General features: G+C 40.6%; 1 protein-coding gene across 1 annotated transcript; it reads right to left on the reverse strand.

Moving 5' to 3' along the window:
* Positions 1 to 25223: 25223 nt before the first annotated feature.
* On the reverse strand, positions 25224 to 103206 carry MEI4 (meiotic double-stranded break formation protein 4). Its single transcript, XM_089530883.1, has 5 exons — positions 103056 to 103206; positions 91754 to 91996; positions 88083 to 88636; positions 62251 to 62382; positions 25224 to 26457 (listed from the first exon to the last, which is right to left on the reverse strand). Exons 1-5 carry the CDS (start codon positions 103117 to 103119, stop codon positions 26191 to 26193), a joined length of 1260 nt encoding a protein of 419 aa, XP_089387009.1. The 5' UTR covers positions 103120 to 103206; the 3' UTR covers positions 25224 to 26190.
* Between the last annotated feature and the right edge of the window lie 40973 nt (positions 103207 to 144179).

The raw sequence follows: 144179 nt of genomic DNA on the forward strand, positions 1-144179 counted from the left end.
CACAACAAACTACAATTCCCAGAATTTCCATAGCATTGAGCCATGGCAATTAAAGTCATGTCAAACTGGATGCAGAATTAGCAGAAAGAGGTTTACTTTCATAGGAGGACTGGCAGGGAAGGAGGAAACAAGAATAGTTCTTTTGCTTTGTAGTTGAGTGGAGAAGAAGTGGGCTGAAGTAGGTCTGAAAAGTTAATGCAGAGCAGGCAGGAGATTAAGCTTTTCTGGGAAATAGGGTGTGAAAAGAAATGGGGTTTGGAAGGCAATTAAGCTTGCCAGGTTGAATAGACAAACAGAACAACTGTGCCTTTAACACAATGGAGAATGTAGGAGAGAGGCAATTTGTGGTGTTAGGAAAAAAAGAAATTTCTAGCATAAGCTAGCCTACTGGAGTCCATGAAAGCTTATGCTAGAAATGTGTTTTTCCCAGTTAGTCTCAAAAGTGCCACAGGATTCCTTTAAATCTTTTTATGCTGATACAGATGAAGATGGGTATGTCTTTGAATATTGTTACAAGTATAGGGATCAGTTAGTGATATTAGATATAAAACCCTTCAAGGCAGGCAGATATAAAGCTTAGATTTACTGGCATGGAATCTGAAGCATTATCTGTTAGAGGAAGCGGGGATATATTCCAAAGCCATTTCAATAAAATGCCAGAAGCAGATGCTACTGTGGCAAAGTCAGCGGTCTTTTGGCATTTTCAATGGCTTAAAACACTCTTTTTGGTGTATGTTTTAAGGCCCCAGAATCCAATTGGTTAGATGCAGATGTATGCCACAATTAATGTGTTCATCCTTAACATGTCATAGAACTCTTTCTGTCAAAATCTTTATCTGGGAACTTTTCCTCTTGATTCTAGTAGGTGTATAAGTTGCTCCCTGTAAGTAAGCTAAGGTGTCCTCAAACCTTCAAACATGGGACCCCAGGCTAGAATGCACTTCTGTCACATATACATGTTATGCCCTCAAGTTCAAGGATTCGGTTGGGCCCACAAAGCTCCTAAGGACTTGTTTGTATTCACTGTAAAGGCAAATCTTGCTCATTGGTGGATTGGGCCCATAGCTTCACCAGTCTTGAAGTTGAGAAAGAAGCTTGGATGGCTGTTGCCTTATTTTGGCAGCTTTTCATTATTTCAAGTAGCTCTGTGGCAAAATGGCGGAATGGCAGTAGTGTATTCATTAAACCATTAAATTGTTAAACCATTAAATTGTGTATAAAATTATCTTCAGGCTATGCATATAAGACATATATGGGGGAAAATGATTTTCATATTTAGACTTGGTCCCATTCTCTAAGATATTTCAATATGAGTATGCAAATATTCCAAAATCTGAAAAACTCCAAAATCCAAAACACATCTGGGCTTAAGCATTTTGGATAAGGGAGACTCAGGTTCAAAACATACTGCAGAAATAATCCAGTTTGAGATCGCTTTAACTCCCCTGGCTCAGTGCTAGGGAATCCTGGGAACTGTAGTATGTTGTGGACCCAGAGCTCTCTGACAGAGAAGGCTAAATGTCTCACAAAACTACATTTCCTAGAATTCCCTAGCATTGATCCAGGGCAGTTAAAGCGATCTCAAACTGGATTATTTCTGCAGTGCGTTTTGGATCCCAGGCTGTATAGACAGGTCTCATACCCACCACCTATCCTGACTTGTTAAAAATAAATAATTCCAATTAATCTTTTGTGGTCCCACTTTTTTCATCTGCTTATAAAATGTCCCAGTTTCTCTCTTTCCCTCCCACTTTCCTTCTTTTCTGCATACTTCAATGGCTGTAAAGTGAGTTCAAGATGGAAAAGTGGAGGCCAGGGAAAGGATGAGAGAATGGGTCAGACTCTTGTCCTTCCCAGGAGGCTCAAGCAAAGCAAACAGCTGCAGCCTTTCTACGCTTGTCGGTTATTCCTCATTAATAACCTTTGCCATCTTGTCTGTACTCTGATGTTACTTGGCACATGTGCCCCAGTTTGCATCTGTGAAAAGCTGTAGGCTATCAGGTTGCACACACATATCCCGGCAAAATTATTCTTTCCCCCTCCCCTGCCCCAAGATCAAACCAAACAAACTTTTCAGGACTCGGTTTTGTTTTGACAAAAGACACGGGAGCCAGATGAACCCTCAAGGTTGTGTATAAAACTAGAGAAATGCTATTTATATTCTTGCCACCAAACAAGAAGCAAACCTCAGAATATTAAGCAGTCTGAGGAACTTTGGGTTCGCAGAGTCTGCACAGTTCACTGCCCCAGAGAGAACTTCAGATGAGCCAGCCAAGCATGGTTAAGATGCTTTTAGGCAGCAGTCCGCAAACCAATTATGGCTAGAGTTGATTTCAAAACCAGACCAAAATGCATTAAAAGTGCAACCATGATAGATGGGTTTATTGGTGGAATGGCCCGTTAAAATGCATCATATATTAATTCTGTGGTGGTTTTGTTCCTTATGTTACAGATGCGCAATGGAGCTATTTGTTTTACAGCTACACCTGAGACCCACATTATGGGCTGGGGATGCCACAATTGAGTGGAAAAATATAGGTTTAAGAAGCTAAAAGTCCCAGCAATCTTTGGTAGCAGGAATTGGGAAGAAGACTCCTGCCTCATTTCCTAAAGTGCATCTACACTGTAGAAGTAATGAAGTTTGGCACCGTTTTAATTGTCATGGTTCCATCCTTCAGAACCTGAGATATGTTGCTTTGTGAGGTATCAGCAATCTTTAGCAGAGATGGCTAAAGACCTTGTAAAACTACAAATTGAAAGATTCCTTAGAATGGAGCTACAGGACTTAAAGTGGTATCAAACAGCATTATTTTTACAGTATAGATGCACCCCGAGAGAGCTGTTGTCAGAGGAAACACCAGGCTAGATTGACCTGGTCTTAGAGGTTTTTAAACTGAGGCTGGATGGTTATCTGTTGGGGGTACTTTGACTATGTCTTCCTGCATGGCAGAATGGGGTTAGACAGGATGGCCCTTCAGGTCTCTTCCAACTCTATGAGTCTATGACCTGGGACAGGGAGCACTGGGAGTGATTGACCTACTGGGATAGTCTCAGGCTCACAGCTGGAAATTAATACTTTCTAAGCAAGAGTGCTCCCTGTAAGGCATTGCTTTGTGGGTTGAGTTGAGTAGGAAGCCATTATGATCCCTTTGAACACAATGCAATGAGTGATACAGTTGGCCCTCATCCATGGATTCTGAATCTATGCATTCAACCATCCATTGTAATATTCCCATTTCACATGTAATAAGTAATGTTTGATCATAGCTTTTACACATTTTCTTTTACAGGACATTTTGAAGGGCTTGTTTCTCCACTTTTCAGGCCATTTTCTCACTATGGGCCCATACAGACAGGCCAAAATAAAGCTGGTTCGGGTAACTTTGGAGGAATGCTATTTAAATGATGCATGTGTCCTAAGAGGCCGGAAGCCATGCCAAAGCCACGCTCCAGTCCTAAGGACTAGAGTGCAGCTTTGGCGCAGCTTCTGGCCTCTTAAGATGCGTGTGTCATTTAAACAGCATACCTCCAAAGTGGCCCGAACCAGCTTTATTTTGGCCTGTCTGTACGGGCCCTATATAGATTTTAAAAAAGAAAAGGAAAAAAAAGGAAAGGAAAAGAAATCTGAAGGGAAATAACAAGAAACCGAATGAGAAAGTCAACAAGTTACTTCTTTTAAAAAATTGTAACAAGTGATGATAACGAGATGCTTTTGTACATTTCCACAAGTAACTGGAATGGTATTGAAAAGAAATTTTCCAATCTCTGTTCAAGGCTAGCTCCAAGTCCGAAGGGCCCACATTCTTCTTCTCCACTGAGAGAGGCTGAGAAGGTGGTCATGTGCCAATGGTTGGCAACAGTGAAAGGGCACTTGAATAGGTTGTGGGTGGCTCTATAGTCCTTAATTTTCCTTGGTATTCCAGATTGATGCTATGCTATGTTGAGGGCACTGTGAAAAAATTTAAGGCTGGCTGGAGCTAACACAAGGCAGACATCTGTCTGTCTTGTCTGTCTGTCTGATTCCTGTCTTTTCCATCTGATTTGTGTCTTTTCCCCAGAAGTGGGACATCAGTGGTGGGCATTTTAGAGTGATCAGTTCCCACCTTTGATTAATTCTAGGGTAGCTTCATGATTTTAACAAACACACATGCATGAACAGTAAGTGAGTAGTGAAGCCATACTCTTCTTTCTGACATATAAGGATGAGGAACTTTCTGTTCTTCAGATGTTGATGAACTACTACTCCCATCATATCCTGCCCCTACTAGGTAGGCTGACTAGAGCTTATGAGAATTGAAGTTCATCTCTGGATGACCACAGTGTTACCCAAAAGGTGGGGGGACCTTGGGTTCCCCGCCAACAATGATAGCATCTTCTTAGTACAATGGGCTCTTGGTATCTGCTGGGGTTTGGTTCCAGACCCCCCCCCCCCCCGGTGGATACCAAAATCTGTGAATGTTCAAGTCCCATTAAATACATTGGCAGAATAAAATGGTGTCCCTTATACAAGAGAGCAAAAACAAGGTTTGCTTTTTGGAATTTATATATTTTTGAATATTTCCAATCTATGGATACTTGAATCAGTGGATAAAACATCAGTGGATATGGAAGGCCTACTGTATCTTGGAAGAAATATTAGCTCAACAGGAGGCCTGCGAGAGGTTGGGTGACTTAAGGGCAACTTTCCACCTATGTATACCTCTAAGCCCCAGGGCCCGACTTAATTCTGCCGGAGCTTCTGAAAGTCAATATTTCTTGGTGGGCTCCTCTTCTTGCTTCCCTCTTCACTCTTATTAATCAAACGGCCCAAATTCCTCCAAGTTGGTTAAACGCAGTTATAATCCCTATCTATAAGAAGGGTTCTAGAAACGATCCATCTAATTATCGACCCATAAGCTTACTCTCAGTTGTGGGCAAACTTTATGGCCGTTTCCTCAAAAACCGCCTCGCAGAATGGATAGATAGTGAGAATATTATAGGTAACGAACAAATTGGTTTTAGGAAAGGCAAAACAACTCTCGACCACTGTTTGGTTTTAAACCACCTGGCTGAGAAATATTCTACTTCCCAAAGCAAAGGACTATACGCGGCATTTATTGATCTGAAATCTGCATTCGATTCTATTCCGAGAGAAAGGCTGTGGATAAAACTTTTTGCCTCTTCTATTGATAGGAGACTACTTTGGTTAATTATGAATCTATATAGAGATACAACTATACAGGTGAGATGTGGCACTCAGGGTAATTTCACGAAATCTATCCCCACTCAAAAAGGTGTGCGTCAAGGTTGCATTTTGGCACCCTTATTATTTAACCTTTATCTTAATGATCTCTCTGCTTCCATTTCCGCGGAAGCACGCCACTCTCCTAAACTAGCCTCTGTTAATATTCCTTTACTTTTGTATGCAGATGATGCAGTTCTCCTTTCCTTTTCGGAAATAGACTTGAAACATATCTTGAGAGTTTTTGGAAGTTATTGTGAAGATAACGGCCTGATCATCAATTATAGTAAAACAAAAATTATGGTTTTCTCAAGAAAAAAGACTCGATCCAGGTGGATTCTAAATGGACATAGGTTAGAACAAGTTAACACTTTTAGGTATTTAGGAATAACTTTTCAAGCATCTCTTGGCTGGACATCCCAGAGTTCAATAGCTGTTCAATCAGCAAATAATAGTGCCAAAGCCCTAATCCGATTCTTTTATACTAAAGGAGGCCAATTTTTACCTGCAGCCTTGAAGGTGTTTCAGGCCAAGGTTATACCACAATTGTTATTTGGAATACCCATCTGGATCCAAGGTTTCTCTGTAAAATTAGAACAGGTCTTTTCCGTTTATCTTCGCAAATTATTTGGAGTACCTAATTGCGTCCCTTCAGCTGCTTTACGACTTGAAGCGGGCTGCCACTCTGTGGAATGCTCTGCTTGGACGTGGACTTTAAAGTACTGGTTGAAACTCTTTTATGCGGGCCCTGACTCAGGTCTCTGGCATCTTATACGGAAAGACAATTATACCACCCTATGGTCTAAAAATATCCAGGAAAAATTGCTGAGATTGGGTTTCTCAAATAGTTTTTTAATGTCACAAGACCTTTCGAGAGCCCAGCAGATTATGATACGCCGCATAAGAGATATTGATACTCAATATTCTTTATCTTCTGCTTGTACCACCTGCTCTCCCATTAGCCTAGGGCTACAGTTTAACTCAGAGAAGGAGGCATTTTATCTGCAAAACCTGACTATTCCAAAGTACCGAGCTGTGTTCTCTAAAGCCAGATTTAATGTAATTCCTTCAGCACTTCTAGAGGGTCGGTTCAAGGGAATCCCTTACCATGAACGGGTTTGTCCCTGTGGTGATGGTTCTATTGAGTCGTTAGAACACGTTTTATTCTTTTGTACCTTCTATAAAGACGAGAGGGCAAGATTAATCTCTCCCCTCCTGCTCAAGTCTCCAGGCAGATCGAACAGTTGGTATATGGAATACCTGCTGAACGATACTGAGAAAAGTAAAACGGAAATAGTGGCTAAGTTTCTTTGTTCGGCTGTTAAAACACGCAAGACAATGAGTCAACATAATTGAACAGCTTGGCCTTTTGCAACTTGCACTTATCTAGGCTCTGTGCCTAAGGCCTTGTATTATACACTTTTTTTTTTTTTCCTTTTAGAGCTTTTCAGTTAAAATAAATATAAATTTCTATCCTTTGCACAGGTTATGAATATATATTCCATGATTTTATTTTTAAAAAGTCCATGTATTTTGATGTTTTTAATGTTTTAAACACTTTAAATGCTCTATATGTTTTATATTTTTATATATATTCTGATGTTGATGGCTTGTTGGCTGAAATAAATTACTGACTGACTATGTATACCTCAACTGGGAGCGAGCATGGTGTAGTGGTTTGAGCATTAGACTATGACTCTAGAAGCCTACGGAGTAACCTTGGATTTGTCACACTCTCTCAGTCTCAGAGGATAGCAATTGCATACCTCCTCTAAGCAAACTTGCTAATAAAACCCCATAATAGACTAGGATCGCTATCAGTCAACTAACTGCAAATAAACTCTGGTTTCAATGAAAAGAGTTTTATTTAAAAAGGTGCAAAGGTGCATGCAATCACACAAAATCAATGCAATCTTTAGAATCTTTAGAACTACAGAAGGAGAAAGGTGTGGATAGTGAGTTATTGGGAATTAGAAGCGGTGATAATTACCAGTCCTGAAGAGAGGGTTCCATGGAAGACTGTGAGTGGATCAGACCGAGTCTGAGGGCAATACAGAGAGCACAGCTTCATTTTGTTTAGCAGAGTCTTGATCTGTAGTAACTGTATGTGCAAAATGGCCATGTGTGAGGCTGTTATTTATATCCTGTTTTGCATCTTTAGGGGTACTTGGTGCTATCCTGCAGTGTAACAATGCCCTGATGCTCTTCCCATGAAATGGACAATAGGATTGTGGAACGGCTGATGGTTGTTAACTCTGGAGTGACAAAAAATTGATTGGATTTGAGACAACCCATGGATGGTTGAATAGGAATAGGTAAACGGGGACACAGCTTGGGATGAGAAGGAACTGTGGTCTTTAACTGCTTTGCAATGGAGCTCATTCAGTCCCTGTTGCAAGAGGATATGCAGAAAGGCTGGGGGAAGATGCACGTGATCAGCAAAACCATTTAACTTTTATTGTGGTACTATCTAGGTCTTCCACATATCTTTGAGCCAATGTGCCTTTCCCATGTGAAACTCCTTAGTGTCCCAAAGGTCACCACAACCTCTTAAAAACATGCCTGTGGCGAAAAGGACCCTGGGATGTGGCCAAAATCTACCCAGAATAAATAAATTAACAGATAATCTGGGTTGGGCGGGGAGGAGAGATGTTTAGACTTCCCAGCCTTATTCATTATTACTCACTGGGATGTGAGTTGGGGGGGGGGGAGAGGATGGGGAGCGACCAATGAGAGTGCAAGCTAGCAAGATCAATGGGTAAACAATGAGGATATTGGTTGATAAGATTTTGGCATGCTATGAAAATAAAAAAGTACATCCCTTTTGTATTTGGGCAATGGAAATATGTGGCAGTGAATACAACTCGAGTCTAGTTTATTTTTAGTAAGTATGACTAATAGGATCACTGCAGATCAAGAAAGTGTGAGGTGAAGCTTCTTTTGTCACTGTAGACAACTCCTTGGGTAGCCAGTGGTAGCAGAGCCCATCTTCTCTGTCTCTCTTATTCAGATGGTTCACTTAAACAATAAAATTATTTTCAGATGGTCTTCAGTTGATGGTTACAATTATCAGCTTCCATGCATGCTATCAGATCTACAAAACCCTAAGTCACCTTGGTTCAGCATATCTGAGAAACACCTTCTCTGATGAAAACCACCAGCACCTGGCCCCTGCCAAGACATAGAGGTCATATACAAGAGTTCTGAGTCCTACCTCGCTCAGGTGTTAGACTGGTCATGATTGTGAATAGGGCCTTCTGTGTAGTGGGGCCCTCACTGTTTATTGATGAACTCCTGCAAACGGGCCCAATGAGCCATTATTTTCTAGGATGTTGGCAGAAACCATCTTGTTGGAGCAGATCCTGGTTGTGGATGGCAGTGGTAGTAGTGTGGAGTTGCTAAGTTATCAGTTGGTGAAAATGTGTTTTTTTTTTAAACTGTGCACGTTTTCTTATTTTTATTTTGCTATTGCTCCAATGCATTTTTTTTAGAAGACCATGTTATTCCTTTGCACATTTGAAACAGGCATTTGCTTTATCAATGTATTTATTGTTTCATATCTTGTTATATTTATTTACTTGTTTTATTAACCGCCCAGAGCCACATAAGGAGGTGCTTTTAAATTAAAGCCCCCCCCCCACGTTCTTCAATATTGCCACAGCAGAGATCGCAATTGCTGTGTCTTTCAGATCTACCCACGTCAATTAATGCTCCATAACTATGCTGATTTATACAGGCTGGACCTTTCCTTGCCAGCAAATTGCTCGTGATTGATGAGACTTGGCTTTTACAAATAAACACTTTTCGCCATGCTACAAGCCTTGGAGGATCAGCATATTCTCCAAAGCATACACTCAATGAGAGAAGGATTGCTGTACAATTATCCCTGGCAGGCTGGCCTTTTCAGTTCTGTTTTGCATATCAGTGAACTCTTAAGCATTTCTTCCTTTTTAACCTCCCTAAAATTTAGCAGCAGCTCCCCCAATGACACACCAGAAATGTCAGCTCCAGTTGAGAGTTTTCTGGCAGGCAACACAACTGCAAAGAAAGAGGAGTATTTTCTTCTTATTCTTCTTCTTCATTCTGTTCGTCTTTCCTTTCTGACACCCTTGCATCTCTTTCCCTGAAGGATACCTCCGGTGTGTCATTATCGTGTTCAGAAAAGCATAGAGAACAGACACACAATTAGTACTGTGGAGTTAAAACAGACAACTGTATTTAGCTAAGGAGATAAATTCTGATTATATTAGTCCTTGCCAGACTTTCTAGAAAAAAAGGAAGCCTACTGTGAGATGGTAAGATTGCCCTGTCCAATTCCCCCCCCCCCACTTTTCGGGGGAAAGAATGTGCATTTTGTGGGTTGTTTTGCATACAATTAATATCAAGTGCAGTATTTTACTAAATATTCTAAATTTTAAAATGCAAACTAGATATATTTTACATAAACTGAACCATGGGGCTCTCCTGTAGAACATTATCTTCAAAGAACACAGCCTGCTGCTCTAGATATTGCTTTCAGCCATCGGGGGCTCTTCATACTATACAATTATCACACGTCATCCTACTTTCATGGCCATAGCTGCTTTCTATGCAGTCCTGGGGTTTATAGTCTGGTGAGGCACTAGAGGAAATCTCTCGCTGAGAATTCTAAACAACTTTTCCTAACAGCAAACCCCAGGATCCCGTAGGTTTAAACCACAGCTGTTAAAATAGAATCAAGGTGTGGTAACTGTGTGTGAATGAACCCCTGGTGTTTTGCACAAATTATGTTTCATACAAATTACAGTATGAATATGAACTATGAAAAGCAGATATGAAAAACATGATGGATACCCCCCTCACTTTAGCATCTCAGTCTAGCTTTGAGACTGTGTTCTCTTAAGGGGGCTGACAAATGCTCCGAGTCCCATCTTGTCATGGCAATATTGTTACGTTCAAGCAACACAAGATGAGTAGGGAGATGGCATAACTCTTCTCTCATACTATGAACTAACTTTTTACAGTCTCTCACATGCATGGATTTTAATTCAGTCACAGTTACACAATACAAATGTACATTTTCCTGGTATATAGTCTGTGGATACCTGTCTTAATTTTTGTGGGACAAGGGGCAGTTGAAATAGATGAACATTGATCTTCTTGGATTTCTACCCCTTTCCCTTTGGGAGGGGAGTGACAGCCACTCTGTGGACAGGGATAGATTTAAATGAGCTTCAGATTTAGAACTCTTTTTTTTTTTTTTTGGTTCCTTGGCTCAACCCTGAAAAAAGTAAATTAATTATATGTCCCTGGTGATGTGTAGATTGCCTTTCTCCAACCCACCATCTGTTCGAGATTTGAACTATATGCACTCCAACATTTCACTGGGACATGTGTGGCCAAGCAGCATCACCAAGTGTAGTCAAAATGGCAAAGGTTATTAATGAGGAAGAATATACAAGCTAAGAAATGTTGCAGCAGTTTGCTTTTGGTTGAGCCTATTGGAAAGGACATGATTCTCTCCCCTCCTCTTTTCTCCCCATTCTAAGTTAACTAAGTGCAAATTTTCCACTTTGAATTCTCTTTGGAGTACTGGAAGTAAGGCGAGGACAAAGTGAGGAAAGTGGGAGGAGGGGAGGGAAACCAGGACATTAGAAAAGCAGCTGAAAAGGTGGGATGGCAGAGGATTAATTGGGTTGTCCCAGGACAGATGGTGGGTATGGAACTACCTAGTTAAGAGACCTGGCAACACTGGGCTCCAGCAACATTCTCATTAGGAAAATAAACCATGGATCATTATCAGCCATGTCTCACAGACTTTCAGAAGAATGTGGCAGTGCACTGGAGTGAAATGAAGAGGACTTGTCTGACAGCAGTGTCATGCCATAATTGTTCCATTGCCAATCCTTTCAACAAAGATTCACTGACATTTCCTTGGGGTTTTGTGCCAGCACATCTGTTTTACGGTTTGCATGTGAGGTCTTGGAGCCTCATCGACTGCAATGGCTTCCAGGACAGCATGTGTCTGCATTGTTGTCCTCAAGCTAATTTGAAGAGGGCCATCAACTTCTATTGTGAAACGGAGAAGGTGCTTGTACTTTGACACAGCTGGTATCACCTTAGCTAGCAAATCAGAATAGCTGTTCTATCAGCAATTAATTAATTACCAGAGACCAAATTACTTCTTTGCATCTAGTAAATCCTCCCTTTATTGCCTCGGAATTTAATCAGCATGATTTATTTCTTTATTATGCAAAAGGTAAGTGGAGAATTGAGACAATAAATTGGATTTCCACCAAGCAATGCTGACACGAGTGAACTTTCACACATAAGTGCTTTCAACCTAGAAGGGATTTGTTTTAGAATAATGTAGAATGGCAGACTTCCAATTTTTTCTTCGATGATTCAGCAGAGAGTAATATTCAGGTTTTTTTTTTAAAATTACTGCTATAGGTACGAATTAGGAAAAGTGTGTGTAAATACACTTGCTATTCTCTAGTAAAATGGTAGTGTGGGGGAGAAAATCAGATGTAGGAAAACACATGGTGTATGTGTTTGTGGGCAGAAAATTGTGAGAAGAGAAAACATCAGGAGACAGACCAATATTTGTAATGCACATTGTTGAATAAGTAGAATTTGTGTTCCACTTGCAATTTCTTTTTAATATGAAAAGCTTTAACTTTCATTCAACATCTGATAGGCAGGAGTAGTGTTCACAGAACACCAACCTTGATATACATATTTTTAAAGTAATGTGTTAGTTATTAGCCACTACTTTTGCACACCAGTATATGCCTTTATGAATAATATATTAATACTACTAAAATGTTACTTTTTCATTACTTTTCATTTTCATTTTTTAAAAATCCACTTAAAATAACCAAAAAAGCTCTCTGAAAGGCCTTCAGAAACAAAGGCTTGATGTAAAAGAATCTGATACCAATTTTAGTTTTTTTAAAAAAGTAATGTCATTCCCAGATATACATTCTTTTAATTGACAGCACTGGTAACACCATTACTAAAGAAATAATAATTTCTTGCAGGTAACCTGCGTTGCAATGTACTATTTCCAAGCTCGGATTGTTGGTAGCAATGGCACACATGACTTTGCTGTCCCTTTTACACATGCTTTGAACATGAGAAGTAATTTCTAAATTGAGCTGCAAAAAGATTTGCCATATCCTGGATTCTGCCAGGACATTCATGTTTTTGGACATTTTGAATGTCCCAGCTTGGGTTTATGGCAAGTCCCAGCTGTCACCACCTCCTCCACTGCCTCAACCATACGTTAGTGGTGGTATGAGAGGACTAGCAGCCTCATTAGGCGGGGTGGGGCCTCTGTTGCCACCTGCCACTTGGGGTGAGGCCTCAGCCAGCAGTGCCTCTGCTGGCCAGCTGGGCCCTTCTTATTTCTCCTCCTTTTCTTCCCCTCTTCCTCCTCCTCTTCTTCTTCCTCTCTTCCTCTTTCTCCTTTTTTCTCCTCCCCCTCTTCCTCCTCTACTGCTGCTGCTGTTTTTATATGGCGACCCTGCAGTTTCTTTGGGGTTGCCATTACCTCCCCCTGAGAGTCTGAGAGAGTGTGACTTGCTGCCCAAAGTCACACAGTGGGCTTGCATGGCTGAGCTGGGATTTGAACCCTGGCTTCTGATTGTCCTAATCCAATACTCAGGCCACTACACCATGCTGGACCCTCTATAACAGTACTCACTTGTTATTTGATGTTGTGTACCTTCAAGTTGTTTTCCACCTTATGGAGACCTGGGGTTTGCTTGGCAAGATTTGTTCAGAGGAGGTTTGCCATGGCTTTCCCCAGAGGAGAGAGTGTGACTTGATTGAGGTCACCCAATAGGCAGGAAAATGAACCCTGGTCTCCAGGGTCCTTGTCCAATACACAAAGCTACATTCCAACCTTCTATCCAGGAAGAATGTCAAAATGACTGAGAAACATGAATTTATATTATTTTTTATTGTTTTTGTCATCCATATTCTCAAATGTCCTACAATTTGTCCTACATTTTGTGCTACATCGTGTCTTATATTTTTCCTACACTTTGTGGCAACCCTAGCTGCAAACAAATAGAAATACCTGAACTGGAGCTTAGCTTTCCTTAGCTATTTTTTCGTTTTCATAATATTGGCTTAACCTTTTGTCTGTTCTAAGGTTGATCTTCTGGTGCCCTCTGTATGGACTTGCTCAGAAAAGGTAACTTGTAAAAAATATTGTTTTATGTGTGGAAGTGAAAATTGGAATTGTCTGCTGTAACTGGACCTCCTTCTGTTATGGTTTGGCCTGATTCCTCCCCAATCCATATAGATCTTTAGTCCTTCTTGACCTTTTTAAAAATACTGTAATGGAGGGCAACCAATCACTTTGCCAGTTACTATGTGATTGCCATAATAACCATCATCATACCCAAAGGACATTCATAGGTCAAACCTGCATGCAGTGTCTTTATTCTGTTACCTGAAGTTACTGGAATGATGTTCTTTACACAGTGATGGACCATCAAATATAAAAAAAGAAAGTTAGGAGGATCGCCAGTCAATTCCATGAGCAGAAACAAGTGTTCTGCACATCACTGTACTGAGAAAAGCACACATCAGATGGCAGATAGTCTGTTATTTCAGCAACAAATGTTGCTGAAAGGAGTTTGTGTGCAATCAGATCTGGTAACACTGGAGAAGAAATCTGTTTTTGTCCACATTTTATGCAACCCTACTTCATTGAAGATTACCAAACCAATATGCAATCTAAAATGCAGTTGTTATTCAATATTCACACTTTGAAAACTTTGGAAACCATTCGATTTTGGGGGGAAAATGCAAACATGCATCTTTCTATTAGGACAGGGAACCCCTGGCCTAGGAGTCCAAGCTGACTTTACAGTTGCTTAGTCTTGGAAAAACCATCTCCCCCCCCCCCGCCACCAGTAGTGCACATCCCCTTAACCTTGTTTCTCTTTTATGAGAAGATTAAATACAAAGGTGAGTTGTGCATGAGCTGTGTGGCCTTGCAAAGCATAGGGCACTGTACCTCAAGGACAAGATTGGGCAACTTTTAGGGGTGCAGTGGTGCATTCAGATGCATTCACCCTCTGAAACATCAAAGAGCCGCCACCTCCAATTCCCCCATGCCCCTCAACATTCCCAGAAAGGCAAACAGTCTCAAAGAGCTAATTGTGTCCTCTAGAGCAGTGGTTTCCAACATTTGTCTTGGACTTTAGCTCCCAGAAGCCCCAGCCAACTTGACCATCAGCCAGGAATTATGGGAGTTGAAGTCTAAATCATCTGGAGGACCAAAGGTTGGGAACTACTGCTCGAGAGGTTGCAACTGGGATTTTGCTTCGCCCCAACTCAGCCAGGGGAAAACAGGCAGAAGACAGCTTTCTTCTCCAGTAAACTGCAGAACCGGAGTTGGATGCTGCCTGGACACCTCCACTAAATGGCTGGTGAAAAACATTAGGAGCTGCCCTATGGTGTGATGGGACTAGAAGCATGACTCTCTTCCTGTATAATGTAGGACTACAGCCAACCTGTGTTTTATAGGCTTACCAAAATCTTTGCAAGATACCTATTGGAGAAGTCAAAAAAGAAGATGCCATGACTTAAAACCAATAACCCAAGCACCCTCTACATCATTTACTGCTGCTGCTGCTGAAATGGTCTGTAGACTAATTGAGACACTTCCTTGGGAATTAATCAGCATGAATGCCTTTGGCTTAACTGGTGGCACCTTCCTGTCACATTATTCAAATTGAGCTTATTACTTGCTAATCATTATCAGATTGAACAGCTGCTACAATCAGTGTGGAAGTTCATCTTCTAATTATTATCAAAAGAGAACCTAGCATCATGATCATACTCAAAGGAGACTACCACATGAGATGCTAGTAATGGAACAAAAGTAGAATTACAACCTATGACTCCTCTCCTTTTTGGATGACATCATCACTCATCCATTGTTAAACCATTATTATTGTGCAATTTTGCATTAACGAGAGATACCCATCAAGGACCACCAATATTGCTACATTCATACAATTGTGCACGTGAGAATTGTTCTAGTGCAACAGTAATATTATTTTGAGGTTGAAGTGGTGCAAGTGTCATCAACCTCTCTCCCTGGTTATGTTACATCAGGGACCTTCCACTTTAGTGAGAAGGCTGATTTCTATGAATTCTTGAGGTGTTAATTTACTTATTTATGTATATGTCTCTGGTGATTATCACAGTCCACAAAACAGAGTTCAGGTTGCAATAACTGGATTTGTTATTTAGCACTCCCCCCCCCCCCCCCCCCCGTTTTCCATGTTTTCTTGGTGAATTATGCTTTAATATGAGAGTCTCTGCTGGCATATGGAATCCAAATGTGTTGCAACAATCTGTGGTTTTCAGTCTTCATCAAAATAACACTTTTTAAAAAGGCATGCACAAAGCAGGAAGAAAAAGGATTGGAGGCTGGGGTCATGTGTGTTGTGTAGAAAACAGAGACCGGAAACATTCATCACAAAAAAAAAAAAGGACTGCTGTGCTACTGAAATGTAATGGAGAAATAAGTGCATTAATAGTGTTATTTGTACAATTGTAATCGCATTAAACAAATTGTGCCATTACAATGCAAAATTACCCTTGTGCGGTCATCTCCTCAAATAATGCTAGAAAGTGGGTTGCATGCATCTATACTACATAATTAATGCAGTGTGACACCACTTTAAATACCATGGCACCATCCTATGGAATCCTGTATTTTGTAGTTTGTTGTGGCACCGTTGAGAGTGAGTGAGTGAGTGAGAGAGTACTAAATATCTGACAAATGCAGCTTGACACTTTGCAACTGCCAAATCTCAGTGCTATGGAATCTGGGATTTGTAGTTTTGTCATGGCAGTTAAAATGGCGTCAAACTGCATTAATTCTACATTGTGACAGCAGCCTGAAATAAGGGCAGTGAGAGGTATGGTCAGATCAAAATAGAGAGTAAGTTGGGAGCAAATACCCAGTAGTTATGCTGGGTATTTGCCATAATAAATGAAATGAATGTATAGTGAAGTGCTGAGTAAAGAATTGAGGGCAAAGTTGTTACAGTGAAATTGTCTGCCCTCCATATCCACAGATTCTGCATTCATGAATTCAACCATCTATGGCTTGAAAATCTTCACACACACATACATACATACTCAACACTTACACACACAAGTCCAAAAAAGCAAACCTTGATTTTGCCATTTTATATAAGGGACACTATTTACTGTGTAATTGTCTATAATGGGACTTGGAATCCATGGATTTTGGAACCAAACCCCACTGGCTATCAAGGGCCCACTGTATAAAAGCAACTTACTTACTTGATATCTGAATTTTCTGTCATCCAATAAATCTTTATTTTGTTGTTCCACACTTCTGGCTGAATGTATTTTTATTTAAGGATTTGTAGGAAGAATCAGTCATGAGTCTAAAAATCTGAAGCCACCAATAATTTTGCATGTTATTGTATTTGTCAGATGTATTAGACATCTTACTACATGAATAATACACTTAAGGAGTGGTTAAAAAGTCATAAGAGGAAAGTGAGTAAGAGCACCCTGGAGTTGGTGTTTGCATAAACAACCTGTGGAGACAATCTAGTACAATTAAATGGTTGGTGAGTGGAACGAATCTGAAAACTTTGGTCACTGAAGACCTTGTGAATGCTTGCCATTTCATTCAGCTGTGGGATAAAAGTAAATGAGTTTGGGACTTGCAATCCAGAAAAAACTGATGAGTTTTACCCTTTACCACACCCCCCTGCAATTGCAATTTCCTTTGGTATTTTAGCCCTCTTCCTTATTTCCACATAGCATGATTAATATTTTTTTCAGGCCAAACAATAAACATCAGGGTTGATCTAAGGATAAGATCAAAGATTTAAGCTATAACAGGCATCTGTCTACCTTTGAGGCTCCCATTCCTCATTCTGAGCTTTCTGTCCTGTGAGCCTAAGGCTGACTGCCACATTCAAATTTCATGTACTCAAGGGCTTTCTGTGTGAAACAGGCCGTGAGCTATGTGGATGGAAAGAATGCATCAGGAGATAAAAATAAACAGAAGCACACACAAAGCAGATATTTGAAAATGTTTTAGTAGGGTGTTAACACTGCTTAGCAATCTACAGGCCACTTGAAAGTGTCTTCCAAAATGCATCCTGGGATAATTTTTATTTCTTCCATTCAACACCCTCCACTTTTCCTATGATTTCAATTTTGGTGGCCAAAGTTATAGATCTAGGCTTTCTAAAAAAATAATTCTTTAAAAAAATTTTTTCCAACGTATTGATTAACATGAAACCACCCATTTCACAATAATCATACAATATGACAACCCAAACATTCCTAGACATTCCCATACATTTCAATACGATGAGTCCCAAACTTTGGTCCTCTGGATATTTTGGACTACAAATCCAATAGCCCCAGCCAAACTGGCCAACAGTCAGGAATTCTGGGAGCTGAAGTCCAAAACATCTGGGGGATCAAGGTTTGGGAATCACTGTTCTAATATATATCACATAATAGTATTACATACAATTTCATTCACTTAACTTTCTGTCTTACAGTATTTGGTTTTGAAAAAAAAATACTTCAAATGTCTATCTTTTATAGCACTGTGTCTATCTTTTTCTGATGGTACTAACTAAAATTTCTTCTCTCCCATTTTTGTTGTTATATTATTATTATTATTGAGAGTATATAATCGATAAATCACCTCATTTCTGCTTCAAATATTCCATAATTCTATACTAGTATTTTAATTCCCCTACTTCCCCCAAATTCCCATCACACATCAATCTTGGGTCTGTCCATTTCTGCTATGTTGCATATTTTTTATCAGCCAGTCTTCCACTGTAGGAATCTTATCTTTCCAGACCTGGGCTAACAGAAGTCTTGCTCTTCACACACACTCAGTAAGTGATTCTGGAGGCAACTATTTACCTTGCCTGTTGTACATAATCACATACAGCTACAGTAGGATCACTACAGTAGAATCCCATTCATTGTTTATTGTTGTTGTTATTATTATTATTATTATTATTATTATTATTACATCATACCCCACCTTCCTCCCAGTACAGGGACTTAAGGTGGCTGCTGCAATCCAAAACTGAGTCGTTCTCCAGTCCTCCTTCACCATCCTCCCAATGGGGAAAAACAAAACAAAACAAAACAAGTTCCAGATAGACCAAAGGCAACTATCTGTTTGGGCTCTGAACATTTAGGTGGGATGACAGATAAAAGATTGAGAGATAAGATTCCAACTTTCATAAACCAAGAGAGAAAGAAAGCACCACACTGCTACTGCTTCTTAAGGAGTTGTTCCATGGGGGGGGGGGGGGGGGGAGGATTCACAGCCACCAACTTCTATAAAAGAACTATATTAGAAATCAAACTGTATCTCCCTGCTCCATGCATTCATGTTTTTGAGATTCTCCTGCCATGCTGGAATCATCTGGTGAGCTACAGTGTCCAAACCACTCACAAAAAAGATGTACCACACAAGCTGAGTCTCATCTTTGCATAGAAGGTGTCAAATAAACCCCCACAAAACAACATGTGAGAACATCAAGAGGTTATACAGTTTAGTCATGTCCCACCTCACCATCAACTATGCATGATGGCCACCTCTCCTACCATCCATGCATTTGGTGAATGTGACAAGGCCTTATATTGATATTGCATAGAGATCCTCACACAAAGAAGAACCCTCATTAACTCAGGCAGGATCCTCACTGCATATGTACTTCATTGTGCATATAGTTCCCTCCTCATGCTTGATGAATGGGAAACTTGTGAGAGACATGGCTAATATATTGTTGGTATGGGAGCAGGCCTTAATGTTTGTGGAGTGTCTGAATATCCATGAAATTACCTTCACAATATCAATGATCTTTATTCTTTTAGTTATGGAAAACCTCACATGCCTGTAGCAACCACAGCTATGTGGACTAGCTTCAGTTGCATCAATGCAAATAAGAACCAGCACACAAGAAATGGCAAGTTACATACCTGTAATTGTAGTTCTTCTTGGTGGTCTCTGTGATTCACACAAATGGGTTATTTCACATTTTCACAGTGCATCTATATGGACTGGCTTCAACTGCATCGATACAAAGCAGCAGCAGCACACAAGAAGCCATTTTTATTGTGCCAATTTTTGTTTTTACTGTTAAAATTATTTTCAGTTGTCTGTTAGCAGCTTGAACACAGGATAACATTTGGGTTGTAAATGGGCAGCCTCCACAGAATCAGTTCAAGGGTAACAGGAGTAAGTTCAACAAGAGTAAACTGCCCAGTGGTTCATCCTCTCTCCCCAAGTAATTTAATGGCTAAATTAGAATTCAAGAAATTTTGGGTGTGTTTTTAGACATGAGCCCAAATAAACAGTTCAAATCTATCACAGCAATAAATGCTGTGTGTCACTCTTACTAGGTGGTGATTGAAAAGGAAACTGCCAGTCAGCGGGATGATTAAAGAGGGAGATGACTGCTGTCTTCAAAACATCTAAAGGATTGCCATGTGGAAGATGGCAAAAATTTGGGATCTGTTACTTCAAGGGTGAGGACCAGCAACAAAGGGTGGAAATTGCAGGAGGCAGATTTCAGCAAAACATTAAGATACATCCTTATACATTAAAAAAAAAAAGAGGCAAACTGTTTGACAATGGAACAGACTGCCTCAGGACCTGGTAGTTTTTTCTTCATTGGGGGCATTTAAGCAAAAGTTGTCTGCCTGTATTAGATGTTGCCATTTATCTTGCACTGCATTCTGTATGCAGCAGAGACTTGGAATGATGACCTCAAAAGTCTTTTCTTATTCTAATGGTCTTTGATTTCAACACTGCAGATGTTGCTTATTATCACTTTAACCCAGAAGTAGGCAAATGCAAGAAGTTTGGGCACTCACACATCCCTTTCTGTGAGGCTTTCTCATATTTCTCACTGAAATGGTTTTCTTAAAACAAGAATTACCACTTAATTGTAAATACTGTATCTTCCAGTTATATAAAAATAGATGTTGCTGTTGTTGTCTTCTAGAAGTAATTTCTGACATATGATCCTACAATGAACCTAGCATGGGTTTTCTCGGCAGTATTTGTTCAGTGTGGGGTTGCCCTTGCCTTCCTTGGAGGCTGAGAGAGTGTAACTTGCTGAAGGTCACCCCAGTGAATTTCCATGGCTGAACAAGGAATTCAGACCCTCGTCTCCAGTGCAGCTCTCAAACCAGTACACCATACTGGCTCTCACAAACAGATGTGCAAGGTGATAAATCAGGTGTGCTCTATTGTGCTGGGGAAGGGGGGGCAATTTTACCTTCCCAAGCCCCTGGTGGCTCTGAAACAGTAGTGGTGTGATGGGGAGATGTGTGCTAGGATGCACATGTGGTGGGCTATGGTGTATCAAATAGAGCTACAAAATCCAACTTTCATCTCTGTTGCAAACAAAAAATAACAAGAACTAACAGGTGTAAAAATCATTAACTCTGCAGCATGATGCACTGACATCTCAAAGCGTTGGTATCTTCTAGAATCCAGCTTTATCTTCTAGAATTTTCCAGCTTTATTGAAAATTTGTAAGGGAGTAAACAAGAAGTGTCAGAAACACTTCCTGTGATGCACTTGACTGGCATGGATTCTTGTATGCTGCTTGCTCCAATTATTGCCTTAAGTGACTCTTAGGCTCTGGTATGCATTTGTTTAAGAACAATTGCCTTCCTATTTTGAGCCAAGAATTAGGAGTGTCAAAACAAAACCATCAGGATTAGACTTGAGACATCTCACTTCTGGCTATTCTGTGTCCAATTTGATAGAATCCTTTGTTGGGGAGAACACTGGAAAGTGGCTTCTCTTTCTGATCCAGAAGATAAAATATTGTTTATGGCTCCTCTGTGTTGAACAATGCTTAAATGAGGAGGAGTATTTCTGTATTTCTGCCTCCCCTGGCATTTGTAACATCTTCAGTGTTTTAGAATGCCACAATACATACAAAATAGTGTGTAAATCATATAACTAGAAGAGGTAATGAGAAACCCAATGGCACAAATGAGAGAGAGAGGAAAAGGGGGAAAGGAGCAGGAGAATAGAAAAACAGAGTGAGGAGTAGTCATAAATAACATTCAGGTAAAGTCAACCACATCCATGTTGAAGGTAAGTATAGAACCTTTTAAGTATTTGAAGGAAAGCAGATTGGAACCTGAAATCACAGACATTATTTGTGATCAGGATTAAGTACCACTAACTTGTTTCATCTCTCCATAATGCCTCCTGATTGGAGGCACTTAGGCTGATGTCCATGGCTGATGAATTGCATTTGGCCTGCAATTCTTTATAAATTGTCCTTGCAAGACAAACTACTTCTTCACCTGAAAGAAAGCTGACTGTACCAAGATATGCATATCAAGACTGGACTGTTCTTTCCAGTTTATACAGGACAATTTCTTTGCTATTTACCAGAACTGATTTTAGGTCATGGCTATGTAAAATATTCAATACCTGTCAAAATGTTCAGTTTGATGATTTGATATTACTGTAAATGATCAGAAGTATTTCACATCCTAGCTCTGTGAAATAAATTTGGCTAATTATCCCCTTTAGCTATAAATACTCAAGGGCTATCAGAATAAGTTACCACATGGCTGGGTAATTAGCTCCTGTGTTAATGATGGTGTCATTAGCTAACCAAGTTTAATTATAAAAAATAATTAAGAATAAAGTGAGAAGAAAAAGATACATATCCAAGCAATTGTAGGAGAGGAATATTTAGTGACATGTATACTGGTAAGAAATTGAGATCCAGAACTCACAGAATGTATGGCCACCTGAACAATCCATTTTTTCTATCTCTCATTTTGATTCTTACTAAAAATCAGTGTATCTGTTCTATATGACCAGACTCCCTTTCACCTTAATGAAAAATAAGATGGTGCCATCATGTTAGAATCATAGAATAATAGGGTTGGAAGAGACCACAAGGGCCAATCCAGTCCAATCCTCTCCCATGCAGGAAATCTCAATCAAAGCATACCCAACAGATGGCCATGCAGCCTCTGTTTAAAGATCTTCAAGGAGGGAGACTCCACCACTCTCCGAGGAATTGTGTCCCACTGTTGAAAAGCCCTTACTATCAGGAAGTTCCTCCTAATCTGGAGGTGGAATCTCTTTTCATGGAGCTTGCATCCATTGTTCCGGGTCCTAGTCTCTGGAGCAGCAGAAAACAAGCTTGCTCCCTCCTCAATATGACATCCTTTCAAATATTTAAACAGGGCTATCATATCACCTCTTAACCTTCTCTTCTACAGGCTAAACATCCCCAGCTCCCTAAGTCGTTCCTCATAAGGCATGGTTTCCAGACCCTTCACCACTTTAGTCATCCTCCTTTGGATACGCTCCAGTTTCTCCACATGCTTTTTGAATTGTGGTGCCCAGAACTGGACACAATATTCCAGGTGGGGCCTGATCAGAACAGAATAGAGTGGCACTATTACTTCCCTTGATCTAGACACTATACTTCTATTGATGCAACCTAAAATCACAGTGGCCTTGTTAGCTGCCACATCACACTGTTGACTCATGTTCAACTTGTGGTCCACTTGGACTCCTAGATCCCTTTCACACGTAGTTTCTTTCAGCCAGTTGTCGCCCATCCTATATCTGTGCATTTCATTTTTCTGCCCTAAGTGCAGTGTTGAAATTCATTTTGTTAGCTTTGGCCCAGCTTTCTAATCTATTAAGATCATTTTGAATTTTGATCCTGTCCTCTGGGGTATTAGCTACTCCTCCTAGTTTGGTGTCATCAGCAAATCTGATAAGTATACCCCCAATTCTGTAATCCAAGTCATTGATAAAGATGTTGAATAGCACTGGCCCCAGGACAGAACCCTGAGGGACCCCACTGGTCACTTCTCTCCAGGAAGAAAAGGAGCCATTGTTGAGCACCCTTTGGTTAGACCAAGATCCAATAACAGACTTTTACTGTTGTTGTTGCTATATGCCTTCAAGTCATTTCTGAATTATGGCAACCCTAAGATGAAACTATCCTGGGGTTTTCTTGGCAAGATTTGTTCAGAGGACATTGCCATAGCCTTCCAGTGAGGCTGAAAGAGTATAAGTGGGTTTTATGGCCAAGTTGGGAAATGAACCCTGATCTCAAGTCATAGTCCAACACTCAAACCACTATGCCATGCTGACTCTTCTGTTATTCAGCTGAATCAGTAGGTGAGTGATGGCTCCCTCCCCACTTCAATCCGTCATCTCCTCTTGCCATGCTTCCTCTCACTCTTTTCTTAATACAGAGATTGCTGGAAGATAAATTTTCAGAGGCACACTACCTATGTCTTCTCGATGTCCTCCTGAATCCAAATTGCCAACCAATATTCAAAAGTGTTCACCTTCAGCTCACTTTCAGAAGAGTCCTACCTCGATTCTGATATTTTTCAAAACTGTTTGAATAACCCCAGTTCAATTCTGGGTTTAGGATTCAGTTGACTACAAACCACACCCCTATGTTGAGTAACCTGTCTGGTTACTCAACTGTCTGCAGTCTGCAATGTATTTGGCTATGTTTAGGCTACACAGCATTTTCAAAGTGCAAAAACTTGATGTTCAATCAGCAACTTCTTTAAAATTGTAAACACTAATACTCCCCTATTTAATACACCTCCTGTAAAGCTTGAGTGGTTTTAATAGCAACTTTTATCATGTCTAGAACTTTATAACAGACTTAATCAACAGCATTTTTTTAAAAAAATGCTTTAATAAAGGATTTAATTAGGTGACCAAACATTATTGCTAATTTTTGGAGGGTTTGTAAATAAGTCCCCAAAGCTAAATGAAGGATTTTTATTTGGAAAAACTGTTTTAAAGATTGCTTACAATATTTGTTTCCCTCCATTATTATTAATCCCCATGTGGTCCCAAATTGGGCACTTTCTGTTTCTACCAGTTTAAAAAAAAATTTCATTTGTTCCACTGGAGCTCTTTTTCCGATTCAAATATCTGATGTAGCCTGCCTGCAGTATTTGGACTGGCACCAGAGTGGAGGGTTTTGTTTTGTTTTTGGACAAAGGGTTAATTCATACTGGAGCCCTTTCTTTTAAAATATATTCATGTCTCTCCATGTTGTATGAATGACACTGCATCTAGTTTGGTCCTTACCTTGAGCCAATGTTGGGCATGTTCAGGTATTATTGCATAGCTGCGACACGTACAGCAATACCTTATTCTAAACTCTTTTCACTGGTTTCAATTAATGCATGAAATGGCCAGTGTACATATTTAAGCTCCCATGTGGAAGCTGCCTGAATTATCTTTCACATGGAAGCTTAAAGTACGAAGAGGGTTATTATATAGACATTATTGCTACTGCAAACAACTGGAGGCAACGTAATTATGGCAATTCATGTCTTTTTGTTACAGATCTTGTGCGGAGCTGCAAAAGGTCTCTCTTACCAATGGTTGTACTCTGTATACCATGGTATTATGGGGCAAAAGCAACAGACTTATTTCTAGGACAAGCATAGATAAAATTTCTTTTTCATGCTATAATTTTCACTGAATGAATAAGTATGTCTCAGGGAACTGTCAATATTCTATTTGTCTTGAAAAGGCAATAATTTGACTACTGAGAATTCACTAGAGCTGGGATTTATATCATAAGGTGCCTGTTCAACAGATTGCTTTTATGTGGAGTAATTATTTAATTAAAGTCAGTTATTATATCACTCTGCGAAAGAACAGAATACTTAACAGAGAAAAAAAAATCTCTGAAATCATTTTTGCTTTGCTTATCAGCAGATGTTGTAGAGAACAATTCGTTATCTAGTAATTAAATTTGAAAAGGAATATCTATATACGCATATTTATTCTGCTCCCTCTGTCGCTAGTATTATCATGATTCAGATGAATTATTTTGGTATTAACAGAAACTAATGTACCTAGGACTTAATCACAAGTATGAGTTGGGTTTTTTTTTATTAAACACTGTTCATAACTCATAACAAAAGCAAAAGCAAATAGTTTTAACATAAAGCTAGATAAAGAAACTTTTCACTTTCATTATCTATAAATCCCATTAGTGCATTTTTCACATAGCACCACATTCTAAGGTAATATGGCAGTCCATTGTCAAATTCTAGAGGTGTTTTACAGCTACATGGAAGGAGGTGGGGTGTAGCACATGCTTTGTATTTTTGCAGTGCCAAACTGGATAGGTCTCTTTCCTGAAAAAAGTTAGGGACAGTATGCAAAATGAGGCTGGAGTGGAGAAGAGTGATATCCCACCAAGAATGACTCCTAACCAAGATGACAGTGCAATGGATTGAAACTGTATGTTGAACTGGTTCTACTGTTCAAAATATGCATAATTAAGTTCTTAATATTATATCCCAAATCAGTGACATCACCAGATGTGGTGACACCCAATGTGGGGGACTGCTGTAGGGGATGGGTGGTGGTGGCCTGCCCTCCTGCTCCTTTGTTCACCTGCCACCTTCCATTGCTGCTGACACTGCCTCGATTCCCTCCACAGGGAGACAGCCAGGCCAGTGATGGAGCCACAAGGGCGCACTTGCCCCTTCACCACAACAGGAGGGGGGCCCAACAGGGTGTCACCCCTTCTCTGAGGTGTCCCCTGGTGTGGGCTGCATCCCTTCACCACCCACTGATGACACTGCCCCCTCCATCCGATTGCACTATATGTTTTAATAAATATCAGGACAAATTTAATATATTCAAAGTATCATATTGAGAATAAAGTTGCTCAACCTCAAGCGACATAAACAAGTCCTTTGCCACCATCATCATGAACTGCTAAATACCTACCGAAACAATTCTGATACCAAAAGAGGAAACTGCATCAACATGGCTGCCAATGGATTTCATGCTTACTCTAATGACATATATCCTTTCAGTGGTGAAAAATGCTTAATGGCTGGCTCCTTCTTCAGCTTGCTAATGCCCAGCAATGTTACAATGCTGGACAGTTTCTTTCACCAGTTTCTATTTCTGTTGCATTCAAAAGAGTGCCTATTCGCCATAAATAAATACAGAACAAGGGAAATTGATCAGAAAGGTGAAAAATAGCTTGATTGAGGTTTTGCAGAAATTTCTTCTTTTCCTCATCGCAGGCAGAACTGGGAAGGTTTTGCTGTTCTGTCTCAGTTTCAAGAAGCTGTTCTAAAATTCTACACAGAAAGAAAATATTTTCATATTGTATACTGTGCTTGCCTTGAATCTAGGAAGAAAAGAAAACAAAGACACTGTTTTTAGTATAAAATACTGTTGCTTGGATGAAAGGGAAGAAACTTAAGGCCAGTTCAAGCATGCATTCACATGACTTGATTTTCACATTACTCAGTATGTGATGACTCAAAGTTGCATGTGTGAACAGATTGCATGGGAAAAAACATTGTGTCTGAGGTGATAATGAATTCTATCTGTGGTGTTTGATCTATGATGGCTTATTCACAGATGCAAGTAACCACTCAATGTTCCAGTAATCACCAAGTGATAAACATACATAGATGAAACAGTTCTTAGAAAATTTACTCTCCACATAGGATGCATACTTTTTTTTTTAAGGAAATGATTCACAATGGATACATTATAATATTCTTTTAGTGTAAGTCTCTTTTAGTATAAGAGACTGACAAGCCCCACAGAATTATAGAAAAACAACATGGATGTACAAGAATATCTTCATAATGTTAATCATTTAGACAAAGGGTAGAGAATTATGTAGAGATTTTTATAATGTCATACTTATGGTGCATCTACATTGTAGAAATAATGCAGTATGACACCACTAACTGCTATGGCTCCATCCTACAGAATCCTGGGATTTGTAGTTTTGTGAGGCCCCAGCACTCTTTGGCAGAGAAGGCTAAAAACTTTGTAAAAGTACAAATCCCAGGATTCTACAGGATACTTTTAAAGTGGTGTCAAACTACATTATTTCCACAGTGTACATCCACCCTTAAGGGTGTTTGCATCTTTTTGTCCAAATTTGATATTCCTGGGAAAGTGTATTCAAATATTATCACTTGCAACTGTTCTGATAATGATTTGTTTTGCACGTGACTGGATCTTGGAAGTACCAAATTACAAGGAATGCAGTTGTAGGAAACAAGTTGCTTTTTTTTTGTAACAAGGGTAGAACAAAGTCACATGAACAAGTGGGAATGAAGTCCCTTTATTGGTGTAATGTGTAATGTCTTCCATTTAGCTTTCAAAGTTATGATCAAAATGCATCTTTGGAAGTATATAAGCATTTCAAAAAGGTTTTATGCCATTCTACTGTTTACCCCTAACGGTTTTTAAGTAACTAAAAGTAACAGGCAATATACCAACTGATGCCATGAATTACCTTTTAAAACACTGGAAGAGCACTGACAATAAATTACTATTCAGCCACTATAATGAATAACAGAAATCAATTACTTTTTTCAAACCTGTGCTTAATGCTGAGATGAGACTGCTGTCATCATTTTGTTTCTTATCCTATAGTTGACATTCTTGCAGATCAAGTCTACCATGTGTTTAGTCAAGAGATGCCATTGATAACTGGTTTGCTTCCTCATTTTGATGAATCCTTTACAATTTCCCACTAAAGTTTTATCTGTTTGCACTGCCTAGCCGAGAAGTGGGTTTATGCATTCTTGCCTTGCACGTCATGCTCACAACTATCCTGTCTCTTATTAACTCCTCTTTTATTGTTCCATAGTCACACTGTTCAGCAGTGATAAAAGCTTCTGCAGTTTTCCCTTGCTCCAGGCATCTCCTAGTAAATGTTGCTCTTTCATATATAACACTTGCTCTCTCTACAAACGGTTATCAAAAGCTTCTTTCACTTCCTTATAATCTTTACTGTCTTCTGCAGTGTGAGGTACCCTGTTGCAAAAGTGAAAGCATTTAACGATTTCTCCATAATCCCTGACACCATTCTATTACTGTCAAACTTCCTAGTGAGCCAGATGCTTAAATTTTGAAAATCCAGATTTGTTATTTTTTTGGCGGGGGCAGGTAAAGTGTCCCCTCCCAAAAAAGTGGAAGTGGAATCATTTCCATAGTTTTTTTGTGGGTTTTTCAAGCTATGTGACAATGTTCTGAAAGAGTTTCTTTCCTGACATTTCGCCAACATCTGAAGATGCCAGCCAGAGATGCTGGTGAAACGTCAGGAAGAAACTCTTCTAGAACACCGCCACATAGCCTGAAAAACCTACAAAAAAACTATGGATGCCGGCCATGAAAGCCTTTTACTTCACATTGGAACCATTTCTGTTATTGGATCAGTACTTTACAAATGGATGTATCTTAATTCTCACTTGGCTCTCATTATTGCAGGGTCTCGTGTCTTCTCTTCCTATGAATTTTTATTATGCACAAGGATCTTATAGAACCTTTGAGACTAGATGTGTAGAAGAAATTGTAGTATAAGCTTTCATGAACTTGGTCTACTTCACTTTTAGTGTTTCTCCCTTCCACTACTTTGCCTGATTTAAATATCCTGCTTCCAGTGTCCCCCAGTCTTTTTGTTTTCTAGTTACTCTTCTTGCTGCCTGAGTGTGTTGTTCCCACCTTCAGTTTTCCTTGGTGGGGAAAAATATTAGGCATCAAGAGCCCTGTTGAAAAAGAAACTGAAGTATCACCTCTACCTACTCCGGATAGTGCCTCTCCTACACTGAACCCCACTGTTTCCTCTTTAACACATATGCATAACAGTAGCCTAACATCAGCACACTTGTTGGAATCAGCAAGGAGAATCCCTTTGCCCTAAATAAGGTAGGCAACCTCTTTTTTTTTACTTGTTCTCACCTTTTTTCTCAAATGGACTAAATCGTATTGTTGCTCCTGAGTAGAAAAGACCTACTGAATCAATGAGATTCACCTACATGTTGACCCACAACAGTCAGCCCTCCACATCTGTGGCGTGGACTTTTGCAGATTTGATTATTTGAGTATTTGATTAATATGTTCTCACTAGGAATCACTAGGTCCTTCAGAGAAATTCTGTGGGATGTTGACCATAGAGCTGTTCTGGAGGACCTAGAGATTCTTAGCAGAAAAAACTTCTCCAGGTATTTTTAGGCCCTCTAGATATTTTTAAATTCTCATGATTCTATGGTCAAATTTTAGCAGATGTTGACCACAGAGTATGCTGGAGGACGAAGAGATTCCTAGAGAAGAGTGTCTTTTATTTGTAGTTTTTCCATATTCACAGAGGTCCTGTGCCCCTAACTTCAGCAAATGTGGAGGGCCTACTGTATTCAACATTTGACTGAATTAGCCCTACTCTAGTCAGGGCTCACCACCAGGAGTCAGCCAGAATATGCAGAGCTCTGCACAAGTGCTAGTGTTGATGGCAATCTTTGAAGTGCTCTTCTGACTCCCTTCTCATTTGTTTGGAACTTGCATCAGGATTTTCTGCCAGTTCATATTTAAAGTACTGCTCAGTACAGTAACAATTAAATTGATGATGATGATGATGATGAATGATTGAGTCCTTTACTTCTTCAAGGATGTTCAGTCAACATCTAACTATATCACTCATTGTTATAGACAGTCCTTGAAACAAAGGCATAACTAAGAACTTAAGGGATGCGGTGGCTTAGTGGTTAAGACTCCAGTTCTGATGACTGGAAGATTGGAAGGATGGCAGGTTAAGGCCTGAGTGCTGCATGATAAGGTGAGCTCCTGTCACTAGTCCTAGTATCTGCCAACCTAGCAGTCTGAAAGCATGCAAATGCAAATAGATGAACAGGTACCACTTTGGTGGGAAGGTAACAGCGTTCAGTGAAGTCATGCTTGCCACATGACCACCAGAGTCTCCTTCAGACAATGCTGGCTCTTTGGCTTAGTAACGGAGCTGAGTGCCACCTCCTACAGTTGGTTAGGACTAAATATTCATGTCAAGGGACTACCTTTACCTTTACCTTTTTTAGGCACTTAAGACATAACACACAACACAATCAGAACACATTTTGTCCTCCAAAGTTTTGAATTTTTAAAACTAAGTGTAATGTCAGGAAGCTAAACATTTGAGCCCAAAACAAAACAAAACAAAACCCCAGCTTAACTCTTTCTTCGGAAGCTTAAAATGAAATTCAGCAGCGAGTTAATGAAAATATATGGGTACTGCTTTGATAGTTTGAATGAACTGGTTATTTTCTATACCCAAAGATACCTTATGCTACACCACAATTGCTACTCTAAAAAAGTGAGAAACACTGGTCTGGGCAATAACCATATCATCTTGGTTGCCTAAGTTGCAAATGAAATACTAAATTAATGCTGAAATTTGGGACATGTTCAAACAAGTTTTTTTGATATGATTTCCTTTGATGTATAACATCAATGGGTTTTATACTTTACTAGGCAACAGCATTAACATTTATGCAGTATATGTGCATGTACAGAGAAGTGAGGGTCCAGGAAAAAACAGAAATTTGATCTGCATGTCTGTTTGTATGTGGGTATATTACAATATTTGTCATAAAGTAACTTTTAAACATTTTGTTACCTTAAAAGGTAGGGGGCATTGCCCCTCCCCTTGCAATGACAGTGTCTCTTTGAAATTTGGGGAAATTGTAGCTCAAAGGAGGCCTGAGAGGAGGGTAACTTTGGGGAGTTTTTTCACCCATGTATACTGGCAATAATTGCAGAGAGTGCTCCAGTTTCAGTAAATAAGGTGTTTTACTGGGTGTATGCAGTGTTTTATTGGGTACAAGTGTTTTACTGGGTAGAAGTGTGCATGCAGACATACAAGAACTGAGGCAACGTTAAATAACATACAGATATCAGAAAGAAAGGTGAGGAAGGTTGGATAGAGAGAAGTTAGGCGTCAGAGAGATAATTATTGTTCCTGCATAGAGGTCCATGAAAAATGTAAAGGGGCTCAGACTGCATTGAGGGTTACAAAGGAGGAGTCCTGGTCTGTGAACAATGTGGCTAGAGTTAGGGCATATTTTTACCCCATTTCATACCCTTAAAATAATAAGCCCTGTTATTTTAAATGGATGATTGGGCATGCTGTTATGCAGCCATATCTTTTGTTGTCTGTGCATTTGTCCTACATTTTTTGTTATCTGTGGGGTGGTTCAGAATGGATCCCTCACAGATAAGAAGGGATGACTGTATTTGCAAGCTACACCTGACCCATATTATACATGAGGGATGTGCATACTGTGGTCCCTGGGCTGTAGGTGGCCCTTGGACCCCTAAAATGTGGTTTCTGGGACTCCTTAAAATGCCTCCCAGATCCATTCCCAAAATTTATTTTTGGGACAATTTTGGGGCAGTTTGGGGAACAAAATCTCCCCAAATCATTTAGAAATGAAAAGACTGCTTCCCCTAAACCCCAAATCTTCAAACAAACAAAACAAAAAACAAACCCAAATGGAAAAACAGTATAATAACATCATGAATGCTGGCCAGAATTGATGTCACATCACTTTGGATGCACCAAATCCTATTAGTACAGCTTGCTGGGCACGCACAAGGAGGAAAAATTGCCCCCACCACCAATGCTACATGTTAAGGTCTGAGCATATTCAATTCATAACTGAATGCTGCCTCCTAGCGTGATGCCTTCTCTTTATTACAGCATCATAATCTCTAAGCACTTAAAACTAAGATGGAGACACAATATATGCAGCACTAGCATGGTGTAGTGGTTTGAGTGTTGGACTACAACTCCGGAGACCAGGGTTTGATTCCCAGCTTGGTCTCTCAGCCTCAGGGGAAGGAATGGCAATCCTCCTCTGAACAAATCTTGCCAAGAAAACCCCATGGTAAGTCCATTTTAGAGTCACTATAAGTTGGAAATGACTTAAAGGCACACAACAACAACAACAACAACATATAACAAAAAGTTAGCAATGACAAAACCTTGCCTGGAGGCTAACAAATCTTATCAACAGTCTTCATGCTTTGGCATTAACTCATAGCTTTTATTTACTTTTTATGGACCATATATGAGATAGCTCATTCAGAGGCAATGCACGAATTGAGAACACCAATTTTTGTAAAGTCCTTGCACTATGATGACTACAGCATATGACTTAGAAATGAATATAGTTATCGGTCAGAAATAGGTGATTGTTCTGATAAATATATTTACTGTATGTTTCTGTTGACCTTTGGGACAAGTGAAACAAAACCCAACAAGAACTGAAGCCCACAATATTTCTCTAGAACAGGTCAAAATGAATGAAAGGAAAATTCTGCAACATGTAACTCATTTTGGGTGAAATATATACTATGATGATGCCCTCTTCTGATAGAGAAAAATACCCCCTAGAGTAAGGAGAATAAATAAATAATGGAATAGTAAGTTCATATTTTTTGTATCCAAGCACATGAAAGCTAGCCCATCCAAGACAAAAGTAAAAGTGACTGCACAATCACAGACAAAACAGAGGTTAAAAATATATTTTTTAAAATAGTCAGATTATTATCACAGGTGGCCCAGCTAAGGCATAAAACAAATCTTTTGAAGTAGCATGAAATACAATTTCGAGATGCAGGAGAAGCAAGGCCCATCAAGATGCAATATGAGAAAAAGCACAAAGGCTAACCCTTTACAGTCAAATATAGTATACTAAAACGGTGACTTGCCTAAGGCTACCTGATGACTATACGGCTGAACTGTGATTGTACCTGGATGGGAATAGTTACATTCACAGTTCATGACTATAACTACAATGCTAAATGAACTCTCAAGACAACTGTAAACTGTTTACTCATTTCCTCTGACTGAATCCTGATTTCATGACAGTGGGGTGTCTTTGTAAGACTGAATAATTCAGGAGAAAAAGATTTGTTGAACTCAGTCATTCTAAATGTTGATCATATCAGTGCATCTTTAATCTCCTTTAAGTACTCCCAGTTTAGCTAGTATGAAGAGGAGATCATTAAACTGTCACACTATATACTTTGTGTTTGCAATCTTCAATTCCCACCAGCTAGGTTTCAACAAGCTTTGTTTCCACTTCATTCTAATAACCTTGGAGAAAAAAACTAATTTAGGGCTAAATACTTAAAGTCACTAGATCCTGTCTGATCTTGGAAGCTAAGCAGGGTCGTGTCTCATAGGGCATGGTTTCCAGATCCTTTACCATTTTAGTGACCCCCCTCTGAACACACTCTGGCTTCTCAACATCCTTCTTGAATTGTAGTGCCCACAAAGTATTTCAGGTGAGGTCTGACCAAAGCAGAATAGAATGGCACTATTATTTCCCTTGCTCTAGATACTATACTTCTATTGATGCAGCCTAGAATTGCATTGGCTATTTAAGCTGTTGTATCACACTGTTGACTCATGTTCAACTTGCTATGTACTAGGATTCCTGGATCCCTTTCACATGCACATTGATTAAATCAATCCATGACAGTGATTTCTGATACCTTCTCACTTCTCAAAATCATTTCCTCCTCCATCCCCAGGTCACATTTGACTTATACATTATTAAACAAATGTTAAAACTGGATCTGCCTATATAAACTGATCCTGGAGGTAGCAGACTGGACTGTACCACTTTTGACTCCAAGATCTGGAATAACCTTTCTGGATTCCTACTTACATAGCTGGCTATATACACATGTGCCAAAACTGAAGAGAATAGGGCAACCCCTGTTGCGAGAAGCTCAGTGTGAGCATGAGAACGTTATATTATATATCTGTTGGCTTCCATCAAGGGAGATGTTTGCAAGTCTTCTAATACACATGGTTCTACTGTAAATAGTGCACATAGAAGGCTAGGTTAAAGGGGGCTCTATTATTCATAAAATACTTGTCTCCAACTCAGGATTTTTTCTACCCTTCCAATTTCCAGTTACATAAGAAAGATAACTTTAACTGAAAGTTACTGGAATAATGCCACCTAATCAAATATCAAAATAGGTTCCTGTAGTTATGCCACTGAGACACCAAGGCAAAAATTAATGTGGTATGTGAAAAACAACTAGTAAATAATGCCTTACTAGTCAGTAAGCTTTAAATGTGATAAAGTGCAAATATCTGTTATATTTCAAAGCAAAAGGAGCTTTCGTGCTTGAAAGGAACATACTGTATTTATTTTATTTTTTGTAGCATTGATATACAACATCTCCACTCTTGGGAAATTGGTTTCAGTGAGTGTTTTTTCCTCCCTTCAGATTAAAGTCACCAAGTAAAAATCTTGGCAAATAAACTGAATTACTGTTTCTTGTTGTTTTTGCTCATTGATTATGAACACTTCATTTCAGAGTTTCTAGATTTTCTCTCTCATAAAAGAACAGGTTTAGACCAATTTTCCATATGATATAGAGAAAGGATTAAATAAGGGAAAGTATCTAGTAAATCTCTCCTGCAGTTTATCAGTCACACTTCAAATACTGTTTTGTCACAGTACACACTGTAAGAAATATTGGCTAAGGCAGCCAAGATAACTGTAAACAAAAATGGCAGGATAAATAATAAGGAATAGAATCATGCCAATATCCACACAGTGGCTATCTTTCAAGCCATTTGCCTCATGGCTCTCCAGGATCTGCCCCAAGGACTTCTTTCTATTACTCCATGAGACATCCCTCAAAGGGTAAACTCTTTTCAGGCAGTCATTTATCATGCAAAGTGATAAATTTTGTTCACTACATACTAAGGATATTGTGGGTCAGGCAGTCTGAGGGCTAATTCCTTTTCAGAAATTCTCCTGGGTCACATTCAAGTGGTGGATGCTGCAAAAGGTTACAACCAAATATACCAAGCTATTGTAGTTTAGAGCTCTTGTGACCATAATTAAATCTTAGGAAAGGTGTTTTGACATTTTAAAGTTGGGATGGGGGGTTATGAAGATTAGGAAGCCCTCAATTAATAATGCCATGGGTAAAGTGATATGGCCTTCTTGGGATCTCCAGGGAGGATGGATTCTCCCTCAGTGCCTGATGTCCTGGACCTAGCTATACATCTTCTATAGCTTCTGTAGAAGGGAAAGCATTGAGGTTATGAGTGGCTGACCATGAACAGTCAATTGGTTAGACACAGCTGGGAACAACATCATTTGAATCCTGATCTTACAGAGTTCTACCCCAATGCTCAAACTATTACACCACAGTTTCTCTCCAATATTAGTATGGTCCTAGACAGACAGACAGACAGACAGACAGACAGACAGATCTTTGGGGATAGAGGCTTTTCAGTTCTTTCACAGTTTGGCAGATTAAGTTATTTTTTGGATAACAACATTGGTATCATAAACAAGCTGTACCTTAAATGTATATCTCATTAGACATTTCTTGAAACACATGAAACGTCCAGCTTACTTTGGCTGTTATCAACAAAGTACATATTCTCCTTCAGGAGATCTTAATGTGTACATCAGCCCTGAGATAAGGAAAGGGGCAGGGACAAAAAGGAAGATATATACTGTATAATATACTCGACTGTAAGTCGATCTCATGTATAAGTTGAAGGCAAAGTTTTGGGGCCAAAGTTATAGATTTTGGTATGGCCCATGGATAAGTCCAAGGTAAAACTTTAAGGCTCCTCAGGTCCATGGTGACTCTTCAGCGTTTCCCCGGCAGTAGACAGAGGCTGTTTCTCTGCTGCAGTGAGGAAGCACCAAAGAGCCCCCTGTTGCAGCCATTCTTTTCCCTTGGAGTGGGGTTAAACAGTCACAGGCACCCCATGTCTCTTCAATCATGCCAAGAAACCTACTTTTACAGTAGACTTTCCCCAGAATGGAAACTCTTTACTGCTGGCCCACCCACAGTTGTCTGTAGTGGCCAGCTTGTCTTCTTGCAGAGGGTGAGGAGGAGCCGGGGGTGAAAAGTCAGTTGGGAGAGAGCTAAACATAAAAGGAGTTAAGGCAGGGAGGGAAAGAAAGTATGTGTGTGTGTGTGTATGCTGGACTAGGGAAAGTGGGGAGGAAGGTGTATGTGTTTGTCACTGGATCACCTGTTGTTCCCATAGAAATAAAAATTGCCCTGAATGAGCTCCTATCATTGGCATTACCATACTGAGCTTTATATAAATCAACCCAGGATATTGAGGGGGTCAGTTTTTGGGCATACATTTCTTGACTTATAGATGAGTATATATAGTAACCGTTACTGTCATAGCATTATTGCATAAATCTCACGGAGACTGATTCTGCCAAACAATGAATTGGTACTTGAAAGCTGGAAACATCTTTGGATATTTTGTGTCCATTTCCCAAGAAAAATGTACTTTCTTGATAACACTCAAAACAAGCTGGAAGTGCAATGTGTTTCAGGAAATGTCTAATGAGACATACATGTAAGATGTAGATCTTCGGTCTGTTTATGATAATGATCCAAACCATAGAATGATCCAAACTATAGAAGAACAGAAAAGAAGCCTCTGCACCAAATATATTTTTTAAAAAGCTCCCCTCCAAATACTTTTTATCTAGGTTCATGCTAATATTGCAGAGCCAGGGCTCATTCCCACTTGCTGTTTAAATTGATTCCTGATTCGTCCTTGCGCCGTTATGGATGTCAATTCCAAAAGGTCCCTCGTTCCCACTATAAAGTGGATTTTTTCTTGCCCCATTGTAATTGCTTCTTTTTGGCACAGTTGTTGTCTCCACTTGTGCCGCTTCAAAATGGAGGAGGAGGAGGAGGAGGAGGAGAGAACCCTTTTGCTCCTGCCTCTCAAAACCTGGACCCTTGGTTTTGATCCCCTTTGGCTGTGACCCACTGAGCGGTGGTCAGCTAAGCGGTGGTCAGCCCCTCTACTACCAGAGAGAAATCCTCCTGCCAGAGTGTGCGCACCTTCAGGGGCAGAGTAGGAGGGGGACGGGGGGGGGGGGAGGCCAAGAAGGAACATTTGGCTCAAGCTCTCCCCTTCTCTGCCTCGGTTGCTTTTAAGTCACCTCCTGAATCACCTGACCCCCTCAGCAGGAATCTATGCTTGGGGCCTCCCTCACCTGCCCACTTTCCCATCTCCACCAGTCCCTGATGGGCTGGCCAGGGACTCTCTACATAAGCACAGCTGTGCTGCCTCCCTGCCATCCTTGAGGAGCAGAAGGAAGCAGAAGGGGACTAAAAAGGTACGTTGGGAGCCAGAGAGAGAGAGAGAGAGAGAGAAAGAGAGAGAGAGGAGGCAGGGGTCCCTGTTATGGCGGAGAGGAAGGGATGGCACTTGCGGAGAGCCCTCAGGGGCTCCCTAATGGAGAAGGAGGAGGCAATATCTGCTCCCAGCCCCCAGAGGCTCCCTCTTCATGGGGCCTCCCTCACCTGCCCGCTTCCCCGTCTCCGCCAGTCCCTGATGGGCTGGCTGGGGGCTTTGCTTGGGTGCTTTTCTTCTGTATAAAAGAAGGACCTGGGAGGAGGAGGGGGAGGGGACACATTTTTATTTTTTAAAAATAAAAGTAATCAATAAATCGATAGAATGGTCAAGTAGTTGCGTGACTAATCTATCAATTTATTGATTACTTTTATTTATTAAAAAAAGCACCCAAAATAAAAAGGCAGCAGTGGGGAGGTGACATCTCTGAGGAGGGATGGTAAACACCCCTCTGCCATTTGTACCTCCCCTCAGAATGAATAAATTCTGATCTGTTGTTCCCACTTATTTGCTTCAGAATCAATTCTTCTGAAAAGAACCACATATAATCTACTGTCAGAAAAAAACATTGGGGTTTTTTTGCGTTTGCCCCACTTTGTTGCAACAGAAATCGATCAAATTGTGAGAACGACGGTCATATAGCCCGATCAGTGATTCGCTGTAAATAGTAGTGTGACTGAGCCTTGCACCAAAGTTTTTTTTTTAAAGCTCCCCTCGAAATACTTTTTTATCTAGAGCCAGTGTGGTATAATGGTTTGCATGGTGGACTAGAGCTATGTAAGATCAGGGTTCACATCCCTGCTTGGATATGGAAACTCACTGCATGGTCTTGGACAAGTCACACTCTTTCAGTCTCAGAGGAAGGCAACAGCAAACTCCCTCTGAACAAATCTTGCTGAGAAAACCCAGTTATAGATTTGCTTTAGTTGAAAACAACTTGGTGGCAAGCCACAACAACAACTAATTGCCAATATTAATGTCACATGTATGTTGACGATAATTAAGTATAGGGATTTTATACTTTGTGCATCCTCTGAAATGAAGAGGATGCCACATTCCTCTTTATGGAGCATCAAATTTCCTGCAAGGGTAATTCAATTTCTACTGAATGAATAGAATATTCACAAACTGTATTGTGGTTTTGCCTAAAACAGAATTTTTCTTTCCCTCTCCTTTCTACAAAGCACTTTGATATTACCCTTAGTTTTTCATGCCACAGAATCAGCCACTGAACTAAGTGAAAAACAGTATCAGCATTTTGCACAGGGACAGATTCTTCCCGAGCTATAATAGCATATTCAGATATAAGCATATGGCCATTCTGTTTTCCCTCTAGGCAACAGTGTATTCTGTTTGATAAGAAATGGTACATGGCAAGGGATGCAATCTGACTAGAAGCATAAAGCCTACAAAGTTGAGCTGAAAATAATCATGTATTGACTAATATCCGACCAAACTTTCACTCTGTTGAGACAACAGTACAGTGGTACCCCGGGATACGAATGCGCCGCCTTACGAAATTTCCTGTTTACGAAGAAAATCAATGTAATTAAATGTTTCCGGGTTACGAAGGTTATTCCGGGTTACGAAAAATTTTTTGGTGCTTTTCGGCGCGATTTCGCACGAAATCGCGGCTTTCGCTATTAAAGCCTATGGGCTTTTCGGCTAGCGAAAGTTTCCGGGTTACGAAAGCGGCGGCGGAACGAATTAATTTCGTAACCCGGGGTACCACTGTATGTCACTATGGCATGTCTTATAACTCATGTTCACACCCAATGTCCCCCACCCTTTATGAAATGACATCAGCTTGTTCTTGGTTACGAAGACTGATATTTTACAAAAACAGAATAAAAATGAAATATTGGGATTCTCTCCTCCCTCCCTCACAAACCTGGAAAATGTTTTACTTGTTTTTGCTGAACCTAGACAAATACTATGTAACCTGTACATACTTTTTAATGTGAAATTCTGCAAACTATGCAGAAGTATAACTTTATTTTCTGAGTTCTCTGCAAGCAACACAGGAGAAATATGAAGAGGAAATGACCATTTATCTTTCATGAATTTAGATTTCTTTAAAACACAGCAAATCTAATTTAGAAAGGCACAGCTAGGCAGGACAAAGATGTAAACTTTACATTGCTGTCATGATTGGACTAAGAATTTATAGACCAAATATTCTGCATTTTATGGGGAGAATATTGGAGAGTAGGAGATGAAAAATCTATTCCATACATTTAATTCTTAAGAAATATATCAAATCTTAAAAATAATGTAATCTTCAACAGTGATTATGGAAAAAATTCTGTGTCACAAAACTGAAACATGAAACTTGTCTCTTAAATTAAAGCAAATATTGGAGGTAGATTTTTATTTTTATTTAGGCTAAAGTCCTACATACACTTACTTTGGAATAAGCCTCACAAATTATATATGATTAATTTCTGAGGGGTGAAGCAGACCGGCAGCTTGGAGTGTCCTCCAGCCACTCCAGCCCCAGTTGGCCCCCAATCGGTGTGGGACCATGGTGAACAGAGGGCTTGTTCTGAAAGCAGGCCACCACCATGGTCCTGAACAGGACACCAGGAGGAGTGGCTTTTTGCTGCTCCTTTTTATGCTGGCTTTTCCTTTATCCACACGGCTTCAAGCCACTCTGGGGGCATACGTTGCCTGGGCACTCCACTAAGCAGCTGGAAGCTGCTTTATTTGGCCCATCTGCTTCAGACCTGGGAGAACAAAAAGCACAGATTTGCATCATTAAAGTTTATTTAAGACAGAGATATTGCATAAAGTGGCCCACAGAATGAAAGTGTAGGCCCCATTGAAAGTATAACTGACTTTGGAGGATAGAGGGGAGGGGAAAGTAATGTAGCAGTACCTTTATTTTAGCATGAGCTTTCATAGATTTAAACCCACTTCTTCAGATGCAGTACAGAGTACAGTTGGCCCTTCCTTTTATCTTTGACTATTGCAGATTTGATTAGTCATGGATTTATTTAGTATGTTTTCTTTTGGAATTTCTAGAATCTCTAGCATAGGTCAGCTGGAAGCTGACCATAGAGTCACACAAGAGGACCTAGAAATTCTTAGAGAAAACACTTCTTTAGACATTTGCAGTCCTCCAGAATGATTCTATGGTCAACCTCTTGTTGCAGTTCACAACAGATTTGTCTTTGAAAACCTAGAAATTCCTAGACAGGTGTTCTTTCAAGTTAAAAAAAAGGGTTTTTTATTTTTTTTAATTTTTTTTTTATTCCACTTCACAGGCAACCTGTGCCTCTTTCGCCAGCAAATGTGGAGGGCATACTGGCATTTCTTGCGCCAAGTATGGTAAAAGTTTTTCTTTTAAAATTTTGAGCATCATTTTGCTTGTATGGGAGATTAATGCAATAGTCCAATAGTTACTAGAGTTTCTAGTGTCTCCTTTCTTGGAGAGCGGAATGTATATTGAAGGTGTCTCATTGTTCTGTTTTCCGCATGTGTTGGAAGGTGATGGCGATGATGATGATGATGATAATGATTATGATGATTTTGAACTGAATGGATTATACCTCTATAGCTTGAAACAGTTTATCAGTATGACATCTGCTCCTTGTGATTTATTGCTTGGAAATGCTTTGAGAGCCTTTCTTACTTCACTTTTAAAAACTGTGGGTTCATCTTCAAATGGTTCTCCCTTTAAGGAATCTATCATCCTTTCATTTCTTTTATTCAGACAACTGAATAAATAACTTCAAACAACTTTTATTTTTAACTGACTACATAGTGTGTTTCCCTGTTGGTCATACAGCATTCCTATTCTTGGTTTTAATTTTTTTTAATTTTTTGGATCCTGTGGAAGAAACCTTTCCTACCATTTTGTTGTCTTTGTCTGTTTCTCTGCTTTAATTATTAAAACAGTACTGTGATGAAGTATACTGAGGCCTATGAAAGCTTATGCTGTCAAAATAGGTCTTTGTTACATTGTAAGATAGCACCTAGCCCTCCTCAAGGTTAGGATCTCAGTTATAGATATCAGTCCCAAACCTAGCCTCTTCACACCCAGTTGGCCCCCAGTCTGCTCACACAGTTGCACACCGTGTTCACATAGAGCTTCTTCCACTCACTGTGTCACTCTCAGAGGCCATCTGAGCCACACCCTGCTTTCTGTGGTCTCCTCTTCAGGACAAGTAAATATCATCCCCCACTATCCAATTTCCATTTCAGTTAGCTCTGTAATGATGTTGCTGCTTGAATTACTATCATATGCTTGGTTTTACTTTTGCATATTTCTAAATATTTTTTCCTTTATTCACCAAACATGAAGTCCCCCTCAATTAGTACTAGTATAAATAGGTAGAAATGATCCTCAACATTACCTAGCCTCTCTCAAGCCTCTTTGGGCTAAGCAATTCTCCCAACATTTTTAAATGAGAGGCTGACACAGTTGGTGGGGACTCCCCACCACCAGCCCCCCCTTTTTTGAGTAACACTATAATACCCCTTTGCATACTGCTCTGGACTAAAATGACTATGCCTTTCAAGTCTCTGAATAGTTGAGTTCAGGATTCTGACTCTTTTTCTGTCACCTTTTACTTTTTCTTCACACATTTTCTTAACCATTTGAAGAGTTTCATCTGTCATCCAATTAGCCCCCCCCCCCCCCCCCTGACAACAGGTAGCATCTTTTCACCTTCTTCTCTGACAATGTCCCTGGTTTCAGTCCAAAATTCTTCTGGTTCTTGGTCTTTAAATTCTATTGGATGTTTTTCAGGTTATAGATTGGCATGCTGATTTAATGTTGTTCCTTGGCTTTACTTTAATTTTTGATAACAGCAGTTCATGATCTGTACCAAAATCTGCTAATGGTCTTGTTTTTGAAGAGAGACTGGAGCATCTCCAGCCTTCTGCTTGCTTATTTATTTATTTGTTTCGTTTATGTTCCATCTTTCTCCCAAAATGGGATCCATTGGCCATCAGGTGATGTCCATGTATATAGACATCTCGTGGATTATAATTACACTGTATAATTATTTGACTGAACATGTCCCACCACAAACCACTTTAGCTTGATTACAGCAAGTATGGCTATGTCTATATGTTCCATTCCTTGTTTCACATTTTCCAGCTTTCCTTGATTCATGCTTCTCACATTCCATGTTCCTACTACACATGCTGTTAATCTTCAAACTTTTATTTCACCTCTGTATATGTCAACAGTTGAATGTCCTTCTGATTTGAGTCCAACTGCATCATTATATACAGAGTCACTTATACTTGCCCTCTGTAAGCAGTTGTATTTTTCTTTTTTTTCTTTCCTCCTTGTTTTTCTTTATTTTCTTTTTTGCCATGACAGCATTTTAAACTAGCTACTTTAATTCTCAGGATAAAATGTGTATTATTCTTCATTTGAATTTCTAATTGCTGTTTAATCCTTGTTCCCTATTTAAATATTCAGAATTACTACTTCATAATCCTTTTGTTTTTGCTTTAGAAATGAAAAGAATAAATATATACATCTGTTTTATCTCTAAAAGAGGGCAGGATTGATGATGAACACATTATCCATTTAGCATACTAGAATTATAGCAATATGGGAATTATTGGCGGGATACAGACCGACCAAAAAGGACGGTCTCCCGCCGCCCTGGTTTGCTCCGCAAGGGAGCAGCAGCGGACAAACTGCGCAGCTCCGTCGTGGAACAAAAAGAACCCGCAAAAGCGGGTTCTTCTTGTGGTGCCTTTGTGACGCTGCAAGGCACCAATGGCGCACTTGCGGCGTCACAAAGGCGCCGGGATGTGTGGACGCTAAGCATCCGTCGCGTCAAAATGGCGGCACCCGTGTGTACAGGGTGCCGCGATTTGGATGCCCCCGTCACATGCTAGGGGTGAGGCCAATATGGACGGTGAGTCCTCGGCCAACCCCTAGCATGTGACGTGGGCGGCGCAAAGGCCCGTGTAAATCAGGCCATTGCTACTCTAATTAAAACAACAGAATTTTTCTCTTATAATTCCAACAGATATTCATTGCTGTTCCAAGGAAACACAGAGTAGTAGAATACAATACAAAGTTCATGTGAGTGCAACCTCTTTTTTTGTCTTCTGGGTAAGATTTTGAGAAAGTGTGAAAAATATGTTTGCTTTTTGTGTTATTATGCAAACATCTGCATCCTTGCTACAACTAACAAATTCTTATCTCATAGGAACTGATGGTTATTTCAAATATAACTAGATTTTTAAAAAAATAACACAAAAATAACACATGCACATATGGAAGCCTGAAGGGAAAAATGAAAAAAAAATTGATGTCAATTCAACCAAACTGTGGTGCTTTCTTGTTTACTTTGTGCAACCAGTAGGCAATGGAAAACTCTCTGCTGAATTACCTTGAGCATGGAGAATCAAATTCCGAACTGAATATTAAGATTCTAAGCAAAATGACAGGCAGTGTAAACCTGAGATATGAAATATAAAAAGTGAATTTCATTTCCACAGGGGCACAGAAGTGTGGGCAGCTATATCCAACAATGTGGCTCAGAAGTGAGAAACATTTTGCCAAATGAAATATACAAGCAATTATTTCTTTCACTTCAGAAGTACCTTGACAGCAACGTAACTAGTTTTTCCTAATGAAGTTAAAACCTGAATTGATCTCATCTATATTGCTTCTATGTTAATTGTTTCATTTCCTATTTGTAATTCTCAGAAGAGAATATCTGCACAGTTTTATTTCTTTCATATTGAAGTATCTGCAAAGGTGAAATATGGATGTTACATTGCTGGTCAGCTTCACAGAATCTTTGCAGAAACAATTCATATGGTGATCAGAGTAAAAATTCCTGTACTTTACGTAATGTATAAGTGACTTGATTCTTCTCTCCTTTACTAGCCACTCTGAAAGAATTATATTCAAAATACAACATGAAATATGCAAAAAGTGTGATATTATGTAAAAATTAAACCATGGCACTACTCTAATGAAATTAAATTAATACTTGGATCTGTTCCATTAATGTAGCATTAAAAATCACAAATTTCAACATGTGATAACTCAGAAGGCATAGCCAGGCACTGTAAAAAACAATTTCTCATTGTTCTCTCATGCTATTTGTCTTATCTGACCTCCCTAGGTCACAAGAAATACAGTCATTTTCTATGACAGCTGTAGTGGCTAGGTGTTCCACGCTGTTTTGTAGTGAAAGGCAACTAGTGGAAAATGCATATACTTTCTTGGCCCTTGATTGGCTTTGTGATGGTGGAAGAAGTATATCAAACCACACACCACATATAGAAACTATAGCATGTTACAAGAATCCATATGTGAGCTTGGATAATGGTCAGGGATTTTGGAAGCCAAAGTCCAAAACATCTGGGGGAATCAAAGAAGCACTGGTTTGGAATGCTTACTGAAAAGACAGGCAAAATTTAACCAGTGGGCTGAGGGTGCATCAACACAGCAGAGATGATGCAGTTTGTCACAACTTTAAATTTCAAGAATCCTGGGATTTGTAGCTTTGTGAGGCACCAGCACTATTTGACAGAGAAGGCGTAAGACTTTCTAAAACTACAAATCCCAGTATTCCATAGGATGGAGCTATAGCACTTAAAAGTGGTGTCAAACTGCATTATTTTTACAGCGTAGATGCCCTCCGAATCCAGTTCCCCGTGATGTATTTAAGTCTTTTACTCCAAGTCTCAAGTCAAGTCTCAAGTCTCTGCTTTGGAAGATACTTTCAAATCGTGTTTCAAATCTTACATAGTATTTACACAGAATGAAGTAGTAATCCAAGATAGAAGCATTTCTTTTGTTGCTGTATGCCCTCAAGTCATTTCTGACTTACGGTGACTCTAAGACAACCCTATCACAGTATCTTTCCCTAGGCACTTTCCCCCTCTTCCTTCTACCACTACTTCCAATTTCCAGCCTCTGCTTCTCTCTTGCCCAGCTGCCTTTACCCACCCCTTTCTTGTCCAAGGTTATCCAGTGGGTTTCCATGGTTGTGCAGGCATTTGAACTCTGGTCTCCAGAGTCAACAGTCCAACATCCAAACCAATACACCATGCTGTCTCAACCACTCACAATTAGTAGCTATTAGTATTACCATTCTCGTGGATTTATGCCTTTTCAAATTGTCCAAAGTGGCATCTATCACTGCTTCTACTGACATAAAACTCCACAGTTTAGCTTTATATCCTGTGTGAAGATATACTTCCCTTTCTCTGTTCTGAATCTCCCACAATTCAGCTTCAGTGGATGAGCTCTGGTTCTGTTGTCAGAAAGGAAAGGTTTCCCTCTATCTACTTCACCTCACACACAATTTTTATATATCTCAGTCATGCCTTCCCTTACTTGCCTTTCTTCTAGCTACACAATCCAAAACATTATAATTTTTCTGCTCCATAGAATAATAGAATTGGAAGAGACCACAAGGGCCATCCAGTCCAAACCACTGCCATGCAGGAACTCACAATCAAAGCACCCCCGACAGGTGGCCATCCAGTCTCTGCTTAAAGACCTCCAAAGAAGGAGACTCCACTACTCTCTGAGGGAGTGTGCTCCACAGTTGAACAGCCTTACTGTCATGAAGTTCCTCCTAATGTTGAGGTGGAATCTCTTTTCTTGGAGCTTGCATCCGTTGTTCTGGGTCCTGTTCTCTGGAGCAGCAGAAAACATGCTTGCTCCCTCTTCAATATGACATCCCTTCAAATATTTAAACAGGGCTATCATATCACCTCTTAACCTTCTTTTCTCCAGGGTAAACATCCCCAGCTCCCTAAGTTGTTCCTCATAGGACATGGTTGCCAGACCCTTCACCATTTTAGTTGCCCTCCTTTGGACATGCTCCAGTTTCTCAAAATCCTTTTTGAATTGTGCCCAGAACTACAGTATTCCAGGTGGGGCCTGACCAAAGCAGAATAGCATGGCACTGTTACTTCCCTCTAGACACTATACTTTTATTGATGCAGCCTTCTGATCATTTTGCTTGCCCTTTTCTGCCCATAACTATAGCTGGTTTAAACTAGGAAGGGGTGCTTTATTCTTCTCCCTCTCCTTATACTGTGGAGCAGAGGGAAAGACACTATGCAAAAGCCTTGAGAAGACTTGTTGGTGCAGCACACAAGTTTTAGGTCTATGCTCAAACTGGACCATTATTTTAGTAATGTGCAAACCTTTCATTTGCAAAACGTTGATAAGATATTGTATATCTGGACACTGACGATACTCTACCTGCTACTACACACAAACACACACACAAACACAAACACACACACACACACACACACACACACTGTACACTTTCTTTTTAAGAATAATTAAAAAAAATGTTTTCAAGCCAACCTGATTTTTATAACTATAAAGCTATTGGACTATATCCAAACAATGTTAAATGTAGATCTTCTGTCTGAATTAGGAAAAGTTTGGCTTTCCATTTTTAATGTTTATCTGAAATGACTACTAAATATTAAAATGTTGTGGAGAATAAAAATATTACACCATTAATGAATTACGGTACTACTCCTAAAGTTGCAACTACTTCTCAGGTGACATTTTTTAAGACTGATTCTATTGGTCGATTTTAATGTGTTACACGACACAGCCTATTTAATGGCCTACAATTGGTTGATAATAAGCATAATGTTCATTCATTGTTAAACGATTCCTGTAATTCAAGTCTTTTTTTATTAATAACTTGACCTAAGAACATTTCTTGTATGAGCCATGCATATACAGTATTCCAAAACAAGAACTGACATGAATGCATTGATGTTTATAGTAATTCTGTCAAGCAGTAAAACCATGACCTGGTCAATGCTGTCATCAATGCTGGAATGAAAATGTAGCATAAAGTCTATCAAAGCTCATGCTACAAACTTCTTCTTTTTTTGCTACACAATCTCTATACATAGATTCTTTATAGTATTGCTAACATATATTGCATGGGTAGTAGCTGTATGACTGTTATAAAATACCATTATTTTGAAGAAGGAAATTTTAGGATAAACTTTTCTCATTTGTTACCAATTAAAATATTATATGTCAGATAAAAAACAAATTCATAATTTGAAAATGGTAGAATTTAATACTCATTAATAAATGTTACAAATTTTATGTTCCTTTTTTATATTCTGTATGGAAAAGCACAGCAATTGCAATATATGCACTGTAACATAACTAATATTTTAGAATGATTAATCTAGTGCAAAAAGTAAATCTCAGAAAGGTGATTAATTAGAGAAATTGCTCTTGCATTTATGGCTGTACAAATAGTTGCCAGTAAATTCTATACTGCAAGTCACCATAGGGAATTATCTTTAAATAACCTTTGCAAAGTATCTGACAAAGTTAATTGTGGTTTGGAATTTGCAATGTATGTAGAAGTGCTATTTATCACTGATGTCCTAAAACCAAATTACCTGCATTAAAAAAAAAGTCAAAGCATTTAGAACCACTATTTTATCATTATTTTGTACAGCTGCTTGCAATGTGCAGCCATTTCACCTATTCTTTTCAAGACTCACTCAAGTTTCCCATTTATACAGTTGGTTCTCCATATCCACAGATTCTTCAATCACAGATTCAAGCATCCAAGGCTTTAAAATATTCCAAAAAATTATAAATTCCAATAAGCAAACCTTGATTTTGCCATTTTATATAAAAGACACCAGTTGACTATGTCATTGTATTTAATGGCACTTGAGCAACCACAGATTTTGGTATCCATGGGGGGTCCTGAAACCAAACCATATGGACTGGCAAATTTTGTTGGCAAGATTTATACAGACGGGGTTTGATATTGCCTCACTCTGAGGCCAAGAGAATGTGACTTGCCCACATTTTCATGGTTCACTAAAGATTCAAACTACTCTCTCAGAATCCTATCCAAAACCAAACCAAACACAGACTATTATACCAGACAGGGTCTCTGCAATTTCATGTTTTTAGCATAATTTCATGCCAACAGAAAAGACAACTTCTGGCCTAAGAAGTAGCACAATCAGAATAAGCCCTTGTAAAGAGCTAGGCAGATAAAACAGGGCTCCGAGAGTTACTATTTTGGACCACTTTTCCAATTTCTGAGACACAGGAAGGGCTAGTTCTCTGACCATGCCATTATAAAATGAACCATTCTTTAGACTAGATGGCCAAAATCTATAAAGATATGTCGCAAGGTTCTTGCAGTTCATAAAGACTTATCTCTGTGGCAAATGGCTTTCATTATTATTAGACAAACAAGTCCCGCAGAACTGTGATATTATGGGGCAGGAAGGGGGGGCAGATGATAAGAAAAAGGCACTGAAGAACACCAGTTCAGAACTTTGGTTGGATGAGAGCTGATCTTAGGGATGAGGAAAGTCCGACTTTCCAGATTCTTTTGGATTTCAGCTTCCATAACACCTCACTATTGGCTATGTTAGCAAGGACTGACAAAAGTTGCAATCCAACTTCTGGAAAGCCTATTTCCTAGCTTTCCCCCAATCTTATTTGTTTTTGCAGCTTTAAGCACATAACAGCAATCAGTGTTTTCCTCTGACTGACTTCTTTCGGTCACTCAAAATACTCCCTACCACAGCAGGTAGTGAAAGGCAAATACAGAAAAACAGGGTAACATTCTAAATGACAAGAAGGAGGACATTTTGGGAAAAGTGTTTAAATTATAATAAAGCTTCCCGAGCCCTGCAGTCATGAAAGTCTGTTTGTCTTCAATTTTTCTTATGTTTCTTCCTCAGATTTCCACTGAACCAAATGTTCCTGTTCTTCACCTGCCATCCCAATGCCTCATGGACATTGATTTACCACAATGCAATAAAATGTGTGGCAATTCAAGAAACAGAGACAAACATCTCATGCTACAAGCCTAACATTTTTCTGTCTTCAGACCTGATTAATAACCTGTCAAGGATGACCAGTGAATCTTGATTTTCTATAGTACATAGGAATTTCTACAGTCTATATGTTATGTAACTGAAGCTCTTCACCTCCTTTGCTTTCCAGGCCAATAAGGTGATTGCCAAAGGTAACCTTGCTTTGTTTTCCCCTCAGTCAACACACATCTATGCCTCTGAACCATAGTCCACTTAGGGAAACATTGAGATGTTGATATATAATTCTGTTTGAAATTATTTTCCACTGCATTTCTGACAATCACTTTTATGACATAAAATGAAATCCAAGGCCAGAAAGAAATTAAGACTTCCTTGGTGGTTCAGACTAGAAAAAAAAACTACAACTTTTTGGCAACTGGATGATTACATATTCCCACTTTGCTACTTGCTTGTCAGTATATATTAGGAACACATTATTGCAGAAGGAGCAATGAATTCTTCTGCATATCTTAGATGAATAATTTCAATTGTGGCTCTGTTCACATGAAACCTTGTAATCATCATCTGGCTGACTGGCAAAAGGAAAATCCCACAAGGAACAATCTCAGTTTGGAAAGTGCCTGCTGCTTCCAATTGATTCAAAACCATTCAGATGTAATGATGGTTTCAAACACTGATATGTGAGACAAGCGCCTTTTCAAATCATTTTCAGAAGGAAAGTACACCAGGCAAATTGCAAGGCACACTTTTAATCCATAGGACAATTATACTGATTAGTTCTGATAAAACATTTCAGCTGACTATGGGCTGTGAAAGTCAGACAGAAATTGGTAACAAGACCAGAGACTGGAAATGCTTCTTTTTTGGGGACTATGATTCACAGAATTTGCTGGCCAACTGGGATATTCCAGGAGTTGTAATTCAAAGCAGTAATGTCTCCAAGCTCTAACATAGATTCTAGAGCTCATGTTCTTGGCTGCAGAACTTCATCCTGAATGTTCCTTCAGAGAAACAAAAACCTAAGCAATAAAAAAGAAAAGAAACCAGGATGTCTGTCACTGGCAGATCTCAGTGATGAGTATGGGTTGGATGAATGGATGACTACTGCTCTATAGGCTGTCTATAGGCTAATTTCTTAACACTCTAGCACAGTGATGGTGAACCTTTTAGGGACTGAGTGCCCAAACTCAAAGGTGTTTTGGCACCAGGTATTACCCAGTACCAAGGGCAGAACTTCGTGAGGGGGAGGGACTTACAGCGGTGGGACTTCTGCCTTCTGGGGGCAGGGACTCTGAAGGCAGGACTTCCCCGGAGACAGCTAAAGGAACGGGAAGGCGGCGGGGAGAGGAAGAACAGGCACACACCTGTTCCTCCATTTCCGCCACCCTCCCAGGCCTTCAGCTGTCTCTAGTGAGACTGCAAAAGGCACAGGAAGGTGGGGGGAGAGGGGGAACACGTGCAGGCTTTATAAGTGAATGTCTCTTCGTGTGCCCTGCAAAATTGCTTCGTATGCCAGGGAGGGCACACATTCCATAGGTTCACCACTACAGCTCTAATAGGTTTTCTTGTGGACAATTAATTGTGTGCCATATGTGCACCTCTGGCTGCAGATCCAAATTCTACATCTGACAGTTGTAATGAGAAAGAATTAATTTTCATTGTTTGAAACAAGAGTAAGATCAATGCAAAACAATCAAAACTGTTTTATTGTTTACAGAATGTAAACTCTGGGGTTCCATTAACTAGCAACTAAGATATGACACATGTAGAAACTGGATTAGGACCTGCTAGGGATCCTCTCTCCTAATGCAACTGCAATCCTTCCATTTACAACAAATTCTATGGTTTAAAAAAACCCTTTTACTTTGAGTGAGTGCAATTGCTTTGGCTTCAGTCATCCATACAAAATTATTACCTGTTTTTCTGATTTAAGCAAATGCCCGCAGTGACCATACATTATAAACCCAGTGCACTTCAATTTACTTTTTTGTAACATGGTATTTGCAGTGTATCTACCAAGAGGAACAGCACTGAAATGAATGAGCATAAAGATGAGAGTGAACCACATTTCTCTAAAATAATTTGTTTTTGCAAAAAACCAGGTATGTGGTATAATTAAGCAGGGATGTCAGTGAACAAGGCAGGGACTTAAACAGGTGCATCTTAATTATCTATAACCAACCAAGATTAAGCAACAAGAAAATGATCCCCTGGACTAATGCATGAATGAAATAGGCTATGCATATTTACAAGAGGCACAGCTGTTACTTCTTAATGATAGCTGAATCAAAAACACTGAGCTGTAACTAATTATTATAAGAAAAAGAAAAGGAAAGGAGGGTTAGCTGAGTCTAGAATGCACACACAGTTGTATATTTGGTTATTCAAGGCACGTCAACGTACAACATTATCTCAGCCTGGGTTGAGGCCTCATGCTGATGTTCCATGCCAACCCACCTCCTTATTAATTATTGGAGGAGGTTACAAGGCGTTTTCATATTGTATAGTGAGCTTCCTTGCATAGTGAGCTACCCTGCTTAAAAGCAGTGATAGAATCCACATCCACTCAACAAGTTATGGCAGTAGACATGACAGGCATGCCTTTGGAAAGGCAATACAAGGGAGTAATTGGATAGCGATTCAGGTAGACCAACCTTCAAATACTGAGTATGAATGGGAGTATGGCTAGTAATGAATACTGAAGTCAAAAGGTTGTCTGCAACTAGCTTTTCACCAGACAGCTCTCGATGACACTTCCTTCTTTAGGTTCTTGTGGTCTCCCTGGATGCTTTATAAAGTCTGAGGGGTTTGTGCCTTGCATAATTACTAATGGAGACCAACTCTTTGAACTCTGCTGAAGAATAGGAAAAAAGTGTGCCGTACATCCTGCTGTTTGAAGAACATACTGTTTCAACTGCATCCATCTGATAATAAAAAGATTGCACCTCATCCCACATTGTGTGAGCAGATGTGACAGCATTCAGCCTGCAGTAGCTTCTGGGGATGTATGGAAGAAACCTGAATGGACTCACTCCATAGCATTAAGGTTAAACAAGAGAACATTATTGTACTGTGTCTGTAGGCTCTGGCAAAGAAATGTTCACTCTGTCTTTTTGGTCAGGTTGAATTATCAAGAGAAACCATATGAGAACTCTTTTGCTCACACTCTAATTTAAGAACTCCTCAATCCTGTATCGAAAATATACTTTAGTTAGAAAAGATTACACCTCTAAAAGAGCTTTTTCGAGTGAAAGAAGATCCTGCAGAGCAAGTGAAGCAATGCTGCCTAAACAAATATATTTGGTCTGCTGCACTATTGCTCCTCACCACAAGAGAGGGACCCAATAGGATTGCGCTGACTAGCTGGCCACGAGTTGGCAGATTCTTAATAGCTGCAAACTCTTGCATGGTTTTCAGTGACAATATACCTCCACACAATGTGGTTCATAGTGACAGGTTTTTCATACTGACAGGTGAAAGTGATCATGTGATGTAAAAAACTGTTCATGTGTTCATGCTGGTGCACCTTGGAATACATCGGCAAGGGGGAGGAGACAAAATGTTCTCACTGTCAGATGTGGAATAAAAATGTCACTAGGCATTACAACACAGGTGGTAATCATGCATCTCTACCATGCCATTTTTACTCCTCTGTCAAGAACATTATCACACAGCCTCATGTCTGGAACATACCACTTTGAAAAATTTGTTATCACACTTCTCTTCTTTTGCATGACTGTGCTGTTTGGACCCCGCTGCCAGGGTGGGATAAGCCTCTTCACTTCAATTACAGCATTACACCCATGATGTGCTATTAGGGGGCCTGTTTCTTTTCCCTTTTCCACTTGGTATTCCAAAGAGGGCTAATTCTGTGCCTGTTGGTGTATTATTACATACCTGCTGTAAAATTACAGCAAAAATGATTGAGACATTTGAAAATTATTTTTTATCTTATTTTATTGTTTTGCCGTAAGTAGGAAAACACAGCAAAGATAAAAGCAAAAAACAAATTGACAGGAATAGCAAATGGACAGAGAATCAGGTCCCATCTGGCTGCAGGACTGTTGCGATGCTGGAATTGAAGTGAAAAGACTTTTTACACAATAATATCTGTGCTATATAGTCCTCCCTCTATATTCGTGAGGGTTAAGGGAGTTGCAAATAACTCCACCACCACCCCACTTAGAAGTCAGTAAAAAGGAAGGGTGAGTGGGGGAAGAGGAGCAGCGCTGTGTGCTCCTCTTTTCCTACCCTCTTGTCCCTTTAATTGGCTCCCTGCTCCTTCTCCTCCCTGCTCCTTTCCCTGGACAGCCCAAGGAGAGGGTCAGCGAGGAGAAGGCAAGAGGTGCTTTAGCCCCTCTGAGACCCTTTGCCTCCCTGATCCTTTCCCTAGGAAACCCAAGGAGAGGATCGAGGAGGAGAAGGCAAGAGGTGCCTATGCCCCACCAGAGCCTTCTCCTCCCCACATTTCCCTGGGCAGCCTAAGGAGAGGATCAGGGATGAGAAGGGTCTGGGGTGGGGGGACAAGGCACCTCCTGCCTTCACCTCCCCGATCTCTCCCTGGACTGCCCAAGGAGAGATCAGGCAGTGAAAGGGAGGAGGAATGCCCACATTAGTGGCCTTGACCTCATGAATAATTGAAATTGGGAGTCTCAAGGCTGCAAATATGGAGGGCCGACAGTAATAGCAAGATTTTGCCCATCAATGAAAAGGTGCACTACAGTAAAAGGGCAGCAGCAGGATGGACATGACATCTTCTGATAAGTACTGGTCAAAGATACTTTCATTCTCTTAAAATTTTGCATTTTAATTTCATGTGGTAAAGTCCCAATTCCCCCCTCTTTGTTTCAGAAGATGCAGTTCTAAAATAAGGGATACTCCCTAAAACCTTTCCTCAGTTTTTTTAAACCCTTCTGGTTACTTCCATGAGATAGAAAATGGGCCCTAAACCTTCAGAATTTTCCCACTCCTCTAGTGGACTTTTAACAGCAGAAGGAAATGCCCAAGTGCTGCTCATCAAAATATATAGAACCAGCTATATTTTCTAGGTATCCGTCCTTCAGCTATAAGTCCAAAAGCACAGCATAGTGGGGTGGCGGGGAGTTGCATGAACCATAGCCAGCCAGTAAAAATGTTTTGCCAATTTTGTTTGAAAAATGAGTAAAAAGGGTCTTTTCTAGTCTAATTCATTTTCTAGATTTATTACACTGTGCTGATGAAAGGAGGTAGGAAGCATGTTCTGTACACACTAATTTCTATATGGCTGATAATGCTCTCTGTGATTTATTCCTTCTGTAGTTGCCTCTTGAGATTCAGTAGTCTGATTTCAAGTGATCACCACCCACAAAATTCTCCATTCCATCCTTATTCCTTCCAAGCTAGTTCCTCTAGAATTCTACTGGGAGTGATATATAGTTTTGTCCTACTTTAATTTGCTGGTTTCAGATCTTCAAATACCCTGCCTACTCATTCCACATTTGTTTTTGTTTTTTGGGTGTATAGGAATTGTCAACAGACTTCTTTCCTAGATCCTGATCCTAGCTTTCTGTCAGTAAGTTCAAAAGTGGCTTTGTTGACTCACTGTCCATGAACTATTTAGGCTGAAACTTGAGGTTTTTGCTGGCATTCGGATCTCATAGGGTCGCTTATTTGGCTGGTTTTGGTATGGAGTGAGGTGAGGCTCATATCTTCTAATTCACTAACTGCAGATCTTCAGCATGCATTGCCTTTTTCTCCCTACTTCCATTTTCATTTCTCCTCTGAACAGGACTCAAGAAGTTAAAATAGAATTATCATGTGACTGTGAAAAGACCTGCAGGTAAACCTTTCAAACGATAAGACACAGATGAGGCACGCTTCAGTGTAACATGGGTCGTCATTTTTCAATGCCTCAGCACACTTCTCTTGAATGGAAAGCTACATTCTTCCAACAGCCTTTGTTAATAAAGAGATCCTTTCTCTTCATGAAATCCATTTCACTGCTCCTTCTGCTGAAGAGAAAACACCTGAGTTTTCTGATTAAGTGTCACCCTCAATTTTGCTATACAGAAAAACGAAGTGACAAACACTTGCTCTTTTTTTGCTAGAATTCCATAAAGCCATTTTTTCACAGGAACAGAGAAGATATAAGAACTATTCATCTTTCTGATGTTCTAACCAGCCTACTACAATATTTTGTATATTCTCTGGCCATTTGTAAGGCATCTGTCACCTTGGTGTGGGCCAAGGAACAGTAACTGTGACATATCTGAAACATAATACCAAAAACCTCTCCTATCCCACTTTCATGTAAAAGTCAAAACCCACAGGAGAAATTCTACATATTTTTTTTTTAAAAAAAGGAGTTGCAGTTCAGCTTCTAGGTTGTTCACCATTTCCTAGAACTAAACATTTTTCTCTGCAGTATAAAGTACTTTCACTTCTTTAATATTTCTCTTTGATGCTTTCAGTAAACACAGTATATGTCCAAGACATAACAATTGATAAAATGCAGTAAGAAATACTAGAAGTTAGAGCAGGGAAGGGGAACATCTGACCCTCTGGATTTTGGTGAACCACAGTTTCCATCATCCTTCATTGCTGACTATCGTTGACTATGTTAGCTAGGGTTGGTAGGAGTTGCAGTGCAACAACATCACTTTCCCCATCCCTGGACTAGATGACTGTGGCATGTCACCAGAAACAACCTAATGCTATCAGTGGTCTGAGCTAGACTGAGAAGGCTGTAGGCACAACCACATGTTACCTAAGATGCACAAAGAATAAATTTACCACAGAGGTTTCCAGAAAATGGGCTTCTGTTGAAAAGCTACTGTGCACTTATACCACCATTTCCCTCCTATACTGCCACCATTATCTCAATAAAACAGTAGGAGAAAGCAGTGGGAAAATACAAGCAGAGGTTATAGATCAGGGGTCGGCAACCTCCGGCCCGTGGGCCGGATGCGGCCCGCGGGCGCCTTTCTGCCGGCCCCCAGTCCCTCCTGCCGCCGAAATCGCTGCCGATTTTGGCCGCTCCGGCCGCCATTTTGAAGGGCAAAATGGTGGTGCCCATTAGGAGGCCCGATGTGGCCTCCGGAGCCCTGAAACAGGGCTCCAGGAGCCGCACCGGGCCTTCAAATGGGCTCCGCCCACCTCCCTCCTGGCTCCGCCCACCTCCCTCCTGGTTCCATCCTCCCTCCTCCCTCCTATAAATGGAGGGGCGGGGGGGGGGAAGGAGGAGGAGGCAGAGAGAGAGAGGGAGGGAGGGAGGGGAGGAGGAGAGAGAGAGAGGGTGGGAGGGAGAGAAGAGAGAGGGAGGGAGGGAGGGAGGGGAGGAGAGAGAGAGAAAGGGTGGGAGAGAGAGGAAAGAGAGGGAGGGAGGGGAGGAGAGAGAGAGCGAGAGAAAGGGTGGGAGGGAGAGGAAAGAGAGGGAGGGAGGGGAGGAGAGAGAGAGAGAGAGAGAAAGGGTGGGAGGGAGAGGAAAGAGAGGGGGGAGGGGAGGAGAGAGAGAGAGAGAGAGAGAGAGAAAGGGTGGGAGGGAGAGGAAAGAGAGGGAGGGAGGGGAGGAGAGAGAGAGAGAGAGAGAGAAAGGGTGGGAGGGAGAGGAAAGAGAAGGAGGGAGGGGAGGAGAGAGAGAGAGAGAAAGGGTGGGAGGGAGAGGAAAGAGAGGGAGGGAAGGGAGGAGAGAGAGAGAAAGGGTGGGAGGGAGAGGAGAGAGAGGGAGGGAGGGAGGGGAGAAGAGAGAAAGATAGAGAGAGAGGGTGGGAGGGTGGGAGTGAGAGGGAGGGAGGAAGGGAGAGAAAGAAAGTGGTTTGAGACAGTGGCATGCATTTTTTGCTGTTTTGTGGCCTTGCCTAGTCGCTTCCATTCTTGCAAATATTGCTATTATTATTGTTGTTGTTATCCTTTGGTATTCTCTCTGCAAAATCCCCCCACATGGACTTGCTTGCTCTCTTCTGGGTTGAGACAGTGTGCATGCATTTTTCCTGTGTTATGGCATTGCTGGCCCTAGTAGCTTCTTGCAAATATTATTATTATTATGCGGCTCCGCCCCCGGAGGGTGGAAACTCCGCCCCTGACATGTGGCTCCACCCCCGGATAGTGGAAGCTCCGCCCTGGCATGCGGCTCCACCCCAGAGGGTGGAAGCTCTACCCCCCGTGTGCGGCTCTGCCCCCGGAGGGTGGAAGCTCCACCCCCTGGCTTCGGCCCCCCAGTTGTCCGAGGGACAGCAACTCAGCCCCCGGCTCAAAAAGGTTGCCTACCCCTGTTATAGAGCCTTTGCACAAAATGGTAAATGCTGCACATGAAGCAGGTGGATTTCACAATAAAAGCCTCATATGGAAACAACACTAGTTAACAAAATGGGAACCAATAGAAACAGACTGCAGTACACATTGCACAATTGTCAGATTGTCAAAAAACTAGCCAACCAAACCCAGATTGCCTAACTGTAACTCTAGTTTTTTGAGTGGTCATCTGTGCACTTAAAGATATGGGTCGCTGTGTGTCTGTGCAGTGATTTTTGAAACTTTGTCGAGTTGCATTTTGGCAGTACACCTAACTCTCAGAGATATAAGCCATGCATACTCAGCAAAACCCAGTTCCAAGTCCGCCAGTGGGAACCCTGGTAGGTGAACATCTCAGAAAATGGTGACAGTTGCCTCTGAAGAGCTCGAGGACTCTGGAGAACCATGGTTGGGCCACCATGGGGTGATTGTCCTCCTCAATCTTTGTAATGACTCTGGTGAAAAGAAGAAAGGAAGGAAAAACATACAGTAGTGGCTTCTCCCATGACAAATTAAATGCATATCTCCTAGAGACTCCCTGTTTGACAATTCCTGCTGCAGAATTGAACAGATTGTGTGTGCTGAGGGTGTGAAGAGGTCTACTGAGGATGTGCCTCAGCTATGGAAGAGACTTGGAAGGAGGACTAAGTCTATCTTCCACTCATGGAAAGAGGAAGTCACCCTGCTGAGATTGTTTGTGAGGACACTGTCTACACCTGGCAGGTACATCATAAAAAAATGCCCCTGCAGATGTACCAGTCCCAGATCTGGAGGGTGGAGCTGAAGGAGGATCCAGGAGTGTGTTTCTTCTTGTTTGTAGAAGGCAACCACAGTTTTATCTGCAGCCACTTAAATGGTCTTGTGATGGAACATTTTTTGGAATGTATGAAGGAATTTCCACAATCTCTGTAAAAGTAGAACACCGCTGTGATCTAATTTGGAATAGCGGTATATAAATAAATTTTTATTATTGTTATTATTAAAGTGAAGAAGGAGAACATCCAAGACCTACTCTGGTATCAAGAGGAGTAGAAGGGTGTGGCTCCTAGTCCAACTTGACATGTTGTATAACTTCAGGACCAAACAACCCTGGAGTCAGATCTGGGACCTTCTGGTGGTTGCTGAGGGCAGGATCCCAGAGAGAGAACATTTTTCCAGAATCTTCTGTTCTGAGTAGAAGCCAAGAATTTGAACCTCATTGGAGGGGTGAATATCCATTTCCCTAGCAATACTCTTCAGGACAGGGCTAGGGAGCAATGAAGAGACACTGGAAAAGTTAGAATATGAGATGAGATAGCTCTTGACTAGGTATTGAGGGTTCCAACATAGCTGAATTTTGAGGGACTAGCATCAGTGGCCTGTTCTTATGCTTTTAATTCTTAGGCTCCATCTAGCCATATAACAGGATGTTTTTCTTTCTAGAGGCTTCCCAGGAGTGAGAGGAACAAGAGTGAAGTTTAAGGTCTTCACAGGGTGTTGGGTCTGAGGGTGCTAACTTTTCTGCAGTAGGTTGAGTAGCAGCCACAGCAATTTGGCTCAATGAACTATCTGGCTGAAAGTAGGTGGGAGCAGACTTGATTGTCTTCAAGTAAAGTGATTTTAAAATTACACATGGAAAGCAAAGTAAGACTGAAATGCTTTTCTGACAGTTCTCCCACCCCCCACTCCCACTATGGCTCCATTTGAAACAGCACCTTTGAATCCTCTCTCTGTGATTCTCACAGGCCTTTATATAATCTGACTACGTTTACAAAGCTATGAGATAGTTTTAGGGATTGAAAAATCTGCCAAGCTTGATTTAGCTCATTTTTTTCTGCAGTTAACAGATGCCAAAATTGTATGGAACAATACATATTTTCAGTCACATCTCAAACTATGCATTTTTGTACACATTTTTTCAAAAATCTGTCTTTTGGGGAAGGGAATGTTTTTCTTAAGTATATTTCTGTGCATACTCTCCTGTATTACAACAGCTGAGATCAACTTGCAAGTGTATTCCATTTCATATATACTGTATGTGCACAGAGTTTTCATAAAAATGCTAGAATTTCTCAAGCATCCCTTGATAAACAATAATTAAATTTCTTACAGTTAATTGAAGCATAAATATGGAGTGAAACATATCAGTGTAGCTTTTGAATACCTGATGCACTCACATACCTCTATGTCCCTGCATACTATCTAGAAAAAATTTCACTGCTCCTCAGCCTCAGCCACAAATGACAATTTAGGTAAGCTGAGGGTCTCTTAGCCTTACAGCCCATTCTTGTATTTGTTCACTGAAAATTTCATTATGTGCTTCATGGCCAATCCCCACAGCTGACACACACACCCCCCCCCCCCCCAACATTATAGCTGTTGTAAGGCAGGGTAGGCAAATGGCAGCCTTGGAATAACCCAGGTTACCACAAGAATGTTTCTGGAGCCCTAACTTCCTAAGACTCTCTGGACTGACAAAGATGTTAAATTGCCTCTGCTGTCAGTGTCCAGGACCAGCAAGTTCCCTTTTAAATAGATTGTAGAGTCAGCCCTAGTCAGTACTTTTATGGGAGACTGCCAATGAATACCAGGTGCTGTAGGCTACATTTTAGAGGAAGGAACAGGGAAAACAACATCTAAGTATTCTTTGCCAAAGAAAACCCTATGAAATTCATGAGGTTGCCATAAATCAACAGATAATTTTTTTGTTTTTGTTTTTATTTATATACCGCTATTCCAAAGATCATAGCGGTGAACAGCAAGTAAGCTAATTAGCAAGTAAGCTAATTTGCCCCCAACAGTCTGGGTACTCATTTTAGCGACCTCGGAAGGATGCAAGCCTGAGTCGAGCTTGGGCCCTTTTGCTGGTCTTGAACTCGCAACCTTGTGGTTTTGAGTGAATGGCTGCAGTACAGGCATTTAACCACTGCGCCACTAACTCGAAGGCACACACACAAACCATCCTCTACATGATTTACAAGTTTTTTTGGGGGGGAAACATCATTTTTTTCCAACTAGAAATGGACATCTACTTCTGCCTTTCTGTGTTTGTTTTGTGGTCTCTGGAGACTCCAGAGAGTCCGGGGCCAAAAACTTCCCAGTGAAACTCTCTGACAAGACCTACCCCTTTTGTAAGGAATCCTGAGATACTGGACACAAGGTATGACATCTGAAATATAAATGTCAAGTAAATAATAATAAGCTATCACAAAGACCTATATCACAGTAAAGTGTATGTGCACACATTACTCTATGGTCAACTTAGAAAATACTGGAATGACACTCAAAGAATAAAAACTGAATTATATCTTCAACAATGACATATCTAGAATGTTCAGAAAGCAAAATTATACTAATAGAATGAACGAATGAATAAACACGCAATTTCATTTATGCATGTTGTTGTTGTTGTTGTTGTTGTGTACCTTCAAGTCATTTCTGACTTATGGCGACTGTTAGATGACCTATTACCAGGTTTTCTTAAGCAAGATTTGTTCAGAGGGGGTTTGTCTTAGCCTTCCTCTAAGGCTGAGAGAGTGTGACTTGCCCAAAGTGGGTTTCAATGGCTGAGTGGGGATTCAAATATTGGTCCCCAGAGTTATAGTCCAATGCTCAAACCACTGCAGCTCTCTCACTCACTCACTTACTCTGTATGTGTATATATGTGTTTGTATATATATTTAAGGTAAAGGTAACCCTTGAACTGACTGTCTAGTCATAATTGACTGCAGGGGGTGATGCCCATCTCCGTTATTAAGTCAAAGAGCTAGCATTGTCTGAAGATGACTCCAGTGGTCACATGGCCAGCATGAATGCATGGAACACTGTTACCTTCCCACCGAAGTGGTACCTATATATCTACTTGCACTTTTACATGCTTTTGAACTGCAAGTTTGGCAAAAGCTGGGACTAGTGATAGGAGCTCATTGCATCATGCGGCACTTGGGCCTTGACCTGCCAACCTTCTGACCTTATGATTGTCAGAATTGGCATTTTTGAGTGAAATTAAAAAAAAAAATATGTAAATCCCTTCTGGGAGTACAGCTTGCTATGGATGGGATGATAGCCATCAATGCTGAGGGAAATCATTGCGGGGTAAAAAGTGCAAAAAGAGAAAGAAAGTAGACAGTATGGTAGTGAAAAATAGGGTTGTTCGAACTCTCCAAAATTTCGTTCCTGGAAGGAAAAGCAGATCATTTCACCAAACCAATCCCCTTCCACCCACGTCCAGAAGACTTTGTACCCATCTCCAGAAATAAAATAAACTATCCTCTTTGCTTTATCATTTAAAATCTAATGTGTGTGATGATTTGAGAAGGCTTTTCTTTCCCTCCCATTCTCACCACTACGGAGAGCTGAGGAGCAGCGTGCTGATGACTATGAGCAGTGGCAACTTAGAGCATCTTCCAAAGGCTGCTGAGAAGGAAGGAAGAGAAGTCCTATCCTCCATGCTCTCCACTACTGTAATGATCAGCTTTTAAAAGGTAGGGAGGTATATTAAAAAGGGGAGTGTGTTTTAGGATTTTGGCTAGCAAGGAAGCATGGATGGGAAGCTGAGAGGAAGACTTCAATTCAATCAAAATTCAATTCAAATTTTGATCTGAACTGTAAAAGGGGTGTGTGTGGAATTAAAGCTCACTCTTTCTTTGGGTTTTTTGACCCCTTGCTCCACGAAATCATTATTGAACATAGCTCAGGTGAACTTCATTAATCCCTAATGAATCATCCCTATAGACAATCCTCACATATGGTTTGAAATTCAGTGCCAAAATGACAATTTAAAGGCAACAAGGAAAGCTTTTTGGGAGATAAAGTTACAGTTCAAAAACGGCAGCTCACCAGTGTCAAGGTGAAATCTATAACATTTAAATCATTATGGCAGCCATAAAATATCAAGCACAACAGTACCTCATTGGTATGCTGCAACTCCTCAGCAAATCGACTGACTTCTCTGAAAAGCAGGGATATTGTAGAGTTCCTTATAGCGATGCAGCGGCCAAGCAAAACGAGGGCATGAGATATAGAATCTTGCATCTGAAACTAATTAAAAGCATCATTAAGCATCAGATGGTTAAAAACAACAACCTTAAGTTAAAATGTGCCAATATACATTCATAGGACACTGAAAAGATCAACTGGCTAATAAAATATGGTAGAATCATATAGTATTATGTCATCCTAAGTATATGTACTCAGAAGTAACCAGTAAATCCACTTAAGTTCAATGGGATTTACTCACAAGTAAGCTTCTTTAAGCCTAAATACAATGAAGGTACCAGACTCCAGCTGATTTTGCAAGCTAAACAGAATCAGTCCTGGTTAGCACTTGGAGTGGGGTGCGGGGGGGGGGGGGACTAGAGAATACCAGATGGTGTAGGCTACAGCAGTATGAAGGCAACAACAAACTGCCTCTGCATATTGAGCTATCCCCCCTTCAGTTCACTCTGTTCCCCAAAATGGATTGGAGAGCCTACCAACCATGCCACAAAACCTTGCCTTGCTCTTATGTAATGCCAGGTCGGTCAAAAACAAGACTCATATCATCTATGACCTTCTCTTAGAAGAAGAGGCCGACCTGGCTTGTTTTACCAAGACCTGGTTGGGAGAGGACAGTGCAATAACTTGGGCAGAGGCCAGCTGGGTACTCGGTCATTGAGCAGGTAAGGGGAAGTGGGTGAGGGGGTAGAGTGGCTCTGTTTCACAAAAACAACCTCACCTTGACCAAGATACCTGTGCAGAAAACAGTCCACTTAGAGTGTATGTACCTATGCCTGAAGACCAAGGATAGTTTGGGGATTCTATTAGTATACCGTCCACCTCATTGTCTAACAGATTCCCTAACCAAGCTGACACAGCTGGTCTCACGAGTTGCTGTTGGAGTCGCCCAGACTTCTTATTCTGGGCGACTTCAACATCCCACTTGAGACCAGTCCATTAAATCTCACAGGTGCAGCTCGGGAGTTCATGGAATCCATGAAAAACATGGGCCTATCCCTATTGGTCAGCAGGCCTACTCATTGCGCGGGTCATACACTCGATGCGGTCTTTAGTACGGAACAGGAATATCCGTGGGTGGAGGTAACAAAAACCTCCCCACTGTCATGGACGGATCATTTTCTGATCAAGGCTGAACTCAGAGCCACTGTCCATCCCGTAGGGGGTGGAGGACCCATTAGAATGGTCTGCCCTCGAAGGCTAATGGAACCAATTGGATTCCAGAAAGATTCCTTGGTAGAGTGAGGAAAATAACTTGCATTGGTAATGCCGGTGATTCTGTCGAAGCTTTGGTTAATACCTGGAACAATGATCTTACCAAGGCTATCGTCCTAGAAGGGGTCACACTCTCCTCAAACGACTGTGTTCGCAGTCTGGGGGTGTTCCTAAATTCGTCGCTACACATGACAAATCAGGTGAATGTGACGGTCAGGAGCGCCTGTTATCAGCTTCAGCTGATACACCAGCTGCGCCCTTTCCTGGAAGTCAGGGACCTTGAGACCGTAGTACATGTGCTGGTAACCTCACGCCTTGATTTCTGCAATGCACTCAACATGGGGCTACCCTCATGCTTGGTCTGGAAACTTCAATTAGTCCAGAATATGGCAGCCTGACTGGTCTCTGGTACATCCAGAAGAGACCATATAACACTGATCTTAAGATCACTCCACTGGCTGCCCATCAGTTTCCGGGCCCATTACAAGGTGTTGGTTATCACCTTTAAAGCCCTAAATGGCTTGGGTCCAACCTATCTTCGGGACCACTTCCTTCCATATAATCCTCCCCGCACACTTAGATCCTCAGGGAAATATCTGTTACAGCCTTGTGTGTCTATGACCTCCCAGAGCACCTTTTCAGCTGTAGCTCCCAGATTGTGGAATGGCCTGCCGGACAAGATCCGTCATATTACCACTCTAAACAGCTTTAAAAAAGCTATAAAGACAGATTTCTTCTGGCAGGCCTTTCCTGAATAGTTCTCTGGCTATCAAAAGGAAAATCTAATTGCTGACCTCTGACTTCACCACAGTTATTGTATTCTTTTTAAGTATGTTTTATGTTTTAAATTCTACATTGTTTAATTGTATTTTAAGGGGTGGGTGGGTTGAGGGTTCGGATTGTATATTTTTAATCTTGTAAACTGCCTCGATTGCATTTTGTAGAGAGGCGGGATATAAATAAATATTATTATTATTATTATTATTATTATTACTATTATTCCTTGCCTAAGAAAACCCTACAATATCCATGAGGTTGCCATATCTCAACAGGCATCCTAAAGCTTTATACACACATACACACAAGTATTCTTAAGACTAGAATCTTCTGTATATCAATAGTTTGCAAGTTCTGGTCCTCCCGGTGTTTTGGACTTCAGCTCCCAGGAATCCCAGGCTGCTTGGTCAATGGTTAGAGATTCTGGGAGCTGAAGTACAAAACATATGGAGGATCCCAGATTGAGAAACAGTGACTAAATTACTGATGCAGCTCCCACTCAATCCACCAAATCAGTTTGGGGGCACCTTCTACCCAATGAAAATTGCATTAGAGTAATCGTACAGCATTTTAGATGCATTGCTAATGTGGATTTGTAATTTGAAAAAAAAGTAAAATACAGTAAACAGGTTGCATGTTGACTGAGTTTGTATTTTATGACATAAACTACAAACATCTAGCTGTATTAGAATTGTCTATTACATAGATTACACTGCTAGCAGATTCAAATAACAGTTTGTGTGTGCATGCATACCTTTGTGCTATCAGTTTCCACAGAAATTTTCTGTTCACTGGATAACAGGGATGCTATCCCACAAATGGAAAGGGACTTGTATTTTAAATCATTCATATTGTAAGGCCTCCTAGGTGAGTGGAGGGAGGCAAGGCATTTGTTATTCTTTTATATTCTGTTCCCAGATAAGGCCAGAATCCACAGGAAAGCAATGAGCCTTGGATTCACTCCAGACATGTTTTTGCCAGTCATCAGCCACAATTCTAGCAAGTACGCCCCCACATCGGCAGATGAGAGAAAAGCATGTATTCAGAGTACAAAACCTTACAGTGCTATGATTTCAACGGAGGGAATGTTGTTTGTTGTTTGCAGCACATTTGGGGCAGTCTGCTACCACATAAATGACCCATCTGCATCCAATACCTCTCTATATAAGCATGTATAAAGTTTTTTGTGAGGTGGCTAGCAAAGATACAAAAGAAGAAGAAACATACAGAAGAAACATGCTTTAAAATAAGTTTTCTGTTCGCTGGATAACATGGATGCAACAGTATGAACATAAAAAGGCAGTATTTCTTTGTTTAAAAGAAACACATTCAAGTCCTAGATTTTTTTGATATTTTTTTAGAAAAAAAATGTTTGTAAAGGGACTTTCACAATTTGGTCCCCATGTCCCTAAGCTCTGAAGGTAGGGATTTTTGCAGCAGAGACTTGAATGGCCTCAAAGAATAGCCTAGTTCATATGTCCATTCAAGGCTGGACCTTCAAACAGAAAAAAGGGGATTATTATTTCTACAGAGGTACAATTAACAAGTCGTGGGACAGCAGCCTGTCAAGATTTGTTACAGGTCAACTGTATTTTATTGCTTGGTCCAATGAATTATGGAGCAATGACTGGAGGTCATACGTTTCAATAATGTCTTCAGTGCTGGCACAAGTATGAAGGCCCAGTCTGGCCTCCAACCAGTTATTTTACAGCAGGCCCTTGTTATACGCTGGGGTTTGGTTCCAAGATCCCCCGTGGATAACAAAATCCATGGATGCTCAAGTCCCTTTAAATATAATGACATAGAAAACTGGTGTCCCTTATAAAAAAATTGAAAATCAAGGTTTTATATTAGAAATTTATACTTTTTTTGAACATTTTCATACTGTGGATGCTTGAATTCATGTATAAAAAAATCCATGTATAAGAAGGGCCGACTGTATATACTCTTCTATAAGTCTAAAATTTTAGTCAAAAAAATGACTCAAAAAACTGAGTTGACTTATCTATGGGTCGATGTAAGTACTGCACCTTAAAGGAACCATCCTCTGGTGAAAGGCAAGAGCGTCATCTATCCTGGAAGCACAGACCTGCCTCTACTCTCTCATCCATCCAGCCTTTAGTGTGAGCACAAACAGTCATGCCTGCTGGAATTTTTTAAGTTCCTTGACACTGTCTTTCTTTGCTCCATTCTTTATATCCTTTGTTACATGCCCTTAAGTCTTTTCCTTGACTTATCCATGGGTAGTAGCAAAATCCATAATTTTGGCCCCAAAACCTGCTCCCAACTTATACATGAGATCGTCTTATAGTCGAGTATATACGATACTTTCCCCAGAGGTGCAAGGAGTCTAAACAGCCACATAATGAACAGGAGGCAATTCTCACATTTAGATAATATCAAACCTATGTCTGCTGACCCTAATCCAAATTCACTGAAGTGGGACAATTTAGATACGTAACACAACTTTCCCTGAGACTGTAAGTCTGAGCGCTGGGAACTGTCTAATTAACAATTTGCAAGCCACTCTGACAGCATTTCTAAAGAGCAGAGTATAAATACAATCAATCAATCAATCAATCAATCAATCAAACAGTTTGATACCACTTTAATTGCCATGGCTCAATGCTATAGAATTCTGGAATTTGTAATTTTGTGAGATATTTAGCCTACACTCTCAAAAAGCTCAACAAACTATAAACCCCCAAATTCCACAGCATTGAGTCATAGAGGTTAAAGCAGTATCAAAATGCATTAATTCTGCAGTAAAGATTAGACATCAGTCATACTGCATTCAATGTGCATCTTTTAATGTCCAATATATCAGATCTGCATTACATAAGATTCTTAACTTCTTATTTAAAATTGTCATTTTTTATTACTTGCTTGCATGCTGATTTGTGCAGAAATTAAATGTGCATCTTAAAATGGAGATATAAAAATGATAAACATGGAAAAGTAAACTCATTAATTCCAAAGCCCATTTTAGAACTTTTTGTGTTAGTAGGCTGGGATTAGGGATGCCATTGAAAATGCACCATAGAATACTCAGGTACCATTTTTGCCTGTTAGGAAAAGGTAACATCCTTGTGATACTGGGTTAACTTAGTCTCAATGAAATCTTTAGCCCGATGGGATTGAACCGTCGCCCTTGAAATTTATGGAAATATTTATATATAGGCCTGTGTAAAATACTGTGTTGCTTTCAAATGTCATAGCTGTTAAATAAAGCAATGCAAATAAAAAGGAGAAAGAAGCAACACAATTTTGCATATACAAATGCATGTAAGTCACTTTCAGTAATAACTAGCATTAAAATAAAAAATACCTAGAAAGAATGCTTTGCAGACAATGTTGTAGATGAAGCACATGACCTGCTAAAATACAACGCTAGCTTGAATTTTCCATGTCTGATTCACTCCACTATGTGACTCATTCTTATAATTATAGTGTACTTCACATTTACCACTTTTGCTTAAATCCTTTATTTATGCCTGCATATAACCATTTCCACCTACATTAGTTGTATTTTGAAAGCAGATAATCACCACAGCTATCTAGATATGCTATTTAGTGTAGAGTACATTCTGTGCAGCTGACCTCAGAAATGAATGACTGTTATCCTCATTGGTCTTTAAAATACTAACCTTCCACTAGTGGGTTGAAACAATGGGATTGGAACTATTTTTTTCTTTTTCATACTTGCCAGTCATCCTGGAATAACCAGGGAAAGGAAACAATACACACGCAATCAGTGATATAAACACACAGATGACCACTCTGGAGTCCAAATTCTAGTCAGGCTGAATGGAGAAGGAAAATAATGAAAGTCAGAAAGAGAGAAGGAGAGATAGGGAGGGAGAGAGAGAGAACAGTAACCAAAATCAGTCTTGTGTTGAAGATTGGAAATTAAAGGTAGATTACTGAAACTTCTTTCGCAGAAAGATAGCTGCATCAGGCTGTATCAAGGAAGAGATCGATTCTTTAGTCTGATATTGGACAGTGTTCTTTGCTTGGCTTCAGAGAAATATGTCCACTGAGTTCAGTAAGATTTACTTTGAGGTGAGTGTGTATAAGAATTGCCCAGATTTACAAATGCAAAAGCTTTCAACCATACACACCTGCAACAGGCAAATGTGCATTCCTTATCTGCGATGGTATGTATGTGATTCACACTGCTTCCACCATTAGATAAATCAACATTTGTAAAATGGTTAGGAACCTATGAAAGAGCCTTGACTTAAGAAAGAGATGATTGGAAAATTGTTTAGCGTTGAACCAAGCATATTTAAATTTTAATATTCAAAATAATATTTTGGGGATGAAGGAGGGGGAGGAAATGATTCCCCAAACAGGCTTAAACAACAAATATTCTTTTTTTTTCAGTCTACTGAATGTACACTGCCATCATCCCTCACACTTTGGGGGCAGTCTAAGAATTCAATTTTTCATAACAAATCTTGCCAAGAAAACCCCATAATAGGTTCGCCATAGATCAGAAACAACTTGAAGGCATAATGCAACAACAGCAAAGGTAACCAGATTGATCACTGGAACATCCAAAACAGATAATATAACACCAGTTTTAAAATCTCTACACTGGCTGCCAATCAGCTTCCGGGCGCAATACAAAGTGTTGGTTATTAGCTTTAAAGCCCTTCATGGCTTGGGCCTGAGTTACTTGAGGAAACTCCCTACATAATCTGCCCCGCACTCTCAGAACATCCAGGAAGAATCTTTTAGAATACTCAAAGACTAGATTTATATCAACTTCCCATAGAACATTCACTGCCATGGCCCCCAAGTTATGGAACAACTTACCGGAGGAAATCTGTATTATCACCAGTTTAGATGCCTTCAAGAAGGCACTAAAGACGGATCTCTTCAGGTGGGCATACCCACCCGACCTTCTGTAAGGAAATGGAAGAAATCCCACTTCTGATTGTAACATCACATTGTGACTGATGTTTTTATTAGTATTGTTGATTCAAGTTTTAACTGATTATTGTTTATAATATGTATTTTAGATACCATTGTATTGTATGTGGTTTTATGGTTGTAATCCCACCTCGACCCAGTGGGAGAGGCGGGAAAATATAAATAAAATTATTATTATTATTATTATTATTATTATTATTAATCATTGGCTTACAGTGGCCAACCTGACAAACAGGAGGATGATGAATATACAAGAAGAGAGAGGACAAGCAAGCCAAACCATGTGCCAACAGAGTATATGGAAAGAAGTTGTTATGCTTACGCACTCTCTTTCCTACCACTATTCTTCCAGCTGTCAATGGAGAGTATATGTATAGCTAATTGAAACCAATAGGTATTGCCATTCATTTCCATGCCATCACTGATGGCCAAGACAATCTGTCATAAGGACTGTATCTTCCCATATGAGCTTGCCTGAGGATCTGGAAGGGAGGCACTTCTCTTTATATCACTACTTTCACAGGCACAGTTGGTGGGAATGTGGGAGAAGGCCTTGTGTATGGTTGCTCTCACACTTTCCTAGGAATGTTAGAGTGGCTCTTTTTTGTTGTCCTTTCAACAGCAGGTTAAACTACTTTTTTAAAATCAATCAAGCTTTTGGTAACTGATTTTTAACAAAGGGGCTTTTATGGTGCTGTACTGTTTCCAGTACCACAGAAAAGATACAGAAATTCAATCTAGACAATGAGGAAATCAAAATAGTTAAGAATCCCCATACCTAGGATCAAATATAGACAAGAATGGTGACTGCAGACAGGAAATAAGAAGAAGATTGGGAAGGGCAGCTATGAAAGAAGATGAAAAGCTACTGAAAAATAAAAATATACAACTGAGCACAAAAGTTAGAATTGGTAACAGCCAAAAAGACAAACAGATGGGTCTTGAAACAGATCATGCCAGAGATCTCATTAGAAGCCAAGACACTGAGACTGATGTATTTTGGCAATATTATAAGAAGGCATGGAACACTGGAAAAGACAATAAAGCAGCAAAGTGGAAGATAGGGGTGCAGGGGAGCTTATCAGACAAGGGAAATTGGAAGTATAATCTAATGCAGTGATTCCCAACCTGTGGGTCGGGACCCCTTTGGGGGTCAAATGAGCCTTTCTTGGGGGTCACCTAAGACCACTGGCAAACATCTATTTAATTACAATTATGAAGTAGCAACGAAAATAATTTCATGGTTTTGTGTCACCACAACATGAGGAACTGTATTAAAGGGTCGCGGCATTAGGAAGGTTGGGAACCACTGATCTAATGGCAATCCGAATGCAATCATGGGGTTTAAAGTTATTGTGTGATAGACTACCACACAAAATTTTGGGCAATGGGAAGTCAGTCCGAACGCAATCATGGGGCTTCATGTTATTGCGTGAGAAGTGATCACACGCAATTTCGAGCAATGGCAAGCTATTTTCAGGCAATGGGAAGTCAGTTTGAATGCAATTCAAATTCACATAAATTTGCTGAACCAGCGAATTCACATGAATGCGTTCTGGCCCCACTTTCTTTTCATTCGAAATTAAGAGAAATTCCTCCTGTGTGATAAACTCCAGGGTCTCCATGAGTCAAGTTTAACTCAGAGGAAGATAACAACAACAACAACAACTAGTTCCAGTCTTAGTTTTAAAGTAAGATTTTAAAAGTTTTTAATTCTGTTGTTTAATTCTGTTTTAATCTTAATTTTATGCTTTTAACTACATGCATTTTTATTGTATTTCCTGCCTTTCTGTATGCAGCCTTCAGACTCAGTCTGGGAGAAAGGCCAAATATAAATAAAGGAATGGATGGATGAATGGATAGCACTTTCATGAGTGTTGCAAAGAACAAAACAAATAGTGTGCTGAGTATAGAACCATTTAAACTGTCCCTGACATGCCTACCTTCCTGTGTGTTTTGTGTGTGTGTGTGTGTGTGTGTGTGTGCACTAAGGAGCAGCACTGCCTGGAAGAAAATATTGTTGTACTACAAAATGATGTCAGCCATATGGGGTGACAGTAGGCCCTCCAGAGATGGCAGGTTGGTGGCTCAAACACACACAAACACAGAGAGAGAAAGACCTAGATGTTTATCACACTATGCTCTTAAAGAGCTACTATTCCAGTGTGACTCCTCTAGCAGCCTCCTGTTGCATGCTGGGATTGGCAGTTTTAAGGAGCAGAACTTCTCTGCCTGAGAATTCTAAATACCCCTCCTTAAAACTGCCAATCCCAGCATGCAACAGGAGGCAGCTAGAGGAATCACACTGGAATAGTACCTCTTTAAGAGCATAGTGTGATAAACATCCTAGAGTGCACCTACACTATAAAAATATGCAGTTTGACACCACTTTAACTGACATGGCTCCATCTTAAAGAATCTTGAGATGAGTAGTTCTGTGAGGCACCAGCACTCTTTGGCAGAGAAGGCTAAAAACATATACAACTACAAATCCCAGGATTCCATACGGTGGATCTACAGCATTTGAAATGGTGTAAAACTGCTTTATTTCTACATTGTAGATGCACCCCTATTCTTGTGGTTAATGTGGCCATAATCCCCAAAACAACATTTTTAACAGAGGAAGTTTTTATGAAAAGTATTAACATTAAACAAATTAACTCTGAATACACTGTGATCATTCCAATTTTACATAAGTAATGGACAGTGAATTGCTACCATTTCTTTGCTAAAGCAATTAAGTCTGCCAAGCTGTACAGTTCACAATATTACGAAGTGTCAAAAAGTATGGTATAGTTCACAATATTATAAGGGAGCCTTTTCCATTTAAAAAAAATATGAAAGTGCTGTTGCAGATAACCTGTCATGTTTCTTGCTTTGAATTATTGCAATTTTTTATGCACAGAATAAAAAGGAAATCATATTTGAAAGATTAAAAGAGCTTTGTGCTAAAATACTCTCTGATGATGGATGAATGGTATTAATACAATTTTCAAGGACCTTTCTTTTATATAACATCTGTGGAAATAGGTGAAGTATTGTAAAATAAGCAAAGGAATAGGCTTCAGAGATAAAACTCTCCCCTTCCTCACCAATCTACCTTTTAAAAAAAAATGCTGCAGAGAACAAAAACTACTAAGCTGTTTTACTGGGCAGACTACTTAACATTAAGCTTTGGATTTGGAAAGCAAACACATGAACAGTTTACTTTTGTTTTGACTCTCTTCTTTCTTTTATTGCTTGTAGCTTTTTATCTGTCATCCATGGTTTCTTCTGTTTCTTTTTCACTACTCTAAGTGTCTGTCTGCATTCTTCTTTTATGACCCTGGCTTCTGACCATAGTTCTTCCCAGTCTATTGTGCTTAGTAGTGCAAATCTGTTCTTTACATTGTCAATAAATTATGTTGAAATATTGTTTAGATCAAAGTTTGGTATAATGACTGGTTTTCTTCGTTTCTTAAGTTACTTTTCTTACTTTTGAGATAAGTAATTCATGGTCTGTGCCACAGTCAGCACCTAGTCTAGTCTTGGGCACCAAAAAGGAACTTCTTCATCTTTTGCTTCTGATTATATAATGCATTTGGTTCTTGTGTTGTCCATCTGGTGATGTCCAAGTGTATAGCCTTCTCTCTGGATATATGAAAAAGTTGTTTGCAATGAATAGATTGTTGGCTTCACAGAAATCTATCAGACGCTCACCTGGTTCATTTCTGCCTACTGTTTTTGATTCCTCTTTGGTTCCAACTTTGGTGTTCGAGTCACCTTTTATTAGCTTAACGTCTGTGTTGGTGTATTGGCAATTTCTTCCTGGACTAAAGGAGCCTTATTGAGATGATTTGGTCTGATTTGGCATTATATCCCTTTACTGATTTTGCCACATGTCTCCTTATAAGAATGCCACCCCATTTCTTTGTGTATTCTCATTCCCTTAATAGAACAATGTGTAGTTGTCTGAGTCAAACTGGCCCATTCCTGTCCATTTTAGCTCGATTACTCCCAGTACTGCTACGTTCATGCATTCCATTTCCATTTTTATACATCCAGCTTCCCTTGGCTCATGCTTCTCACATTCTATGTTCCTATTATATGTGTTGTGGAGCTCTGGAAAGCTTTTGTGCACATTGTGGAGTGCTAACAAGTGTTAGCCATGATGTCACTGTCGTTCTCTCAACCTTAATGCCATCCACCACCACTGCTGCTGCCCAGTAGCTGTTTGCCTCTCTGTAATCCCTCCCCCTTGTTGTTTGATTGTTTCTCTACCAACGTCCTTCCTCCATCTGTTCCCTTCCCCCTCATGTCCTCCTCCCTCCTTTAGTTCTTCAGCTTTCTCCTGGTCTCTCATAGAGTTTCTCTGGCCCTTGTGGGCTGGATCTGGTGCCGCCTCTTTGTGCCTGGACTGGGGGGGGGGGGCAGGGGTGGAGGTGGGCTTTGCTCTCCTTCACCCCATTTTTCCCAGGAGTCCTCCAGGCTCTGGTGCTTCCTCTCTGTTCCCTGGGCTTGTTAAAAGTATTTTGCTGAAAATATTCTACTGGTTAGAAAACAAATACAGTAAAAATGTCTAATCACATGGAGAGGGCTTTTTTGTGTGCCAAGAATGTGCCATCTATTCCTCCCATGGAATTAAGGTGACAGGTAATAGCACGGATAGTACGGATCCCCATAATCTTGACTTAGCTGCAGATCTTCTTCTGTCCACTGTGTACACAGATTTCAAAAGAGCTGGATTTGCTACTTCATAAGAATTTTAATTGATCTATAAAATGCTCCAACTATTACTTAATCTAAAAAGATGAGTATGTCATCTTTCTGCCAAATGGCTTTCAAAGAGGCTTAAGATAAATTATAACACTGCATCATCATATGAGAAAATAAACTTTTTGTTTATGCAAGCTTTTAGTAACTGATTGGTTGATGATGAAGAGCTTTTAATAGGGGTGCTGTGTTGCTCCCCCTCCTCAATGTGCTTTTATTATTTTAAAAGATTGGTTGGTGTTTTAACATGATAATCTTTTTAACTGTGTTTCCATACTACAACTTATTTTGTTTTTAGCGGTACTTGTTGTTGTTTTTTTAATCATTTTGTGTGCTTCCTTGCATGCCAGTAATGGAGAAAAGCTGGACTATTCTATATATACAGATCAAGTTTTTTGTCTGGTGGTTACACCCACTTCTACCAGTAAGGGAACCAGGATTGTGTTTTTGGTGATATCTCAGCAACTGGGCAGAGTTCTACAGAAACAGAATGGAGTTTATCGCACCGGGGATAAAACGTTCCCCGATGCGTTCTAATGTGCACGAGCGGGGCCGCGCACGGAGCGTGATGGGAACCCGATGGGGCCCAGAACGCGACTTTACTGCACAGAGAACACAGCCGCCGCCGCAGCGTGTTCCCATCGGGTTCCAGGGGACGCCATTTCTGGGAACTGTTTCAAAGCGTTCCCAGAAATGGCGTCCCCTGGAACCCGATGGGAACGCAACGGGAATGTGTGGCGGCAGCGGCGGCATTCTCTGTGCGGTAAACTAGCATTCTGGGCCTCATCGGGTTCCCATCATGCTCCGTGTGCGGCCCCGCTCATGCACGTTAGAACACATCAGGGAACGTTTTATCCCCAGTGCAATAAACTCCGATATCTTGTAGGTACCCTGGTTTTGACAATTTGGTAGAATTTTATTGGAAACAAACTGGAGCTCCATGCACTTTCCTTTCTTGTAGCTGCCTTGTTCTGGTTGCCATGTTCTGAACTAACCAATACTCCTGAAGACTTTTCAAAGACAGCATCATATATCATAAGTTTTCCTTAACCATTGTCAGACATTACAGACAACTAACAAGATTAACAAGGCAGGATCTGTTCTAATTAATAAAGTTCCCCCCAAGTAAACATAAATTCAAAGACATAGCCTTGTTAGTCATCTGAGGAAGTAGGCTTAAAGTCTACATAACCTCATGCTATCAACCTCTTCCTTTCTGTTGGTCTCAAAGGTGCTACAAAATCACTTTGCATGCCAAGTAATCATAGTTGAGGTGAGATCCATATCCCAATCACAATGATGGTAGTGAGAAGAAGATGAAATTAAAATGGAGTCAGTAGCATGTACATCTGTTATCTGAGGTTCTAAAAACTAGACAGAAGGAACAAGCAGAGGTCTGCAACAGGTCAGTGGCTGTCCTTAGCTTTCATCTCATCTGAAGTCTGGCTTAAAAAAAGAAAAGAAAAGAAAGAGATAAAAAGAAACGTTCTTCTCCAATCCACTCTGAACCATCACAGTATTATGAATGCTGTTCAATACTGGTATGATCCAGCTTACCCACATTCTAGCCTTCTCTTATGTTGATGAAAGCAAATACAAAACATTTGGATGAAAATCTACCCACAAATATTTTATTTTCTGAAATAATTAATTGCATTAATATCTTGTCTTGCCTCCAATAAGCTCAAGTCGACACACATTGCTCTCTTTCTTCCAAGCTTAACCACATAACAAACCTATCAAGGTAGGTCAGAATGAGAGAGAGATTGGCTCAAGGCTACCCAGTGAATTTCATGGCTCAGTGGGGAACTGAACCCGAATCTCCCAAATCCTAGTCCAGCACTACAACTACTACACCTCATCTGCTGTAAATTAAAGCACACTTTTTTGTTTCTATTTCTTGTTGTGTGCCTTCAAGTAATTTCAGATTATGGAGATCCTAAAGTGAATCTATTATGGGTTTTCTTGGCAAGACTTGTTCAACAACCGTTTAATTTCAAGCATGAAGTCAAAGCTAAGCTCCATATGGATGAATCCCCCCTCCATTAATTTGCAAGATAGACTGTTATAGAGTCCCACAAAGGCTGGTATTTGTTAATACACCAAGTAGGAAAAGCTAAATTCTGTAATGGTAAATCATGGTAGAATTTCCACAAGCAAATCCTGTGAGCATTACTTATAACTAACAGATGAAAAAGATCACGAAAGAGAACAAAGAGTAGTGGGGAAGGAAATATCAATGCTAATAGCCAAAGGAGGAAATGAAGCATGAAGAGAATTTGAGAGATAGGCTCAAAATAAAAAAGAGACTGGGAATAGCCCCCAGTCAATGATACATCACCTCTCTTATACGACTGTAGCTAACCAGCAAAGAGTAATAAGACAACTATATACATTCTTCCAGTCAGAATGGCAGTTCACTAACTCTACAAAGCCTATCTAGTCTGATTATGGTAATGGATTTAAATGAAATCCCTTGAGCATTTTTGTTAAAAAAATATTCTTGGAATATTACAGGCATTATTGTGTTCAGAACAAAACTGATTCTATTATCTTCAGTGTCAGAGATAACTTGATAACAGATGAATCTAAAATATTCTCACTCTCTCTGTGTGTAATGAAAAAGAAATCAAAGTAATTGTCTCATTTTGAAAAACTTCTTAAGGCCTGTGGTGAGACACACACAGTTGATCAGCATGTTTCATGACCTAGCTTGGAAACTGGGGGTTGCCTCTTCCATATTTGCTGTCCTATTTATTCATTGATGCTAAAATACCCCAAAGGCACCAGATCCCATCTGATCTTGGAAGCTAAGCAGGGCAGCTCTGTCTAGTATTTGGATGGGAGGCCACCAATGAATACCTGATGTTGTGGGCTATATTTCAGAGAAAGGAACTGGCAAAACCACCTCTGAGTACTCCTTGCCTAAGAAAACTCTCTAAAATTCATGGAGTTGTCATAAGTCAACAGACGGTTAACACACACACACTTTAATTATTTAGGAAATAGTACAGATAATTAAATCCACTGGTATCGGCAAGAAAGTTGTAAGATTCTAACCCACCCCCTGCCCCAGTTCATCCAAGCTTGGCAATGATTGGAAATCTGTCTTAATGAAAGTGATTATACTAGGAATTTAAGATGGACTACATGCTTATACCACCCTTTTTCATGTTTAAAGTGTCTAGTTTTATTTTTTTGAAACCCTGCCATTATTGGACTCCCCCTTTTCTCTTGCACCATGTTGTTTCATGAAAGTCTTGCTCTATTGTAGCACATAACAATTCAAAAATTGCCCATGGTTCATTTTCTTCCCTCTGGAAAAATAGAAAGGAGTTATTTGATTTCATTTGATTGATAACCTTCTTTATTAATTCCATAAGATCATGCTTTATTAACTGTCTAAAGGGGACTTTTCCTTTTAACCGTGAGTGACAGTCTAAAAGGACTACATTTCTAAAAAAAAAAAAAAAAAAAAAAAAAAAAAAAATGTAATTGACAGACTGAACAGTGAAGCCTGTTCACATATAGGCCTTGTAGGAAAAATGAAGATTTGCTATTATTTTATTTTTTAAAAAGATAAACTCCCCCCCAGACTATTTGACAATGATTGTAGTCACATATTTAATGAATCTAGCAAGAGGGGTCCAAAAACAGTCTGCTGTTGATGGAATGATGCTACTAGTAACAGTTAGATCTTTGTTAAAATATATGTTACAGGTTGGGTCTCCCTCATCCAAAATACTTAAGATGAAAAGTGTTTTGGACTTCAGAGTTTTTGGATTTTGGAATATTTGCATATACATAATGAGGTATTTTGGAGATGGGACCCAAGCCTAAACATGAAATTCATTTATATTTTGTATACACCTTGTACATACAGCCTGTATGTAATTTTATGTATGTTAATTTTAAAACAATTTTGTACATAAAATAAAGTATGTATATATTGAACAATCAGAAAGCAAAGATTCACTATCACAGTCACCTAGGTGGACAATTTTGGATTTTGTAATATTTCTCATTTTGGAATTCTGGATACAGGAGACTCAACTTGTTGCTGAAAGAAGTTATCAGAAAAAGGGAACATTAGAGTATCCTATCATTTTGTTCCAAACAGAAGTCCTGGCATTTTAACTTTTCAGCTCAGATTGAATGGTCTGGCCCACGTAAGGGTAAGAGCCCATTCCATGTGTGACAGATGCAGTTTTCAGTCGGTTCATGCTGGCTTCCAACAGCAGTTACTATGTGTTCATCTGTTCATGTGAATGCCAGTGATACATGCCAGATGTGGTACTTTTCATGTCCTACTAGGTGGGCAGCTTTTAAACTGATGACAGTGACATGCAAATGCCAGTGTGTGCTGTTGTAAACTGCCTATCAGTATTTGCACAGCCACCCTTTGAAAAGCAAGTGCAGCTTGACTTCAACAGAAAACTCTAGTTTGGTCCTATGACCAACCAAGCAGAAAATCCTGCTATCTGAAAAATGTTCAAAGCTTTTTCTTGCATTGTATGATCAATGACTCAATAAATAAATAATAAGAACCAGAGATTTACTGTTTGCAAATCTAATAAACAATGTTTGCCATATGATATGTCCATCATCATTTTGAACATTTGGACAATGTTGTCTCATTAGCTGGTTTTTGGGAGTTCAGCAGCAGATTAGGTAGCAGTCCTGAAAGTAATACTCCTAAAATGTTAAAAATCACAGTACATATCATATAGCAAATATTATTTATTAGATTTGCTAACAGTAAATCTCTGGTTCTTATTATTTACTTACTGAGTCTTTGAATATACAACACAAGAAAACCCCTTGAACATTTTTCAGAGACAGCAGGACCTCAATACCTTAAACCCACCATCAATATATTCCAGTCGTAAAAATTACATGGAACATGGAACTTAATCACAAACAAACTGCTCCAGTTATCTGTAGAGTGGCTAGCAAGAACTGGATATTTCTCTCTCTCTTTGGATATTGGGACAGAAAATTGTCCCTTGACACCATTAACATTGGGTCTTCCTGCAAATAAAATAACAGCTGTTTTCCTTTAGGATGTGGTGTGTTTCCTAATTGGAGGGAGGACGAATAGTCTTTGTTGTTTCAATTGTTTTTAGCTAGAAATAACAGAAGTCATATTTTTAAGATAGTGAAACTGTATGGGTTACATATTTACAAAAAGGGGAGGGGGGCTGACAGCTGTTTAAAAGGAACACTACATTTTAATACAGTGAGCCCGCACCATACACGGGCTTCACTTCAGCAGCTTTCAGCATATGCTGAAGCTGTGGGAGAATCTAATGAATGGCACGCATACACGCTGCATGCACACACCCCATTATTTTCAATGGGGTGTGAGCATACACATTTTTCCCCGTACGCAGCAGGTTCCAGAACGGATCCCCCACATAAGGGAAGGGAGTACTGTATGACTTGTGTCTTCAGGTTCTGGATATCAGAATATTGTGGGATCTTCTTAATTCCCAAACCCAGAAACACTCCTGTGTAAAAAAGGAATCCTTATACCTTAAATGCATTGTGATCAGAAAATACTTCTGTAGTCACTCAATGTAGGCTTTTAAAAAATCCACATGCAGAAGGGTTAACAGGCATTCGCATATAATAAAAATATGTGGGTTCCTATATTTAAGTGTGCTTTGTTTAAAAACGTATTAATCTTTTAACTAAAAACTTAAATTCAATTTTATTCTAGATTTTTATACACTACTTGATGAGGAACAAGTTTCCAATCCCAACTAGTATAAAAGAATAAGGCAGTGTTTTAAATTAAAACTTACCAACCTCACAAAAATGAGTAGCTCAAGTCGAAGAAGAAAGGTAGTGAAAATGAGGGTCGAGTTAAAGGTACGTATCTAACAAATCAATTTCACAGAGACTACTACAAGGCTGAATTATTATATTTCTGTTCATATTTGCCACTTGAAAAGCATGCTATTTATGAATAATTTATTTTAAAATTAGTTTCTCTGAATCCATAAAGAGTCCTCTCTTAACAAAAGTGATCTGAAATTGAAAAAATATTCATCTAACAGTTAGTATGTTGAAGGAGGCAAAGTGCCAGAATTGTTCATTTATACATTATTCAAAGGTCCATAAAATGTCCAGTAACCTATGCAAATTTTCCTCAATTGTAAAATGTTTTCCCCCATGTAGTAGTAATATCAGCAGTACAGGTTAAATCTCCCTTATCTAAAATGCTTGTGATCAGAAGTCATTTGGATTTTTATTTTATTTTTTTGGATTTTGGAATATATGCATATATTGTACTCAACAAGATATCTTGGAGATGGGGCCCAAGTCCAAAGGCAAAATTAATTTATGCTTCATATACAACATATACATATAGCCTGAGTTCCACTCCATGAAAAACATCTGAGGAAGTAGACTGAAGCCTACGAAAGCTCATGCTGCCAACTTCTTCTCAAAGGTTATACAAGATCTCTCTACATACAATTTTATACAATACTTTTAATTAGTTTTGTGCATGAAACAAAGTTTGTGTACACTGAGCCATCAGAAAGCAAAGGAGTCACTATCTCAACCACCATTTTGACCTATTTTGAACCTAACATTTGAGTCATCAAGCACATTCTACCCTCTGTTCTGAACTTCATAACTTTCAAGTTCAACAGCCATTTGTTCATTCTTTTTCTGTGGTAACACATGGTGTTACTCAGCTCTGAAAATAAATCTGGGCCCTGCTTGGCTTTTAAATTTGTGACTTTTTCCTATTAAACCATATATACTTGACTATATGTCTACCTCACGTATAAGTCAAGGGCTAGATGACCACCTAGCCTCTGTTTAAAAATATTCAAAGAAGCAGACTCCACCACAGTGGAGTTCCACTGCTGAACAGCTCTTACTCTCAGGAAATTCTTTGAGTGTATGGGAGGTAGTGAAGGAGTAGGCCTAAAGTACTGGGAAATGGCTAGCAAGAAGTCAAAATCACCAATGGACATCTCATCTTTTGGCTCTTTCAGGACAGTGTAGTTCCCAAGAATCACCAGGAAGCTTGATGCTAATGCCTGTTAAACTTGGAATGCAGAAGGTAGTCTGTGCCCACCACATTTTTATGATGTTTGAGACTCAACCAGAAGTGATGTCTTCTTTGAGTTCTTCTTCTTCTGAGTAATTATAGATGATCCTCCCTCATCCTTTTTCTTTTCTCCTAAATCCATCCATTTCCATATGTCCCACTCGCTTCCCTGGTGCATCACTATCTCCAATGTATGAATGCTCTGCCATTTCTATAGAATTACGCACTTGACAAACACTACTCAGCACACACCAGTTTTTCCAATCTTCACCTTTCTCTATAAAGTCTAATAGAACAGGTACGGCAGTCCATGCACATGGACAGGGATAGTCTATGGCCCTCCAGAACCTGTAACTCCTGCAATCCCTTTCCATTAGCTGTGCTGGTTAGGAATGATGGACACTCTTGTGCAACAACCGTTGGAAGAGCACAAGTTGCCTGCTCCCTGCAACAGATTTCTGGAATTCCTCAGTGGGCCACAGCTCATGAAAGTAGTGGCATCATAGGCCTAATGTTGTAAATGTTTGTAATGACATGAACACATAGTAATTTTAGTAATCTACTAAAAAAAAAGAAGTAGATTACAGTGTCAGTCCCACATTTTGAAAGAGTGCTAATGCTTCACCAGATATTGGTATGCTAAACTCTGACACTAACAGATACACTATACATGATCTTATACTGGCTTTTCGTTAATCAGAGAGGAAGAGGCCTGAATCAGTTTCCACACATTATTTGTTTTAATCAGGTTTTAATACGATGCTTCCAAAATGTGTTTTTAACTAATTGTTATCTGCATCAAGCCTTCGGTACATAACCCACAATTAAGAAAAAAGGGAGGGGAAAAACACCACCTTATTTCAAAAAGAAGAACAAAGACTATGATCATAAAAGAGGCTTCCTAATGAGTCTGCTCTCACATAATAAGAAGCCTAACATCAAGAATTGCAAGTTAATTCACAACAGCTACATTTTACTTTGTCAATTAAAGACCCTCAAAAGATTTCTAGCAACTTCAGACTCATCACTTGTCTTTCAAGCAACCATTAGCTACCACAGTACATAAAATCAATTCATAATCTAGTAGTACTTCATTTCAGCTGCTTGGAGGACTAGAGGACTTCAGTTCATGGCCTGTAAATCGAAACTGAGCTGAGTGAAATGCAATCACCAGGAAATGGTAGGGGAAGAATCTGCTTAACTCTGTAGTTTCAATGAATTGAGCTCTTCCTTTTTTCTGACAATTGTGCAGTTCTCTTTGCAGCAAGAAACTTTCCAGCCTTCGATATTGCTATTCTATTTTGTTTTAGTCTCTCCTGCCCTGCCCAGTCTGGTACCTCTAGTTCTATACCTGTGAGGCAGGCTTTTGGGATATCATACGTGTGGCAAGCAAAGAAGAACTGAGCTTCCCTATCTCTCACATACAATCCATATTCATTCCTCCCTAGACCTGCTATTTACATAACAAAAATATGCATGTTAATTTTACCCATACAATTAATATCCAGACAATATTGGACCCAAACACACCAGGAGCTTTTACTGAGAAAAGAGCCCGATCAGACAAAAATTATAACTACAAAAATCTCATTGTATTGCATTACATTATATATACTTCTGTATAAAGAACTAGTTTTATATCTCGTGAAGTAGGCTTATTGCCATTTGGTAATATAGCGATTATACAGTATCAATAAATTGAATTATCATTGAATATGCAGTGTGGCATTTCATATATGCATAATACATATTGTTTCACTTTTACTTAGCTATGGGCCTGAACAGACTGGCCAAAATAAAGCTGTTTTGCGTCACTTTGGAGGTATGCTGTTTAAATGACACATGCATCTTAGGAGGCGAGAGGCTGTGCCAAAGCTGCGTTCCAGTCCTTAGGACTGGAGAGTGGCTTTGGTGCAGCTTCCGTCCTCTTAAGGCGCATGCATCATTTAAACAGCATACCTCCAAGGTGACCCAAAGCAGCTTTTTTTTTTGCCGGTCTGTTTGGGCCCTTAGTTACCTAGGCTGGGCACTTTCATTGTGGGTGTTACATGCTGGTAAGCATTTAGTCTGATATGTTTATCTGCTCTTTTTTGAACAATGTACATAAGCAAAAGAAAGTGCATATTACAGTGTGCCCGTGTCATGGGATGAATGGGGCGTGTGCCCATGGTACACACGTGCCGCCGCACTGCCCCATTCATTTAGGTGGGGCTCGAGCATAGGCGGTATTTGCTTTATGCAGGGGAGTCCAAAACGGATCCCCTGCATAAAGCAAGGGCGCACTGTAGTTTCATTGGTGCATCCTGACAATTTGTACCTCTACATATCATTGCCTTTGCATGTTTTCAAGTCATTTTCGACTTACAGTGACCATAAGACATTGTTCTTTTTGCTGGGGGGTTGTCAGGATTTGTTCAGAGGGGGCTTGCTATTGCCTTCTTCTGAGGCTGACAGAGTGTGACTTGTCCAAGGCCACCCACTGGATTTCCATGGTTGAGTGATGATTTGAACCCTAATTCCTGGTCCAACATTCAAACCACTACTCCATGTTGGCTCACTGCTTCAGTATTCAGAGACTACTCTTTGCTGTATTTATATCATACACTGCTTATATAACAAAGCAAAAAAAAGCATCATGCCAAAAGCTTCCAGGCTATCTCCCATTCCTTGCCAGGCACCAACTAGACCTCAACCTCTTAAGGTAGCTGTTCCATGTGACTCCAGACTAGCTAAATTTCTGTGGCAGGTGTGCAGGAAACTAATTAGACAGAAATGAGTTGCATAAATAATAACAAACTGTCCCTCTACCCAGAAATATGATGTGCTCTCCACATTTACATGAAAATACCACAGGAATTATTATTATTTTTAATCAAGTGCTCTTCAAGATAATGATCATTATTTGAGTTGCATTGTTATCTCTAGTAAAAATGCTCACAAACTGGAAACTCATGTATGTTTATTACTTTTTAACAACATGTAGACATCGCCACCCTCTTTCACATGTTCTTTGTGTTTCAAAATAAAAGTCTGATAAATTTTGGATGCATTTAAGAGTCAACAGTTGCTAGTGCTATATTTTTAAAGCTGATCAGAATTTGCCTGAGTTTTTCAGTCATAGCCATAAATCCTCTGGGGACTCAATTAGTGTAACGCAATGGTCCTTGGTAACTTTAAACTTGAAAGCAAGCAGAAAGACACACTAATCTATTTTTAAATATTATCTATCCCAGTACTGGAAAACACTTGCAAGCTACAAAGGAGTCAGCCAGAGTAACCAAGACTATTTGCAACCTAAGGCAACTTAGTACATTCATTTGCAGCAACCCATGTAGGCAGGAAGCTGATTACTGGAGCAAACAGTACTGGAGCAAATGAAATTCACTGCACACTGCACCATCCACGATGAAATGAACATACCTGGAAGACATCCTTGTTCATCAAAAGCCCTTGCTCACAACTAAGACAAATAATTAATACCATGCTCTTATACGTGAGGCATCAACAAAACATAACAAAATGTTTATTTTAAAATTTTCTAATATATCCTATATCCTGACAGCTTCCAGAATGTTGCAGCATAAAGAATTTCTCATCGGCATCCACACCAGTGAGTTCCACACCATTCATGTCTCCATCTCCATCTCACACACATGCAGTTTATTTCTTTGCACCTGGCAAGAAACAGGCAACATACTTATGTTGCAAATGAATGTATTCAAAATGTTTACACCTCACTTTGTTCTCGGCGCATGCTCCGCCGCCCTCATTAACCTGTTTGAAGGACTTTCCTTCCCATCTCTCCCCTCAGTTACACTTTGTTTTTTGGAGTGAGGACAGGGTTGTCATGAACACACTTGTATCCAGTTTACAGCTGACTTGTTATTGTTCTGTGCCATCAAGCTGACTCTAACTTATAGTGAACCTATCAGAGTTTTCTTAGCAAGAGTTATTCAGAGGGGGTTTGCCACTGGCTTCCTCTGCATGCATCCTGTAGTAGTTGGTATTCCCTGGTGGTTTTCCTACCAAGTATTAACCAGGGCTTACCCTGCTAAGCTTCCAAGATCAAACAGAATCTGGGGCCTTCAGGCTGTATAACAATCTAATTTTTCTGTTGGTATCTATGGCCAATTCTCTCTTCCACACAGGGGACACTTAAAAACTTTTTCAGGATGAGTTAAGAAATTATCTATCCAGACAGCGTAATTGTCTGTTCCACCCTTTTAGCTATATATAGCTTCCTCTCCCTTTCCAGCAACTCTAAATCCATTCTGCCTACCATCCAGTTGTCAATTTCTTTCTTTTCATTCAGGCAAGATATTTGTGGCATTACTGCCCAACCTCCTTTTATGCAGCATTGGTAATTGTGGTTTCACTTTCTCACATCTCGGGGGGGGGGGGGGGGGGAAAGGTCTCTCCAGCATGACTCTATAGTCAACATCCAGCAGAAATATAGTGTTCCCTATTATCCACAGTTTTCACTATGTGCGGTATGTCTGGACATGCATCCCTCACAGATATGAGGATCAGACTGTATATGGATGCTTGTAGGATCCACCTGCATCTCTTTTAGAGGGCTGGTTTGAATAGTAAGACTTGAATAGTCTGAGACAGGGAGAGTGGGTTGTACCAAACTGTATCTGTGTTTTGAAAAGTTATTTTTTAAACTACAACTCATAATCCACAGCCAACATTTTAGCGTTGTGGTCCAAAAACCAACATTTCCAAACTATCAGTCCAGTCCAGTGAAACAGACATTAGTAGTGGGATGGATTTATCTGCATGACCTTAGCCCACCCCACAAACCTGCTCTAGAGGGATTGAGGATAAAGAAAGTCCTACTGTGTGGGAAAACATCCAACAGGGCAAAGTTGGTTATCACCTACTGCACCTACTGTGGGTACTTTGATCCAGCTGCCAGAATAAAACCTTTATGTTGCATGCAGGGGACAACAGGATGACACCAAAAGGCATTGAGGGTCTTGGGAGATGTTTTTTAGGAAGGAAAATGGCTACATCTTGCCACAACAACAATCAAAATAGATTATTCTCTCATCTTTCTCGCCTCCTGCTCTAATTCTGCATCTATAATCTCTCTGGAGAGGTAATGCTTAGCACATTAGGAGAATGAAGTTGGACTAGCATTCATTAGGTAATACTGTACTACTATCCACCCAAACCCATATTTATTATGAAAGCTAAAACTATTTGAGCACTTGTGTTTTAAAAGCATTCTTGGTGATCAACTTTATTGTTGTTGTTTTCATAAATACAACTACTTCCCATACCTGGCAAAAACATAAATATTTTTAAAATATCTTACAATGCTATAACGAAAGCCTGGGTAAGCTTATTAAGTAAGAATATTCCATCCCAAAGTATCTCATGGATTGCCTCACCATCATTTTGAATGTAAAAGGCATTGTCAGATGTTGAAGTTCCTTGAAATTATGTGCTTAACTTGAAAGCGGAAGCCACCTGGGTGTATATTACTAACTATAAACCCCTTGAGCTCATCTGGCACAGAAGAGTTTGATTTACTCTGCCCCTGTGAAATATCTGAATTAGGTTGACATAGGCTAATCTTAAACTTCATGCATAATATGTTCTTTGAACACTTTTCAGAATATGCCATAACTCATGCAGCCAGTGCAGATGGGCTGAGCATCCAGATTGCCAGCATTAAGTGGCTTGAAATTTTCACATACAACTGCCAACAAGCACTCTGTGGTGCAGCATCAGCACTTCTGTGCAATGTAAGATAACTTATGAAAGATCAAAAACTTCACACTGGCTTCATTTGATAGAGCTTCCTTGTGTTCTCTGTCAGGTGCCAAATCCCACCAAGGATTGCAATTTGCCCAGGTGTGTTGGGCCTAGAAAAGTGCTGAGGGAGGACAAGAGGAGAAAAGTAGGGTTCATGACAGCAAAAACTTCCATAGAACCCCCCTGCAGATTAGATCTACAGGCAACCAGATCTGCGGCATAGCTTGATAAGTCCCTCTCCATAAAAGACTGTAACAGAACTTGACAAATATACTTTTTGGATTTACTACTTTGGATTGGCTATGCTGGCTTCTGAATTCTGGGAATTACAGTCCCAAAAGTAATTTTCCAAACTTTGGCTCTAAAACACAATGCTCTAACATGATGTATATGGCAACTGTATCTGATCACTACTGCCAGGCTGTAGTCTGCCTCCAACAAGAATCTCTGTATAACTTAAGCAGCAGCTAACTGTACAGAGGACTAGAAGTAAACAAATCCACTACCCTGAGATAGCCTGTTTTTATCATGCAGCTTGGCATAGCACCCAGTGGGAAACTTTCTGGAGCCACATCTGCTTATCCATGGATAGTGGAGGGCTGAGCCCTGTATCCCCCATAACCCTTTTTTAAAAAAAATTATAAAGGTTCCTTATGGTCTCTAGGGTCAGGGGTCAGCAATTTCACCACATTTTACTTTTCTCAGCTGTTTTAAGACCACCATCCCTCCCCCGCAAACATGAAGTGACTCTGACTTGTTCTGGTTTTGAACAGCTCAGAAGGGGGAATTAAAACATAGTGCCATTCCCTAAAGGGTATATGAAAAGCCTATTTAAGTAAATAATTTTTAAAAAAGTGTGACATGCAGGGGACATAGGAGTATTTTGATGAGGGCTGCATACAGGTCCCAGGCTGTATTTTGTCACAGTCACACACATATATACACACACACTGTGTAGAAAGAAGGAAGTTCCACACAGGCATCAGTGCTTGCAGCACTGTCTGCAGTCGATGGAGTCCACTTGCAAATTCAATGACCTCTACATCTTGCCCTTTACACAGAGAGCAAGAAGCTGAATTGTGACTGGAACATCCAACAACTTAAAACTGCCTAGCATCCTGCTTCCATCATCAAAGAAGTTTCCTCTGATAAAAATAATAATGCTTGCAAACTCAGCTGCACAATGAAATACTCTGGAAATGGAATCTGTGGGTGGCATTCTACTTACTCTGTTGAGATGGCTGCTGTTCAAAACAATGTCAAGAAGCCTTTTCACACAGTCTTCCAGTTTCTTCAAACATTTTCCCAGAATCAAACTAGATACATCCGCATCACTTAATAATTTGGTTATGAGAGAAACTGCTTGAGTCGTAACATCTAAAAAAGGAAGTTCTGGGAGGCTATATGAAGTAACCAGACCATCAAGCAACCGTGAGAAAGAAGAGGGTATTATGGAGCAATCCTTTCCAATGTATTTTAAGTCTGTTCTCAAATCTCCAGCTTCTGTCAGTTTTCTTAGTTCAAGGAAATGCTGCAGAAATTGCATGTGTGATATCAAAGACTTTCTTTTGTTGGTCCAACAAGTCAATATTGGAAGTACACTTGATGATGGTTCAGATGCACAACTGTTGTAACTATGGTGCCTGCGACTGAGACTAGGTAACATTTCTAGAGTATCAATTATGTAATCATTGGAAATATCACATCCAGAATCTTCAAGATGACCTGAGCATTCTTCTGTATCAGAAGGCAGTAGAGTCTCATCTATGACAGCTGAAGACCCTGAAACATAAAAAGTGAGCCAGTGCATTGCAGTGGATAAAGAGCTGGACTTCAGATTAGGAGAGCTGGGTTCTAATTTCTCCTCAACCATGAGTAGATGACTTTGGGCCTATCACTCTTTCTTACAACACATTATCTCCCTAAATACTTTTATTTTTTTCCAAACCTAATTAGTGAAGAGGGACAGGCTGGTTGGGGAAGTCAAGGTTGGTTGGGGAAAGTCATGTGAGCTGAATTTGGCCCAGCTGTTCCCCACCCCAGCCTCAAAGAAAAAGTGAACAAAAGCACGAACAAAGAACCTAAAAGAACAAACAAGTTACAAAGTTCATACTCACAGTTCATTATAGCACTGGCAAGATTTCTATTATATTCCATAATTTATACAGTGGGCTCTTGCCATCCACGGGCTTGACATCAGCGGATCTGAGCATCTGTGGATGGCAAGCCCCATTGTTCTCAATGGCTGCATGTGCACGTAGCTGTGCTAGCAGCTGTGCACACATCACGCTGACATTAGAGGCAATGGGACTTGAGGTCCTGTGATTTTTGATTACCCGTGGGGGGTGGATCTGGAACAGATCCCCTGCAGATACGAAGGGTTGACTGTACCTGCAAAATGCTTTCTGCAATTTGGCAAGCTTCATTCATTCAGAGAGTTAAAAGGCCTGAAGATCTCATGCAAGATGTTAGCAAAGTTATTGCCAATGGCTGATTACTGCTGGGAGATGGTAAGATTTGGATTTCTTCAGTGGAGATTCTATGAAACTGTACCGACTCCAAAGTAGTCCAAGCTGAATCAAGCTGCTTGTCAAATGATTGAAATGGGTTCTAGACCAGATTAGAGATAGATAAACACCACATTACTCTTGTAAGATGACCTCAGAAATAAATTAAGCTATCCCTCCGTCCAATAGTTTGAGGCATCTCCAAGCACAGTCAGATTCAGCCCAATCCCAAAATTCTGACTAGAAGTTCAACCTTGGAAAATCAAATCACAGCTGTAAAGAGATGATCTCTCATTGGACTTGGTGCTATTGCTTGCATCTCAAAACTGTGGATGCTTGCAAGTAGCCATGATCTTCATTTTAAAAGGCAGCCCATAAGGTTTAGCTCATTGGAGCCTGGCTGACAGATTATATAAACACTGAACAGGAAGAGAGTGTTAGTCTGGCACCCAATCTCTTCGCCAAATCAAGGCACACAAGGTGGGTTTAGCTTGTATTCCTCTAATGCCAACAGTAAGGCACATCTAATTCACCCTTTCAGAATCACAGCCTCAAATGACATCAGCAAATGTAGTAAGGCTATAATGCTGGCCAGTGTCAACTGGAACAGTACAGAACAGTAAAGACATGTCTCAGGACCCATTTCAATATTAGCCATGCCTTCCTGTGAAATCTGATATGAAAACATTTATCTCTGAATCTATGAATTCTTCCTCAGTCTCCAATTAAAGGGCAAAATTATTGATTACTGCAGGGATGCATCTTATCAATCTTGACAATCACATCCAGGGGTGACAGAGGTAAGAATGATCCTACAGCAGAGGTAATATTTTAATCTATCTCTACCCTAGCAAGATGTCTGGGAAGACAACTGTTTCACCCTCACTGAAGTAGGGAGATGAAGCCTCTTCCACTTTCAGATCACAATATACGTGTTTCAAATTGGGGGCAACTGGTGATGGTACCTCTGTTGGGATCATGGGCAGATGAGGCTTTAGCCTCTTACTCCTGGCATTTTGCAGCAGACACAGAAAGGCCACACAATAGACATTACATGGCCCATGCACTTCCCTTCTCCTGAATAAACTCCCAGGGATAGAGAAGGAATCATGTTTCAAAGGACAGCTGAAGAAATCAATAAAGAGAAGACATCTTTGTCTCAAAGTCCTGATTCCATCAGGGAAGGAATCTTTACTGGTCATCAGTAGTTTATGCATTTTTACATTAAATTACCCAGGTTCCCATTAAATAAATAGCAACAGCAACCACTTAACAAACAAGTTAGGTCTCTATCCTTGGGTAATTTGGGGGAGGGGATATCAGACTAGGAAAAAAAAAGACCTAGAAAAACTTCATATTAAAGCTGCAAGTTTAAAGAAATGAGACAGTCTATAATTCTTAGCAGCAGGAGTACTAAAGGAAAAGATGCAAGAAAAGGTTCTCCTCTTTTTTTACTTTGATCTACCATACTTGAATTAATAACTAAGATGTCATTCCAAACTAAAATAAGTTCTCAAGAAATACAGTCCAACAGATGAAAAGAAAGGTGGGAGAAATGTTCTGAAAACCAGATTGCACTTCAAACGAGATATGATTTTATGGGCTGTGCATCTCAGTTACTTTTGTGGTTTCAGAAAAGAGCTATGAACTGATGGAACTGCATCTAAGAGAAAGGGGTGAAACTGAGAGATAAGGAGTTCCTCTGAGAATAGTACGTGCTGGAATTTACCCCTTAAATACACATTTTTCACTATAATACAACAAGGAAGATAATAATTTGACACCCAAAGAAAAGTAAGTAAATAAAATGATTATTTGATTTACTGATTAGTAAATAAAATGAGAAATTTAGAATCCAAGGAGGAAATCTCTTCTTCCCTTTGCTTAAGAAAATAGCAGGTAAGAGTGGGAAGAGAGGTTGCATTTCATCCTACAGAATGAACCTCTACAGTTCACATCTGGGTGATGTGCTGTTCAGGCAAAGGGACTCAGCCATCTCATTCCAGACTTCCATAGTGATGTAGTACATGTAATCACCAACAGGTATAAAACTCTTTCTTCTCCCCGTTTAAGAACAAATTGGTAGAGGCAGGGTTTAAATGAATCATCTTAATGCATAATTGATGTATAAGTTTTAAATTGTTCTGAACTGTTTTAGAGAGTTTAAATTCTTTGACTTTTTTCTTGTGTGTACTATCTCCCTCCTGAGATCTTCTTTGATATAGGGCAAGATATAAATATTTTCATAACTATATTTTTTAAATTAAGAAATCAAAATCTACAGATAATGATCATAAATATTATAAAGAAAAGGTGCGAGAGATGTTTTATTTTTCCATTCAAGCAATGTTTGACATCCAGAATTCATTCAAAATGAGTATTAATAACTTACTATCTTTGACTCTTAATCCTGAAGTTTTCCTCAGGAGGAGCTGCTGCCTTAAATGAAGAACTTCAGCTTCCAACATTTCAATTCTTGATTTCCACTTAGAATCCTGTACAGATACTATCCTGGCCAAGTGCTCTGCATATTCTTTGCTGCTTTTATCTGGTGGCTTTGAGCGAATAACAGCTAAAGCCAGCGCCAACTGTGAGGTTTTCAGGTACCACATCACATCTTCTTTATGTTTTATTTCTGTCAGAAAACAAAACAAACCAGAAAAGCCATATCAGAGTACTTTTCACTAATAAATTTTTATTTTATTTTAGTTATTTAGAAGAAATGTTATGGTAGGAGATCAGTTTTCATAGGTTTGTAGAGGCATGAGATCAATCAAAAGATAAGTCACTCTAAGCAAGAGAATTAAATGGCAGCAGTAGAATGAAAAAATAAATAAATGTAGTACGATAGAAAAAGCATGACTCTTAATACTCTCTAACAACAGAGAGATGGGAATCTTGCTTTATGAACCTACTGTTTTTCTTGGAAAATTAAATTTCAGCTCAGGAATTGTGCCCCACCTCTCCAATAGTGAGTGAGACAGCATGCATGTGTGAATATATCAGGCGCGTTCCGCACACGCCAAAAGTACGTGCTTGGCACATACTCGTGTTAGGAAGGGGCATCCTTTCCGGACACCCCTAACCCTAGTATGCGCCAAGCTACATGGGCGCCGCCATTTTGATGTAGCGGACGCTTAGCGTCCGCACGTCTCAGCACCATTATGACGCCGAAAGTGCACCAATGGCGCTTTGCAGCATCATAATGACGCCACAAAAAGAAGTCGCTTTTTGCAGCTTCTTTTTGCTGCGCGGAGGAGTTGCGCAGTTTGGCCGCTGAGGCTCCTCCACGCAGCAAATGAGGGCACTGGCAAACCGCCCTTTTGGGCAGTCTGTATAGCACCTCAGATAGTAATAGGGTGACCAGGCTAAAATGTTGTCTGAAACCTTGTATGAAGGTGATCAATCCACTTGCCATTCTGAGATCTGATACCCAACCCTAATAAAGGCTAACCCTAAATTAATACTTTTGTCACTTTCCCAGCCAACCACCCAAAGTCTTTCACTTTTCTGAAAGCTCTCAGGTATCAACAAAGGCTCCATGTTGGTAAGAGTGTTGTCTTGAAACCATGAACTTGGCTGTTGATGGGAGCAATCTCAATGGCTGTGTCCATAGCATTTAACCAAACTTTTTGGCCTTGAAATAGGTGAGAGATGTGACTTACATGCTTATTTAAATTAGTTTTCTTATTTCTTGGCTGAGATTCAACCACTTTCTTTCTTTCTTTCTTTTTGTGGAGAGCCCATGCATCTGAAGAAGTAAGCTCAAGTCTACAAAAGCTTATGATACCAACATCTCTCTTTCAGGTAGTCTCAAAGGTGCTACATTACCATTTTGCATAGGATAGTTAGTCAGCCATAGCCTCTACCTATTGGTGGATGATTCCATCACTGTTCAGGTGGAAAAGAATATCAACAACTTCATACTAAACTTCTGAATGAGCAGTTTTAGAAATGAACAGCATATGCCATGACATACGATTTACAGAACAAGGCCATTTCAGGGATATCAGAAACTATTTCCAATGATAATTGCATAGTCTTCTGGTATCATAATATCTGATAATTAAGGAGCACATGTCTTAGAGAAATCTCCCAACTCAGCTTGCCTGAGACAGAAGGAACTAGAGAAGCTGTTCCTGATATATTAGCTTCTTAAGTAATTTGCCCAAAGGGGGGGTTGTCTACCATTTGACTGAATGCACCATCCAAACAACTTGCTAGGAGACAATTATGTGAAACAAATGTAGTTCATAGATAAAACTCACCTAAAAGGTTAATCTTAATACTAACTATATAAATATTACACTTGAAAGATACATTACCACATTTGGGCAACCAGAGAATGCTGAATAATAACTGAACTGGGCTAATATTAGTACTGCTTTAAGATACCTTTTGGCACAGAAACTGCACTTGTTGACTGAAGCTTCTCTAAACAGTTACATTTATTTGGAATCATGAGAATTCAAGCTTTTCATTAATGTGTTGGCTTAATTATGCCCTCTTGTTGAAAAAGTCTGGATAATTGCACTAGCAAAACTGTAAGACTAAGAAGGGAGGCAAACGGCACTTGTTTTTTTAAAAATGAAACTTTCAAAATCCCTTCTTACTTGAAATATCAAATTTCACAAGCATTAAAATAATAAGAACTATTATGTTCATAATGCTATACTGTCTATCTCTTCACTGAAATGTTTCCTATCACCATTGCCTATAAAGCACCAGACATGGAAATGTTACTTTTTGTCTTACAGACCCCAGAATCCCTCAGCTAATGAGGTCAATGGCAAGGCTGGCTCAGGGATACCAGGAACTGTAGTCCAGCAAGGTAACATTTCTGGGCTCTTGGCACATCACACTAAAAAGCCTCCTATTCTTAGGCACAGAAAAACATGAAGCACTGTCAGATTCCAGGAGCTGAAGTCCAAAAAGGTAACATTTATGGGCTCTGAGTAGATCAAACTAAAGAACCTATTTTAATTACACAGAAAAACATGAAATATTATCAAACTCTGAAGGAAACTGTGCAGGAAAAATGTACAAAATTATTTTTTTTGTGGACAAGCAATCCATCAACCCACAATTTATTTGAATGCTAGGCTGAACACTGATTCAGACTTTGAAGAGGAAATAAGACAACCCATCAAACAGAATCCAGGAATAAATATTACCTTAGACACCTCACATTTATTCAGCACATAAAAACATATAATACTTACAGTAAGCTATTGGTCATAAGCTACCTCAGGCAGAACACTTGGATTTAAAGAGGTAGAATTATATTAAAATCCATTTAGCTGCTTTGAGAGCGGGAAAAAGTTCTGCAGCCCCACAACTGGCCTTTGATAGCAAAGCATCACTGGTGCTGAGCAGGCTAACCAAACAATCCAATACAGATGGTCCTCCTTATCCACAGATTTTTTAATCCATGGATTCAAGCATCCATGGCTTGAAAATATTCAAAAAAGTATAAATTCCAAACAGCAAACCTCGATTTTGCCATTTTATATAAGGGACACCATTTTGCTATGCCATTATATTTAATATGATTTGAGGATCCACGGATTTTGTTATTCACGGGGGTCCTGGAACCAAACCCAAGCGGATAACAAGGGCCCACTCTGTACAGATTTGTTTAACAGTAAGACCAAATTCATTCAATGAAAATTATATATAGAATTCAAGGCAAATCCTTAACCCTCCCATATTGCTTTATCTTCACAAGAAAGAGACTGAACCACATGAAAGACACTGCAGTCTGCATTATTAGTAAATATACCCTTCTCACATATTTCTCAATTGTTTTTAAATTGGAGACACTTGCCAACTTCATCTATTTTGGAATTATTATAGGGATTAAGCAATTCTACAAATTTAAGAGGAGATATATAACAATGGCTTCAGTTGTGAAGAATGGCCCTCCATATCCACACATTCTTCATCCACGGATTCAACCTTACACATCTCAGAAATACTCAATCAAGAAAAATTCCCAAATCAAACCCTGGGAATTGTCCTTTTTTATATAAAGGACACCATTTTACTATGCCATTGTATTTAATGGGACTTGAGCATCCTCGGATTCTGCTATCCTCAGGGGGTCGTGGAACCAAACCCCACCAGATATCAAGGGACGACTGTATTTAATGCTCACATGAACTAGGGACTGGAACTAAGTAAACTGATGAAACAAAGTTGACTGTCCCTATTGGTATAAATACAAGTGTATGATATATATTCCATATAAGCTCCTATAAAACAGGATATGAATGTGTTGTCAGGACTAATGAATAATAATAATAATAATAATAATAATAATAATGTTTTATTTATAGACCGCTATTCTGCAATGATCATAGCGGTGTACAGTAAAAATTGAAAACAATACAAATACAAGGCGACAATTAAAGGAGGGAGAAGTCTCGTCCTTCAGGCAGTCCCTGATGTTGCTGGGTCTGCCTGATCACTCCCTCTGAGGCCAAGATGACAGTTAAAGGAGGGAGGGGCCTCTTCCTTCAGGCTGTCCCTGATGTTGCTGGGTCTGCCTGATCGCTCCCTCTCAGGCCAAGATGACAGTTGAAAGAGGGAGGAGCCTCTTCCTTCAGGCTGTCCCTGATGTTGCTGGGTCTGCCTGATCGCTCCCTCTCAGGCCAAGATGACAGTTGAAAGAGGGAGGAGCCTCTTCCTTCAGGCTGTCCCTGATGTTGCTGGGTCTGCCTGATCGCTCCCTCTCAGGCCAAGATGACAGTTAAGGAGGGAGGGGCCTCTTCCTTCAGGCAGTCCCTGATGTTGCTGGGTCTGCCTGATCGCCCCCTCTCAGGCCAAGATGACAGTTAAAGGAGGGAGGGGTCTCTTCCTTCTGGCAATCCCTGATGGAGCTGGGTGTGCCTGATCGCTCCCTCTCAGGCCAAGATGACAGTTAAAGGAGGGAGGGGCCTCTTCCTTCAGGCAATCCCTGATGGAGCTGGGTCTGCCTGATCGCTCCCTCTCAGGCCAAGATGACAGTTAAAGGAGGGAGGGGCCTCTTCCTTCAGGCAATCCCTGATGGAGCTGGGTCTGCCTGATCGCTCCCTCTCAGGCCAAGATGACAGTTAAAGGAGGGAGGGGCCTCTTCCTTCAGGCAGTCCCTGATGGAGCTGGGTCTGCCTGATCGCTCCCTCTCAGGCCAAGATGACAGTTAAGGAGGGAGGGGCCTCTTCCTTCAGGCAATCCCTGATGGAGCTGGGTCTGCCTGATCGCTCCCTCTCAGGCCAAGATGACAGTTAAAGGAGGGAGGGGCCTCTTCCTTCAGGCAATCCCTGATGGAGCTGGGTCTGCCTGATCGCTCCCTCTCAGGCCAAGATGACAGTTAAAGGAGGGAGGGGCCTCTTCCTTCAGGCAATCCCTGATGGAGCTGGGTCTGCCTGATCGCTCCCTCTCAGGCCAAGATGACAGTTAAAGGAGGGAGGGGCCTCTTCCTTCAGGCAATCCCTGATGGAGCTGGGTCTGCCTGATCGCTCCCTCTCAGGCCAAGATGACAGTTAAAGGAGGGAGGGGCCTCTTCCTTCAGGCAATCCCTTATGGAGCTGGGTCTGCCTGATCGCTCCCTCTCAGGCCAAGATGACAGTTAAAGGAGGGAGGAGCCTCTTCCTTCAGGCAGTCCCTGATGGAGCATGCATGTGGGTGCCCAGATTAACTGGTCTTGTGTTCTGTCAATGAATGATATGCACCTTGGGCTCACTCGCTGGATGGCTCTCTATCATTGCTGTGCATCACAGCATGATGCAAGTTTGTTGCAACTTTGCCTCATGACATGCGCTTGTGACTCAGCTGTCTGTGGCAGCTGCATAGGATGTATGTCACTACATGTTGCCCATCACTCAAAATATTTTCCTTTACTCTGTTTAAAGCACAATTATTCCAACAAAATTAAGTCCCACTGAACTCAGTGAGCAGATACATTTAGGACTGCTTTATTAATTTTTGTAGGGGGTCTTAATGAAAGTCAAAGCCCCTATGCCAAGGTGCTAAATGGCAAAAGTTAAGCCTACCAAGGTCAATGATGACATTTCAGCCCATGAAGGATCTTTAGATCAAGACAATATCATACATGTTTGTGGGTCACTTTTGCAAAATGTTACAAAACCTTGTATGACAACTCTACACATTTCTCTATGCTGCTCAAGTCTCCTGTTATATTTCTGTGTTCTTTCCTTTGAAAATGTGATCACAAGAAATACGAACCTCAGTGCTTTATATTGGCAAAGAGGCTACAGCTTTAGAGAAGAGATCCATTTGTTTCACTTAACACTGATTTTAGAAGAAATTGGAAAGAGCTGTCAGTTTACATTTACTGTCCTCCTGCAATGTATTTCAGTCTGTTGCTGTACCATTCAAGGGCTTAATCTTGCACCATATTTACTAACCTAAAGCCAATCCAGCATTCTTCACACACATTCTCAGGCTGAGGATCAACTTTTAATCTACAAAAACTTCAGATGTGACATTAGAACATTTTTGTTAATCCACATTGAAAGACAACACAATATTAAATGTATATATAATCAAAGTAACCAGGGGTGCAGCTACAAAAATGATCTCTACAGATATGACTCTACAACTGTTGAGGAGTTGGGGAATGTTACCACTTCAAAGAGCTAGAGAAAAGGCCAATATTCACAAATGTTTGTAAACACCTGCAAACTTGAAGAAAGTCAAGAAATGAGACAATAAGGACCAGCTCCCCGCTTCAAAGCTTGGGGATTAGTCCAGTAGGAGAAATGTGCAGTTTCTATGTCATTCAACACCTCACTTTTTTTTAAAAAAAATACAAAATGATTCCTATGATGTGGTTTGTCAGTTATCAGCACTGGTGTCATAGGAAATATTGAAACAAATCATGCATAGCAATAGGTGTACTGGCTGGCAGAGAAAACTATGTACAGTATCTTCCTATTGCTGCGAAAATGTAATATTCACACAAGAGAAATACAATCCTGAAGTAAAACATACTGCACATTTATAACATTAAAGGATTATAATTTAGAAAGCCCCTCCAAACAACATAGCTTCTCTTAAATAGAGATAATGGCTTTTTAAAATTATTATTATTAGCACCACATGCCGATGAGGGAAAGAATTGAACTTTTAAATGGAAAGACCCGAGTTAGAATTCCTGCTTTTGACACTAGCTTTTGCTTTTCTTTTTAACCCACTGTGAAAGAGAAAGAAACAAAATATTTGCAGATCTGGCTTTGTCACACCATTACCTGACTTCTTTCAAATATGTTTATATGCGGTACAATGACAGTGTTGTTTACTTGCAATCATCCTGGGTTTTCCTACCACTTTTTCCATCTTGTTCTTCCTAACAGAGAAAAATCTGCTTAGGAAATAAAAACTGAACAGTTGCATGGAGCCTTTTAACAGATAAGACTACGAGACCTCGATCTGGAAGCATCCTTGGATTACTCTGCCATTCTCCCGCATCATTAATGAAAATATAGATGAGTATCTAAATATTACACCTCACCTACTTTTAAATATTTCTTTCCTTGCTTGGAGCCAGTATTTCTGAAAGGTAGCTTCTTCCCATATGAGCCTACCTAAAACTTGAAATACTTAGTGCTGGCCCTGTGCTCCTTCACTCCACAAAGGTAGGTGGATGGGTACAACTGATGGAGCTTTCTCTGCAGCAGCACCCTGGGTAGGCAGGCTGGGTCCATCCATTTTGAGTTTCTGATAGGCAGCTAGGACTGGCACAACAGACAGTCTCAGGGGCCCCAGCAGACTGAGAGGTACTACTTATACAGTGGTACCCCGGGATACGAAAGCACCACCTTACGAAATTCCCGGGATACGAAAAAATCCCATAGGAAAAAACTGTTCCGGGTTACGTTTTTTTTTTCGGCTTGCGAAAAAATTTTTTGGTGCTTTTCGGCGCTATTTCACACGAAATTGCGGCTTTTAGCGCTAGCGCCTATGGCTTTTTCGGGTTGCGAAATCTTTCGGGTTACGAAGGGCTCCGCGGAACGGATTAATTTCGTAACCCGGGGTACCACTGTATATTTTATATAAATAATGCCCAGACAACACAAATCAACTCCACTTCCTTCTTTAAGAAATTAATCTACACATAACTAGACAAAAGCAACCTGGTAAGATCAATCACCAGTTTGTCCTACTCTGGAAAGAAAGGCCAGCAGGATGCCCTTCCGTGGCATGTACCACTATCACCACTGAAAAAAGGTTAGCCAATTGTCTGGGATAACTGCTACTCACCTAAGGAAAGTGACACAGATTTCTTATTGTGCCCAAGACATTCTTGCTGCCTGAGGCAGAGCAACAAGTGAACCCCTCACAGAACGATGTATTGCCTGAGAATTCTAAATACCCCTCCTTAAAACTGCCAATCCCAGAATGCAACAGGAGGCAGCTAGAGGAGTCAAAGTGGAATAGTAGCACTTTAAGAGTATAGTGTGATAAACATCAATGACAGCTCTAACCAACAACATCACCATGGCCTTCCCCACATGATATTTGTCACGACTGTGCAGTTTATTAAAGCTGCACATGAAGATGACACATTATTTACAGAGGGTGCATCTGCACTGCAGAAATAATCTAATTTGACATTGCTGTAACTGCCATGGCTCAAGGCTATGGAACTGTGGGAATTGTAGTTTTGTGAGACATTTAGCATTCTCTGTCTGGGAGCTCTGATGCCACAACAAACTACAGCTCCACAATTCCACAGTATCAAGCCATGGCAGTTAAAGTGGTGTCAAATTGGATTATTTCTGCAGTGCAGGAGCCAACTAGTGCTGCCCTGCTGTCCTCTACAGAATCTACTAAGATATTGACCCCATCAATCGTAACTGTCATACATAATAATAGGGCATATTTTCATATGGAACAACCATGTAGATATAATAATGCTAAGTAACATTTTAATAAAATTGTCATAATTAGCATGACTAGCACAATGTGAACTAAACTATGAATTATAAATGATGAATTTTAGATGTGGATATTTTAATATGTGTACATCCTATTTGTCCTTTTAAAATGATATGTGTTTTAACTGATGTTGTTTGTTTGTTAGTTGTTGTTGTATCCATGGTGAGACAGGTAAGAAATAATCATATTAACAACAACAACAACGTCATGTGTTCATAAGTCATAACATCATCAGTGGGGCTTCCCAACTAAGCAGCCTCTACTCCACAGAGTCATCTAGATCTAAGTAAATTCAAGAGTCTCTTCTCCCAACATACAGTTACACTCCAGCAATGTATTTTACAATAAACAGGTTCCCCATCACATCTGTTTTAGTCATTCAAAACACAGGCATAAATGTTGTCCTGGTACTACCACTTTTTATGTAAATGTATTTACATAAATTTTACAAGTAACAATTATAATATTACACCAAGGTTCCACACTGAACTCACAGTGAAAAGATGGTCTGAGATATTTCATTAGGCTGTGATAAATGGGGGAGTTTCATGAACACTTCTGAAGCGAATATATTCAGGCAATAAGAGCAAAAGAGGATTGGAAAATATTTCAAATAATAAGGACAACGACCTTGTCCTTCTCCAACATTTTTTCCTTCAAAGTGCTTAAAATGACTGGATTCTGCTAACATCTAAATGTACAGATCCCACAGATCGGGGTATGAGAAACTAATGTCCACTATATGTGTGTGTGCGTGCGTGCATGTGTGTTTATTTTTCTTACACCAGACTTTCATGACTACTTCCCAGGAAGATGTCACCTCTGATGTGAGATATATATATATTTATATGACTACTTCCCTATGAGAAATACACACATACATTTCGCAGGGAAGCAATCATACACATACACATCTCACATCAGAGGTGACATCTTCCAGGGAAGTAGTCATGAGAGTCTGGTCACGCAGTGGTGATGAACCTATGACCCGCGTGTCAGAGGTGGCACTCAGGGCCCTCTCTGTGGGCACACATGCTGTCGCCCTAGCACAGAGTGTGCCAGAGTTTCTTAATAGAAAGACAGAGGGACGTGGCACTTTGCAATAAATAAGTGGGGTCTGGGTTACAGTTTGGGCACTTAGGCCTGTTACAGACTGCCAAAATAAAGCTGCTTTGGGTCTCTTTAGAGGTATGCTGTTTAAATGATGCATGCATCCTAAGAATCCGGAAGCTGCACCAAAGCTGCACTCCAGTGCTTAGGAATGGAGTGTGGCTTTGGCGCGACCTCCGGACTCTTAGGACCCATGCATCATTTAAATAGCATAACTCCAAAGAGACCCGAAGCAGCTTTATTTTGGCAGTCTGTAACAGGCCTGTGTCTGTAAAAGGTTCACCATCACTGGTATGAAAAATAAACAATTTGAGGGCTCTGCAAGGGTATCAGATGCCTTCTAGCCACCATAAACCTGTAACCCAAGTTACAGAGTACACAAGAGACCTTTTCTAAACAAAGTCAAGACCTTTCTGATTGCTTGGATCAGAGGGAGAATTATGCTGTTTTAATGCTTTAATTTTTAAATGGTTTTAACTATGCTTTGTTTTTAACATGTTTTAATGTTGTGTTTGTTGTGTCCTTCTGCTCATTTATGACTTATGTTGACACGAAAGCGAACCTATCCTGGGGTTTTCTTGGCAAGATTTGTTCAGAGGTTTGCCATTGCCTTCCCCTGAGGCTGAGAGAGTGTGATTTCCACAATATCACCCAGGTCCAAAACACACTGCAGAAATAATCCCGTTTGAGACTGCTTTAACTGCCTTGGATCAATGCTAGGGGATTCTGGGAACTGTAGTTTTGCGAGACATTTAGCCCTTTCTGTCAGAGACCTCTTGTGCAACAATAACCTACAGTTCCCAGGATTCCCAAGCACAGAGCCCCAGGGCAGTTAAAGCGGTCTCAAACTGGGCTATTTCTGGAGTGTATTTCGGACCCCAGTGGGTTTTGCAGCCCTGCTTGCAATCAAATCCTGGTTTCCAAAGTTGTAGTCTAACACTAAAAATATTACTCCACACTGGCTCTATGTTTTAAAATTAGTATTATTTAACTTTTTAAAAAATTTTTGTAATGAATCCCTGGTCAGTCATGTGAACCCACTGGGTGACCCTGGGCAAGTCACACTCTCTCAGCCTCAGGGGAAGGCAATGGCAAACCTCATCTGAAGAAATTTTGCCATAAAAACCCCTTTGGGTTGCCATAAGTCGGTAATGCCTTGAAGACACACAACAGTAAAATTAATGTTTTAGTTTTATCCTTTCTAAATTGTTATAAGTAATATATTCGGGGGAAGGCAAGATATAAATGCAAATAAATAAATATCTGAAAGCCTCAGAGCTTTCCTAATGAAGGACCTCAATTCTCAACAGAGTTTGGAAAAGTTACTTTTTTGGCTAAGAACAGTGAAATGGTGGGGGTGGATGATGAGAGGTATAGTCCAAAAGATCCTCCTTTTCCAGGACATGTCCTACACTTCAACCAGGAGGAATTGCACCATGTCCTCCATTCTGAGCATCACTAAGAAGCATGGCTTTTACATTTCTATGAATGGGTGGGTATTTTTTAGCTTTTCTTTGGTCCTGCCCTCCATTCCCCCCTGCATTTTGGGGTGCCTTGTCCTCCTTTGTGGTGAGGACACCTGGTCCTCCCAAAGTGGAGTTGGCAGGAGTGAGGGGAAACCTCACCTCATGAGGCAGACTCACCTGAGGCCTGTGTTGGGCCCATGGATCCCAGAGCCCCTGACAGGGACTGGAAGCCCTCCTCCATCCCACCCTCCAGGCTTTGCTCCTAGAAGGAGAGAATTAGGCCCATTATTCTTCTCAGCTGAGGAGGCTAGACGAGGCAATCCCCATAGGCGACACTGCCCCCTGCAGGGACTCACTGGGAAGTGCAGCTCCTTCAGGAATTAAAGTTTGTTTTAAGTCACAACTTGGCAATAGTCAGGAGGAAGGGGCCAAAATTAAAATAGGCTAAAGTGGGCTTTTTTGTGGGGTTTTCTGGCTATGTGGCCATGTTCTAGAAGAGTTTATTCCTGACTTTTGCCAGCAGCTGTGGCTGGCATCTTCACAGAAAATAGGCTAAACTTTTTCGGGCCACTTTTTTTTTTAGGTATAATTAATGATTATTTATTTACTGCTAATAAGGTAACCTTTTAATGGCATGGGGTTTTTTGTGTGTGTTTTCCAATTTTATTTGTAAATTTTTGGCTTTTTTTGTGTGTGTGATCCACCTTGGGTCTCATTCCAGGAAAAAAGCCGCATTTAAATAAAATAAAACAGCTGTTTTTCATCTGCAGTTTCCATCATTCTTTGCCATAGGCTGTGCTGGCTGGGGCTGATGGGAATTACAGTTCAATAACTTCAAAGGCTACCAGTCCCCATTCTTCTGATAGTTGGAGGGAATTTTCCTTTATCCAGAACAAGAAGGTACTGAGAAAAAGCTAGGGTAACCTTATTCAACTTTCTTTTATGGCATTTTATCATGCTCTTCCTTTGAAGAGAACTGCAGCACCTATGTTTTTCTGTATCTCATTTCATCCCATTTTATCCTTAACAGCAACCTTTTGAACAAGGTTAGGGGGTGGCTCAAGATTGCACAGTAAGCTTCAAAGCTAAGGAGGGATTTGAACTTGGGACCCCCCCCCCAAAAAAAAAAAAAACACACACACACACACCAGTATTTCCCCATGGCCTAAATGATATATTCTAAATGCATTGCCTTTTTTCTGGATGGTAATGATGGCGATGGCAAGCCTCCTCTGAACAAATCTTGGCAAGGTTTGATTAGAGTTGCAATAAGCTGGAAACAACTTGTAGGTACACAACAATAACAATGTAGATCAATGATTCCCAAAGAGGATTGTACACCCCCCTGGGTTCCAGGTTCGAGGGGGCCATGAGGGAATAGTGGAGCAGCAGGGGGGGGGGGGGGCTTGGTCAAAGTATTGGTGTTCAAGAAAGACAAGGAGACACTGCAACCTTTAGGACCATGGTGGGGATAAGGATTGCATGAAACCTCTTTTTATGGTCCTCAGAAAAAACCACCACACAGCCTCACTGATCATTTTGTGTGGTGGGAGATTATCAGACAGAGGATAAGGATGGGAGCAAAGTGGATCGCTCCCATCTCATTTGCACAATTGGAGGAAAGATTATCACACACCATGTGCTTATCCCAGGGGTAGGCAATCTTTTTGAGCCAGGGGCCGGGTTGCTGTCCCTCAGACAACTGGGGGGGGGGGGGGGCGAAGCCAAAAAATAAATAATTAAATAATTTTTTTAAAAAATAAATATATAAATAAACCAGGACAAATGTAGGACAAAATTTTCAAATGGAAGACACTTTTTTTTAAAAAAAATGGAGGACACGCAAAAAAATTTGCTGATTTTTAAAAAAATGTTAATATAAATGCATGTTTCTGAGGCTTCTATAGACAATTGCCCCCCAAAGGCCCCAGCGGCAATCAGCGGCAGGACCGGGCTGGGGCCGGTCCCAAGGCCTCGCTGGGCCGCATCCGGCCCGCGGGCCGCAGGTTGCCTACCCCTGGCTTATCCCATTCTTCTCCAGTCCATAAAGTGTAATGGCCCCATCATTTGGTTTTAACGGAAACTCCCATTAATACCAAATGTCGGGGCCATTTCACTTCATAGACAGAAGGGGATAATTATGTGGTGTGTGATAATCTTTCCCTCAATTGCACGAATGAGATGGGATAAGGACGGGAGCAGTCCACTTTGTTCCCATCCTTATCCTCCATTTGGTAATCTCCATAGTGTCTCCCGCTCTTTGCCTGCCCATGTGAGCTTACTTCCTTACTGGTGAATTCTCTAATAGTGCCAACTGGGAAACTCTTGTGAGGCTTGGACACAGAGCATCACTTCTGCAGCTCGGAGTGGCACCATTTTAGGACAGACTGGAGCAAAAAGTCTGAGCACATGGTGGCAGGGAAGAAGTGGTTTGAAGAAGCTTTCAAACGTGGGATGCTACTTAAGCTTTGTGAGCTTTTCTGGGACTTGGCTGGCAGGCTGGAGTTGTGTTACTGCTCCTGCTTTATTTCATCAGACAAAATGAAAGAAGAGGTAGCAAAAGAAGCCTTTTTTGGAGGGAGAGTGGACACTTGAAGCTGTGTGAGGAAGACATGTCTTCTGCTCTGAGAGCATTTCTAAAGAGTTGGGTATAAATATGATGATGATGAAGATGTCCTTTGGGAAGGAGTATCTGTGCTTGATTAATGGAAAGAATACTTGCTCTTGGAGCTGCTCCTGTGGTTAAAATTGCTCCTTTTCTGGCCCACACCTGTCTCCAATTCAGAGCATGTGGCCTCTATAAACCTCCTACATATGCACCAGCTGTGCCTTTCTCTTCCCTGATGAAGGACCGAGAGTCCCTCCGCTCTGGGAAGAAGCTTCTCCCTTGCACCTGGTCATCCTGGGAGCAGTTGGCTGCGCAGCAATCAAGAGGCCTCTTGTTCACACTGACCATTGCTTTAATGCTGGCAAGAGTGAGAGACCTCTCGGTCACTGCTTAGTGAACTGCTCAGTTGTTGCTCCCAGGATGACAGGGTACAAAGGGAGAAGCAACTGAGCAGCCAGTCAAACAGTGACCAAAAAGACTCTTGCCTGCGCCGGCTTTTGCTGCAGCACAAGCAAGCAACTTTTCAGTTGCTGCTCCCAAGGTGACTGGGTGCAAGGGGAGCAGCAAATGAGATCACCCAACTTACCAGGCTGGCAAATTGCTGTGGGCGAGAGAGAGGCAGCTTGGCTTGCAGCTTGAGCCCTGTGCGATGGCGAAAGCCTCCCTGGCCATGCACTCTGGTGGGCAGGCTGGAGCCACTCCACATGGGCTGGACTCCAACTCCCAGGTGCCCTGGGAGTGGAAGTGTTGCGACATTGGGTGACCCAGACACTTCCGGTCCTGGGAACACACTGGGAGTGGAAGTGGCCGCTAATTGTTTGGGGTGCCCCAGCATTGCGTACCCCGGCATTGGCTGGGAGGCCAGGAAGGGCAGTTCCCCCAGCTTCCTGGCCGCTGATTGGCCAGGGGGCCTTTTTAATGCCTTGGTGCCGGAATTCGACGCCATTTTCAACTCCCCACCCTGCCTCCCTCTTTTAGGGTTGGTTATCTACTGTCACAACTTTCCAGGGGCGGTAGCATAGGTCTCGAATCTGAGGGGCATGGTTTCCAGTGCTGCGGAGCACTGGATCGGGAATCCATCAGGGATCCAGGGATGCTGAAGGAGTAGCGATGTCGCCAATGTGGGGGTGACATCGATTCAGAGTTCCCCAGTGACAAGGGGTGTAAATGCGCAGGTGCGTGTAACCGACAGTTGACTGCCTCTCTGTCATCCCAAAGCCTGGCCGTGACCAGGCAATTCGGTTCATTGACCAACATGGGTTGGTGGATGACAGATCCGGACCTTATGCATTTCAGGTCAACCCTTCCCACTTGTTTGTTGTATGTAATAAAATTGTGGTCTTTTTTTCTGCGAATCGGGTGTCCTTGTTGTCATTCACTTCTCCCTCTTCACTGGAACTGAGATTGACTGTTTTGAGTTAGCAGTAGAACAGTAGGCCTAATATATAAAAAAAATGCCTGTGTGCGCACGCTAAGGTTGTCACTCAAGAGGAAAGGGGGCAGTAGCCTGAAAAAGTTTGGGGACCACTGATGTAGACAAAAGCATGTGAAAAGCATCACATTGAGGAAGACGTCTCTGACCACTGTGATCACACTGCACCATAACAATTATTACCAAGGTATAAATCACTTGAAAACAAGCAACTAGAATTAAGTGAAGAGACTGTATTTCACCACTATCATTCCACATATTATCATAGCCTAGCAGACTATCATACATTAAAATCAATAGACACTTTCAAAAGTAACATCAATGAAATTCATAATGAGATGTCACAGTGAACATCAAGTAAGCTAAGCACTTTTCTTCTGAGTACATATTGGTTTTCTTGATTGATAATTCACCACTAGGTAAGAAGAGAGCATATTGAACAGGAGTGTGCTCTTATCCCAGCACCAGGCATTTCCCCCCCATCATGAAAATGTGACAGAGCTTTTAAAAATATTATACATGTTACATCATTGAAAGCTTTAGGGTCCCCTTTCCATTTCAGTCTGGAAGCCTTTGTACAGTATGATGAATAAGAAAGCAAGAGTTGGAATAATATACAAACTGGGAGAAAGCCTGTATGCATTTACGAGAAGCATTTTTGTAATCGTTCAGAAATGGTCAATGCAACTTCCAAAAATTATATGCTATTAAACTCAGCAATATAGGTGCATTCCATATTTTTTTATATTATTCAAATAGCCAGAGAATAATAGTGAAAGCTTTTTAGTAAGTGAGAGGACTAGATAGTTAAGTATAAGATTTCACTTATGTGAGCTACACACTGTGTCTTTTGATAGCTGGGAAAGTTTTTTTTAATAGAGCTTTTTGTATGTAGTGTTTCATTCTTGAAATGAAGTATTAATCCAGTAACACTTGTGACTCATAATATATTATGGAGAGGTGGCAATAGTAGGCATTATTTGAGCCAGATTCAAAGCCATGTATATGTGCACTGAACTCTGAGTTGCTTTAATCTAACTTTTTTCTTTTTCTTTTTCAGTACCTCTTCTGGTCTCTGAGTTGAAACAAACTCCACAATTGATAGATTTCTGTGACGTACTTCTCTGCTTTTCATTACTATTATTATTACTATTGTATGTGAATTTTATGTATTCATTGTATTTTATGTCACTATATAGTTTATCCTACTTGGTCAGATTTTGTGTGAGCCAGCATGGTAAAGTGGTTTGAGTGTTGGACTACAACTTTGGAGACCAGATTTTGATTCCCAGCTTGGTCATGAAACCACTGGGTGGCCTTCAGCAAGTCACATGCTTTCAACCTCAGGAGAAAGCAATGGCAAACCTCATCTGAACAATGTGTTGTGTGCCTTCAAGTCATTTTCTGATGTATGGTGACCCTAAGGCAAACCTTGGGATTTTCTTGGCAAGATTTCTTCAGAGGAGGTCTGCCATTGTCTTCCCCTGAGGCTGAGAGCGTGTGGCTTGCCCAAGGTCATCCAGTGGGTTTCATGGCCAAGCTGGAAATCAAAACCTGGTGTCTGGAGTCATAGTCCAGCATTCAAACCACTACACCTCATTGGTTCCTTACCTTACATATTTATTGTACTTTATACCAATTTTTATTTTATGCTACTTTGACATATTTTACTGCATGGTAAAAACTGTCTTTTTTCCTTTTGTGTGGGTCTATGAATTTAATAAATTATTGATTGATTGATTGATGGAGTTCCAAAATTGGCCAATATCCTTATTAGGACCAACTAAAATTTCACTGTTCAAGTTTTTCAGAACTCTTTATCAGACCGCATGGTACAACTCTCCATCTCCATTTTTTCTATTCTAATCTGGCCTGATGGAGAGTTCAGGAGAACTCAAAAGCTTGTGCTTTCTTGGGCATCTTTCTTGATCAAGGGAGCCAGATAACAACAACAACAACAACAACAACAATAATAATTTTTATTTCTATCTTCCCGCCTCTCCCAATAGATCAAAGCGGGATAAGAAATTATAGCTCATGAGAAAGAGTAGCTCTAGACACCATCTAATCTTGGATGCTAAGCAAGGTACAGCCTGGTTAATACTTGGATGGGAGACCAGCAAGGAATACCACATGTGATCTATATTTCAGAGGAAGGAAATGCCAAACCTTTATTTCTGTATTTCTAAGAACATTAAACAAATAATGCAGTTATTGGTAGTTTATATATTACTTTACAAATAGAAGGACGTATGGGAAGAGTTATTTAATAATTTTCAAATATTATAATAAATATATATATTAAGAAAGAAGGAATATTATCTCTTTAAACATACTGTTTTGTGGTAATTTTAATTTGTACTATGAACATGGTAGAGAGTAATGCAATAGAGGTAAAGTTAATAACGATGAGCATCCTGTTTAGTGTGATGAACTATAAGGAACTGCTGTTTTGTTTTTGTGGTTTTTTTTCTATTATTTTTATTTTGTCTTTATTAGTAGTAATGGTTGTTCTTGAAGGAGAGACTTATCTGTACTGAAGGGAAGACATATCTGTATTCGATTCATAATGAGTATTGTATTAAATATGGATAAGTCCAAAGGAATAACAATAAATATAGTATTGTTAAAAAGAGATATTAATGAGGTTGCCATAAAACTAAGTGGTGGCTTAGTGGTTAAGATACCAATTCTGATGATCAGAAAATTGGAAGATGGCCGTTCGAGGCCCAAGTACAGCGTGATGGGTGAGCTCCTATCACTAGTTCCAACTTCTACCAACCTAGCAGTTTGAAATCATGCAAATGCAAGTAGATAAATAGGTACCACTTTGGTGGGAAGGTAACAGTGTTCAGTGTAGTCATGTTGGCCACATAATCACAGAGCAGCCCTCAGACAATGCTGGCTCTTCGGTTTAGTAATGGAGATGAGCACCACCCCCTACAGTTGGTTACGACTAGACATTCATGTTAAGGGACTACCTTTACTTTTTACATAAAACAACAGACAACTTGAAGGTGCATGCATACATGCACATAAACAAACACACTCACACATATTATCCAAAAAGCATAATAGGAAAGAGAAGGCAATTACATTTAGTATACAAGAAGGAAATAGAGCTTTCCAAACAAGTGTTAAACTGCCTGCATTATATATTTAGATCTATGTTGAGTTACTCTAGAATTACACATTAAAAGAACTCTTTAGATCTTGCTTATTAGGCAGAATAGCTGCCATCTTACCCAATATGTTATTTTGCTCATTGAAATTAAGGCTGTCTTTTTAATGAAAGATAAACATTTTATTAATTGGTCTTCCGTACATACTATGTAATAGCTTATAATGCATTTGTAACTGTCTCTGCCTTATTATGTTGATAATTATAATGACAGAAATACAGTTCAAAGACACACAAGCTCTTTTGATCTCAATTTGCAATTCTAAATGGATGTGTTGAACCAAAATGCTTCGAGAATAATGAGATGTTTCTCTGGCAACTTTTCAGAACATTCCAATAAGGCACAGCTTTCCACTCAGATGAATTCTGGTTAAAGCGGCTGAGAAAATATGGGGATCAGTGCTTCTGTTTCATTTCTAATGCAAGAGTGAAAGATTTTTCAGGGTCTGATAAATATTTTCTCTCACTCTTTCTGTATATGAGGTGTTGGGGAGCATTTCTTCTGTGTTTAGTTGCAAGTTGACTCTGGCTGAGTATCATCAGAGGCAACACAGGGCATTTCAAATGTTTAAAACTAGCAATATGATCGAATAATAATACAGTCCTATAAAATACAACATCCTAATTAAAATCACATACCAAGATCAGTCAGTGATCCATCCATGTTTTGTTCATGTACAAAGCAAGCCTTTTATTGCATAGCACCCATGATAGGGGAGGAAGGCATGGGTAATCTTTTTGTGATGGTAGTTGTACCTGCATAGTCATGTGGTTCCACACCAAAGAAGAGAAAGAAAAAATTAGCTGCAGTTCTAAAGATATACAGTTTAAATTAGTGTTGCTGTACTTCAACAATAAGCACAAACCGAGCAAAAAGTAAAGAGGTCACCAGTTACTGTTAACACTACAGTCATCCCTCCCCATTGACCTTATCCCATCCCACGCCATACAGAATCCTTAGTAATGTTTTTGTGCTTATGTTATTCATTAATAGGTAGCTGTGACACAGCAGCATTTCCCATGCATAATGATTCCAACATCTTCCAGCTAAAACATTTCAGTTTTCATAGAAGTATAGAGTTGAAAGGAACCTCCATGACTATAAACACCAGTGGTTCCCAAACCCTAGGCCTCCAGGTGCTTTGGATTTAAACTCTATGAATCCCAGGAGCCCCAGACAACTTGGTCAACAGTCAGGAATTTGAGGGAGCTGGAGTCCAAACCATCTGGAGAATCAAAGTTTGGGAACCACTGATCTGGACCGACCCCCGCCATGTAGAAATAAACAACTAAAGCACTCCTGAGAATGGGAATCCAATCTCTGTTTAAAGACCTTCACTGAAGGAGAGTCCACCCCTTTCTGAACCAGTCTATTCCACTGTTGAATGACCCTTTTTTCTTTTTAGGTAGAATCTCTTTTCTTCTAATTTGACTCCATTGGTTGATTCTCTAATCTCTGGAACAGCAGAAAACAAGCTGGCTCTTGCTTCTACATGACATCCTTTCAGATATTTGTTGATGACTGCATAGTAAAGAAGGAAATGGAATGCATGAATATATCAATACTCGGAGTAAGTGAATTAAAATGGACAGGAATAGGTCACTTTGACTCAGACAACTATACAGTATTCAGGAAATGAAAAAAACCCAAGAAGAAATGGAGTGGCTTTCATATTAATAGATAGAGAACTCAAGGGATACAACTCCAAGTCAGATTGTATAATATCAATAAGGCTTCTGGGTAAACCTATAAAGATCACAATAATCCAGGTATATGCATCAACCACAGATGCAGATGAAGAGGAACTTTAGAGATTTTATGATGCAGTTTCATGGGGTTGAAGTCAAAATTTCATAAAATGTGAGGTTTCTAAAGATTTTTTTTTAAAATTAAAGTGTCTGGAAGAGCAGAAAACCAGCTGGCTCTCCCTTCTATATGATATCCTTTCAGACATTTGAAGATGATTTAAAAAAATTAAAATCTGGGGCCTCTCCTTTCTCCTCCCACAAAGCCTGAACCCACTCACACCATCTTGTCAGCGTTTTAAAGGGATGCAGCGAATGGTCCACATACCCTGCATCACCCTAGGGATGCCACTGGCTCTCAGTCTTCTCCAAGCTAAAAAATATCCAGCTATTGCTCATAGTGTTTGGTTTCCAGAATTTTTACCATCTTGATCCCTCTTCTCTTGGTTTTGAGTGTTTTCCCAAAAACAAACAGCTAGTGAACTCCAGCTTCTGTCAAAATAAAGCAAAAGATTTTGGATCTTGTTTTTAGAATGTGTGTGAGAAACACATTTTGTCTGATTCCCTATCCATATGTACATGTTGCAATCAAACAGAATTCATTTTCACCGACTGTAACAAAAGAAATTTTAACTGGGCAGTGACAAATGTGAAAAGTGTCAACACAGAAAATAGGGAAAAGCCATACATGCCATAAAATGGAACTGTATAAAACAAGAATATTTTCAATCAAAATCTTTCAATCACCAGTGACACATTATGAAGTGCAAATGTTATTCATTCATTTTTCAACTACCTACCAAAGCAATTCCTTTAACCTTTACTGTTGAATGCCAGGAGTAGAAACAGTTCCTGGTGGAGGAATTAGTGAGCTATTTAAAGTCAAAATCCATTTTAACTAAAAGGCCAGACTTAAATGTGGCAGATGCTTTAGCTTTGCATATGTAAGATTCCTCAATCTTCAGCCCAAGCATTTGGTAAAGGGATCACAAACAGCACTATAAAGCCATTATGTGATGTGAATTCCATTCAAGAGAATATGCATGACTTTATGTACTGTTATCTAATATTACCCTACACTTCCACAGCACTATTATTCTACTTCAGGGGTAGGCAACCTGCGGCCCGCGGGCCGAATGCGGCCCGGCGAGGCCTCGGGACCGGCCCCAGCCCGGTCCTGCCGCCGATTGCCGCCAGGGCCTTTGGCCTCTCACGCGAGGGGCATAGTGGGGCAATTGTCTATAGAAGCCTCAGAAACATGCATTTATCTTAACATTTTTTTAAATCAGCATTTTTTTTGCGTGTCCTCCATATTTTCTTTAAAAAGTGCCCTCCATTTGAAAATTTTGTCCTACATTTGTCCCGGTTTATTTATTTATTTAATTTTTTTTTTAAAAAAAATATTTAATTATTTATTTTTTGGCTTCGGCCCCCCCAGTTGTCAGAGGGACAGCAACCCGGCCCCCAGCTCAAAAGGGTTGCCTACCCCTGTTCTACTTTAACTGCTATGACTGTTAATGCTGTGGCATTTAGGGGATTGTAGTTTAGTGAGGCCTAACAGCTCCCTGGCTGAGAATCCTAAATGCCCATCCCCAAACTGCAAATCCCAAAACCTGTAGGCAAAATGATTTTCAGAATGCTATGAAAGGACCATAATGTGAGTGAGAGGAGCTGGGGAACTGACCCCTAACTTGCCACTGAAGTTCCTGTGAAGATTTTCTGGGGTGGGTATGTGTGTGTCTGTTTCCCTCCCATAATTGGATCTTATCACATCTTTATTTACATGAGGCTATAACAATAATATCCATCAGATGCTCAGGAACCATTCAAAAGAAATCTCAGGATGTTAATGCACTGTTTAATCTGGCTCTTTTTATAATGCATAAAATATATCACTTTTAAAGTCTGAAGCCTTGCCCATATTCTTTCAGTTAGTGATAGAAGACATGTTCAAAGAAGCTTTTTTAAATGTCCAGTTTAGGATTTTGAAACAATTTCTTTCATTTAACAGAATGTTCATTTATTCCACATTTGCTTGCTTGCATCTCAGTTACACACTTTGAAAATCCACATATGTACTACTCAGATCTTGCCAATTTCTTCACAACAGAGCCCAGCCCTGCATGCTTCATACTGTCCATAGTGCAAAAAGGAGCCCAGCAGTAGATCAGATAGTATTGGGTTTCTCTTGGCTAGCAGCTCATTTCAAATCTTCCCCTCCCTTTTTACTGTTTTATTATTATTTTACTTGAATAAGAATTCATATGTAGAGTGTTTCTTTTGTATTTAGCTGGGAAGGAAGATCTGGTGCATGCAATAAACTTACACTGTATTTACTCTGGAAGTAAATCCAGTTTATCTCATTGGGAATTACTCCACACAATAGATCTGCATTGGATTACAGTCTTAACTGTAACCTATCCATTTCTAGATGGGTGATATCTCAACCTCATTTCAGGAGAAGCAAATAAAGTATTTTCTTTCTTTTTACAAAAGATTTCATTATGCTCAAGCAAGATAACTAGATGCCTTTCACCCCAAAATTATCTGGTTAATTCAAAGCAATATGTAACATTCAGCTTCCTACTCAATAATTTCTGGTTCTATCTGACAGCTCACTGCTTGCTCTGCTTGCCATTTCACAACGTTTAATGGGAGTGGAAGGTATACTTGGCAGAAATCCCATGTTGGGCTCACCACCATGCAAATCTCCACCCATTTTGCAGTCTTCAATCACTCACTTCCAACAAAAAGAAGGAGGATCACCCTTTTGGAAGTCTCCCATCTGTTGGGGATGCTTTGATTTAGATTTCCTGCATGGCAGGGGGTTGGACTGGATGGCCCTTGAGGTCTCTTCCACCTCTACGATTCTATGATTCCAGGAAACATGAGGTTCCCCTAAAGCAAGGTGGACAGTCATGCTTTATTGGAAATAAAAGTGGAAAGTGGGAATTAACACCTCGTCATTTCTCTTTACAGCAGAATATATTGGTTGCATGGTAGCAAATAATTCATCCTGCATGCACAGCATGGTGTATGTATGCATATGTCATGAACACATGTGTATGCCAGCCTGTATAGGTCTCCTCTAGTTGGGACAAATAATTGGACTTTGGCTTTATTTTCTCTAACGATCCATGTCACCAGTCTCATTGCCACAACACAGTGCAGTATGGGTAGTAAAACAACTCAGATTTACAGACAGTATACTCTCTCAAGGAGAAATGTTATTTCATTAATATCAGTTTGAGATATTTTCATTTGTCTAACATTTTTTAATCTCATGATCAGAACTTGGATATGTTAATATGTTAAACATATGTCAGTTCACTGTATATTTTAAACGTCCATAATATCTACACAGTTGTTAAACTTTATATGTACAAATGATTGATTTAATTATGCAAACATCACTTATTACCTGTTTTTTTCCTATAGAGCAGCAGCACTGTGTGACCTACATGCATTATGCTCCTAGAAATATTGATCTATTGAATGAATTAAAGCAAGCAAGTTTATTGTAATTTAGCAATTTGCCAGTACATATACTTAAAAAAAGATTTCTCAAAAGTGATTTTTAAATGATGTAATTCTTTAAAATCCCTATATTTTGGTTGTCAACAATTCAGTATATTACATAAGAAATAGCCAGGGACTTCAGTTTTAGTTCAATGTGTGTGTGGATTTTTAAAACACTTTTTAAAAATAATGCTGGGGAAAAATTCTAAGTAGTAGAGAAAAATTCTGTAATTAATGTTAAATTAATGTTATACTGTCTAGTCTAAGGCATAATGAAAGAATATGTTATGCTTTAAAAAACAAACAACGTCCTTGAGTCTTTCCCCAGTACCGTTTTCTATTTCTTCCTTTTTTCCTTCTCCTCCTTTTCCAAAATAATTTATACAAATGATTAAATAATTTAATGAGTAATCTACACTGTAGAAGTAATGCAATATGATACCACTTTAATTGTTGTAACTCCATTCTATAGAATCCTGGGATTTGTAGTTTTATAAGGCCCTCTCTGCCAAAGAGTGTTTGGGCCTCACCAAACTACACATCTCATGATTCTGTAAGACGGAGCCATGGCAGTTAAAGTGGTGTCAAATTGCCTTTTTTCTATAGTGTAGATGCACCCAATGTGACCTTCCCTAACTGAACATTTCCAGGGCTTGGAATCCTCATATTAATAATGCAAATAACATGCTGAAGTTCTCCCTACCCAAGTAGTAGCTCCATGATCTTTTGTGCATGACCTACTGCTGTTTGGGTATGGATGGTTTTCACATTTCATCATATTTATTCTTATAAAGAACTTTCCAAGTTCCACCCTGCGCTTTTCTTAACAGAAATTTTGGCAGACGACAGACCTGTAAATTAAAAACAAAACAATTCATCTTACTGTGCTGCTTTTCAATGTGTGCATGCATTTGTGTATGCATATACGGTTCTATGTCTGTTTCTTTACAAAGAATATTTGGAGTTGTAGATTTCAATACTATACAGACAGTACTGTCACAATATTTTGTGAAACCTTTCTAATGTTGCAAAACCTTGAGCACATCTAATTTATATGTTTTAAAATTATTTCCCCTAGGTACATATTTTCCAGTAATGAAATAAGTTAATGTGAACAGTGTATGTAAATAGTCCCTATTTTGCATTATCTGTGCCACTGTAGGTATTATTGGAAAGTTACATTGGGTAAAGGTGGGGTTTTTTAGAGTCAAATATTCTGACTAATGCATATTTATTAGAAAACACTGAAGTTTTTTAAGGTTGAGCTATTTAGTTGCATTGTTAAAGTATTTGGCTTTATGGCTTTAAACCTGTAATGCAAGCCAAAAATGTGGAACACTTTATAAATTAATAAAAGACCTTAGCGGGCTTGTTTTCCTACATTGTTGATACACATGCTGTCAAAGCAATATTACCAATATTCATGAGAACTCTAATAATATCATAAACTCTTTTATTGTCTCTGAAGGAAAACAGAATTCTGCTTTATGAGATTATGGGCTATGAATGATCAAAGTACTATGATGGATCAAATGCTGTGCCCTGTGAATAAAGGTCAGACTGCACCAGAAGAAATCCTGCTAGATATTTTGCTGTTATCAAGGCCAGAGAGCAATCTAGACCATGTGCAAAGCATGTCACAGGAACAAAGAGAGCTGCCTTGGAGCAGGTCAAACTATTGTCCATTGCCGAATATCCTTTGCTTGGAAAGGGCTTTCTTCCTACTTGTTGTGTGATACTTTTTAAAACTAGGACTGAAGCAAGGACCTTCTGAGCTCAGAGCACCAGCTTTTTCTTCTGAGTCTTAAACTGCTTCCACACTGCAGAAATAATCCAGTTTGACACCACTTTAACTGCCATGGCTCAATGCTATGGAATTTCTAGGGATTGTATTTTTGTGTGACATTTAATCGTAACCTGTCAGAGAGCTCTGCTGCCTCAACGAACAGAATTCCATAGCACTGAGACATGGCAGTTAAACTAGTGTCCAATTGGATTATTTCTGCAGTGTGGATACAGCCTTAGTCTTCTCCTGAGATGCAGATATCATTGTTTGTGTCTGCTGGTCAATGAAATCCCTTATTAGTATATGCACCATAAACTCCTATGGAATTTATCACTGGGGGGGGATTGGTGATCAACAGTGATTAACCTGAGAAAATTGCGCAATTGACATTTAATAATAATAATAATAATAAATTTTATTTGTATGCCGCCCTTCCTTCGATCAGGGCGGCTCACAACAATAAAAACAAACAATGTCAAAATACAGCTCATAAAAATTACAATAAAAGTACAATAAAATATCCACCGCACAGTTATACAGCTAAAATCCAACAATAAAAGAAAAAAGGCAAAAGCCCCATGACCCAACCTCTTGGCCACGAAAAGAGGAGGGAGGCCCGCAGGATATCTATTCGGGGAATGCCTGTTGGAATAGGAAGGTTTTTAAGTCCTTCCTAAATTGGGCCAGGGTGGAAGACGAGCGGAGCTCTGTGGGCAGCGCATTCCAAAGGGCTGGGGCAGCTGTGGAGAACGTCCTCTGCGAAGTGGAGGCTAACCTAGCCCCAGGCACCTTCAGTAGCTGCTGCCCAGTCGATCTGAGGGTGCGAGGCGGAATATACGGGGAGAGGCGGTCCTTTAGGTATCCTGGGCCCAAGCCATTTAGGGCTTTATAGGTAATTACCAACGCCTTATATTGAGCTCGGAAACAGATGGGCAGCCAATGGAGGTCCTTTAAGACCGGTGTTATATGGCTGGTCCTGGAAGCACCAGTGACCAGCCGAGCTGCCATGTTCTGCACCATCTGCAGTTTCCGAGTTTGGTATAAGGGTTGCCCCATGTAGAGTACGTTGCAGAAATCCAGTCTCGAAGTTACCAGAGCGTGTACAACAGTTTCTAGATCCCTCTGGGCCAGGTATGGGCGCAGTTGGCGAATCAGCCGAAGCTGATAACAGGTGCTCTTGACCGTCGCGTTCACCTGAGCAGTCAGGTGAAGCGACGAGTCAAGGAGCACCCCCAGACTGCGCACGGAGTCCTTCACAGGGAGCGTGACCCCGTTCAGGACAGGTGGAACCACCGCCATTCCTGGACCAGGAGAACCTATCACTAGTACCTCCGTTTTCTCTGGATTCAGCTTGAGTCGGTTTTCCCTCATCCAGCCCATTACTGACTCCAGACAGGCCGCGAGAGGAGAGACGCCATCCCCAGTCACTGCATCAGTCGGAGACATAGAGAAAATGATTTGGGTGTCATCAGCGTACTGATAACCCCGCGCCCCATGTCTCCGGATGATCTCTCCCAGCGGTTTCATGTAAATGTTAAATAGCATGGGAGACAGAATGGCTCCTTGAGGGACCCCAGTTTTAAGGGGCCTCTCGTCGGAGCACACGTCTCCCAGCTGCACCATCTGGGACCTCCCAGAGAGGTAGGAGCGGAACCACTGGAGCGCAGTGCCCCCGATTCCCACCTCTGCCAGGCATCCCAGAAGGATACCATGGTCTATGGTATCGAAAGCCGCTGAGATGTCCAAGAGCACCAACAGGGACACGCTTCCCCTGTCGATGCCCAGACGGAGATCATCGACCAAGGCGACCATGGCCGTCTCAACCCCGTAGCCCGCCCGGAAGCCAGTTTGAAATGGGTCCAGATAATCCGTTTCATCCAAGACCGCCTGAAGCTGGATAGCAACCGCCCTCTCGATCACCTTTCCCAAAAATGGTAGCAGCGAAACTGGCCGATAATTATTATGTACCAGGTGGTCGAGGGAGGGCTTTTTTAGGATCGGTTTTACGATGGCCAATTTAAGATCCGATGGAAATTGCCCATCCCTCAAAGATGAATTAATTATCCGGCGTAACAATGATGTTACCGCCGGTCCCCCCTGGGCCGCTAACCACGAGGGACAGGGATCAAGAGAGCAGGTCGTTTTCCGAACACTTCCGAGGATCTTGTCCACATCCTCGGTACTCACCAACTCAAACTGATCCAGATTAACATAGTCCACGGAGGCTCTGGACACTTCTACCCTAGGTTCTGCTATAACGTCGGCATTCAGACTTTCGCTTATACGAGAAATTTTATCCGCAAAAAAGTCGTTAAACAAGTCGCAGCAGGCCTTAGAAGGTTCAAGGATCTGGTTCGGGGTGGGAGGGAGCTGAGTTAGCTCCCTAACCACCCTGAACAACTCTGCCGGACGCGACTCAGCGGACGCAATACGAGCACCATAGAACGAATTCTTTGTTGCTCGTATTGCCTCTCCATAGTCCTTTAATAATTGGTCTAGGAGAGTCTTGTCGTCTAAGCGAAGGTGTTTGCGCCAACGGTACTCTAGCCGTCGCAGAGCTCGCTTCCTAGCCCGGAGATCTTCCGTATACCAGGGCTTACGCTTGGAAGTGGGCCTGAGAGGGCGCTTGGGAGCGATCCTGTGTATAGCCCTAGAAAGACCGGTATTCCAGATACCGGTGAGGGCGTCAACAGAGTCGTCGTCATTTCCAACCGCAAGTCCCTCTAAGGCTTCTTGGAACCTCTCGGGATCCATCAGCCTTCGAGGGTGGACCATCCTAACAGGTCCACCACCCCCGGGGGGGATCTGGGTAGAGGCCTTGAGTTTCACCTCTACCAGGAAATGATCCGTCCATGACAGGGGGAAAACATTATCTATTTCCGCCCACGGATTCTCCGCCTCCGAACAGAAGACCAAATCGAGGGTATTACCCGCACAATGCGTGGGACCCTGTATCAGCTGGGACAGGCCCATGGCCGCCATGGTCTCCATGAATTCCCGAGCCGCACCGGGTGGAACATAGCTGGCCGTGAGGGGGATGTTGAAGTCGCCCAGGACAAGAAGCCTGGGCGTCTCCAGCATCAGCTCAGCGACCAGCTGTGTCAGCTCGTTAAGGGAGTCTGCTAATGCACGGGGTGGCCGATACACTAACAGAATCCCTAGACTGTCCCTAGCCTTTAGGGTCAGGTAAATACACTCGACATAGGAGGTCTGTCGGACGTGGTTCCTGGAGAGGGACACGGTGTTCCTATGTACCAAGGCCACTCCCCCCCCCCGCCCACCTAACCTGCGCTGGTCCTTCACCGAGTACCCAGCAGGCAGGGCCTGAGCCCACACTGCATCTCCTTCAGGCCCCAGCCAGGTCTCGGTAATGCAAGCCAGGTCACACTTCGAGTCCTCCAACAGCTCCTGGAGGATGTGGGACTTGTTGTTGAGAGACCTGGCATTGCACAGGAGCAGCGACAGGGTTTGTGGCACGGTTGGAGAGACCCTCAGGTCCTTCAGGTTGGGAGGGGGACAGGAAGGTGAGATAGATATGACGCATCTATCACGCCTTCCCCTGGAACGCAAGTCCCTTCTCCCACCGCCATACCTCCCCCTGCCCCACACAACCTCTATTGGAGCTCCGCCCACCAAGGTGTTATCCCTGGCCCAGGCATCCCCCGCATCCCTATCCTCCCCCCGCCCCTCTATGGCTATTGGAGGAGCAGAGGTTAGCCACTACAGACATCCTCTGCTCCCAGGGCCACTCAAGCCTCCCACACTAGTGCTGCGCAACTGCGCAGATGCGCAGTTGCGGTGCTCCTCAGTCCGTGGGCGGTCCTCCCGAGGCGGTGCGCAGATGCGCACCTCCGACACCCCGGGAGGAACCGCCCGGCAGAAAAGCAGTCCCAGCGGCGGCGGCGGCAGCGATGGTCCGGCGTAAAGGGCAAGAGGGGGCGTGTCAGAGAGGGCCCGGTCGCCCGGCTTTATCTCCGCCGCTCTCACCTGGCGGAGTTCCTCTCTGGCTTCCCCCCAGGTGGTCCTTAAAGAGCCCTCGCGCCTAAAACTGGCTGCCAAGCGCCAAAGCCAGTGGCTGCAGAGTCCGAGAAGGAGCCCCTTCGGGGTGCTCCTCAGTCCGTGGGCGGTCCTCCCGAGGCGGTGCGCAGATGCGCACCTCCGACACCCCGGGAGGAACCGCCCGGCAGAAGAGCAGTCCCAGCGGCGGCGGCGGCAGCGATGGTCCGGCGTAAAGGGCAAGAGGGGGCGTGTCAGAGAGGGCCCGCTCGCCCGGCTTTATCTCCGCCGCTCTCACCTGGCGGAGTTCCTCTCTGGCTTCCCCCCAGGTGGTCCTTAAAGAGCCCTCGCGCCTAAAACTGGCCGCCAAGCGCCAAAGCCAGTGGCTGCAGAGTCCGAGAAGGAGCCCCTTCGGGGTGCTCCTCAGTCCGTGGGCGGTCCTCCCGAGGCGGTGCGCAGATGCGCACCTCCGACACCCCGGGAGGAACCGCCCGGCAGAAGAGCAGTCCCAGCGGCGGCGGCGGCAGCGATGGTCCGGCGTAAAGGGCAAGAGGGGGCGTGCTTAATGTGCTTAAAATGAGATTAACACAACAGCCATTATCCAGGGAATAAACAGGCAATAAACAGCAAAATATCATTCAGAGGAAAATCCCATGAATGATTTGCTGCTGTTTCTTGTCTTGCTATTCATGGGTTAATGGCATGTTTCACCTTGACATCATATGAAAACCATTTGCGCAAATGCATGATAGTAACGGTTTATTCACAGGATAATATCACTTTGAACATGACATCGTGTGAAAACTTTTAGCACAATTGCGGGATTATTATAGGTTAATCACCGGTTATACTTCCAATTGTCCCCCATGTGATAAACTCCATATATACAAATAGCTAGTTTACTGTTCAAGGGCTAGCATATTAACGTGTAACAATCAGTGAAAACCAGGCTGAATTTAGTGGGTAGTGAAGCTTTTTTTTTTTAAAGAAATAAACTATAAGGCTGTTTTGAGGTTCTGATCAAACCATGACCTCTGGTGCAGCTGTTCTTAAACATATAATGCTGTTACTGTAATAAACTTGACCTGTGTGGTCTGTGATGGTGAGTTTAATGCTAACCACCATTCTGAACAGGCAAACTCTGGTTTTGGAAAGTATTAGTTTCACTGTCATCTCTAGGCTATTAAAAACAACAGCACTTTCTTGGAATCCCAACTAATATGTTTGTTAGACATCTGAATTGTGATAACTCAGTTCATGTTCATAACATCCTTCATAAGTTGCTCAGTAATGTTCAGCGGAAGACGTGAGAGGTGGAGTTGGTACAAAAAATAGAGCCACAAAGCTAGAATAGTTTGAAATTGCTTTAGCAAGCATTTTTGGAAACCAGAAAAGTAGTTTCTGAAGTATACATATGCCTTGTCATGGACACAGTTGTATTCATGTAGTGGATTTAGCTGTGCAATCTTATTTTTTACAGTCTGGATTCAAAGTGATTTGAGTTTTTAACAATAAACCCATATTTTATCCATTCAATTAATTTGCATTTATGTTTAAACCTTCTATGTTTAAACATAATTACTTTGCTTTTACATGCGGACTAAGAGAGGCAAGCTGTTCAGAAAGTTAAAAAAGATCCAGATGTACTATAGATCTAGGACAGTGATGGTGAACCTTTTCAAGGCCGAGTACCCAAACTGCAACCCAAAACCCACTTATTTATTGCAAAGTGCCATGTCCCCCCGGCTTTCTAGTAACAAACTCTGGCAAACTCTGTGCTGGGACGATGGCACATGTGCCCACAGAGAGGGCTCTGAGTGCCACCTCTGGCACGCGTGCCATAGGTTCGCCATCACTGATCTAGGAGATGACTCCCAAGTATTCTGTAGTGTGACCATATTGTTGTGTACCTTCAAGGCGTTTTCAGTGCATGGAAACCCTAGGTGAATCTATCATAGGGTTTTCTTGGCAAGATTTCTTCAGAGGGAGTTTGCTTTTGCCTTCCTCTGAGGTTGAGAGAATGTTATTTGCCCAAGGTCATCCAATGAATTTCCATGGATGAGTGGGATTCGAACCCTGGTCTCCAGAGGCAGAGTCCAACACTCAAACCACTACCCCACACTGGCTTCCAGCAACCATATTATGTATACTTATTTTCCCTAGTGCACCCATGGTGTGGAGGGATTAAGGACATTCACAAGACAATATTGTGTTGCCTGTAATATAATCAATAATACTTCTTTATTTAAGGGAGTAGAGGAGAAGACAAGCTAGAGAAGAGAAGAGCCTTTTCAGTATGCAACAAAGGTTTAGCTATGGGGGCTGGTGCTTGCTTAGCCTCCAACTATGACCAAGGAGTTCATAAAATTGTGCTGCTGTCATCATGAAAAACAGTAAATTCTTCATGTTTATATACTATTTAAGTGTATGACTTGCAAAACAGTAAGCCTTACCTTGCTATCCTTAGTAGTTACCTTATAATTTACTTGAAGTTGCAAGCATGAAACATCAACTCTAGCAAACAGTTTTGATTGATATTAGGTCATATACACTTTCTACAAAATGTAAGCACTACATATTTCCTGCTGAATAACTCTCAGAAAGATCAATATGCAATAAAGTTAATTAGCTCTTTGTACAATATAACTTTTTAATATGCTGACTTATTAATATTTAATCTTGTTGTTTTGGTTTTTGGTTTTGATTTGTTTCTTGGTTTTGCTTGTACAGAATTCTACCAGCACCACATTTGGAGATGAGTGCAAAACAGATACTTGGAAAGTCTCTTTTCCATGCATGTGTGGCTGCATTTTTTGCAAGTCAAAAGCATCCCCTACTATAGTTCTACTGGATGGGTTGGGGCAGCATCCAGCCAAAATTAACAGTCTGGTTAATTGTTGGATCATTAACAGCAACATAAATGAGATTTCAGCCCTACCTCAGGGTGATATGACCTTTGGTAGCTAACCTGGTAGTAATCTCAGTACAGAGAGCCAGCATGGTATAGGGGTTAGAGTGTTGAGGGAGCATCATTTCTGCAGTGCAGATGCTGCCTTGAAGGCACACAACAACAACAATCAGTACAACTTAATAGGACTTACTTTTGAGTAGACATGTCTAGGATGTAATATTGTCAGCAATTGATGAGGACAGAACATCAATGACAGGGAAAGCCCATCAGTGACAATATCCCATGATTTGTTTCTATTATGTGCAATGGGTATTTTTTTATTACCATTAATATTGTTCTTTTAAGACCTATAGAGCCTCCAATGTAACCAGGCATTACAATATTTATTTTTTATTTTATAAAATTCAGTAGGTTGATAAGAAAAAAGAGCCCATGTGAGATTGAAGCACTGCATTACAACTGTGGAGATCCAGGTTTAAACTCTCTGGTGAAACTCATTGGATGGCCAGGTTCTAGTCAATACAGTATTTCTCTACCTCACAGAGTTGTTGTTGATATTGTGCACCTTCAAGTACTGTAGATTTTTGTAGATACATTTTGGCAACCTTAAGGCAAACCCATGGCAACAGGGACGTAGCCAGGATTTTGAAAAGGAGGGGATCAAGTGCCACCATTATAATGGGGTTTGGGTGTGGCAGCGTGGCAGCACACACCATTCATTTTATCTAATGGAAGGGGGGGTCCGGACCCCAAGGACCCCCCCCCCCTGGCTACGTCCCTGATGGCAAACCTCCTCTGAGCAGATCACCTATAACAATCCCGGAACTAAATTTGATTGACAGCCAGGTGCCTTCATTTTAAACCCGAATTCTCCAAGAGGGCATTCAGGGTTAAAATACCCCGATTGATAGTCAGCACTTGCTTCCGGAGGAATTTGGGGAGGGAGAAACTGAAGCTTCCCAGTTCCTTCCAGCGCAAAAGTGCCAGTGAGAATGGGGCCATAAATTAGCTTTTTGCCTCTGCATATTTAGTTTGTGAAGTGATAAATAATTTGAAATGAAATAAAAACAGCCTCTTAAAATTTTTTGCAAATACTATTGTCTTCACTTTCCCCCCTCTAACAAGCAATTTTTGGAAAAAGAAATTGGTAGTTTACCTCATGGAAATAAAAACTCCTTTTTTTCTGAATGCTTTATCTGTATGTACCTGGGTTTTGTGTAATGTGCAGTAATGACGGTTAATTTTCCTAACAGCAGCTCTTAAGTCAAGGAACTAATTAAAAGTACAGAATTTAAACTACAGGCAGATACCATTGGAATACATTAGAGTTTGCAGTGAAATTCTAGTCTGTGAATCATGTAGAAGCCCAATTGCCTTCATATTCTTTAGGAAAAAAGAAGAGGCATAACCAAAGATTTAATCAAACTCTTGTCTTTACCTTTACAACATGCTCTTTTCTGCCTGCTCTCCTTTGATTTTTTTTTAACATGCTAGTCAAAAGCCCCTTGTTAACTCTTTTCCCTCAGGAATATTCCCTTTTCTTTCCTTTTTTAAACTATATATTTTCTATTTTCCCAGATTATAAGCGAACCTTTTTTCACCCAGCCTGTGCAGGTAGTCCCTTAACATAATTGTAAGGACAGGTTTCTAACTACTTTTCTAAGTAAGATATTCTTCTCTTCTGCCTCCACCCCAACTTTTTCCATCTACATCATGCCACTATTCATCAATGCCGTCTCATAATTTTTCTGACTTCCTCTTCCTTTTTTTGATGGACCTTGATGAATGTATTAACAGCAGGTATTCTACCTCAACTCAGGATGCATCTACACTGTAGAAATAATGGAGTTTGACACCACTAAGTGCTGTAGCTCTATCCTATGGAATCCTGAGATTTGTAGTTTTACAAGCTCATTTAGCCTTCTCTGCCAAAGAATGCTACACATCCCAAGATTTTGTAAGATGGAGCCATGGCAATCAAAGTGGTGTCAACTGCATCATTTCTACAGTATAGAGGCACCCTGAGATATCATTTGTATAGTGTTCCGTGTGCACACTAGCACATTTGTAATGCATGATGCTGTTCTTAATAGTACAGGTAAATGAGGAGAGTTTTGGTGGAACGGATTTGCTTGAGCACCTTTGTAGGGAGCGTTATAGATTATTGGGCAAAAATGGCTATCCGATCTGCAGACAGTAACTGTCACAAATCAACATATCATCACAAGCTCAGATCATGAATCACCACACTATCCAAATCCTTCAGCATCATCTCCCATGTTTCTCTATTCAATTTCAGTCTGTCTTTTCAGTCATGCTGCCCTTTGAGCATGGATAGTCTCCCAAATGTCGCTGAATGCATAGAAGCAGATGGTATAAAAGAGGACATTTTGCACATTGTCAAGGCAATATTCATAGTTATATGTTTCTATTTCTGTGAAAGAAATACTGTACAGCGATGAATGTTGACTGGACAAAGCACAAAATGTCCTTCTTTATGTTGTCTCTTTCCAGGCGCTGAGTAACGTTTGAGAGATTATACATGCTGGAAGGACTGCATAGTTGAACAGAGACTGAAATTGAACACAGATCTTTAATCATTTCTCTCTCTCAAAAAATGACAAATAAATGGAAGATTTCTTAGGTGCTCCCAGGGAAGGGAAACATTAAAATTGTAGAAGTCATATCTTGTATTTTACAGGTTGCTTTAGTCTTGCCTTGAGCAATAAAATAAGTAATAAAGTATGTTCCCTTTGTGCCAAAATTTGGATGTGGGTAATTATAAGCTAAAATTTTATGAGATGGATGTCTTATATTAATGGTCATCTAACTAAGCAAAGGTAAACATCTTCATAATAGTATAATTAATCATGTTAACTCTTATAATGGGCAGCTTTGAAGAATTTTTGCATACATCAGTTTATATTTGTTCATTTTAAAAGACAAATGCAAGCACAAACAAGTTGGTCTACTCACCATCATTACAATATAAAAACTGAATGCAATCCTCAGTGTGACAATGACCAAAAGCCAACTGAACTCTCACTAGGACAAATGAAGCTATATTGAATCCCGGTTCCGCTCACTCTTGGGGTGTAAGAAATTATGTAGGAGTGCCCTCACCCTGGCCGAGCTTTCTATCAGCATTTGTGGTTATGTCCTAAGGCTGGGTAAGGTTTGGATCTTGCACAACTCAGTTCCTTTCTCACCCCACACCTTCTTCATTTTTTTCTTTCTCTTACTGGCAGCACTTGGCCAGCAGAGTAGATCACTCTGTTAGAAGATACCTAAGATCAACTTGCTGAAGGGAGTTCTTCTTGCAGAAGTGAAAGTCTGCAGACTAAAGAGCCCTGAATTCAGGGCATCTTTGAATAAAGCTGCATTGTTTGTACTGTGTATCAAGCCTATATGTATTTTTAGAGAACCAGTGTGGTATAGTAGTTTGGGGGTTGGACTAGAGCTCTGGGAGATCAGAGTTTGACTCCTGGCTCAGCCATAGAAACCCACTGGGTGACCTTGGGCAAATCAAAATTTCTCAGAGATAGGCAATGGCAACCCCCCTCTGAAAATCTTGCCAAGAAAATCCCAGGTTGGGCTGCAGTAAGTCAGAAATGACTGGAAGGCACACAATATGTATTTCCAGAGAGTGATTGACCCTAATGGTTGAAAAGCTTTGGTCACATGTAGCAGTAAACCTAGCTTTTTTGGAGTTTGGATTTTTTTTTTTTTACTACAACATCCAGGTTCCCCCAACTAGCATGGCCACAGACTGCAACAAAAGCCACTTTTCAAAGCTCTGGTTTGAAACCCCTACCCAATTCTAATTTTGAAAAGTGTTTGTATCAAACACCTTGAGGAAAATTTCATCAGTTCAGGAAAATTTCTACAGGATCCTCTTGCTGTTCCTTAGTAGCACCACTGCCTCAGTCTGAGTTACCTATGTATTGACTCACAATTCAATAATTGATTCAGTGGGTCTACTCATGTTGGAATTAACCAACATAATTTCTATGTTGTGTGTTATGGTAGTTATATCTCTATCTATGGGATTGTGTTCAGGAAGGGGTCTCAGGCAGATTTCAGTTCAAGCTCATGGCTAATTTGCTGTGGAATTTCCTCACTTTCGGAACTCAAGCACTGTAAACTGTTGTCACAAATCCTATATGGAGCTCCACTTTGGGCAGTTGAAAAACTGGATGAGATGGAGTCAGTTCAACATAGGTTTTTTATCAAATTCCTGTTCTAAGAAGACCTCAATGGCTATAATAAGAATTCAATCTATCCTTCCTTCCATCTCTTGCTTGCAGCAGTATACCTGCGGCTTAGACTGATTTCCGGCCAGCTTACCTATTGCTTTTGTCTGCCTGGAAAGAAATGGTAAGCAAGCTTAGTGCATGGTCTTGTAAAATTAGTAATCTAATTTATGGATGTTTGTTTTAATGTAAATTGACACTATGCTCTTGTCATGTCTGCAAGAGCCTGCAAGAGCTATTTTAGGAAGCCAAAACAGCACCCATATTTTGTTGTGGCATGTGACAGGATTTCTTCCTATCCCCCATTTGAAGGCGAGTTGCCTTCAGTTCTGTTTTGTTTGTTTGTTTATTGGGATGTGTAGGTTCTAGATCAGTGTCTAGATGCTGTGATGGCCTGGATGAAAGTCATTACAATGAAAGTGAATTCCAGTAAGACAGAAACTCTTCCTCTCCTCCATGCACCAGCTCTGAAGTGGGAATCCTGCTCATGTTACATCCAAAACGGGGAATTGGTTTAAGGTTGGTTATTCTTCTAATTACTTGTTGCTGCTGCTGTTGTTGTGTGTTTCAAGTCATTTCTGACTTATGGGAACTCTAAGGTGAACCTATCATGGGGTTTTTGTTTTGTTTTTTGGCAAATTTCTTCAGAGGTGGTTTGCCATTGCCATCCTCTGAGGCTGAGAGAGTGTGACTTGCCCAAAGTTACCCAGTAGGTTTCCATGGCCAAGCCAGGATTTGAAGCCTGGTTTCCAGAGTTCTAGTGCAATGCTCAAACCACTACACACACACACACACACACACACACACACACAAAACCATAAAAAACCCCCAATTTTTCCACACTAGTTTCTTAGTGGTTCTTTTGGAAAGAATTGATTCCAAAGTGTATTCAACAAGTGAGAATGACAGATCTGAAGAACATCATTCTGGAGGGGAGGGACAAATGACAGAGCGGTGTTTACCATCCCTCCTCAGTTTTTGTTAGATTCACTATTCCCTCCCCCCCCCCCCTCAGCACTGCCTTTATGTTTGTGGTGTGGCCTATGGGCGCATGTGTGTGTGTTTTTTTTTAAAAAAACAAATTGATAGAAGATGGGGTTCATTGGTTTTGCAACTACTTGCCTCACTGATTGTAAGTAGTTGCAAGACCAATGAATCCCATCTTATATCAATTTATTTTAAAAAAAGGTCCCAAGCTGGGCTGCCGCTTATATCACTGATGGTGCACAAATGATTGACATGCATTTTGAAGCTGTGCAAACTAGTTGGGATGACAATTGTGCCAAAAAAGAAGCAATTACAAGGGGATAATGAAAATATCTGCTTTCATAGTGGAAACGAAGGACCTTTTGGAACCGATTAACAACACGGAGCAAAGGCAAATCAGAAAACACTTTAAAGTGTAAATGGGAATGAGCCCTTGGTGTCTTTTCCATCTGTAGCATAACCATGCAGAATTTATTTGTAATCCAAGCTCACCATACAGAGCCATTGTAGGTTATAGAAATAATATATATGATGTTCTTTGAACACTTGTTATGCTATATATTCTACAGAGCCTAGCATAGCAGGCAGCTGATATATTTTAAATTATAGTCAGCATATTTGTAATGGTTACAAACAGCAGACAATCCAAAATCTTAAACCGAAAGAGCATATTAAGTTGCTTACTAAATTTAAATAACTGCTTCTGTGAAGGCACAAAATACGCCAGGGGCTATCCCTTGCAGCTGTTTTTTATCTCAGGAAACATGCTTCCTCCAGTACGAGAACATCAACAGCTAAGAAAATATTACATCCAGCAGAAAGGCCATTAGCCAACTCTCAGATATTCCTTGTTTGCGATTATACTGTATCCTCCAACACATTTGAATCTAACCCAGTATCAAAAGGAAGACAGAACTGGCCTGAAGCGCTTATTGATTTAACCCAGTGGTTGCTCATGAAATGAGCATGTGAGGAGGGGATGCCTCAAACTGAAATGGTGGGTGGGGGCAGCAGCTTTCCCACTTGGTCTTTGAGCTTCTTATGCTTTAATTTCTTGCAGTGGTGACTGTTACATCAACGGATGACTTGCAGTTGTGAATAGACCATCACTGATATGATGCCACAGAAATATTTTCCTGTCAACATCAAGGTTAATATTTTTCAAAAAATATCAGCTCCCAGATTCAACTTGCCATCATCATGTGTACAGTGATCAAGTACAGGGAAATGAAATGATGTGCACTCACGTGTGAATGATAACAAAAAGAAAAAGCGATTCACCAGGAATTCTTCTATATCTACTAACTGTACTTTCCCTCTCTGGCACTGTGCTACCTTCAAACGCTACTGTGTAAAACTATCCTGCACTAGCTACCTTATTTGACCCTTCGTGTGACTTGATTTCAGTGGTGGATGAAATGATCCTCCATAAATATACATTAGAGGGATGTTGTGACTGGCTTAATTAGGCAATTCTTTTAAGAAGCTTGTGATACACTTGCATTGAAATCCTTACATAACCACATACCAATTATTATTAAGAGCACTATGTTGATCTAAAAGGCACTTTGAATAAAGGAAGGACCAAAATAATAATACTAAGAGAATCGGTGTGAGTCATAGGAACTACCAAGACAAACTTCTCCATGCGATGCAATTTCTACACTACTTAAAACATGCCTGCAAGGCTGCAATAAAATGGCATAAAACACAATTTAAAAGTGACAGTGGTGTGTGATGCTGCTGTCAGTCAGGAATTGAATCTGAAATGCCAATGTTCAGTTTTGTTTGAACATTATGATCAAAACAATACTGTGTACTTGAGAGGCAGCCCTCTATCACCATAATTTAATGCATTTTAAAATCCTTTGCTGATATGCCAATCACTATTAATAAACTCTGGGTGGGGTTGGGAGTGGGGATACACAAATGTCATTTAGATATTCATGTGTGTCATTTGATACAGGGTTATGTTCAAAGGGGCGGCTGTGAGGAGGAGGATACAGTATAATCTCAAGCAATGAATAACCTGAAGCTTAGCTAATGACTTTTCTGCTGAGTATAATGCCGACATTATTGTACTGGGGAGAACATGTTCTACAATTGACAAATGTGGTCTGCCTGGAGTTCAGATGAATGCTGAATTCCCTTCAATGTATTGCTTATCAGATAATCTTATGTTATTTTAGTAGCCATGCTACCTAGGACTGATAGAAACTGACATCCAATAAAGGCCGAGATCATGCATTTTATAGGCGTAACTGCAATAGTTTCCCCCTTTTCCCCACCAGGACTCACCCTTTACAGCTGCACTCCCCACAACCCAGCCATTTAGTGACTGGTGGAGAGCAAGGATCATAGGAGAATTGTCTGGTTATTCCTCTATAGCCAGATGCAAAATGCTAATATCATCCATTAGGACTTCTTCTGTTAAATGGCCATAGAGTGGTGGAACAGCAGCTAAAAAGTGAGTCTGGAGGAATTTTAATCATTACATGAGATCTGGAGAGAATGTTGACCTCTGGCTGCATCTGTACTGCAGAATTAATGCAGGTTTACACAACTTTAACTGCCATGGCACCATGCCATGGAATTCTGGGATTTGTAATACTGGTGGCGCAATGGTTAAATGCCTGTACTGCAGCCAGTCACTCAAAACCATAAGGTTGTGAGTTCAGTACCAGTGAAAGGGATCAAGCTTGACTCAGGCTTGCATCCTTCCGAGGTTGCTAAAATGAGTACCTAGATTGTAGGGGGCAATTAGCGTACAGTTGTAAACTGCTTAGACACTGCTAGTTCAGTATGAAGTGGTATATAAATGAAGCTGTTCTTGTTTGTTTTAGCTTTCTCTGTCAGAGAGCTTTGGTGTCACAGCAAACTACAAATTCCAGGATGCAGTCAGTTGGAGCCATGGCAGTTAAAATAATTTGGACTGCAACTCCCAGATTGCACCAGCCAGCATGGCTACTACCTGCAGCATGTAGTACTTTCTGTCTGCTTCCAGACTGCATATTCTTGCAGTTACATACAGAGGGTTCTTGCTTATTTTGTCAGTTCTATGTTTCCCTTTCCCACTTCATGAATAAATTGGTCTGCAGCAGTGATGGCAAACCTTTTAGAGACTGAGTGCCCAAACTGCAACCCAAAACCGACTTATTTATCGCAAAGTGCCGCATGCCTCTGGCTTTCTAGTAATGAACTCTGACAAACCCTGTGCTGGAATAATGGTGCATGCGTCCACAAAGAGGGCTCTGAGTGCCACCTCTGGCATGCATGCCATACGTTCGCCACCACTGTTCTACAGCATCAGGTCTCTGCTTTCTCCATGCCATTGACTGCCTCAGGCACGCATCAAGGTGCCTGAATTAATTCTGATCCCGCTACATCTCTTGTTCAAACATTCTTATGTGGGCTAGTTGGGGTTGGTAGAAGAACAGCTGTCTTAGAAAATGCATACATGCCTCCTCCTTCAGTAGCACAGAGACTTCCACAGTGTTGTAGACTAAGCCACAAAAATGAAGAGTTATATTAAAACACACCTCTTTCCTTGGTTATGAAATGTATTGGAATTGTGAGGAACAAGTTATAACCATCCACTATATATGTTTAGTTCATTTATTTGGGGGTTTCTCAGCTTCCAGACCATATCCAAAGCAATTGCCATGCCACCTTCTTGTAGAATTATGGGATGGCTCTATTTTCCTTTCCCATTAAAAACAAACAAACAAATAAACAAATGCAGTTGGCACATGCAGTGCTGACCACCACGACCAATAAAAAAAAAAAGGAAAAAGAAAGAGAGAGAGAGAGAAGAAAGTTTTTTTTAAAATAAATAAATAAATAAAAAGGGATTTTGTACAGTTTCCATGATCTCAGCATTTTTAGCTTCTGGTGTAATAGAAGTTGTTAAAGGATTAAGCTGTAAGTTTTATGCATCATTGACTCCAGTGAAATGGGATCCAGGAACAATCTGCTGCTTCTTCTCCCTAGCAATTTTATCAGCTATTGGAACCTATTTCCTACTGGAATAAAGGAGGGTCAGCCTCTGCTAAGCTATCAAATTCATTTTCTCTTCCAAGCCAGCCTTTTTAAGTGCTTTGATTTTCAACATCAGCTGCCATATTGCTTCCCCCCTCCCTATTCCTTCCTCCTTTTAAAACTGAAATTTAGGTCCAAAACAGACGGCTCAAATGCGCCATGCTGGCGCCGATTTTAGCATTAGGGACCACGCAGCAACCGCATGGTCCCTAACCCTAGAACAGTGTGGAGGTGTTATAATGGCATCTGCACGCCACTGTGCATCACTAAAAGAACACTTTTTTCCAGGTTCTTTTTCCTCCGGAGGGAAACTGCATGGTTTGGTGGCTGTGGCTTCTCTCTGGAGGGAATTAGGCTGCCAGCAGGCTGCCCTTTTCGGGCGGTCTGTCCCACACCTAAATTAGTTTTTTTTCCTCCTCACAATTTTAAACACCCCTTTTTTTGTCTTTAGTTTCATCACTTGCTATCCTTTATAGCTGGAATCCCATTAGGACACTACAGTAGTATAAAAATAGTTACAAAAAAGTTGCACTTTCTCAGAGGTTGTACAGGTGTGGGCCCCTAATGAAGTCCAAGGCCCCATTCACACTATGAAATAACCTGGTGTGGAAACTGGGTTATTGCCACGTTGTTCAGGCTTGCACCAATTGTACTCAGTGCAGTCAGCAGGGGGGGGGGGGGGCATTTAAACTAGTGCATTTAGCACTTGATCCCTTAGCAGTTGTTTTTTTTTAAAGAACCACAACAATCAGCATCTCTGATAATGTGAGTAAGATATCGGATTGATTCAGATCACACAGCCAAAATGGATCAAAATGGATCACCATCTTCCAGAGGAGGAAGCAGAAGAGATAAGAGGGAAAACAGCAAAGATTCTGTGCAAGGCAAAACCACCTCTGAGGAACATAACCAAAAAAGAAAGAAAAGCCATCAAGGACCTTCATTCGGATCCAGAAATCATCATTTTCCCAGCAGACAAAGGCAATGCCACAGTAATCATGGATACAGAACAGTACAAACAAGAAATCAAGGAACTCTTGGATCCTATAATATACAAAAAGCTGAAACAAGACCCAACCGGCAAAATCACCAGAAAAACAAACACCCTGACCAAAAAGCTCCTCAATTCAGCCAACCACAAGACAAAGTTTGTGCAAATCTGAGGCTCTCCCACCAAGACTATATGGACTTCCCAAGATCCGCAAGGATTCCATCCCACTCCGACCCATAGTGTGTGCTATTGGATTCCCCACATATGACTTGGCCAAGTTTCTGGCCACACAATTACAGACCCATATAGGGCAGAACCCCCACTACATCAAGGCCTCAGCTCACTTCATAGGAAAAATCAGTAACCTGGAACTAAAACCTGGAGACATATTAATCAGCTTTGATGTGGTCTCCCTGTTCACTAAAGTCCCCATAATGGACACCATGATACACATCTGACAGATTTTTCCAGAAGACATCACAGCCCTGTTCAAACATTGCCTCACCACAAGCTATTTCCAGTGGGACAATGGATTCTACGAACAGAGAGATGAGGTAGCAATGGGAAACCCTCTAAGCCCTGAAATAGCAAACTTTTACATGGAACACATTGAAAAGCAAGTCCTGGAAACAGCATCGAAAAAGCCCACAACTTGGTTCCGATACGTGGATGACACTTTCACCATCTGGAGCCATGGAGAAGAAGACCTGGCTGTATTCCTGAACCATCTGAACAACATCCACCCTAACATCCAATTCACTATGGAAAAAGAAAAGGAAGGAACACTGCCATTTTTGGATGTCCTAGTCATCCGCAAACCGAACCAAAGTTTGGGTCACACAGTATACCGACCCCCCCCCACACACACACACAGACAGATACCTGCACAAGAACTCCAATCATCACCCAGGACAAAAAAAGAAGCACAATTAAAACACTGGTAGACCGGGCAAAACCCATCTGTGAACCCCACTTCTTGGAAGATGAACTGAAGCACCTGGACCGGGCTCTACAGGCCAATGGTTATTCCAGCTCAGACATCAGAAGGGCTGCCAGGCCCAGGAAAACCCAGAGAAGTGAAGACAAGCAGCCACCAAAAGGGAAGGTATTTTTACCATACATCAAAGGAGTCACAGACAAAATAGGCAAAGTGGTGAGGAAGCACAACCTTCAAATGGTTTACAAACCGACAAAGAAAATCCAGGAAATGCTTCGCTCAGCCAAGGACCAAAGAGACCCTCTCACAGCCGCAGGAGTTTACCGCATACCATCCAGCTGTGGACAAGTCTACATAGGGACCACCAAACACAGTGTGCAAACAAGAATCAAGGAACACAAGAGCCACTGCAGACTGGGTCAGCCAGAAAAATCAGCAGTAGCAGAACATGCCACAAACCATCCTGGACATAAAATACTGTTTGAAAACACTGAAATTCTGGACCATGCCAACCACTACCATGTCAGGATGTACAGGGAAGCCATTGAAATCCACAAACATCTGGATAATTTCAACCGGAAAGAAGAAACCCTTAAAGTGAACAAAATTTGGCTACCAGTCCTGAGGAATAGCAAAATAAGGACGCAGCAAATGCAAATGGGAAACCACTCAGAGTCAGGGGCTTCCCCAGCAGATAATGATCACCAATTAGCAGACACTAATCCTCTTTTCATTAGCCTCCCATCCTGAGGCCAGCCATCAACACAGAACAATACACATGCAAATCACTCCTGCATTCCCAGGCTCACACTACACACACACACACACACACACACACACACACACTTTTTCCAGGCAAAGCATTCTCTGAAGATGCCAGCCACAGATGCTGGCGAAATGTCAGGAAGAAACTCTTCTAGAACATGGCTACATAGCCCGAAAACTGCACAAAAACTATGGATGCCGGCCATGAAAGCCTTCGACTTCAGATCAAAAGAGAGACACCTCTATTGCCTAAATCGTGGCAAGTGGGAACTTCAGACCGGATTTAAATGTCATGGAGAGATTTACTGCCTTGAAATGTGGTGGGACTGTGAATCAATTTTCAATCGATTCATAGATGTGAATCTCTCCTTGGAAAAAAAATGTAAGTGTGACTGGCCCCCAAAGTTCTGCAAACACATACGCTGCCCTCTTTCACACGTCTGACTTGCTGGGTATGGAACTAATGAACCCTTGCACAAGGGACAAGCTCCAGGCCTGGCACCCAAGGCACAATTGGTTGAGTAAAAGTAGGGTCGATCGTAACTACACTGCCATATGTTTATGCTACATGCTTTTCATTCTAACCAGCTTTTCAGAATTAACTGTGATGGGCTTTTAATGGTGTGCTTGTTTTATTGATTTTCATCTTCTGCCTTTGAATAGACTTTTAAACGGTTTTAATTGTATAGATTGTTACATTGTGTTTTTAAAAAACACATATGTTTCTAATAATGTCTTTAAAATATTTTTTCAGTTATTGTTTAAAAATAATGTCTTTCAAATTCAAAATTAAAACAAACACAGATGTAAAACAAATAATCCACAAGCACCACACTATGACCTAGGTAGTAATAATATAAGAATAGCAAAGCAAATAACTAATATTTGCTTTCCTTTTGTGAAACTTCAGAAACATTTATTGATGTATCCACACTGAAAGATGGAAATTCTCTTTGTCAAGAGCCTTATGGTCAAGTTAAGGGATTTAACTTCTGTACCATGCCAAGAGCCAGCCTCACACATGTGTGGGGCCATAGCTAAGGAGGAGGTAAGAGGTACACAGCTCTACTAGGAGCACTGATGTGTGTGCCTTTAAAATTTTGTTTAGCTCCCTATCTCAACACACAGAGGAAATGATGATGTAGTGTACCCTAAAGACACCAGATCCTACCCTGATATTGGAAGCTAAGCAACATCAGCCCTGGTTAATATTTGGATGGGAGACTGCCAATGAATACCCGGTACTATCAGTTATCAGAGGAAAGAACTGTAAAACCACCTCTGAGCATCTCTTGTCTAAGAAAGCCCTATGAAATTCATAGGGTCACCGTAAGAACACAGGCAACTTGAAGCCCTAACTCTCTCACCCAGCTACATCTTCCATTTAAATAAAGGGAGCTTGGTTTTAGAACTGGAAAAGTACTGGTTTGCAATATATAAACGTGAAAGCTGGAGGCTCTAGAATAGTGGAAGTTTTCTAAATGCCACCAACCTCATTACTGCAACGCTGCTTACCCACGTGTTCCCCAGGTTCAGAATTTGTGTTGCAGAGCATCATCTTCCCACTCCTCACTTCTAAATGGTTTCATCCTCCTGTCACTATGCAAACACTGATCAGACACTGTTACTTTTCCCAAGATGAGATGGCCCTGGAAAAAGAAAACTTGAACTTTGCAAAACAAGATGGGAGGGCCAACTGTATTTCAGCTATCAATTGTGCAATCTCTCCAGAAGGAGGACATATGAAGCTCTGAGTCTATTTCCAGAATGGAAATATACCTTCCTTGGTATATTACCCTGCATTTCTTCCAGGATACTTTTAATGTTAGCACCTCCATCCACCTCAATGATGTACAGCTTCAGAACATAGTAAAGGAATTTGTATACAGAAAAAAATAATAACTTTCAGACCATTACACCAGTCAATGTATGTCTCCTTCCTTTTCTCTCTCTCAGTCTTGCCTGATTAACAGTGTCCTGAAACACTGGATCCTGAATGCACTTATGAGTCTACAATTAAAAATAACCATTTCCATTTGGTTTCAATGCATTTTAATGGAAATTGGGGAAAGGTTTGAATTCCCTCACTGATGGCTTTCCACAAAAGCAAAAAGTATATTCTTTAAACAGGTGTTTGACCTAGAGAGATAGTTTTCTCTATAATAACTTTTTAACCTGTTTTTTTTTTCTTTTATGTTGTTTTAACTATCTTGGAGAGTTATTTTATATGCTCAGTTGATTTTTACTAGTAAAGCCGATGAGAGAACAATTTCCCTCTCCATTTTCTGCTGCATCTTAAGGATTTACAAAAGTGGTGGGCAATTGCCTCATGTCCCTGTGTTGTCTGAAGAAATTCTAAGATTATTTTTTTAAAAAAGGTGCTTTTTTGTTTGTAAAGCAGCAAAACACTCAAGTCTTAAGGACAGACCAGTCAAAGATATTCATGAATTCAGGGTGAGCCTGAAGTGTTCTTTCATGCAGCTGTTCATTTGGGTGATTTAAACTTGCAACAGCAACCTCTGCTGTTGCAGAGAGTGTTCTAGGGACATTATCACACGAACCCCATTCTCTCTCTGTGATCATGCGAATTAATGAAAACAGAAACATACCAGTTTAAGAGCAGCCATTATTGCACATTATCTTCACAACCACACAACTGGGCTTGCTTCTGCCATTGCACTCTCTTCTGGATTCCCCCTTAACCCTGCCTCCCTGCCCTATGCCCTACCCAGCGAGCTTTTCAGGTTTCTTTGTTTATTTGTGTCAGAATCCAGTAGAATCTATCATGACTTTGTAAATGTATTTCTATGTTGGCTATGTAATAGATTAATATTTGAGTTTGAGTTATGTTCAATGGATTATATCAATGCACTGAATGTACATCTTGAGAAGAAGAAAAAAATGCATAGTGAAACTTTCAGGGCCACATGAAACATTCTGAATACATACACAAATGAGCTTCCACTAACTTAAAATATACTTATATTCAATGCATGTACATCATGGGCCCTCCATGTTTGCTGGGGTTAGGGGCACAGGACCCCCGTAAAAGTGGGAAAACCACAAATTTTAAAAAAAACACACATTTTTTTAAACTTGAAAGAACTCTTATCTAGGAATCTCTAGGTCCTCTGGTGCAACTCTATGGTCAATGTTCACCAGAAAGTGACCACAGAATCATGCTGGAGGATCTACAAATATCCAGAGAAGTGTTTTCTCTAGGATTTGGATTAAGTGGGAAACAGGGTCGTTTGAACCAGTTCAAACTGATTTGAGATCTGGTTTAAAAGGTAGTGGGAATGAGGTCTTTGTGTGTTCTGCATTTCAAAAAGACAGTTCCTTTTTTGTCTAATTCAAAACCAATTTAAAAAAAATATAAAGAACCCTTTAAAAAGGAGAACAGAGACCTTGAAATTGTCCAACAAGTAGAATCTTGATTTCATACACATGATTCTCCATTATGTGGAGAGGTAATGTATTGTGTTATACTTATTGTTTTTATGCCTCTGTGGACCTCAGAGTGATGTACAATAAAGTAAGTTAAAAGTTGATTATTTGAAATCAGATCGAAACCAATTAGAAAGCCAATTTTAAAAGCAGTCTTAAAGACCAAAGGCCAAACATAATTCCTGGGGCTGCTTGCCAGAAGCATAGCAGGGATGAAGTCAGAGTGATTCCTGTGGAAGGGAGCTGCGCAAGTTTGGTACTGATACAGATACATCTCTGTCATGTGCAGTCACCAGCCTAGCTTCTCAGGATCCTCTAGCATGCATCTCAGATTCCTATTTCTGTCCAGGTTCAGAGTGGCAAGTACACAATGGGATGCACCTACAATTTAAGAGAACAAAGACTGTAAACCAAATCTGTCCAAGGTCATACACAGAGGATACACAAAAGGAGAAGTAAGCTTGAAATCACAGAATCATAGAATCGTAGAGTTGGAAGAGACCACAAGGACCATTCAGGCCACCCCCTGCCATGCAGGAATTCTCAGTCAAAGCATCCCTCCAAGGAAGGAGACTCCACCACACTCTGAGGGAGTGTGTTCCCCTGTCGAACAGCCCTTACTGTCAGGAAGTTCCTCCTAGTGTTGAGGTGGAATCTCTTTTCCTGTAGATTGTATCCATTGTTCCAGGTCCTGTTCTCTGGAGCAGCAGAAAACAAGCTTGCTCCCTCCTCAATATGACCTCCCTTCAAATATTTGAACAGGGCTATCATATCAACTCTTAACCTTCTCTTCTCCAGGCTAAACATCCCCAGCTCCCTAAAAATGACTGTCTGGCCAAGGTCAAATGCTAGTCAGAAAATTGGCCAAGAGAATAGTCCAAGGAACATGCTGGGATTCAGGAAAAAAGAGATCATGGAATGGCATGTGATGCCAGACAGATTGTTGAGTTGTTGTTTTGCAGCAAAGAAACAGCTAAGGCTGTGCTAATTTATAGATAGTTAAAAATAATACCACTAGCCTAATTATCTCAGTATTTCCCTTTTAAGGCAGTCCAAGGCCATTCTGGTCATCTGATTGCTGTTATTTCAATCTATCATGCTTCATCCAAAGGATGAAGTGGCCCTGCCTCTGCCTCTCGGCCTACATGGGATGGTCTAAGCCATTGGTTCCCAGATATTGGTCATCCAGGTGTTTTGGTCTTCAGCTCCCAGAAGCCCCAGGCCAGCCAGCTTGGCCAACAGTCTAGAATTCTGGGATCTGAAGTCTAAAACTTCAGTAGGACCAAAGTTTTAGAACCATTGGTCTAGGCTCTACTTCCAGCCCACACATCTACTTCAAGCTTCTGCTGGCTCCAAGGTAGAGCTTTCAACCTCCTCTGTTAGCCTCCCTCATGCCCTTCCTCCACTGAGGAGGCCTGACCCAGGCAGGACATGATAATTTCTATTTCAATTATAGACATTCTTTGTAAATTTAATTCTGTGTAACGATGGGCAACTATTGGTGATTAGTGGGTGCACTGGTCCTCCAGTGGACCATGGAGCACTGCCTCCTGCCATCCTCCAATTTTTTTTAAAAAAAAAATCTTTTCCTCCTCAACATGTGGGCATAAAGAGAAATTTCACCACATCTTTGGCATTCTCCGAGACATTTTAGACCCAGGAGAAGTCTCTTTCTCTCTTTTTTTTTAAAAAAGGAAGTGATTGATAATTCAATGTGGGGGAAAAGCCCTCTCTTGTGCTTAAAAGGATCCCCCGTGCCACAAAGCCTGAAATTTCTGTCTACCCCAGTGACCAGTTTTGGGGGTGGGAAGACTTCCAAGGTATATCCATACTGCCTAACTAAAGCAATTTGACACCACTTTAACTGCCATGACTCTTATCATACAGAATCCTAGGATCTGTAGTCTGGTGAAGTCAGCCCAGTCTCTCAGAGAATTCTTCTGCCTTGCCAAACTACAAATCCCAGGATTCTGTACAATAAGGTTATGGTATTAGAGTGGTTGCTTTAATTTTTCAGTGTGGCTGCACCCCTAGTTCCCCCCAGAAAAGATAAGAAGAGTCTGGGGGGCTCTGAGCCCCATAAAAATGACCCTCAGGGCTGCATATAGACTGCACTTTCCCCTCCATGCACTACTCTTTCTCCTCCAGTGATCTATAGGTATAAACTCTCTTAGGCAATTTTTATCTTTCTAATGCTATCTTTCACTCTCTTTCTCTCTTCTGGTGATGTATTTTTTCATTTGTGTGATCTGTAGCTTGCCAGCCTCAGAAAGATAGTCTTTTTGTTTCTTTTCCAGTATAAATCAGTCTTCAAACTACAGCCGCTGCCACCCTTCTCATATATGTGCATGGAGTGAGGGGGATACCATGAATGTTCAGTGCAACCTAGTGATTAACATGCAACCAGAAATAAGCTTTATAAGTCAGAAAGCCCTTTTAAAAGGGCTTTCACAAATAAAGAACAACCAGGAACGAAAGAAAGCAGGCATTCCTGTCTGACCCAAATGTTAGCACATTCTCCAATTCCAGAACAACAGGGGGAGAATTCTTCACCGGTTCTCCGTTGCCTGGCAGAGATGTTACATGATCTGCGTAGCAAAGGATCACTGTAGTAGTTTCAAAGAGTCACTGTTGAAATGACTGCTTATAAAGAATATTTTTAACAAGTAGTGTGTCTTGCTGGGTTATTGTTAATATAGACTTTAACATTTATCCTATATATCAAAGCAACATTTCAGCCTTCAGATTCCCATTAAAGTCCATGAACGTCATGCTGCTAAAATAACTCAGTTCATTGGAAGTGTACCAGTTACCATGCTGGGTGCCTAGCAGTCATGGAAATGTCACAAAGGGGACAAAAAAAAAAAAAAAAGGATGGGGGGGGCTTGACAAATATAATTAAGATGACAGTCTACAAAAAGAGTCACTTGAATGGTGCTATAGTGAGTAACTATAGCAACTAACACAACACAAGAGCAAGAGAGAATGAACACCATATATTAGGATGAAAGTGGGACATTTAATAAGGAAACTGAATAATTGTGCCATGCTAAGAATTGTGGCAACTATGATTATTATTAATTTATATAGCTGTCTTAATGAACAATGTTAACCTGTGTGCTTTGCATTCCAAAGGCCTGTGAAATGATAATAATTATCGTTTTTGAAGTTAAGGGCTCAAGGTGAGGGATGCAGTCCTGCTCAAATGAGTTGTGACTTCCTGTGAAATCCATGGAACACATCTGTTTCATTTAACATATGTAGAACAGCTTGACAACCACTGTTCCACCAGCAGATCTATTGATGAAGAGAGTCAATATGATGTAGTGGAATGAGGACAGTGGTAGACCATGGTTCAAATGCCCACTCAGCCATGGTCACATTCCCTCCGGCTCAAAGGAAGGCAAGGGCAAATCCCACCGGAACAACCTGCATGGTAGGTTCACCTTAGCGCCACAATTTGAAGACTCCCAACAACATGAAAATGTTGGCATGGGCAAGGCTTATGGTTTGTCAAAGGTCATCCAAGAGGACTAAAGTGGAGACAAGGTTTGAACCCAGAACCTCTTTGTCCACGAGCTCTTCCAGAATGTCTAAAGAAGTGTGAATTATTGTGCTATAGCTCCTGGGGTTTGCCCAGGTGTTGTTGCACCCACTTGCACTTAGTCAGTTCTTTTGGGGAGCTGTTTGCAGATATTTTTTTGTATCTGCACTAAGGCAAAACACATACATACACACACACACAAACCCAAGTTTGTTTGGTTTTTTTTTTATAAAACAAAAACAAAACAAAACCAGCCTTGGTTTGCTGAGGCGATACTATGCTTCACAGGGAAATTTTCTCCTTTCTGAATTTTTATCTCCCCCCCCCCCCCCCCCGTACTGGTATTAATAGTGCAAAAGTGCAGGTTCACAGGTACACTATAGCATTCTAATGCTACATAAATATAAAAGAGAGAGAGAAAGAAGGAGAAGAAAATGATACTTTTTTTTATCTCATGTGTCTCAGAGTTGAAAAGTAACCCCTGTGAAGGTGGGAATAAAAGTATGCAGCATTTTTAAAAAAACCCAGTATAACAACAAATACTGCTACTTCTGAATACGTTTTCCCCATGTGGAAGAGTCCTTAGTCTAATATTTTCTGTACAATGCTACACCTACCAAAAAGGTCAAAATCAACATGAACTTAAAGAAAAAAAATGTAATGTGCATTTTTGTTGGTCCAGAAAGCCTTATTCATGTAGAAGTATACTTTATGATATAAACTCCCTCACAATCTACAATGCAGTTGATACATGGCGATGGTCATGACTACACTAGCTTAGGCACTGGAGAAATAGGCTGCTTGGAGGATGCAGATTTTGTCTGTCATTCTACATCACAAGTGCACAACCCTGCAAAGAGTGAAACTGTGAGTGTAAGATACCAACAGGATTCTACCAGAAAAGCACTGGCCTAAACTCTTAATTTCTAAAGGCAGCTGACCTACTGAATTAATGTGATCAGTAACTATGAAAGTTGGCATTTTGGGCCATGTGCTAGAATGCAGAAATCTCTGAATTTTGATTCCTATGAGCAACCCCCCTCCCACGCGTGCTTATTGCATCCCATTTATTCTTCCTCAATTGGTAAATTTGATGTCTATCTGAAATGCTAGTGTTGTGGGATATTTTCCAGAACACAGATGTTTTGCCTAGAATGAGG

The sequence above is a fragment of the Sceloporus occidentalis genome, unplaced genomic scaffold, assembly GCF_023333645.1.
Source record: "Sceloporus occidentalis isolate IW3139 unplaced genomic scaffold, rSceOcc1.0.p SCAF_6, whole genome shotgun sequence".
In the NCBI taxonomy this organism is placed as follows: Eukaryota; Metazoa; Chordata; class Lepidosauria; order Squamata; family Phrynosomatidae; genus Sceloporus; species Sceloporus occidentalis.

Excerpts from the sequence above, each read along its gene's own strand:
- MEI4 (XM_089530883.1), bottom strand. The coding sequence starts at position 103,119 with ATGGAGGAGGGCTTCCAGTCCCTGTCAGGGGCTCTGGGATCCATGGGC. Across the intron at positions 91,997-103,055 it reads GGGCCCAACACAGGCCTCAG|AAATAAAACATAAAGAAGAT; the intron begins GTGAGTCTGCCT and ends GTTTTCTGACAG. Across the intron at positions 26,458-62,250 it reads AGTTGCAGCATACCAATGAG|ATTCAAGGCAAGCACAGTAT; the intron begins GTACTGTTGTGC and ends TTTTCTTCCTAG.